Genomic DNA, 124,617 nt, shown 5'->3' on the forward strand with positions numbered 1-124,617 from the left:
TGACTGCAATCTCTTATTCCATCTTGCTAAGAAACACTCTCAGTTTTTCCATATTAGGCAGCTAGAATGGCCAGAAATGCTAAGATGTTTTGCATTTAATGATTTAATCAATTTTACTCTCTGCTCAGAGAACAGAAACAAACACCTTGTGTATGTGAAATGATATTCTTTCATCTACGGCAAAAAAAAAATTTCAGTGCTTTTCTAAAGGACAGTTATGTTATTACTATTCTCCCTCTACAGAGAAGAAAGGGGACTATGTGTAGAGAACTGTATGCAACAAATGTTCATGGAATAGAAGTTTTGACAGTGAAGAAAGGTTCAATGAAGATAAAGCAGTATCCAAAGCAAAAGATTCAACTAGTGAGAGGTTATGATGCATTGAAGGGGACTTGGCTTCATGAGTGGGAAATTTTGTCCTAACATGAAGAATACTAAATATGTAGACAAGATGAAGGAAAGGAAGGAAGGAAAGAGAGAGAGGAAGAAAGGGAGGGATGAGAAAGAGAGAAAGGGAGAAAGGGAGAAGGAAAGAGAGAAAAAGAGAGACAAAGAGAGAAAGAGAGAAAGATGAACAAATCCCTGAATAAAACTGCATGGTTCTGTTGGGGGAGGAATTGCTCAACTTCAGTGCAAGACAGGAGAACAGACTGATCTCATGTAAAAATCTAGGAATAAGGAAAAGGAGAATCCACAAAGAAAGGAGAGGAAAACAGCCAGATATTCATATTTTGGGGGAAATAATAAGAGATAGTAATAAGAAAGCAATTATGCATTTACAAGTATGAAGGTACTTTCCTGCCACCGTATCCTGCTCCCAAACAGCCACCCTCCTGATCCTTTAGTAATTTGATTAGTTATATGTGTGATAAGGTTTTAGCTTCCCAAGGAAACCCCAATCCAACCCAAACAAAAAAACTCCAAACACTTTTAAAAGGCACAACTACCTAACATTAGTCACTTGGCTAAAGTTAGGAAGATATGGCAATCTAACATGCCTGATTGTATCAGATATGTCACTAAAACTCTTTAAATTCCAGCAAGAAGAATGATATGTGCACCAAATGAAATTATCATTCTTTTTTCAGTTTTATGGCTGCAGCAGCTTATACAGAACATATGAATTAGTAGGTTTTTACATGGTTTTGAGGCAAATAACTCGTGCTTGCAGCACTTGATAATTTTATAGCTATCATCACTGTACTTAAATAGTAAGGAATATTATACTCTAACATGCAAGATATATATACATGTAGAATATATATATGTGTAAATAATATATTTTCTCTAACTCTTGATGCAGCTTGGGTCTCCCTGAAATTAAGTAGTAAATAAAAAGATTTTTTTCCTATTGAATCAATCACAATTAAACACAACTCCAACAGAGCAGAGATTTTGCCCATAATGTGATCTTTCAAAAACGAATGATAAGGTTTTCTCTTGCTATTTTTAGTTATGACTTTAGTTTGCATGACCAGTTCTACTAGTGTGATGTTTTGCAAATTGTTAACCTGTACAAAGCTAATAGACACCAAAGACTGATTCGATTGCAACTTTTAGCCATTTTTGTTCTATTTTAATATAGTTGTGTATTTAATTTTCTTTCATTGAGCTATGAAAAGTAACTAGCTTTTATTGTTGGGTAAGTAGCATATTTACCTCACCAAACTTCTTGTTGGCAGGATTTTGGGAAAGAAGAGAATCCAAACACACTTAGAGACTAGTTAAGTAGCCTTAGGAAGACGATCCTAAAAGGTAAAGAATAATCCTTAATTAGTTCACCATGACAACATTAGCAACATGGTGGAAGCTTTGCCAGTAAGACTAACTCCACTGTTTTCACTATGTACATTCCCTAATACCTGAGTTGTTCTAAAGCCTGTTTACAAAACTAAACATATAAGTTTACACTACATACAGAAGAACAGACAGGTGACTTCAAAAGGAACATTAAACATTCAAATCAGTTTTCTGCTGTGAATTTCCTCTAAGAGGACATGAAGCATTTTCCATCCCATATCCTCATGAATACAGCCCGTCATTTGATGTTCAATTCTAGATAGCTGAAGGCCTTCTAAGTTTGGAAACTCATGAAGCCATAGGTCAACTTCTGCAATATAACGTTTGACAAGAATCATTTTAACGAGCCGATATCCTTAAGGTATTCCACATATTTTAAATCACAGTATGTATTGCTTAAGCTTATTACATAGAACTTTCATTGTAGCAAGTATAACCAGCATTCTTGGCATGCCAGTATTTGTTTTTCCTTAGGTTTAGCTAAGACAAAATCCCCCAGATGTTTGTTTTTGAAATAGTATCCTGGGTAGTACACCCTCTTGCAACAAAAATAACTTTTGCCAAATGTTCTCTAGGAACAGAATAATCTCTTTTCTCCTTCTATAAAGTTATGCATTAATTTTCAAGCTTTTACTAATCAAACTTTTCATATAGGAATTCTTATTTCTTAAATTCCTAGATTTCTTTTTGTGCTGCAGATGTCAGCAGCTCTCCTTCCTTCCTCCTTGAGCAAAACCTTTTACCCTTGAAACAACTGAAGCTTTAATTCAATGATAGAGTCTCACGAGATTATTCAGTCTTCCGTGTAAAGGTGAAGTAAGATCTACTGATTAGACTTTGTAGAGAGGATGATTTTGTATTTCATGCATGCTATCCATTAAACTAGCTCCTGCAGGGTGTTCTGTGTGTGGATTGACTCTTCCATCCTGCCCCACGGCAAATGGTTCACTTCAAGAAGTTGCAGGGAGAAGGGGACAAAAGGAAAGGAGGAAAACAGAATTATTTAGGATCAGTAGCATGTTTAGATGGTATCAGTTGCCAAAGCTCAGTTTTGGACAGAAGTATGAGAGCCAAGCCTTTGGAGTTTCTGGCATCCCCAGCATTAATCAGTTCTCATTGGGAATGCATGAACAGTAGTTAAAACTGGCATTCCTGCTTCTGCAAGGCAGCGAGGATCACAAATAGCATATGAAAAGAGATACCACAACGTGTCTAGAAGAAAATGAACTTTGTTTTCTGCTGAATCAGCGACCTTCTCACTGTAAAGCTGAATTAGCACCAATCGACATCTGCAAGTGAATTAGCCCAGCTCTCCAGGAATTAGAATCATGAAACAGCAAGGAGTCACTGACACCCTGTTACCATCATCTGAATTAGTGAAAGTTATGCGACCATGGTAGTTCTCTTTATTGAAGAGTGATTTATGACAAAGCTACCCCGTATTAGAGAAGCAACCCCTCAAGTTGTAGGTAGCCTTAATAGACTTTGCATCTGGAAAACACCACCACCTATAGTTCAAGAGAACAAATCCATGAGGATCATTGTTTTAGTGCTACACATTAGGTTAGAATAGCAGTATGACATTTGCTTTAGCTTCTTTCAGAGCTTTAGCATCACAGCTCATTTGATTCCAAGCAGAGAACTAGATCATGTTAACAAGCCATGCTGTCTGGTCTTTCAAATGAAATGCTAAAAGGCCAGTAAACAAGGCAGTTTGTGGAACACTTTCTTAGTGGAAACTTGGATTTAAGTGACAGAAGTTGATCAGATCTAGTTCCTGTACATGAGGATGTCATGAGCTGGGAGGCAATGTAAAAATGTCAAGCCATGAGCCTTTGCAAGGCCAACAAGGAAATGCAGGTCAGAGATGCAGAGATGTCTCACTTCAGTTTCTGTCCCAGAGAGACAGGCCTTGCCAACCTGAAAGTTCAAGCAAGACTGAGAAACACTGACTACATAGTACTAGAGTAAGATAACCTTCTTGTGTCGGACCTCTTCTAAGGAACTGTGGCTCTTAAGGAAGGATAAACTCCCAGGGAGTGTATTTCTATTTTGAGATTTTCTAAGTAATATTTTTATTGCTGGCAAGAAAGATCAGAAGGGCAGCGGGAAAATCTTGAAATGTCAGCTGCTGACAAAGAAGTGTGACAGCCTCTGGAGCAATACAAGACAATCTTGCTCCTGTGTATTTCTGATGTCCCTTTCCCTTTGCTCTTGCATTTCTACTTCAGTTGGTCATGACTCCAATAACTTACAGTCCACACAGTTCAGCCAGCAGAGGTGCAGGAAACACTCATGTCATGCACTGTGAGTGTATCCAGCCTGACATTAAGCATAGTTTGGTCTGCTTTGACAAAAAAATGCAAGATATCTTCTTTCACTCCCTCTGTATTGTAGGCAAACACATCAGATGGGCTGGCTAAGAGATGTGATCTGACTATCCAGGCCAGGAGGAACAGGCTCAAAAGACTACTTATAGGAGGAAGAATTTGAATAACAAATTGCCAGGATCAACATTGCCTTTTTCTTCTTCTTCTTCTTGGAAGAGACAGAAGCAGGTGCTCTACAAGCTTCATACATAAGGCTGTAAGCTTGGTGAGAGCTCTTGCTAACAAATTGCAGGATTTGAATTGCAGGATTTGATCAGAACACATTAGGAAACAGAACAAGACTGTGAAATAAAAGTGGGTTGGTTGGGTTTTGGGTTTTTTGGTGTGTTTTTGTTTTTGTTTGTTTTGTTTTGTTGGTTTGTTTATTTTGTTTTGTTTTGATTTTCTTCTACTCAAACACTGATTTACATTAGAGTTACTTAGGTCATTAAAAAGTTGAGACATTGCCAAAAGCAAATACAGAGTGACAGGCAGGACTCCTACTTAAGCAACACTAGGTCCTTCCCAGAGAAGTAGAGAGAAGAGAGCCCTAACACTCACAGATGACTGAGTACAATCACCTCTTCAGCTGACATACAGATCCCATGTCTCAGCATTAGGAGACAGCAGAACCTGAAAAGGAAAATAGGCTTATTGGTGAACTGGGATGAAAAAGAAAGGTATGGCAGGGAAAAAAGAAGGTTCTGCATATGGACATATCAGTGCTCTTAGGAAGAGATCAGGACCAAGCTGCTTTCACAGGATTACAGGGCTTGCAGAACATGATTCAGATTGATTAGGAGGAGCAAGAACGAGCTGCAGGCCTCAGTATCAGCAGGTAGGGAATCCTAGTTCTCCAAGAACAGGGTCGAGACAGGGTAACATTGCAGGATACTTGCAGAAACACTCACAGAATTATCAAATTAAGATAATGGGGTAAGAAGTAGAGGAACAGAGTAGGCATTGGTAGAGGTGAGAAAAACTGAGAAATGCATTGCAATAAAGTGCTTAAAAGGAAACATCACTACATCCTCAAAAATAATACGTGATCCTCACTTCACGTCCAGCAGCCTGGAGGAAGACCTTCTGTTGCTAGGTACGAATACCTCCAATGGTAAGAGGAAACTGCAAAACACAGCTCACATTCCACAGGGAAAGGAAGGATTCCAGGACAGTCAGGCAACCTCTACTGCTAAGCAGACCAAATGGTCATCAACCTCGATTGGTTACCACATCTTTGAATCCCATTTTCTTTTCAAATGCCTGAAAGTAGCTGAGAAGGGAAGAATAGGTGTGTTGGCCTGGTAGTCATGCTTTAAAAACCAGACACAGTTTTTAGGAGAAAATAACACTGCGACTAAAGAAGTATAAGATAAAATCTGTACTCCCTCTCACATGGCTACTGATTCACAAATGTGCTTGATCGACCCTCCTAGCAAACCTGTCCTGCTTGGCTGTTCTTACAATAGTAGTTAAGAGCAAGCAGTGAAAACAAGATCTGAAAAATTTGCTGAGTGACTCTCATGAAATTTCTAAACAAACTTACTGTCCAGAAAGTTAGTATTTTGCATCTGCTTTTAGAATCGGGCTTAATTAACATGCACAGAGTTTCATTCTACTGATTAGTCTGATCCAAACCCAAGAAATATTAGTGAATTGGCTCTGTGGTCATGAAGATTTTGCTGAAGAACTAGTTTTAATGGGATTTCAAGAGGGGTGGCAGTGGGGAGGGAGTGGGGAAGAGAGTTAATTTAGTAGATATAAGATATCATGGTTTAAGAATGCTTAAAAAATCTGTGAACTTACAAGTTTTGTGCTAATATTTAAAAAAACGTCCTGTGGCCTTTAAGAAACCCTGTTTATCTAAAAGGTTTTGTTCATTTTTTTTTTGAAGCTACTTCTGCTATATGTTACATCTAAATGGATTATAATCGAAGGAAATTAAATTACTTTGGTCCTCCTTGGCAGAACTTGGTGTAACTGTCAGTCATACTGCATTGCACGTACAGCCACAACGGCATTTTGCGCTGTGCAATGCAGCACTGTGCAGAAATACCTGAGTTAGCGCTGAATTAGCTGGCTTCAGAGCTGGGACGAATTAGAGTGGGAACAGAGCCATTCTGACTGGGGTATCGCAATCCAAGCCAGTGCGCCTTGCTGGCCCCAGCTATGCAAACCACTAATTCACAAGCAGTTTGGGAATTTCTAAGCAGCACTGTATTATGCAGGCTAGACATACATTTTTAGGCACCTAAAGAATGATAGTATGTTTCCTTTCTTTTCTCCTCTCTCCTGCTTCTCTTTTTTCTTTAGACTTGTACTAACTTTATGGGTGGATGGTACCTCAGATGCTGCTAAAGAGGATGAAGGAAGCCTAAAATGTCTCTAATCCTTTCCCTTCTCCAGTACATCTTACATCTTCTCAAATGTTTTTAGCATCTACTGAATTCTTTTCCATAACTACAGAATAATAATAATAATAACAAAAAAAAACTGCATTAAAAATATAATGCTATTATCGTCCCAAGAAAATTGGCAGTGGAAGCTAAGTAGCTTAAGCCCATTTTTGGAAGCAAATGAGATATCAAATTGATAGGGCTCTAGCAAAGTGGTTTCATAAATTATCCCGGGCAAGCCATTGCACATGGTAAAAGTACAAAATTATTTTCTCCTCCTGCTTTCAGTTATAAACTGGGCCAGCTTTAGAGACTGTATCACGTATGCTCATGGGCAAATAAGAGCAGGATTTGAAATATGAGTGAGAAAACTAAAAAGAAAATAAAAATAGTCATTGCTGAGAAATGAACTGAGCAAACAGCTGTAACTTAGATTTTAAGCAGTACTTCATGAATGTGAAGCATACAGTGCTACCACTTTGGTGAATGGTAAAACAGAGATACTCTTAAGCCACCCCAAAAGGCAGCTATTCTAAATTAATTTCTTTTTTTTCCCCTTCTAGGCTTGTTTGAGAATTGATTAGAGATACTAAATAGTATCTTATTTTAAGTAGTAACCTTATTTTAAGATTGGCCAAACCTGGTCTTTGAAGTGTTTAAAAAGCAGTAAGGAGAAACACATTAGCATTTAAAGATTATACTAGTTCATAAATTCATAGGATAAATACCACTAATTTATCCAATGATTTGACAACCTTATAGAAAGAAAGCACTCAAGTTTACCCATTTTCTTCTGTGATATGGCAAATAATTTGACTCAGACTAAAAATTACCTTAGAAAAGTACCTAGCACTGATTTGAAGATAGCAATATTCTGAAAGCTTTTGTTCAGCTAAACTATCCTCTTTCTTTCTATTTTTTTTTCTTGGATTAGAAAATAAAACCTTACAAAAGTGGTAAAATAATGATGTCAGAGAAAAGACAGTCCACCTTTCAAAGAGTTGTGTTGGGAGCATACAAGGTATTAGGATTTTGAAATAATTATTATAAACTTTTAATGAACCCGAAGTTTTTTATATTCTGGGTACCAGAACTTTGAAATATGCATTGCTAGTTTTTTGAGTTGTAATGCAATTGTTGTAGCTTGTTAAAATTCTACATTGCACAGTCACTTCACAATGCCACTGTGTCTTATGTGCAGTTCTGAGATAGGACATATATTGCAGATGAAACTACAGTATCAACAGAGTGAATGTATTATAAAGACCATAAACCCGGTTCCAGCAGGGAAATGTGTTTCCATTGTTTATAAGGCCCAGATGAACTACTGCAAATTATGCAGTTGCCAGGTCTGGGAAGCAATTATTTTTAACTGAAAGTGAAATCGCCATTTATTGAAAAAAAGAAATATACTTCAGCTATGAAAGGGACAGGGAGAAGTAGGCAGATCAATAGGAACCTTCTCAGCTGGTGTAAATTGGCACTGGTGAGGAAAGCTCCTCTGATGCAGTGTCACAGGGCTCTGTGTTTTCTTTCTGCAGGAAAGAAAGCAGCAGGTGGCTGCAAGGAAGATGAAGACAAGCCGGGAAAGTTTCTGCAGATCATTATGAAAATGCAGTTTGGTCTCGACACAACTGCACTTATTCTTTGTTTTTTTCCTTTTTTTTTCCCCACCAAGAGACTTGTGTGATGAGAAGTGCAGCAGGGATCAGGAGAATTCCAGGAACAGTCACTGTATATACAATTTTGGCTAATAAAACAGTATAAAGCATGTCAAAAAAGTGCTGCATAATTTAATCAAGACAGAATTTGTTTTGTTTCATTCTGCATGCTGTACATTCCACTGGAAAAGAGATGGTGGTGTGGATGTCTAGAGAGTTCTTTAGCTGTGCGAATACACAACAATTTAATTTCAATGTGGCTTTAGGAACTGGTAAGCTAACAAAGCTTCACAAAGGAGTAAGAAAAAGAAAGAAGACCTTTTCAGTGTCTGTGGCTGGTATTCAACATAAGATTCCCACCAATTTGGAGGGTGTCATTTCCAAGACAGTAGGAGACTTTATATTCTGGAAAACTTGTGAGATCTTTCTAATTTTCCCCACGTCCCAAAGGACATCATTTGAGATCCAAGATAATTCAGAACAACTTGAACTCCCTCATATTTGCCACATAAAAGTAGGTTAAAAACACATAGAGCTGAAAGGATTTGATTACCAAACATGTTTTAAAATTGTCATTGTATTTATTACAGGTTTTGTTCATGCTCTTTTATTTCTGCATATTGTCGGCTTTACATGAAGAGCAGGTGGAATCTCAGAAGTCATGAAGATTTCAGGTAACTTCTCCTTTTCAGAAAGTATAGTTTAGTAAGAACAGTTTTAGATCGCAGCTCAACTTACCTATAGATTTAGAAAAAAATATTTAATGGTTTAGAAGCCACATGGAAAAAAAATCTGTATCGGTCAAACACATAAATAACTATACTATTAAATCAAAAAAGTTGGTAGTGAAACACAGCAATGCTTGAAATAATTTTCCATTGGTACTTAAAAACTTCCATTATTTTTTTTTAGTAAGAAACTGATCTCAAGTAGCTTTAAGGCAGCTAGGAAATCCATCAACTGTTTTAAAATCCATAGTAATCTGAGATGTATTGACTTCAAAACCTGGCTATAAACAACCAAAGGGAAAATGACTTACCAACGTGCCATATATATGTCATCTCTAACTCAGTTCTGGGAAAGATGAAGTTGACTGGCAAACCATGAAATAATTTGAATACAAGATGTCCTTTAAACCTATCTATAATGATCTATCCCATTTAAAAGCAAAGAATTCACAAATACACAAGTAATAAAAGAAATCTACAAACTTTATTTGTAGGAAAAATCTGCACAACCTGACTCTGGAGAACAGTCTTGAAAGTGGTCCTTTGAAGAGGTCCAAAAGAATTACTGCAGTATATTTTCAGGGTGAGAATAATGTGAATTTAACTATAGTATCTTCTAGGGCAGTGAGAAAAGGGGACTTGCCAGAATGTACACCTGTGTATATGCATAAATATTTGTACATTTTAAAGCTGGCAATAGTACATTTCTATTCTTGCTAGGGAAAACACAGACAAGGAAAGTCTATAAAGCCTTTAACAGATGTGAAATCCGCACGGACTGGGGTCTTGGTCACACTCACCAGCCGGTAAGACAGTTACTGACCCCGGATGACCCATTGCCGTGGGGCTTGGCTGCAGCCGCCCCTCTGAGAGCCCAGGCCGGGAGCGGAGGTGACAGCCCCGAAGGTAGCGAGCCTGGGGCCGCACACCCGGCACCTTTGCTCGTCGGGCACCCGTCCCCTGCCCGCCCGAAATCGGGTTGCTGCGAGGGGGGACCCACGCCCCACACGCACGAGTGGCCATCCCCGCCCCCCCTACCACGAGCGGGACCCTCCGCGCCCCCCGCTCAGCCGAACGACCCCCAGGCGCTGCCCCCGCAGCCACCCCGCTCCCCCGGAGGGGCAGCAGCAGGGGCAGGGTCCGTCTGCCGTCGGGGCCTGCCGGGGGGCGGCGGGGGGCGGTGCGGGGGCGGTCCCGGCCGCCCGCCTGGGCCGGCCCTCGGCTGGGGGGGAGCAGATATAGGCAGGACCGCGGCGCAGAGGGGGGACAGTGGTGGGCAGCGGCGCGAAGCCGGCCGGGCGCCCCCTTCCCCGCCGGCGGGCATCGGCCTGCCCTGAGCGCCCGGGACGCGTCTCGGAGGGGAGCCGGCAGCGGGGCCGCCGCCATGGGGGTCGGAGAAGGGCTGGGGCTGGCGGCGGTGCTGGCGGCCGCCGTGCTGTGCGGGACCGGGGGGCTCGCCGGGCGCGTCCTCAGCGGTGAGTGCGCGGTGACGGGGTGGGGGGGCGCGGATCGTGTCCGGCGTCGGTGCGGGGGCCGCTGTGGGAATTCAACGCTAACAGGAGCAGGGAACCCCCGAGGGGAAGGACAGGGACCAAACCCACTCGTTAAATGACCCGCGTGTTGGAGGCGAGCTGTGAAACCTACTTCTGAGCGCGCCGCCAGAGCTCACCCGGAGCATCCCTGCCCCGGCGAATTTCGAGAAGCTCTCGCTGCAGCCTTGGCTTTAATAAAGCCTGTCCTGGCCGATGAGGCTAACCTGAAACTAGCGCACCCGTCAGAGTTGGAGGCAGCTATAGGTTTCGGTCTTCAGAGGCAGAAAGCCAGGCGGGCAGGCTTCTGCAGTGGTCCTAAACCAGTTCCTGCCAATACGGAGTTGCCTTGTACAGATAAATTTTTAGATTTGATCGACTGCCTGCATAATTTAGTTCTGTTTTAATTGTTTAAAAAGGTAGTGCATGTACTTGCTACAATGTCTTCTTAAGGAACATACATATACATTAAGATTTGTTTGCATCTATGCGGGAATGTTCCTATTTGTAATATGGTTAGGAGAAAAAAACTTTTAAGAACATGCAGCATAAATAGTTTTGTTATGTGTGGATATATCTACAACTTGCAAACCCAAGAGGAAGACAATGCTTCAGAAATCTGTATCTAACATCTGAGCTTAGACTTAATTTAAGAGCTGTAGGATCACATTGTATTTCCAGCACACAGGTACATATGTTCAGAAACTGCTAAATTTAATGGAAAGGCTATTTTTAATTGCACTTTGGATCAAACCCTCTAAGTTGAAGCTAACAGGCTCTCAGAGGCATGTTGGGTGTGTAAGCACACCTGTACATTTGTCTTGAAACAAAGATTTACACACTTGACTGCACTTGTTGACCAATTATGTGTGTAAATCTCTGTATACTCATGTAAGAACATGCCTCTTTACAAAGTGATTTCAGAGCAATGCAAATTTTCAGTCAATTGTTTCAGAGGCTGTAGTATGTCAAGAAAACTTTTCTGTAGTTTTTTTGGTAGCAAACATTGCGTTGCTGAATTCAGGTAATTTTCATAGTTGCTGATAGAGTACAGTCACTAAACCGTTTCAGTGATGTCTTATTTGAAGCAACTTCATGTGCAGACAGAGATGTGCTGTTGGGCTTCTGGTGAAACTGTATCTTCCAGGAAACAGTACTGAAGCAGCAGTACTCCAGCATTTTGATAAAGCTTGCCTGCCTGAACTGTACCCTGAAATGCCTCATCTGCCTCCGTTATAATGTAAACTGTACAGTAATATACAATGCAGAAAAGCTCTTAGTTTAACAATTTATATGAAAACTATGTAACACTTTGTCATTTTAAGGAATAGTGAAGATTACTCATCCATGAGATGCATTTTACATTAGTAGTATTAGTGCAGGAGTCCATGTGTGGCTGAGGAAACCCTGTCCCTTCATCTTCTAGCTCAAGCTTTTGCATTTAAGTGGCATATGTAACAAATTGACTAGAGGTCCAGCTTTTAAAACAATGTGTAATATGTGGATACTGCTTACTCGGACTGTTCCTGGATGCAAATAGGGCTTTGGAGCTTTGAAATAATACAGGCTCTACCCTATATTTCACTGAAGCATTTCAAAGCATGTGATGAGTCTCATGCCACTGTATTATGTGGCTAATAGTTGGCTGGTAGAATACAGGAAAGGATCTGAAGCCACTTACAGAAGGAACCATTTATGTACTATCAGGTTTATAAGCTGAAGTTGTATTCATTAAGTAAAGGGAATCCATACTAGGCAATAACAGCCAAAGCTACTTAGCATGCTTGTGTCAGAATATTCTGAAATACTGTCAGGTGAACTCTTTATTTCTCATAAGGACCACACCCCTATCCTGCCACAGGCACATGGGTAGGTCTAGTACTAGTAGTACTTTGCACTCTTTAAACAAAAAATAGTACTATGGAATTATTGAGCCATGCGTGCTGTCTGCCTGGCTTCCATTTAGCTTAAATGTATGTAAGAACGAACACTTCTGTAGACTGAAACAGGCTTTCATTTAAAATCGTAAGTCTACATCTTAAACAGACCTGTTTCTGAAAAATTGCTAATTTATGCTTCAGTCATCATAATCTAGAATGAATGGAAATCTCACTGCTCTCATTCCAAATAAGTTAAATACATAATCCCTATTCCTCAAGTAGAAAACGTTCCTGAAATTAACTTGAGTGCTGGTTGGAACTTGTGGAAAGATTCCCATTTACTGCAGCAAGTTTGCAGCAGACCTGGCTGTAATCGCAAAATTGCAACCATTTTCACCACAGTGTCAAGAAGACAGAGAAGGAAGGGCCTATCTTTTCAAAATGCTGCTTCCTTAGGTAAAGGTTTTCTGTTTCTTTTTCTAAGTATGTTAATTTTCCTAGAATATAATAAAAACTATTATTTGCATCAAACAATTCTTATTGAGATGTTCTTTGTCATCTTTAGTTTGGGAATTGTTAAAGAGAAGTAATAAAAATGCTTCGTAATTTTTAATGTAGTTAGACGGATGTTTTGTGAGCAGTGCTCACAGCCTCCATATCAGAATATCTAGTGTTGCCAGAGAATTGATTCTTAAAGAAAAAAATCAAAGCAGGCCCAGGAGAAACTGCTGAGTCTGCCTTGCTGTCCCATGACATCATGATGAACATGAAGTGATGATAATGCAGTTTGCAAAGATGCAATTACTTTAAGTATCTATTGGGCAGGAAAGATGCAAGCTAATCTTATTACTAATCATTTAACAGCCTCTATATTAATCATAGATGTTATAGTTTAATGGCTGCCATATTTTTGTATTTCTATGGCTTTAAAATTTTTGGGTTTTTGCTATTGCTATGCATCAATTGCAGATTAAATATTGATACAGTAGTTTAAAGCAATATGTATCTCTTTTGGTATAAAAGTATTCAGATATTTGAAACACCAAAGGAAAAAAGAAAAAGAAAAATGAAAAACGAAAAGAAAAACACTTAGTGGGTTGTGAAACAACAAGGGTTGCCCCTAAACTGTAGGGTTATTTCTTCAGATGCCTTGAAGGATATGGATATATTCATTCACACAGCTTATGACCGGATTTGAGTTGGTCATAAAATATTGTAAAGTAAGATAATTAAAGAAGTATCTTCATGGGTAATGAATTGAATAGAGATAACAAACCCTTTCTCAAATGGCACAATTTAATTTAGTTCAATTGGCTTGGCCTGCTTATTACACCTGAGTTTTGTCTGTCAGACTTGAAGGTTTCATCTACAGGAAATACTTACACTGTGTGTGGTGTGTGGTTTTTGTTTGGTTGGTTTTTGGCTTGGGGGTTTTTTTGTTGGTGTGGGGTTTTTGTTGTTATTGTGGTGGTTTGTTGTTGTTGGTTTTGGTTTTTTTGCTTGGGGGGTAGGGACTGTTAATTTTATGCTGCATTTGTAGCTCAGAATTTGAGAAACTGTAATTTGAAAAGACACTGACAGTCTCATCTAGAGGATACACACGCAACAGTTGTTTACTGAACACAACATTTTGTTGTGAATGCCCAACATTTGGTTCCATACTGTTGATGGGTATACATGCCCAACATGGTACAAGATCGCTTTGTTCAGTTGTAGGTCTTGGTAGTCACTAAAACTGAGACATTGAGAACTGCAAGGGAAGTTGGGCACTTAACTCCCATAGACTCCTTTATTTATTCCCCTCCTTTTGCACCTGGTCTTAGCAATGTCTTGTTGAGGAACAATCAATGATCTGGGTTCTTAATGTGAAATGAGCTGATGACTTGGATATAATACGTGTTTCTACTAAATATTTCTTGCTCCTAACCAAGAAATTCCATTACACCCTGTGGGAAGACACTTTATATTAGGTAAACTGCTATGGCTCATAGACGAGGACCCAGTTTTGATAACTCGAGATGTGTGATGGTGGATGAGTCCTTCTACAGCAGAGTCGAAATATGAAAGTACTTAAATCAGTTTCAGGAATCAGACATCTAGATTAGAGGCAATCTCCCTTTATCAACCCTGTAAAGCTTTCCTTGCCTATGGGGGAGAGCTGTGCTGGTTGGCCAGACTGCAGCTCTACTCAGGGGCTAACGAAAAAGTGATGAAAAGTTCTAGCACTTTGTCTCAGAGGAGCATGCTACTTTTCCAGGAATACAACTTCTCCTTCTCAGTATCTTTTTCAAAGATAGAAAAAGGCATTGGAATTATCAAACTCATGATTGCCAGGCCTCAGTACCCCACTTGGCTAATGGGCCCGACAGAAAACACCTACCATGGAGGGAGCTATGATACATAATATGTGGGACAGTATGGATAGTCTGCGTGTCTTTCACATGGTTTTTCTTGCTCCCAGTGAGGCAAGGCTGATGCGCTGTCCCAGTGCAGCAGATAGGTGCAAAAAAAGTCTCTTGCCTTCTTGAAGTCATGTTCTGTACCTTGACTTTACTACTCTGTTGTTCAGGTCTGATCCTGTATAGATCACACTTCTTGGTTGCTTTGGTTCAAAAAGTGCTCCATGCAGCACTATTTTTTGATACTAATTCTCACAATAACCTTCTCCTTGCAAATCTCTCTTGGATCAGAAAAGAATGTATAGTACTAATGTGAAATAAGTACGATGAAACAATGACTTGATAGTAATTTCGGCACTATAATCCCATACCTGTCACTCACTAGTTAGAAACTGAGTCTCTTGTTGAAGCAGTTCCAACTCCCACCACTGACAGACAGTAGGAGCTTCACTTCCAAGCAACCTTACGAAATTTTGTTGCGAGTCCGAACTAAACAGCTGGCATGGCTCTAACTAAATCTAAATGTAGCTGCAACATACAGGTAATCATTCTAGACTCGCTTTATAAGCAAGGAAGGAAAAAAAAAACCCAAACCAACAAACAGTAGTCTTAAAGTGGGTCTAATTGCATTTTAACATAGATCTTGCAAATACTGCAGATATACCCTAAAATGCTTGATTCTTTCAGTTGTCTACGCAGTGAGGTCAGTGAGCCAGCTCAGATATGGGCAGGTACATTGTGAAAGGCTAAATTTTGATGACATTAATCCCACTCTGTATATCTCAATGGTTTCTTCTCATGCAGGGTTGTATATATATCATATGAATTAACCAGTCATGCTTTACCTCCATTTGAATTTATAAGAAAGGATAATTTACCCTAAGAAAAACATTTTATTTTATTTCTCCTTCCCTCAAAGGTCCCTTCTATTTTTGCGTTAAGTGAACTGTCATGAGTTCTAAGATCCCATGTGGGTTGGCTTTTCCCTCTTTTTTTAGTAGAAGATGAATGTACAAGGACTTGCCTGTTGCTTTCTCTTTTAATTGTGGAACAACTGCAAAAACATGAGCAGTCCATTGCACTCTTCACTGAGATGCATATAGGGTGTTCCACCCTAGGAAACTTCCATAGGAAAGTCCATAAATCAAGGAAATTAATATAACTTCTCATCCATATATATGTGTGTGTATATACATATGTGTGTATATACATATATGTATATTTTACTTACATCTTTAGCAAATACAGGTATCTTGGTAACAAATGCATGAAAATAAACTTGCTTGGAAAAAGGCATTCAAATTTCATTGAAAAAGAATAAGAGAAAAGATGATGCTTAGTCTGGATAATGGTTGATCAGGGGTATATTTTAATGACTAAAGAGTTATGAACTATTTCCATCTAGAGACAAAAATAAGAAATGAGCAGTCAGCAGAAACTCTCTGAGTTGCTTGAATTTGTGCCTGTGAGAGATCCTGTTGAAGTAGTCTACTAATGTATATAAAATTAGGTATGTGTGAATGTCTGCTGGTTTGGGATAGGAGAATAAGCATACTCCCTGCTCCCCTAGGCTAGCACACATTGTACTTAAGCCATTCAGACTCTACAGTTTTTGTCAAGTCTATTCCCAAACATGCTAACAACAACTTAATAGCTGCCATACTATGTTTGTCTTAAAAGTATCTGGGAAATCTGTTCTGGTCTCCACAGCTACACAGAAAACTATTGATGAAAAGACTTAATTTGCCAGTCTCGTCAGTGTTTGTGCCAGCCTTTATGCTTTTTTTTTGTTAAACAGCTGAAATGATGGAACACACTTGGTGTGTCTTTAGACTGTGATATATAAAAAAAATTATTATGTTAGTGTGTGCATGTATAAGACTTCAGAAAAATGAAAACAATCAAGCAAAAATGCTGCTAACAGCTTTGGCAGTGTTTACACTGCTAGCAGCTTCAGCAGGAAGTGTGTTTTATTTTTGGTGTGTTTGTTTGGGTTTCTATTTGTTTGGTTGGTTTTTTGTTTGTTTTGTTTTAAAGTCCTGGCTAAATAATCCACATCCTGGAGGAGACTTGTAGATCTTTGTAACACATCATATTTCCTCTTTTTTTGAATAGGCTCCAATAGATTCCATTGACATTTGGCTGTTATTGACATCCCTGCTTGTGCCTGTGGAAATAAGTAGGGTGATTTATAACCATGAAGAGTGTTATATTTTGTGTAATTTTGCATTTTTTTTCAACAAACATAATTCATTGTTAGAGAAACTGAAGTCCTAAGCATCTATTGCAAAAGAAAATGTTTATGCTCCATGTCTTATGCTCATGATGAGTTTTTTCTTACTGCTAATTGAGAAGGTGCATATTGTGCCATGTTGAAATGCAAGTCTGTCCTTTCTGTGGATGCCAGTGCAAGTATCTTAAGTGCATTGTCTTCACCATGCTCAGCGATGCCAGGGAGTCTGCATTGCTCACAGTCGCAATGTCACTAGACCTCTGAAAGACAGATGGGGAAAAATATAGATCCTGAACCAGTCTCAGTTCCTTCTTAACATGGGAAAAGGGAAGGCAACTTGAAATTTTTAGGGGATTGTCTTGGCAACTACATTGGCACTTTGCATGAACCCTGAGGCAGTGCGGTTTTGGACGGGCCCCTTACAGAAGCAAGTGGCTGTCTGCCATGATCAGCTCTGTGATATATACCCGTAAAGTTCACATGATCAGAAGACAGAAAACCCGTTATTACAGGAAAAGCTAAATGGATCTCAGGCTTTAAATTTATGATGTGCTAGATATCTGAAACAGAGCCAATGCCAAAAAGTAGGTACATTTCACTTAGAGAGGAAAACTCTCAAGGTTTTAATGTTTTGAACAGAAGAGGAAAAGAAGTACTTGGGAAATACTGTATAGATTTTTTTTTTTTGACGCTGACACATTACTTGAATCAGTGACTAAAACTGTTTCATAAAAATGGATGATTATTTTCCAGTTGAAGGCACACTCTAGTGATTTATGTAATTGTAATTGTATGTTTTCTTGCAAGGGTAATTGTGGATGGGGAAGTGTTGATTGGCTTCTAATGAGATTTAGACATCAAGCTATTTTTTTACAACTCTGTTATCAGTGGCCTGAGATCCCTGCCATGTGTGCCAGGGCTGAGAAACTAACTATACAAAACAAATGTGTGCATTATTGGCCAGGAGTGTTGATCTGCTGGAGGGTAGGAAGGCCATAGAGAGGGATCTGGGATGTCTGGATTGTTGGGCTGAGGCCAATTGTATGAGGTTCAACAAGGACAAGTGCTGGGTCCTGCTCTTGGGTCACAACAACCCCAGGCAGCGCTACACGCTTGGGGAAAAGTGGCTGGAAAGCTGCCTGGCAGAAAAGGACCTGGGGGTGTTGATCAACAGCCAGCTGAACATGAGCCAGCAGAATGCCCAGGTGGCCAAAAAGGCCAACAGCATCCTGGCTTCTATCAGAAATAGTGTGGCCAGCAGGACTAGAGAAGTGATGGTGCTGCTGCACTCAGCACTGGTGAAGCCCCACCTCAAATCTTGTGTTCAGTTTTGGGCCCCTCACTACAAGAAAGACATTGAGGTGATGGAGAGAGTTCAGAGAAGGGCGATGAGGCTGGTGAGGGGTCTGGAGCACAAGTCTGATGAGGAGCAGCTGAGGGAGCTGGGGCTGTTTAGCCTGGAGAAAAGGAGGCTGAAGGGAGACCTCTACAGCTACCTGAAAGGAGGTCGTAGCATGGAGGGTGTTGGTCTTTTCTCCCGAGTAGCAAGCAACAGGACAAGAGGAATTTGCCTCAAGTTATGCCGGGGAAGGTTAGGTTCGATATTAGGAAAATTTTCTCCATGGAAAGGGCTGTGAAACACTGGAACATTCTGCCCAGGGAAGTGGTGGAGTCACCATCCTTGGAGGAGGTGTTTAAAAGATGCATAGTGAGGCTCTTAGGGTTTAGTACCAGAGTTAGGTTAATTGTTGGATTAAGTGATCTCTTCCAACCAAAATAATTCTATGATTCCATTATTTTCTTTGTGAAATGAGTGAATAAACCTATTGCTGCTTGGTGAAGATGGCAGTCTTCATGAGGGCAAGTACTCTAGTTCCCTGTACATCAAGAACAAACCAGTCTCTGAAACACCACATTTCTGATTTTGAAAATCCAAACAAATCTGTAGTCTGCTCTGTGGAAGAGAAATCCTACCAGTGCCTTATTCAACAAAATCATGAATTTATCTGTGTTTTGCAGGACAAGCAATCCTTGCTTGTGCCTTCCCAAGACCTGGAACAGTGCAGGCTCTGAGCACATTGAGGCTTTAACAAACCTCCTCCAAAATAATCTATGTAGATGAGTAGTTGTCATCAGTGTTCGCATGTGTATTTTTTTAACCACCTGTTTTACTAACCAGCTATCTTGCTGTGATATGCAGAGAAGCTATCAGATTTCATTTTAATGGCATTTGTATTTAGCCAGATGGCAAAATCCAGATGTTAGTGATAAGTAATATTCTTTAATATTCAAATCAGCACTGCCCTATGCTCCTTTACAAACAGACTGTCTCCTTTCTGATTGCTCTGTTTTTAAAAGTGTAGCTATTATGGGTCTATTGAGAACAACTGTTGTTCAGAAATAACCAAGTCAGCTTCTTGTCCCCAAAAGCACTTGGAAACACAATAGCATAACTAGTAAAGGCTGATATACGGGTGAAAACTCAATTTCAGAGACAAATGAACTGAAAATCACTTCACAAGGTGAAAGAGAAAATAAAAAGAGAGACTGGACTGGGACAAATCTTGTGTAGCTTCATATTCTGTGCAACTGTACTAAATTTCTGTATGAATGCTATAATACAGCACTTCCTTTTACTTACAACTTCCATAGTCCCATTTTCTCTCTCTGCAAAAGTTGCATTAATCCTACAGATGGCTGTTTGGCTAGTGTCTGAGGACCTCTATCATCATATTTGCTAATTCACAAGATATGGGACAGTTAATGGCTAAAGATAGGGTATCTGACCTGTATTTGAGAGAGAACAGAAAAAAAATTGCCTTTTACCTACCATTTTCTTCATGTTATCTATAATTTTTACATGCTAATGCATAAGAATTTAGGAAGAAAGGAACTCCATTACAACAAGTATTGTAAGGAGTCTGGCTAATAGATAAGTTTTGCTTGAGAGAGCTTGGGGCCAGCCTCTATAAAGGCATCTTAGACATTTTCTACATGCTGAAGACTATATGTTATGATGTATACAAACTGTTTGCCTGTACATCTGTCTATCTGAAGTACATCTACTTAACAGACAAATGTGGTCCTCACTTATTTTATATAAGCCCTTAAAAGGGACTTAGAACCTTTGAAAGTTTTTCACAAAAGAAAAATCACTTTAGAAAAACTGTATGACGACAATTAGGCATAACCCCTAATTCCCTCTGCAGACTTGGTTATTAGGAGGGTGGGAGGAAAAAGTACCTATTAAAGTATGGAAGAGTTAGCTATGAGGATATTAATACAGATACAGGCTGGCATATGGTCTGCATAGCAGTTTGTATTTGAATGGCAAGTTTGTTAGCACATGGAATTGCTTAAGCTGCTCAGGCATATGAGCTGAGCAACATCTGTGATTTGAATAATGACTCAACTAGAGAACGATTTGTCTTCAGTATTACAAACTTTGGGAGAAAATATGGCAATTTGCTTTTATCATAAAAAAATACAGAATGTAATTATGAAATCTTATCACAGCAGTATTTTTTAAAAAAGTAATATGAATCATCAAAAGAACAAATTAAATTCAGTAGATGGACACAAATATGATGCAGTAAAACATCAACAGCAGTAATATATCAAAACATGACCAGCAGCTGAACCCAATCAAAATTTGACTGGATTATACAAAAGTCAGTTGACAAGATGCATCAGCTTTAAATTTTCTCATTACATTTTAATTCAATACCTTTTAGCCTCTTACTGGCCACATTCTGAAATGCATTACTGAGACTTGGCATGGAGCATCCTGTGACATGGGGATGGGTGAAAACAAATTGTGTCTAGTGTCTCACATGCTGGTTACATAGCCCCTGCAGTCAATGTGCTCACACAAGCTCAAGACCAAACTAGTTTTCATAACACAAGCAAGGAAATATTATCTAGCCAGTGGAATATTTTGGTTAATTTACATAGATTTCTGTCTTGCTATTATTTTGTGATCACTGTCATTTAAGTCCTTGTGTCTTTATTTTGTAACTTTATTTTTTCAGAAGCCTCCATCAGCCTCATGCTGACCTTTGGGACTCTGGTTAATGTTAAATATTTCACATTCTTTTTTACCAAATGACCCTCTGTGTTTTCTGCTGAGCCTATTATCTTGGGAAGTAAAAAAGTCACAGTATGTAAACATAGTAGACTTTTCTATGGCATGTGTTGTGCTTTCTTTCGTCCTCTCCTTGCATATGCTATGTACATGCAGCTGCTGTTCCACACTAATTTAGGTGGTTACTAATCGTAGTGGGTGCTGGACTGTAGGTTAGTTTATGAGGTTCAAGAAGAAGAGGGATGGGATTTACCAGTAAGGAGGTTATCTTCTACCTGACATCTTCAAAACCTCCAGCTAAGCCACATTTGTTACTCAAGATAACTTTTGTGCCCCTCTTGTCCCATGGGGGTGTAGTTAGGGCTGAGCCTGATGCTCTTGGGGAGATGAGTCTTGAAGCTGGGTACTTAGTAATTTTGATGCTAAACGACATTTTGCTGTAACTTCTGTCATGACAGATCTAAAGGAACCTATTATTTCTGTTTAATGAGGCATCATTATGAAAACATAATGGAGATATAATTGATTGAAATACCAGCGGAGAATTTGCTTGTTTCTCCTTTTCCTGAAGGAGATTCTTTTTTTCCTACCGAATTATCTGCAGAAAACTTTTAACCAAGTATCAAGTATTTCAACTAAAACCGATCTTTGTTTTAATGTTGGTATCAAAACATTCTACTATGGAGCTACTGTGTGACACCCAAGGATAAAAACTGATCCATATGGATGGAAATGGTAGCTAGCACTTCTTACAGCAAGTACTATATACCTGCTTTCTTCAGCTAGCAGCATGGTGAGACAAAGTGAGTGCAAGGGAATTTCAGCCAGTTCAGGTTCTCTTCAGTAGGCAGCTAGAGCTGCTAAGGCTGAGGGAACAAGGTCAGAGCTATGTTGTATGACTGGTGTACACAAGAGAGGTAGAAAGAACAAACCTGGAGACCTTTCCATTAAGGAATCTGAGGAAACCTAATCTTTCAGTTTTGCAAGTGGGGAAAAAAGAGAACAGTCTTTGTCTGTTAGTTGGTTGTTGCTTCAACACAGTACTCTTCCCTCAACAGGCAAGAAAGCAATTGTTGATGAAAAGGTAAGGTGTGAGTTCATGACACCAAGCCACGTGCATGTTTTATTTCCGTGCCTACTTCTGACAAGGGCCTGGGCTGTTCTGATTGGATGAGGGAAGATGGGTCAAGGATTAAGGAGCTGAAGCACTCCATGAAAGGAAGGTGTCGTGGTTTAATCCCAGCCGGCAACTAGGACCATGCAGCTGCTTGCTTACTGTCCCTAAGTGGGATGCAGGAGAGAATTGAAAAGAGGGGAAGGAAAAAAACTCATGGGTTAAGATAAGAGCAGTGTAATAGGACAGCAAAGAGGAAGAGAAAATAATAATAATAACAATAATAATAATAGAATATGCAAAACAAGTGATGAACAATGCAATTGCTCATGGCCCATGACACAGCCTGTCAGTTCCCGAGCAGTTCTATTTGCTCCCAGGCCAACTCCAGTTTATATACTGAGCATGACATCATACAGTAAGGAACATCCCTTTGGCCAGATTGGGTCTGTTGTCCTGGCTTTGCTCTCTCCCAGCTCCTTGTGCACCTGCAGCGTTCTTGACTTGTTATAAACGCTGCCTGGCAACAAAGAAAACATCAGTGTGTTATCAACATTCTTCTCATACTAAATCCAAAACACAGCACTATACCAGCTACTAGGGAGAAAATTAACTCTATCCCAGCTTCAATCAGGACACCTTCACATCTTCGGATAGTCTGAAAGGGTTGATAAAAACCTGAACTTGTCTGAGCATTTGTAAGGGAAAACAATAAGAATGAGTTCTTAGAACTTATTAAATTAATTAGTTAGATCTTTCATCTCATGCTGAAGGAAGGACTAAATACAATAACACGCTTTTCTTTTTTACCTTTCTGGATACCCCGTAATGATAAAATGTTTTCTTTCATATCTCAGGCAGCACAGGGCAGATTTTGTGGAAAGGTTGTGAAGGCCTAACTTACCTATATTTATTCACATTGCATAGTATCTTAGCCTGATACATTCCAATAGACTTGCTTACAAATCTAGTTTCTATTCAGTTGTGATAGAAAAATCAGAATTCAGTTTATACAGTTGAAATTGCAAATGTTGCTTTACAATTAACAATGGAGTCTTGTCTGCTGCAAAGATGTTAGGAGACGGTAAAATAGCCCATAGTCAAAGTTTCTGTACTTATCTGCTATACAATGTGGTTTATTCTGTCATTTTATCACTGGTAAATTTTGGCTTCATAGTTCAGAAATTAGTAGTGAGAGAGCTGTAAAAAATGAAGCTTGAAAACTTGACATCTCAGCATGCTCCAAGAAGAGCACTAAAACGTCAACTGATTTGCCAGCTCTTCAGGCACAACTGCAGTTTTCCATTAACACATTGAACTAGCTCTGCTATAGCAGATAAAAGTCTCCTTCAAAAGAAGAAAGAAAAGATTTGGAGTAGGTCATTACCTAAATTAACTAGAACAAAAAAAATTCACAGCTTCTTCCAGAAAGCTTACTACTCTGCATTGCATACTTCATTCACATGGGTCTTACCACCAAATATTTATCGATTTCTTGCTGTTTTCTCTGTTGTTTTCTAGAGGTATATTCTTGCACAAATGATCAGCCTGTAAGGAGGAAATTATTTCTTTTGCCACAGGTGTGTTGAGCAATAAATGAAGAAGTAATCTAGGAGTTGGATTGTATGCAAATTTTCACTTGTTCAATTATTTCACTTTATAATACTTGGGTTTAGAGTTATTTAATCCTGCACAAACATCTGCAATAACAATAGTAATGTCAGAAATGATTCAGATCAGTTTAAGCGAAGAAAAAAAAAAGCCTTCACACAAAGTTTCAATATTTTAACTTACCCTTTCAGATAAACCCTTGGGTACAGATTAGGCCTTCACATCTGTATTCTGGATAACTCCAAGGAGGCTTCCTGCTCTGAGTACACAACAGGGACAAGTTGTTACTGTACTCCACAAAATGGGCACATATTAGGGTTTGTAGTAGCACCAATTTAGCAGCTCTGATGATGGTATGCATCACAAGTGCCTGTCCTTCCCCTCCCAGCTCCATACATTTCTACCCGGTTTCCTCGGCTTGGTGTGGGGGATGGAGCCGAGCCTTGACATTGATGAAATCTGTGCATTGGACCAGTATAAAGCACAACTTATGGCTTATGGACACGAGCCTTATAGCAGCTGAGAAACAGCATGTGCCATTTTGCAAAATGAGTCTCCATGTAGAAGCTGACTGGAAGGTAAGTACACTGAAGAAGCTCGATCAGCCAGCAAGGACCCATTTGTCCTATCAGAGAGGTCATTTGGTTGAGATTTTGTGAGAATCACAGAAGAGCAGAGACTGTGAATGAGAACAGAATGAGAGGGGCACTTCAGCCACCTGAGAGACACACAGGGACAGGGAGCAGATGCGTGGGTTATGGATGGAAAGTGAGTTATTTTCGCATGAAAGGGAGTTGCAGCACAGGAACTGAGATTGGTAGTGATGAGCCAGCTCATCTCAGTGGCTTCAGTGTTCCTGCATGACTGAAATCATGACAGGGATATTTTGATACCTGAATTTCGTCATAACTTACTACTTGGTGTCAAGGAGGAGTATGTGCACAGAATGAAAGGAATCACTGAAGAGTTTATTTCTAAAAATTGTCTGGGAAATAAAAAGAACAAGACAGTGGACAAAGGCCTCTCCATAAATCTGCAGATTAATCCTGAATTAATGCTTCGAATCCAGCCTTTAGATAAAGGGAGAGGTGTGGTCCCTTCCTTGTAAGTGATTAGTGTCCTACATAATTCAGTGCTGGCCTTTGGATGTTTGCACTGCTATGTACATATGTGTACTCTGGCAATAAGCCATAGTCACTCACCCAATGGTGAGGATTAAAATGTTGAACAGCTTCTCCTTCACTGTGCACTCTACCCTGTCAATGAGACAGAGCTCCTGGGGAAAATAAAAAGGTTGCAATCACGTTTGCAAAATCTGAGTCACAACATTATAGATGAAGGAAACAAGCTGCGATTTCACATGCAACTTTTATTCTTACACTTCCTGCTCTTGAGCATTTAGAGTTATGACTTTATGACTTTGATAATAGGGGTAGTTTTTCTTTTTGTCCAAAGGAGACTTATGAAGAAACCCATTATTTTCTATCCATCTGTAGCGAAGTGTCTGCTCCTTGATTCTTCAAGATCATTGGCCAGCTAGGACTATGGCTCTTACTGTGTTCACTGATAGCAAAGCTCTTAACCCATACGAATAAAGGGAAATGGCAGGAAAAGAGTTGGGACATACACAGTGTCATCAGGACATTATTGGAGAAAGTCCAAATAGGTGGTCTCTTCTTGATCTCAGAGCCTGGCTTCTTCCACAGATATTTGTGGCACAAACTTGTCCTTATAAGCAGTTGTTCTCATTCCTGTATTATTTTGGCAGATTAATTACTGAAACAAGTGGATTTTCAGAAGTCTGTTTGCCAAGCCAAAATAAGAATGAGACAACAAAGACACTTCTTTTACTGACTGCATTTCTCCCAGATAAACTTTATGGGGTGTAATAAAGAAAAGGTCTCAGATTTTTTTTTTTTTAGGAATGTTACAAGAATCATAGGAAATGCTAGAAAACTAGACATCGTTTATCCTTACTGACCCTATTATTTAGATAGCTTTTCACAATAAAAAAGATCCCCAAAGTAAGTGGTATTTTCAGATTTAGCTAAAAAGTATGAGATGATCCTGGTTTTACGTTCCTGTGTTCATGCATCTTTGATACAGTCTGCTTATTCTCTGAAAATGCTTGGAACTATGCTCTGTACAAATATAGAGAAGTCTTCAGTCAGCTCTTGTGCTGTATGCAGTCTGCTGTAGGGAGTGTGCTACTCTGTCATTAAATATGAAAATGAGCAACCCTAAAGCAAAAAGAATTAATTTTCTTGTATCTATAGGCTTCTTTGTTCACTTTTACATTTATTCTTTGTGTATAGAAAAACACTGCCTCAAAAAACTTAAGTACAGCTCAAGATATACGATGATGTTGGTGTTTCCAAGTGACAAGGTTTTTTTTAAGGTAAAATAAGATAAAACCTGTTCAAAGGTAAAGCCAAAGGGTTATTTACATGAGTCATGTATCCAAATTTGCTTAAGAGTGGGAATAAAAACAAGTTTTTCAAATGCAAAACTAACATGGTACAATAAAATACTGTCCTTGCAAAATTTTCCAGTGAAATAATAAAATTTGTTGATTTTTAAACATTCTAGATAATGCCTAGTAATTCTTATTATTTTGGTATCCTTTGGTAATTCTTACATAGCAAATGAAACTATCTGCGTTTCATCTCCAATGATGAAATTCCATAGGGAAAAAACCTTGATCTTTTAAGAGACGGCAATCTTATTTTCTTATATGTATGTTTATATACATATAACACTTCTCCACTCCCCAAATAAACACACTGGAGTTCACTTGCATCTGATGAGTGAGTTTGTTCATTCCACATCTTGCATATGTTGAGTAAACTCTAGAGAATCTCACTAGTTGAAGGACATGATAATTATTTTTCCTTTTTAGGAAAAACGCATGTGTCTTAGCCAAAGAACTGGAAGGAAAAAACATTATTTTGTCGTTTGGCTTTTGATTCTTTCCGCAGACATAACTCTGAAGAGCAAGCGAAAAACTGTTTTGACTGCAGTAGATCTAGTGCTTTCTAGAAGCATCACAGGGCTTCTTTATGGTATCTGGATAGCACTGTGATATCTGCTCATATCTGTAGTTTCTGTTGGCTGTGTTAAGGGATGTTAAGATGTGACTGCCTTCTCCAGCACCTCCAGTCCCAGGACTCCCTCTGCCTGGCCACTGGTGCCCACCCCGGTACCCAGGGCCTCTCTCTTTGAGCTGAGGGATGTGGCTGCCACTTTCTCCTTTGCTGGTTCAACCAGTAGCAAAGCTGAACAGGTTTCCCAGCGTCACACAGACAGGACAATGACATGGCCATCGCACAGATTGGCACAGGCAAAGCACTGCTTTCAACAGCACCCACACACAGGACCCACATAAAACATAAACGTGGAAAGCCAAGTCCCCTCATCATCAACTGGTAGAGATAAAAGGTCACTAGGGAAGGCACATGTCCAGACCCACACATGCTCCCCTTGTTTTACACAACTGGCCCCGTTAATGCCCCTTTCTCTCTGTTCCCTCTTTGTTCCTCCCCATTCCCTAACCCTGCATGGTTCCTCATCAGACGGCATAGTCCCACCAACCCCTCAGCGTCCTGGCTCCCCAAGTGTGCATCCTTATGAAGTTCTGAAGCCCTGCTCACCTGCAGTTTCTTGATATCCCACCAATTAGCGTGTCTGATGTTTACTTCTTGTCTTTTTCTCCGTTAAGTTTTTCTGTCAGGTTTGTGTCTCTATATTTTGTTTATGGCTTCCTCCTTCTCTTATTATCCCTTTTTGTACTGAAAAAGTTATTGACCAGATACCCTTAAAGAAGCAGACACTCTGCTTCCCCACACCCTTACAGGTTGTATTCAAACACATTACAGCAAAGAGTAGCTACAAGGTCCTTGTGAATACACTTTCCCATGGTTAGATAGCAGAATCAAGAAAATGCTAGCTGCTTCTTGCCACCAAAATTGAGAATTTTAAACACTTCTTTTTTTTTTCTGATCAGATAGCTTTGATTACCAAATAAAGTGAAGTTGGTCCATTGGTATGAAATAGTCAAGAAAATACTCTCCAGATAGATCCTGGCTTTAAGAGACAGGCCTGATGGTACAGTCATTAAAGTAGAGAACATTCTTCTAGAAGTTAGTGAGAGTTTCACAGGCCTTGGGAAGAAAGCCATAGATTCCTATGAACTGTATGATATTTTCAATTTAAATTAGAGCTAAAGTTTTCAACAGCGTCACTGTATTACTGTGAGTCCTATCATAGAGGAGCACAAGAAAAAAGGTACTGTCCTTCTCCGTCACTGTATGCATACTGTGCTTTATTTTTGTTTCAGTTGTGATCTTCATTAGTATATGGTAAACACTCTCATATTTATGTTTTTCAGGTCAAAAGGTGTGCTATGGTGAACCGAAGCGTTCCTGTTACAAGTTAGCCTATTTCCAGGACTTGTCTAGACGTGTGGGCTTTCAGGAGGCCCGCCAAGCTTGTGAAATTGATGGTGGGGCTTTACTGAGCCTGGAAAGTGAAGCTGAGCAGCAACTAATAGAAAACATGTTGCAAAACCTCACTAAATCAGGCTCCGGGATTTCGGATGGTGATTTCTGGATCGGGTTGTGGAGAAGTGGCGATGGACTAGCCACCTCAAGTGCCTGTCCTGACCTCTACCAGTGGGCTGATGGAAGTATTTCACCATTCAGGTAAGTCTGTAAAACTGCTTATTGAGAAGGTTTCATGGAAAAAAATGGAGAGTGAAACGCATGGCAAGTCTTATAGAAAGAAGCTTGAAGACTTGCCGCCCCATTAAGTTAGTAGCATCCCTCCTTAAATTCCCCAGATAAAGGGGAGATGGCAACCAGGGGTTTGAATTTGAAGCTGTAAAAGGATGGCATAGTGTGGCTTCAACCTACAATTATCTTTGCTCGCATCTCATGAGTTTGCCTCTGTATGGCTTTTGGAGGTTTTCTGCCCCACATAGAGGATTTATGATGTGGTCTGAAATCAGGCAGAGAAATTCTGCAAGACTCTGGCCACCTTGAATCAGGAAGCCAGATATCAAGAAAATTAATGCATGTTACTTAGTGTAAATTGCTCTGTTTCTACCTTGTCTTTTGAAAAGCCTTTAATTTCCTGATTAAGCAAAAGGCCAAAGTAGCAGCAGCTCACAGAACTCAGAACAGGACAGGTAAGAGTCAGGTAGGAAGGAAAACAGGTAGCAGAGCAGTAGTGTGTTATTTCTGCAGAGGTACTTTAGTTAGAAATTTTTTTAAGATCCAGACATATGGAGCCCAGGCTCTAAACTCCTTTCACAGAGGAGTTGTGGGAAATGCAGCGTATCTCTGAAGAGAATGGGAGCGGGGCTATTGGGGTTGACATATTTTCACTCATGTGAACTGCTTTTCTTGACATCCTTATGAACCTTACCTTCAAAATCTTAAAGTTTGTCTTTATGTGTGCCACTAGAAATTGGTACACAGATGAGCCTTCCTGTGGAAGTGAAGCCTGTGTTGTGATGTATCATCAGCCAACTGCAAACCCTGGTCTGGGAGGGCCATACCTTTATCAATGGAATGATGATAGATGCAACATGAAGCACAATTTTATCTGCAAGTATGGCCCAGGTAGGTGAAACTAAAGTTATATTTCACAGGTGGGACACTTTCTTAGAAAAACAATTGCCTTTTGTTTTGTAAAGGAAGCTGCAAATGTCTTGTGGCTTGTGGTACTCATTCCTTTGATGTGTGAGTCTCTGAGCTGACATTAACAGGAGATGTAATGTATCAAATCAAGTGGTAACTTAAGTAAACCTATTTGTATCCAATAAGAATGTTTTCAAGGTTAACTTCACTGTCATGTATTCCCAGGGTTACTGTGATTTAACCCATTCACTAGTTATTTTATTCTCTGCAAGGTGTTTCAAGTGGCTGTTTACTACTTCCCTTCTTGCTGTCAAGTGGAATGACCAAGACATCTCTTGGTCCTACTATTAAAAAAATTACTATGTCGTTGCACTTTCAAACCTCTGACATTTTATACCAACTTATGTGTGATGTCTGTTTCTAAAAGTTTTGACTTAAAGAAAGAAAAGAGAAGCCCAGAGCAGCAGGAAGAAAATCCTGCATTCATGCATGTAGATTTATAGATGTGAAAAGCAGATGCATGCTAGTTCATATGGTGACAGAAAAATCCAGATCTTAAGCAATTTGGCTGTACTTCCAGACATGACATAGGTTCTGCATATGTCAGTAGAGGAAACATGAACGGTAAACTAGAACTTTGTGCAAACAGAAAAGGAACATGAAAAGTAAACCTTCAAGCTGAGCCTGTAACAGTTTCTACCTTTGCTGGTACTTACATTAGATGCAGACGTTTTTCAGCATGAATTATTTTCAAATAATTAATGATGCGTCTGCTTTTCAAAAAAATAAACTGAAAGAACACATATGAAATCCTACTCATAGCAGCTATTTGACCTACCTAATTCTGCAGTTTCCTACCTGCTTTCTCTATGCTCATGATCTAGCAATAATCACTCTCTTTGTAGGGATCCATCTGTCTGTACAGATCCAGGCTATTTTTTCCCTCCAGTTTTGGTGGATAGACAGCTTTCTCACTGTCTAATATCTTAATGGAGATATTAATGGCAATTAACATTTCAAACAGGTATTAAATAGTTGGAAGCCTTGATATACCCACACGTTATACTCACACATTTTAACCCCATCCTTCAAATCTGTTCTTGCTTCTAAAATTATTAGTGGCTCTCACTGTCTTATGGTGATCTGTTATCATTTTGGTCACACAGGCCATTAAAGGAACTGTGGTGTATACAATTTTATTACTTTTACATTTGATCACAATTATTTTGAAATAAGAGAACATAATAAAAATATTTTAAGTTGTTAAAAACATTTTTATGTCAGAAAATGCAGGTTTGATTAAGAAGACTTTATCTGAAGTATATTTCATATCTTTAAAAACAAACAAATATAAGTGAAATAATTATTCTGTAATAGTGAACAACTTACCATTCTAGATGTGATGTGATAATTGGTTTTTTTTCCTATTGCTTTCACAAACTGAAAAAAATGCCGAGTATTTTGGATTGGCAGAAAACAAAGTGATAACAGTAACAATGAAAATGAATTTATATTTCTTTCACTATGTAGAAATAAATTACTAGTGTATAATAAGACATATAATAAGGCAAACAATATGTAGGTAGATTATTATTGGGACTGACATTGTTATGCAGCTAAATACAGTACTGTTGAATTGTAGCTATTTACTTTTCAAGCTGTTGTAATTGTGCTCTTTAGGAAAAGAGGCTATTCTTCAAGAGATATATTTTTCTATCACATGGAGAAGAGTAGATGCATAAATGTATATAAATAGGTATATGACATTTCTTTCACTGCCTGAAGAAAGTACCACAGTGTTTGTAAGAAAATTACATTTACTATCTAAAACCTAGTGAGACTTGCAAATGACCTTGCCCCTCAACCAAATCACTGTAATCACTTCAACATCAGCCATTTGCAATACAAAACCCATCCATTTTACCATGATTATTAAAGTGCCACATGCATATTGAATTTCACTTTGTTATTTGAGTATATTGTTTTCCACAACTTTCCTGGCTGTTTTGAATATATGGTGTATGACACCAGTCACAGACTGAAACACAGAGATTGTAGGTGACCATGCTGAAGTTGCATAAAATTGTAGCATGTTCAGGGCAGTGCTTATTAGGTGGTCTTACTCAAGCAGCATTTACATTTCTGGTAGTCGCTTCCATTTTTCTAACCCCTTTTTATAGTACCTCCCTTGACAGCATTTACTGTTGCAATGTTCAGTCTGGCTTTACATGATATTGATCATTCAGTGATCTTAAATTTAATTATAGGTTGGTAATTGCAAACACATTTAGTTCCTGTCCAACTCCTGTAGGTTTGATTGTACAATGAAATTAAAAACTCATCTCCTCTTCTGCTGTCTAGAGCCAGAACTCAGTTCTTTGTGGTATTTTAGTATCTTTCTTTATATATGGTCAAATGTAACCACTTTTAACCAGAGCAGATGAAATAATTGCCTTTGTTCTAGGAGGCTTTATTGCTCCTTTGATTTCTTGCAGCAGTTTGTGTTTATCAGGAGACTCAGAACTGCAGGGTAATAGCACTACATTAATATAATCTTATGATAAAGGCATGGTAGTCAATCAGTCATGCAGATTCTACTCCTGTGCCCATCCTTTCAATACGAGGTAATTATTTCTATAATCTTTGCAAACACTTAGTTGTAACAATAGCCACAAGTAAACTTGAAAGCCTCTGCAAGGCACCTCAGAACCATGAAGTGGTTCTCCAGTTTCTGATGCATTACAAGAAATATGATACTATCATTCTTCTGTTGGTAACTTCACTTCCTGATGTGATGTGGCCCACTGCCCATGATTGGTATTTTAGGGCTGCCTGTTGCAAAACTGAACTATATGAAGCTGACATCCAACCTCACAAACTTGTGCTGCTTTGTTTTGCTTCATAGCCAACGTTCTGTAAGCATTATTTTGAAAATGTGAATAAGATTTAAGTATTAATCAAGAACACTTCCTCTCTTATATTGTCTTGGGATCATCTGCACAAACAAAACTTTGAATATGAGTTTTATTCAGCAGAGGAAGTTAAGGGATTCAGTGATTTAGCCAGTAACCTAGCAGAAGCCACCAACAATTGGAACTAGAATAGACTATAGCCCTTTTCTAAGGAGAAAGAGTACAAACTAGAAGTGATTTGACACTAGTTTGCAAATAGTCTACTAAAAAGATTAAATGGCGAAGAATTAAGCAATTGTAGCTTTGGAGAATGTATACTGCATGCAAAATAATGAAAACATCTGTTTTATTACGCACACTTTTCATTCTTCAACAATTGATCTCAAATATTGATTTAACAGATAACGTCTTTGAAAAAGAATTGGGAGACAGAGCAGAGCCAGATTACGGTAAGAAATTTCAAAATATTAAATTGGGGTTCAGTGGTAAATACATAACTCTAAGGATAGCTTACAAGAACGTCCAAAATCACTCAAGTTTAACAGCCGTAGTATAAAACTAGAACACAGGAAAAATGAATCCTTTTGAGAGCAAGGGGTACAAATATATGGCTGTGGTTCATGATAACACTGCTCATAATTCTTGTTCCAGATGTAATCCTAATTTTGAAATAAAGTCCTGTTTAAATGCTTATATCTAGCAGTTTAATCAATCCTGAAAAAGTTCACTTTTCCAATATATATTAAGATGTAATTACTATTAATTTATTTAACAACATAACGGCCATACTTTGTATTCACTCTTTCCTTTTCAGGTGTTTTTCCAACAGCCCCAGCAGGAAATCCTTATGACACAAGCAAACCAGAAGATCAGTATCATGTTATTGCTACTGAAACAGGTAATGTGTTCATATGAATTGAGTGTTCTGGTAAAAGTATTAGCAGTTCTGGTAAAAATATCAGCAGTGGACTCAGTTCAATTAATCTTTAACAGTTTCCATTATTGTCAGTCTATTTCCCCAGGAAGGGCCCTGAAAAAGAATACTTTTGAGTAACATTTCACAAGTTTTAGTCAGTCCTCTTTGTAACTGTGGGAACAAATTATTTGCATGTCTCCTCAAACTTCAGTCCAAACCTACAGTTTAGCAGACATCGCAATCTGCACCATAACTCTGACCCTGGTGAGTCTGTCAGGATTTCACTGGTGTTCACCCACCTGTGGAGAGCCTCCTTCTGGGCTATGATACCGCATGCCTTGCCTCTCTGTACCTCCTACTCACCTCTTCCCCAGCCAGTGTAACAAATGTGGTGTATACACTATACTATATCAAATAGCTGGGGCCCACAAAAAAAAGGCACAAATAACTCCTGAAACAGACAGGGAGTGAAGTTTTAAGTTCTATGCAGAATAAGCACTGTGCCATATCTCCCCCATGTACCCTGTGTTTCAAGGAGTATCACATATTAGGAGGAGTTAAATGCTTTGCTGAGATTTATAGCAGAGGTGGCACTTGATATTTTGAAAATGGATACCTACAGCCTAGGAGCCTGCTGTCGCGCTCCCAGCTCCTTAATTGAGCAATCTATATCCTGAACAGAGTCCTGTGGTTCAAGAAGAGTTGTAGCATAGCCTTAATTCAAGGGATTCATAGAATCATTAAAACATTTCATTTGGAAGAGACCCTCAGGATCATCGAGTCCAACCATAACCTAACTCAAGCACTAAACCACGTTCGTAAGAATCTTGTCTAAATGCCTTTTAAACACCTCCAGGGATGGTGACTCCACCACTTCCCTGGGCAGCCTGTTCCAACGCCTGACAATTGTTTCCGGGAAGAATTTTTTCATAATCTCCAATCTAAACCTCCCCTGGCACAACTTGAGGCCATTTCTTCTTGTCCTATTGCTTCCTACTCAGGAGAAGAGACCAACACCCTCCATACTACAACCTCCTTTCAGGTAGTTGCAGACAGCGATCAGGTCTCCCCTCAGCCTCCTTTTCTCCAGGCTAAACAGCCCCAGTTCCCTCAGCTGCTCCTCATCAGACTTGTGCTCCAGACCCCCTACTAGCCATGTCGCCCTTCTCTGAACTCTCTCCATCACCTCAGTGTCTTTCTTGTAGTGAAGGGCCCAAAACTGAACACAAGATTTGAGGTGGGGCTTCACCAGTGCTGAGTGCAGCAGCACCATCACTTCTCTAGTCCTGCTGGCTACACTATTTCTGATACAAGCAGGATGCTGTTGGCCTTTTTGGCCACCTGGGCACACTGATGGCTCATATTCAGTTGGCTGTCAATCAACACCCCCAGATCCCTTTCTGCCAGGCAGCTTTCCAGCCACTTTTCCCTGAGCCTGTAGCACTGCCTGGGGTTGTTGTGACCCAAGTGGCCTTGTTGAACCTCATACAATTGGCTTCAGCCCAATGATCCAGCCGGTCCAGATCCCTCTGTATGGCCTTTCAACCCTCCAGCAGATCAACACTCCCACCCAACTTGGTGTCATCTGCAAACTACTAAGGGTGCACTCTATCCCCTCATCCAGATCACTGATAAAGAGATTAAGCAGAACTGGCCCCAATACTGAGCCCTGGGGAACACCACTCGTGACTGACCGCCAGCTGGGTTTGGCTCTGTTCACCACAACTCTTTCGAACATCTCTGAAAAGGAACTCAGGATTTTACAGGATTACCGCATGAGACTATGAAAAGCTGGTGTTCCCTTTCCATGCTTGGCTGGATTTGAGCCATTTTCCTAACTGATGTTCCCATTGTTCGTAACTCCAGAGGAATGAATATAGTGATGAACTGTATTTTGAAACTGGTAATACTGTTTTGACAAGCAATGCAAAGACTCTCTACCTGAAACTCATAAACAAACCAAACTTGAACATTCACATTTATTCTTGCTAGTGAAAATTTGTTCAAAAGAGGACAACAGGTAAGAAAGTCTCTACAATTTGTACATATAAAGGTATATTTTTATAAAACGGGCATATGGTTACTGAAAAACAGTCACTTTCTGGAAGTTGTAGACCCTGCGCTCTATTCTGGGCAGATAATAGAGTGCCATCTTCTATCATTTCCCACTCCTTTTGCCTAGGGACTTGCAGGGGAGCACATTTAGTTCTCTCCACATTAGCCAAGGACAGTGTAAATTTGTATTTTAAAGGGAATAGGGAGACAAGAGCGGGGTTTATTCCTCTTGTGGTCCTGCATGGCTGGGAATCCCAGATGTAAGGGCCACTGAGTAGATGGGTTATATGGACTGTAAAAATAATAGGCTGTGAAATACACTATCTTTAAATATTTGAATTTTCTATTATAAAATTGGAAATCTTGCATTGACACACATAGAAAATATCAGACTGTAAGTCCTTAAGATGTGTTTTGTGCACTGCTGAAGAAGTACTATTTTAGTCTTGATATTGCTGTGTCATCTTTTTGAAGCTCTTCCTATAGAAGGAATGTGTAAATGTTCTTTTGTGTAACTTAACATATTTCTGACATTTTACTCCAGATGTTTACTCATGTGGTTAAGAGTATTTCAACATGGAAGACATTAATGAGAACTTTTTGTTTTATAGGTATAATTCCAAACCTAATTTATGTCGTAATACCCACTATACCACTACTGTTGTTGATACTGGTGGCTTTTGGGACTTGCTGTTTCCAGATGCTTCATAAAAGGTAAAATATTCTAATCCAGAATGGTTTTATAATGCAGAATTCATGTTTCCATTGGCAAGCTATTAATATTGAAAGACTGCTTACATCTGTCCTCAAATATGCAAATAAGCATCTCTTCATCTATTAAAATCCAAGTAGTTTACAGCTGAACATTCACCATTAGGTTTTTCCACAATACAATGAAATAGTTCCAGGTCTCCCAAAGTGCATTGCGATTAGGACTTCACCTGTTTCTGAAGAAGATATCTTTGCTGACCATTTTTTACACTGAGCTCCCGTCAGCACTTTAACTTCACCTCTTCCATCATGGTTACCACCTATACAGCATCTGGGCTTTGGGGCATAATAATGGGGTTCTCACTGATACAGTGTTAACTCAAGGAATCCCCCCATTTTCTGACCAAAAGTGTAGTTTTTTTCCCAGGATAAACCTAAGGAGCCAGCAGCTGTTTAATGCTGTTTCAGTGCATGTCCCATACAAGCAACAGATGGGCCACTGGAGCAGACAAATTGAAAACAAAGAAGCAAAAACATGTTTTTAGCCACACACCAGTGCAAGTCCTTTGTACATCATGTATTTGTCAAAGAAGATGCATAAAATAAATAAACATGTGCACACAGATGTAGCATAAAACATATTATTATGCAAATAGGAAACATTTCAGTCTGTGATACAGGATATGTTTTGATTCATGCTTTAAAATTCCTTGGACATTTTATCTTTCTCAAAATGTGATCTACCAAGACATGACAACATGTAATTTTTTTTTTTTCTGAACTTATCTTTCTGAAACTTTCAAGGATGCTTTTCGTACTGCAGGTTTTTTATTCAGGAAGCGTTCTCAAGTTAATGTAATCCAGAAAAGTTTAAACTGAAATGTGTCTTATAGATAAACACTATTTTGGTAAAACAAGAGTAATAAACACATTCACAAGCTGTTAACCCTCTTGAAGAGCAGGAATACTAGTAAGGAATATGACAGTACTATTTTAGGAAATTAGAAAAAAAAATTCCTCCTTACTTTTAGTCTTTATTTTTTCTTCATGCGTTTTATTTAGCACTTTCTGAAAATAGCTGAAATACCTTATTTCAAGTGAGAAAACACTCCAAACGTCAAGTCTACAAATGGCTCTATGAGCGAGTGTACACTGATGTTTGCAGCACTCCTTAGTGATGTCTCGTTGAAACAAGTGAACATAAGGAAAAGATATTATTAGCTCTGCATCATAAACTAGATTGTGTCATTATGCTATGCACTTTCCTATAAAGAAAAGGAAAATGTGCACTTTCCAACCTGTCTTATGGCAGGCAAATCCATTGTCATGAAAGGTTGTATCCAAACCTAAGCGCTGGGGCTGTAGAATGTTGGAAACTCAAAGCAAAAAGAGTACTAAAGGAACCATATAGCAATTATAAAGGTAATCTAACTATGGAACCCTTACTACAATGGACCTGGATTTCTTGGTAAGTATGATATACATGTTCATACATTTTCTGGCATCTCTTTCACTCCCCAGAAAAGGTTTAGCTCTCAAAAACTCCTGGGGAAAAAATGAGAGATTCATGGCCCACTGAAATCAATAGAAATAGCATTGTTGACTTCAGTGGGCTTTGATCAGGCCTTTGATGCTATAGCAGTTCATCCAGAAGTAATTCATCTGAACTTCCAAGACTTAAAAATTGCATGACACAGATACTGGAAATTCAACTTGGAAGATTATACTTTTTCTGTTAACTGATTAGTTTGGTAGATTAAAATATACAAAAATTAGGGAGAAATGGATTTGAATGAAAACTTTTTTTTTTCAGAACCTTCATTTTGGGTTGCACCAAAGCTTTTAATTAAAGAAAATAAAACAAATTTTCTCAAAAATTCATTTTGGTATCACCAAAAATGAAGTATTTTCTTTTTTATCTGTTGAAACAGAACTTTGTTTTTTAAAAGAATGTTTCTCCAGCTGTTTCAATTATATTTCCACATATGACCTACCTTGCAAATCATTTTGGTCCATCTCAAATTCACACTTCCTGGGTGAAAAATCAAATTAGAAAAAAAAAAAAAAAAGAGCAATTACTTGAACTGATCATGTGGACATTGTAGGGCTTTAGGAAAGGGATTCTGTCCTTCTGGGGAAGGAGGGATCCCCAGCTTTCCAAATGAACCTGACTTCTCATTCTTTTTTAGGCTTCCACAGCATGGTGACCTTTCCTCTGAAAGCCACAATCCATGGCCAACCAGGACATGCCTAGCTTGAAAGGTCATGACTAATTTTGCCTGGCGTTGGGCTCTTAAAGGGTAGTAATAAGGCAAAGCAAAACATCTTCCCTGTAGCTAGCAGAAATGGTCAGCTCATTCATGCTTAGATGCTCTCCCTTTCATTTCTTCCAGGGAAGCAAGGAGAAACTGCTTCAAAGACCCATCTCCATTATCATCTGAATGCCTTGCAGAAAGTTTAAATTCCAACCTGGTATATTTCTCAGTTTCTATGATTGCATTTGATGGTCAAAACAGTGATATGCTCAAGCTATTTCTTGTGTCTTCCTTACCTCTCTTACTAAACCCTATTTCCTGAACTGGATGTATAGCTGTTGAAAATCAGCATGGGTTCGCTGGAGATAAGCTCATTTTATACAGCTATAGTTCTGATCCAAGGTATTTAGAAATTGTTCCTGCTGTGTGGCAAGGACTCTCCATTCAAAGCATTTCATCATTAATTTATAAAATATGCCTAACTGTGCTGTATTAATCTGGAAGTAAGTAGTGAAACAATTTCTTAAAGAAAGAAGTGCTGAAACTACTTGATTCATTGCAATTACTTTGTTTATAGCATTGTGGCCTGATCTAAAGTCCACTGAAACCACTGGGAGTCTCTTAAATTACTCCAATGGGCTCAGGTACATAATGCGTTACTTTGTAGGATTTCAGAGGTAAGTCTGGAGGGACTAAAAACTACTATACCATCCAGCTCCCTCAGAGTACATTTTAAATCAACTCAGGCTCGCATTTACACACCAAGGAAGGAATAAAACTGAATGCATAGGACTGTTGGGATCTTGGCTCTCAGGCTTCCACCTTGCAGAATTTTGTAGAACCACTTCTTCTCTTCTGGTTTTTACTTAATTGGAAAAAAGAAAACGAAACAAAACAGTGGAAAAATCCTGGCCAGAGAATAAAACATTTTGATTGAAACGCAGCTGCAGTGGCTCATGAAGTGCCTTTTCAGTAGACTTCAGTGCACTGTCATCTACCAACTAAGTGAGGGAAGGTGGTGTGTTGTGGCAGTCATGGCAGAGGTGCTACTTATGTGGAAGGACTGGTGTCAACTTGCTGGATACCTCAGGGCTCCCTGTAAAGATCAGAGCGAAAACTTTCGCAGTGTTGCAGAGCAAGTACTTTTGGAGCCAGTTTTATCTTTTTCATTTAAAAAAATAAAAACAAACACGAAAACGACTATTGACAGTTTTGAATGAAAACTAGGCCTAAGGAAGCTTTCTACCAGTCATTCATTGCTAGGAGTCTGATTCATGTGCCATTATTTCATTTGAAGTTAGGTCAAGCCCTGAAGGGAAGAGACTTTTTGGCCTACCAGTACATGCTGGCACCCATTGGTGTACCATGGTCGCAGGGGTGCAGTTCTGGGGTGCACGTGGGCAGGGTTGCAGTAGCTCCCCGGGGTGGGCGGGCTGCACCCTGACCACCTTGGACGTGGGTTCCGGGACATGTGGACTCCTGCCCCCCATACGTCCCCCCAGACAAGGGAAGCACCCAGCCTCCCACCACCCTGGTCAAATGGGGTCCGCACCCATCTCTGAAAAGACCATTCTGTATGAGTAGATGTGGATTGGGTAAATGTGAACTGAAAACAAAACAAAAAAAAAACCAAAAAGAAATCAGGCCAAGTAATTTTAATTCTTGGGAGGAGCGCTGTTAAGCAGGTTGGTCTGGTAATTTTGGTAACAGTTGCTTACCTCGACCTGCAACTGCAGTGCTATGCTTGGTGCAGAGTGGGCATGACCCGTTTGTGGAGGGGGAACCAATGCTATGAAAGCAACAAAGATGGCCTTCGAATAGGGGATGAAATACCTGGTCTGATCACAAACTTAAATCAGAACTGCAAAGGCACACATGCACTGAAAATAGTTTATATTTTTATTTTTCAGTAAAGGAAGAACAAAAACCAGTCCAAACCAGTCCACACTGTGGATTTCAAAGACGCCTAGGAAGGACAGTAGCATGGAGGTATAACGGTTTACTGACTGAAAACAAAGCAAAAATAACATTTTGCAGTCAGGATGTATTATAATGTCGTCAAAGAACATTAGCTTGGAATGGCTTGAAAATGCAAAGGATCTACAAGAATGAACTGTAAGCTCCCCCTTGAGGCAAATGTTCAGATCATTTTTATATAATGTTTGATTATTAATTCAGTAACAAAATATGCCATGCTAAATAAAGGGTATGTGTTTATTTTGCTAAGAGACGTAAGTTAGCTGGTTGTGAGCTATGAAATGAACAGAGCATTTGAAGTTTTTATGGGAAAATATCTACAATGTATATCAGTTTTACGACTGTTCGTAGTTAAACAAACCCTCTTTGTTTCCTTTAGTCTCTCATGCATTGTAACGTAGTTGATGTACTGTAAATGGAACTGACAATTTTACAGTGTAACAATTATTTATCTTTGCATAAATGTTTGATACAAAATACTTGTTTAGTACTTATTTGTACACCTAACAGGTTTTGATCCTCAAGCACACAAATTATTTTATTACTTACGAACATGGTCACTAGCAGAGATATAGCCACCATGTTGTGACATTGATCTGATGTGGCAAAATTCAAGGATGCATAAAAATCATTTGATGTCATATAATGAATCGACTTTGCCAGGGAATGACCATAACTTTTTGACATATTGGTCCAAGGTCAGCATAGATCACTTGGCAAGTGATACCTCATTAATGGGTGTCCTTCTAAGGTAGCCATTAGTTGTTATTGAAGTAAAATATTTTTACTTTTTCTGAGGAAGAAAAAGAATATCACAATGGCAAGAGTTTAACATTAAAATTACTCGTTTCAGTAAATCTATGTAAAAAAGACATTAAAGATCATTTAAATATAGCTAATAGTTTGTTAGGACTAATGTAAAGTTGGATCAAAGAGAAGACAAATGGCTTTTCTTGGAAGTGGAACTAATAGATTGATCCCAACATTACTCAGACTATTAGCTAGAAAAGCATTAATTATGTTAATTGATAGACAGATTTAGAGGTAACCTTGATACATTTAAAGCCTTCTTTTAGAGTTACTATTAACATCATTAATGTCCATTCTCTTTGGTTCCTTAAGAGCTTTCTGTGCCATGAGAACGGTTTTACTAGTCATCAGGAGTAGATCTTGAGGTGGTAGCAATAGCACTTTGGCTGATTTGTTGGTGACAGTCTGCTGCTGTAGCAGATCGTTAAGGGGTTTTGCTGCAGTTGCAGCAAGAGTTCAAGAGCACAAATTCAAGCTAATTGGCTTTCCATTAACACAGATGCAAAACTATCGCTGGTGAAAGTTGGGGAGAGCTGGACAGAAGCAAAAACATTTTACTCTTTGGGTTGCCTACACTGTGCTACCTGATGTTGACCACAGCTTTGAATTTTAAAGACAAATGTATATCAATTTTTCTGAGTATAGGAAAAAAAAATAAAAAGGGCATTTAAAGTTCAATACCTCTAATTGCGCAATGCTATTGCTGAAGCACTTCTGGAAGCATCTTGAAGTTCCTGTTATGCCATGTTTTTGCTTCCTCTTTGAAGAAGCCTTCTTCTGTAGTTCAGGGTAAGTATTGCTATTCATACTTACAATATTCTATAGTTTTTCCAGTCAGTCACAACTTCTTTCTTTGCTCAGTTACTAACTTCAATTTCCCTTGTAGGGGTTGTAAATAGAGGGAAAATACTATGATCCTGCATGATCACCAAGACCAGAATTGTCTTTCTCCTGACTTAAGTATTGCTTAACTCAATTGAGGGCAAGAGATTCTTCTTTCTTGGGAACAGTTGCAGTAAAAACCTGGTGGGTTTTGGCTTTTTTATTTTTTTTAATTAGTGGTCTTGAAGGATTAACTCTTCAAAGAAAATAGGGAAGGCGGGAGAGTAAAGATTTACATAAAAGTATTTCTTAATACGTTATGCTTCCAAAGGACACGTAAAGGTGTAGCAATTGATATTTTGATTAATGCAGCAGAAGTGACAGAAGTAATTTCCACGTAGCAATTAGGAGAATGTAAATATCTTCAGATGTCTTTCTTACAGGGTGAAGGTGATTGCTCGGCATTTATCAGCACGGACCAGTCTTAAACTCTGTGTGAAGGAAGAATGGAAAGTGTCATGTAATGTTTTTATTATAATGAACTCAAATTCTGTATGTAAAAAGAAATATTGATTATTGGAACAAAATATTTCCATATCATACCACCTCCTTAGGGGAAGGAAATAGTTTGCTTCCAAGTATTTCCTTCACTTAAGAGGATGTAATTCCTAGGTACCAGGTAAAATCTAAACAATGTTAAGGATCTGTTTTGAAGACTGCAAACAGAGCCCAGATCAAACTTATGGTCTTACGACTTCCAACTTTAAGCAGGTGATTCTACTCCATGCAAAACATGCAAATCCCATATATAAACAAATTCTTTCATCTTTATTTCCCTTATTTCCACACAAAAAAGGGAGATAGGAGCGTGGGTAAAAGAGGAAAGGTAGAAACATAGGTGTGTTTAACACTCGTAGAGAAAATACCTAGAAATTAGAATTCGTGCTGCTATTTCCCTTGGATTTTGTTGGGGCTTCCAGGAAAACAACAGGTATTTATGTGGCATAGTCCATTAGTGGCAACAGAATTCCAATTTAAAAAGAAAAGGAACAACAACAACAAACTCTGTCCTTCATATTCACATTAAACTGTACAGAATGGAGAAAGCAAAATGATTTCCAGTTTCAGGTGACAGATTTCATCAACTAGAGATACTTTGGGTGAGCTTGTTGGCTTTTATCTTCAGCTATGGGGTCGCCTCGTGGTGACCATGTTCCCTTCTTCTCACTGCCTCTAAATCTCTTCCAAATGGCAGCAGCAGGTGAGGCAAGGAACTGAAGGATGAACAGTAAACCTTAGCTGGTCCTTGGCATGGCTTCAGTTTGGCATTATGGAAACATTATGCTTCCACTGCCCCTATTTTCCCCAGGGAACATGATTTTTCTTTTTTTTCCCATAGTGATCTCGGCCTTTTCCAAGGAGGAAGCATCCTTTTTTAATCTTTTACACTTTTTTGGATGCAAAGAAGTATAAGTCAGCTCAAGCTTCCACCACCTATTTCAAAGCATCTTGGGCCTGTGACTCAATTGAAAATAACCCATTCTGCCCACATGTTTTAATATAGTAACAACTGGCTTCTCCAAAGGTTAATATGCAGGCAAATGAAGTAATGGATTCTGAATGAAAGCTAAAATGTAGTCGACTAAGGTTATGTTAGTTTTATCTAAATATAAATTAGTTGAAATAAAATATTTCTTTTTAGTTATACTAGTCTATATTAATATATGTTTTTATACCAGAGTTTATAATAGGAAATTTTTTAGTCTGAGGGCATGGTTTATTCATGTATACCTCAAAAATACATCTATGCTTTGCATTTTTGAAGGAAAAGGTACACATAAATAGAAGTGTATTACTGTATTTCTGGGAAGCATATTTTCTAGTAACTGGATCTGCTTTGAGTTGGCTCTTGTACCTCATTAGCAGACTGAAACACCATTTACAACAGTGAGGTATGGTAAATACTGCAGAAATCATGTCACATTTTAATTAAGCATTTTAACATAATTGCTTCATCCAAATCAATTTATACTGCTAGCAGAATGCACTTTATTTTCAGTGGCTGTTTTCAAGTGAAGAAGAGTAACAGCAGAAACAGTAGACCACTACAAAATCTAGGATTTGCAACTAATATTCTAATGTTAAAAGCTGTGTGGTTTGTATGAAAGGTGTCTAAACTATCTTTTATCTTCTCTCTGGCTCAGTTACATCTGTCTGTGGTCCTTGTGGTCACAGATCTGGTGATAAAGCTAAATATTTTGACCTGGACCTAGTACTCTAATGCTTTATAAAGACCTGAAAGCAGTTTGGGACTTGATATTTTTTATCAGTGACTGACAGCCTGTGTTTGTAAGCTTGCCTTGTATCTGAGCACTTAATATCTGCATTCAACGTTGTAAGCACAAAATGTGGGAGCTCCTTACAAAAACCATACATCTATGTGTGTATGTGTAGATAGACATACAAAATAAACTGGAATACATTTTGTATTTTCATGCAGTACTTTGGAATTAAAAATATATTAAATTCCTACACGAGGCTGAAAACAGAAATCAAGTAAATGCATCATATTACACTACCAAGAAGACACCATTGAATTTAAGGCATTTCAAAAAGTAGATAATTATATTTTAAGAGAAACCTATTTAGAAAAGAGCTCAAGAAGATTTAAAAAACAAACCAAAAAAAACGCCCAAACAAACAAAACCCAAGAAAGCACACACATTTTTGTCTTCATATTATTTCCCTTTTAGAATGCTGTAATTGGCAATCATGATAGTTTTTATACAAAGAACAAAGTCAGTATTAAAAGTCACTAGTAAAGAAAAAACATATATTATATCAAATAGAACCCTATTACTCTTTATTCACCAGGAACAGCTGATACTCATTATTGTCAGATGTTTTTTAAAAACATTACTTTTTATGAGAGGAAGTTGCAGTTTTATGAGTCTGTGTTTGGGTGTACACAAGCACATATCTATAATTGCTTGAATAATTGCCAAAATACTACCCTAAAAAGAAAACTAAAAAGCTATATTCAATCTTTATTTAACTCTATTAATTTCAAATGAATTATACACAAGAGAACTTTTGGCTTACATTCAGTTTATTCATTAGAAAGCAGCATGATATATGATCAGCCTTTATGCACAATCCATAAACCTTATTCTAGAGCTTTTTGTAATAGACAAGGCAGAACTCCCATGAGCCCAGTTTAAAAAGACAACACATACCTTCATTTTGATATGTGGTGAGATTACTGAGAAGAGTTGATTATGCATTGAAATGAAAATGCACGTTGAAAAATACAATGTAAAAACATAAAAACAATTAACGTTTGGCCTGAAATTAATAATTTAGACCATTTTTCAACAAAGCATTTGCAGTTTGCAATTTTTTTTTTACTGCTTGTGCTTTGTAAAGCCTTCCACTCTTCGTTTAATATACTGGTATTCAAAGAAACTGTTTCCCCATGGTCTCATATAAAAGAAACAAGTAAAATGATAAAACCATTTATTAAGAAAACCAGAGCATCTGTTTTGAAATATTGTTCTCAATTGGTAATGGAGTTTGCTTCCCCAAATTTAAATATTGATTCAATTTATCTAACTGTGAGATAGCAATGCCAGTCTGGTTTACATCATTACACAATAGCTTACTTTCCACCTTTAAATTTTATTTCTATTATTAAAAAAATATCAAGCTAATAGATTATTTTTTCAATCCAGTCCACAAACATGGTCACTCGAACATACACTCCTGGTCGTTCGGGAAGGGCACACTCATAGCCAAATGATGTTACACCAATCAAAACCCACTTGTTACCATCTTCGAATGTCAGAGGGCCACCTGAATCTCCCTGCAACATGAAATTCAAAAGTTAAGAGTGAACAGTGTCAACTCTGAAGCAGAGCCTGTTTATGATGTTTTGTTCGTTTTGATCTTTAATTGTAGACATTGCATCCCTATATGTCTTGGGCACCGAAGTGAGATCAACATGAATTCTTCCATGTGGAAAAAATCTTGAGATAATCCATTTCCATTTTTTTGGTTGTTTGGTTGGTTTGGGGGTTTTGTTTGTTTGTTTTAAAGGATATGATCTTTAGCTCTTATCAGTCTTTCAATACAGGATTGGGTTTAAAAATATTTTTTTTGCTTATTAATTTTACGTTTAGCCCTTCATCTTTCACAAAGCCTGGGTAAATGTGTAGGAATTATTTTTTAGTCAAATCTATTCAGCCAAAATGCAGTTCTATTTTCAGTCACCCTAGCGTTTCCGCAATTTCAAATTTAGAGAAAAAGATGGCAAGATTGTCAGAAGAGGTGTCCTTTTCTCACACCTCCTTCTCAATAGTTTAGCAGATGTAGCATTGCAATAGTGTGGGAGACTAAATTTGATTCGTCCCACAGCCTGAGTGTGGCATGAGTCAGCCATGAGTGTCTTGTTTTGATGAGAAAGAAGGCAATGACTATTTTCGTTGTCTCTCAAGTTAGTTGAACCTGTAGTATTTTTAAATTCTCATGGTCTTGTGAATGGAGCTTTACAGGGGAGTTCTGCAAGGACTCGGCTATTAAAATACTGCTGCCCATAACTCTAGGGCATTGGCAAAAGTTCAAAGGCTGTGACAGCAGCCTAAAGGCTGAAGCACAATCGGAACTCACTTGTTCATCTTTGCTCATGGTTGAACGGTCATTGATCACAACGCTGGTCACTTGTACTCTATATCAGCCTATGGTGGTACACTGCTTTTTTCAGTATGAGGTTCAGAAGACAAAAAGGAAAAAGGAAAGCCACAGAGGCAGAAGGAATGGCAAGTGAAATTAGGCTTGCATACACTTCTCCTTCTAGACTAAACTAGCCAAAGTCACTGTACCTGATGAAGGTTTAGGTTGTGAGGGCAAAGCATGAGCTCCTCACCAGAATTGAGGACAACCAGCCAGCCTCTGTGCCATAGACTCCATATTGCTGGAAGAAAGACTATGTGACAGCCAACCCTGACTACATCCTCAAAGAGAAGCAGCATGTTACAAGCAGAGCTGGAATGGATAAAAACTAGATCCTCAGTAAGCAGCATATGAGATCAGTGCATAAAGGCAGCCTCTCCAAAATACTGTAGCATTCACTTACAAAAGGTCTCCAGAGTCTATGGATTCTGGGGAAAAGCATCATTGCTCTCTCGCTTTCCCTGCATGAAGCATTTCTGAGACTTCAGTCTATTTGATATTTATTTCTCTGTACTCTGCTTTTCCCTAAGCATGTCCCTCTTTCCTTCATGGAATTACTCAGCTGGAGTTATACAAAGTTTAGTACAGAAAATTAATTGCCATTCCTCATATTTATCTTCCTTCATGGTTGTTCATGTCAAGATGATAAAAAGTAGATTTTTATCTTTTCAACTTGTATCCTGATAAAGTATTAAATGGGCAAAATACTGTGAGTAGAAATTACACTCATGGACAGTGATTTTCCTGGTTTTAATGACTGGAGAATCAGGGAGCATTTTATTCAGTAATTAGATGTAGTGTATGCTAGCAGTAGAAATGAGTCTCTTGTATTTATTTACCTGACAGGAATCTATTCCTCCTGCATCGTATCCCGCACATATCATATTCTCAGTGATATTATATTCTGGCATCAGTTGTTGGCATTTTTCATTTGAAATGAGAGGGACTTCTGCTTCTTGCAATATATTTGAAGTGGGACCTGATGAAAATACAAAGTACGTTTACCCACTGTAATAAATATGTACATCCCGCTCAGAACACAGATGGTTTTGTTCCTGTTCCAGCATGCTGGGCACGCTACTGAGCAGCAGGAAGCCCAGCATCGCTGCTGTATCATTCAGGCCCTGTAACACAGTCACTGATTAAACAGTGCTCGTTAACTGAGTCCTGTCTTTCATTTGTGTAATGGGACTGAATTTGGTGATAATTAATTCCAGATTACTAAAATCCATTACTATGAACTCACTGTGGGGAGATACAAGGGATAATTAAGGGCTTAGGAGTTTGGATTGTCCAATGTTTCCTCACTATTAATTGTGTAACATCGAGTAGTTCAAATTTTTATTAAAAATTCTGTTACTAATTCCTACCCAAAATTTTAAACACAGTTTTATTCTGAAAATGTAGAAGCAAATGCTTACAAGCAACTGTGGAAGTGAAATGTCATGTTTATTATTTCACAGAGACTCCAAATTTGGAGCATGGGATATGCAAACAGAACATACATTTCATGCTACAGTCAGTATTCCTGACTTCTAGGGAAAATCATTTGCACATTGTCAGAAAGACTAATCTGCCTCCTCCCCCACCCAATATCTACAAATAAGATGTACTTACTTCATATTGAGAAAAGTAGTCATCATAACTTCTAAGGGGATGTAATGAGATTTTTTCATAGTTCAATGATCTTAGTTATGTACTTTTTCTAATAAATATGAGATAAGTCTATTATTTTGTTTTAGAGAAGCAACAGTGGAGAGGGATAGTTCCCAAATTTTCATATGGAGCAGTATGTCTCTAAACTATTCCACCTCAGCAACCCCTGTGGCATCAGGAGCAAGCTTTGCCTCACAGTGTTATGACTGTCATAATTTCCTAAGCAGACAACCCACCTCCATTCGTAATAGTACCCCAGCCAGCAATGGAGCAATTAATTCCTGGTAAAAACTGTTGATTTTTTTCTGGTAAGCAGATAGGTTGTATGTAATCTGTGAATGAGAAACAAGGAATTAATTCCAACCTCTTCCTCGTATTCAGGATTTTATGAAGTCACGTAAGAAAATGTTAATTAATGCAAACCCACTTTTTGGAAGAGATATCCAGGAAGTACCAGACTGAATCCAGAATGATTAGGTTGTAAAAAATGTACAACCACCCTATCACTCTGATGTGCTTAGGAAAGTTAGAGTCTTGCATAATAGACTAAACCTGTTCTTGAGAAAATAACAACTCACCTGTATATTGCACTTTGTCTTGAAGGTGCATGAGAGCAATATCACTATCTTTTGTATACTTCACGTAATGAGGATTTATAACTATTCGATCAATGTTTCGAACTACTATTGAAGCTTGTGTCAAATCTGATTGGTCATACAAGCCAAGAACTGCTTTCCATTGAGATGGTTTTAGTTGCCTCCTGGAAATTGCAAGGAATATTTACAATAATGAAGGATTAATGAAAGTTTTGAAAAATATGTTAGGCAAAATACTAATCTTTAACTTCATGGTAATTCATAGCATTTGCACATTTTGTCAAAATAACCAGAATGTAACTGATGTGCTTACAATTTTGTGGTAGTAATACTATCTTAAACATCCACACTGCAGAACTATGTGGTTGATTTTTTATGTTAAGCTTACAATGCATTATTTATAAAGAATTAATCAGACAGTAGTGCAGAGGAGGAAAATACATTAACTAAATTACTAGAGCTTTTTAAACATTGTGAAGAATACTGCTGACTGCCCACCAGGTAATTAATATCAGTCCCAGTTAGAAAATTATTATGGAATACCCAAAGAATAATTGGTCCAAAATGTTGCTGGAGATGCTGCAGCTCATAGATTCAGAAAACTGGTCTCTTAATTTTTAAATCTAAATTGAAAAATATATGCTAAGACAAAATATGACATAATCTGCATTTTTTGCTGAGCTATGCGTGCTGGTTTGAGGCTGTATTTAAGTTAGAAAACTTAATTATTTGCTATTTTTTAATCAACCATAATAATTTGCTGGTTTTTATCAACCAGATTGTAATTTCAAAAATATTAATTCAGCCTGATTGCAGTATTGAATTGGTTTCTCTGATCTTTTGTTTTGACATCAAGAAGTTATCATGTTCTAAACTTGGAGCATTTACGTTAAATGTTCAGAATTAAGGTGTGAAATGGCAAGCTCCCACTTAGGAAAATTACAGCAAAGTCAAGATGGATTTACTGTACAAAAACTAAGAGGGCTTGATCCTTCTCATATTCAGTGTCGTTGTGTAGAATATAGCTTCTGTCATGCAATGAGGCAGCATTAACTGCCTTACTGCCTTACTACTTATCTATTTATAATGAGAGCTCTACTGTAAGTTTGAATATTAATGTTTCTCTTTTTTTGCCATTCCAGTTTCTAGGTGTCTTCTACAGCACTTGTTTCTATTACAGATGTTATGGAATCAAAGCTTAGAAAATATTTAAATGTGCATCACTTCTTTGAATGGCACAAATAACACCATATAGAGGATATCCAATATTGCCTAATGAATGCACATAAATCGAGATTCATTCCAATGATGCACAGTAAATCTTGATCAATCTATGATAATATACAGGAGGAACATGCAACACTGGGTTTACCTTTATGAGGTATGATGTCATCCTGTATACAACTGGCAGAGATTCAACTAATTAACAGAGGCCCACATTACTTATGGGTTAAGTGTAAATGCTCACTGTTAATACCATATATTTAAAGAGCAATTCTTCATTGTTCAGAAAATGCTGCTTAGTTTCCATGATTCTCTGCTTTAAAGTAAGGACTGAGGGTTTATCAGAAGAGCATTTAGCTGAGCCCATGAAGTGATTCAAAACATAGTAATTAAAGAGTGAGCTAGTTGTTAATTTTTTTATATCAGTCTCACAAATTATTTATAATCTGATGCTTCCTTAGTGAACCTGCAAATAACCAAGTGCAAAAAACCCAAGTTTCATCATCATTAAAATCAAAAACACAAGACATGACATGGACGTCATATGTCCATCTCAGCTAGTTGAAATGATGCCCTGGAGTCAGAAGAAGCACTTGTGGATTTATATTAATTTTATATTCTAAAGTAAACATCTAGAAACACTCTAAAAACTACTGCTCCCTAGTGATTTCAGTACAGTCCTTTGAAAGTGTGTTTTGCTCTATACAGGACTGATCGATGGCTCAGGTCATACTTCAACCCAGCTTTCCTGATGACTATCCAGCATTTGGGTACTTGCGTGTTGTGGGAGCATCAGGATGCATTAGGCTCTGAGCACAGAGAACATTACCCGTATACACAGTGTGCTGCCGTCACCAGCCATTCATCACTGACAACAGAAGCTCCACAAACAGGTCTGGAATTAAAGTGGAGTGAAACTATCCAAGGCCAAGCCTCTCTTCTGGCATCACTTCCACCTACAATCCTTGTTCCACTCTTCTGTCTTATCAGATGTTTTCCACAAGCTAAAATAAAATAAATTAAAATAATAATAATAATTTTTTTAAAACCCAACAAACAATAAACAAACCCCACCAAACAAACATCTTTTTAAAAATTAAAAAAAATCTATATTTTAGGGGCATATAGCATGTTTTGTTACACTAGCTAATATTCTTGGAAAAATAGGCTTTGTAGTATCGGAACTGCTATTTGAAAATACCACTACTGTGAAAAAAGTTTGGTGTTTTATAGCCGAAATCAAGATGCAACTTTGCAACTTGTGTTCTTTCTGAAAACAAGTGAAGACTGCAAATTTTCTCATGCTTATATCATTACAAGAATAGCTCTTATAATCCATTCCCTAACCTTTCAATTCAAACTTTAAACATTAGGCTATATGGAGTAAACAATTTGATTTCTGTGTGACATATTCCCAGGATATGTGTACTTACGTTTAATGTTACATTGCAAATGAGCCACCAGGTTGTCCAAACAGTGTTCTCTAGAATGAAAGTGCAATTAAATCACGTGTCTGCACACTGAGTAACACTAAATGACTGTCAAATATACATACATACATATGCATAGATGTATATAAGCATATATATACTTACATATGTAAGTACATTAGTTTATCAATATCACTGTTAAATATAATATTTTGTCCATGTTTTAATTATATTTTAATTCTAAATATAGAACATCATATTATACATAATATTAAATGTACATATTACTCTTCAATGGACACTTAATTGCTGTATGTTATGGAAATACAAGTAGACTCCCCTCATGTTTTAGGGAAACAAGTCATCTGTCTGTGACAGATTCCAAATAAAATTGTACCTGCCTGTGGTACTTTTTCTACCTTTTGAGATGTTTTCAATACTTTACCACTAGAGATCAGTGTGACCAAAGAACTTAAGAGGTTAGTTTGTTATCACTCTATCTTTTTACTAAGATATAATGCACTGTAAAATATATAGCTGCAGGTACAGGGTTAGAAATCACTTAACAGAGATAAAAAGCAAGAGCATGAAGAGCCCAAGCCCAGAGATCAAAACCATGCAAGCATTTCTGATACTCAGAGATTTTAAGATTGTTGTCATAGCCTATAATGAATCTGAACACTTGGGACAGTGTGTCTGCTTGCATTTTAAAGCTGATACACATAGACATAGAGAAAGAAAAAGACTGCCAACAGCTAGTTTACAGTATGTTTTTCCACATCATTTTCAAATAGAAAAATGAAGGATACTTTAAACATGATCTGGTATTATGTATCCCTCACTATATTTGCTCTAAAATTTGATATCTGTTGTGAGGAAAATAACGTATGACGTGACCCAGCATTTTGGCATAGTGGTACAAGAAGGGCAAGTAGGAACTGTAACCACCCCCCACCTCCCAAGTTAAATCTTCACCACAGAGGGGGTAATAAAGAGATATATCTCCAGTCCTGAAGTTTCGTATAGACATTTTCCACTTCAAGACAGATGCATAATTTTAAAGCTGTAATTTAAAAATGGAAAACAAATTCTGTAATTTGTATTCAAATCTGTATTGACTTCATAAGGGAGTCCCTTGGTAGTGAGACAAACGTTAAAGAGGACAACTAGAAATGCATAAACCCACAGGAAATAAATACCATCTTCTGCAAAAACTTCATAGCAACTACCATTGACCAAGCTCCCTCCATAGGCTTTAAAATGGTGGTCAGTGGTACTGTATGGTAGCTTCTCTATCTGGTCGTATGCTTTCTCTTAGGTAGATGCCTAAACTAGCCAAATTAACATCCAACATGTCAGATTTGTCCCTGGTTTTTATGTTGAAGCAGGCAGTCACATGTAATGAAGGTCTTTGTCCCACCACTAGTACCTACTTATCACTTTAGTAAAAATTATTTCATGGGCCTCTGCTTCTTCTGCTTTCTGAAGCTATCTCACAGTACGAAAACCACTTCCTTGCCTGCACTTCAATCCACCAGTCCTCAGCTGCCTCTTGGTCAGCACAGGAGAATCCAAAAGGCAACAGAGGCATTGCTTGTACCCATCTATGTGCCTCTCTGAGTGTCATCTACAAAGCAGCATGCCGGGCAGAAATCTGGAGTAGTTGGGACATCTGTGAGAGTGATTTTCACTTAGTACTGGCAAAAGCAATTATGCCTGTGGAATCTGCTCACATATATCTTCAAGGCGGGATTTTGCCCTGTCACAAAGCTATCCTGCCAAGAAATACATTACCTAAGGGCATCAGAGAACAGTTTTACTATCTCCACCACCACAGCTTTCAAGTAGTATTATATGTGCCTTCCTTTGCTTCAATGGTAGCTACACTTGAATAAAGATCGAAGAGAATGTGAGAAATACATTTTATAATTTGACTACCAGTTAATGATTTCTTTTTTAACTTATAAAATCTGTGTGATCTTTCTATCATCAATTATATGTACAAAAAAGTGTGTGAATCTGTAATGGTGTCATCCTGTAAAATGATTTGTATCAGCTGTCAAGATGAAACATGGTAGAAGATACCTATTTCTGCAACAGAAATACAACTAAGATGAATGAACTTATTCCATTTCCTCATGCATCAATCACTTTTTAGTGTTTAATAGATATTAACAGAAGACATCTTTAAATCATTACTGCTCTTGAAGATCTCTCATGGCAGTGCTGGTTTAGACATCCACTCAAGAAAAAAAAGAAAAATTGCTTGCAGTGATATTCCATTAGTTAAAGGTACTTTCACCACAAGTGAGAAGGATAAATGTTTGGGATTAACAGAGTATAATTAGAACATAAAATGTATCTTTTTGAAATTTTTTTTTTCTGGAGATAAAATACAGCAGAGCAAATTAAGAATTCTCTCTTGCTTTGTTACTATGCGGTATGCTTCTAAAGGAAACCTTAAAGACCATGGGCTCTTGCCATCCTCAACATGGTTTCAGTATTTTAGCAGTTAGACAGTAATTTTCTGCCTCATCGCTTTGGTAGGAAATGTGTATAATGAGCTGTCTTACAAGAAAAAAGACAGTAATTGAAGATGGCAAGCCTTTTTCCTTTTGGAGGTGTACTGTAAATCCCACCATCTCCTGAGAATATAATCCAGTGTTAAAAGTATATTTTAATTTAGTCTACAAGAAAATATACCAGTTTGTAGGACCATTTAGAATCACTTCAGCTGTTATTTGGACTGAGAAAGATGGGAATATAATCAAATGTATTCTGAAGATCGTCTAATCTAATGATTCATTTTGAAATGTGAAGACAAATCCAGAAGTCATTTTTGAGTGGAACTAATTTGTCTAAACATACCTGTCTGTGGATTACTTACTTCAGCAATCCACACTCACTCCTAACTCTGTATCAATAATATCAGTGGATTATAAAGTGTGACTCATCGTATTTCAAGAGATGCCTTGATAGATCAAATTTGGAGTGCTTATTTTTCTCTGCTGATTACAGAGAGTACCTAGTGTGATAACTACTATATAACCATGGGTGAATGGCGTTCCATTTTAATTCTTCTGCTATGTTGTATATTCATACTGTTGAGATTTCTGGATAAGAAATATTTTATAAAAATAGCAGTATTTATCATTGACACACTAAATGTATAAAGACTTCACTTAAGGTTGTACTGAATGCTAGCTAAAAATGTAGCAAGCATCTCCATCCTTTTAAATTTACAATAGATGGACAAGAATGGAAGGGGGAAGAGTTTCTCAATGTTACACAGAAATCAACTATAGACAGAGAATAAAACCTAGATATGTTTATAGTCCAGAACTCATACAGAATCATGTTACCCATCAGATAAACTTGAGCTAGAAATTAGTGTGAAGATGATCACCACCATACTTTAAGTTATCCTTTGTATGAGGAAGAAAATTCAGTCTACCCACCTTTTTAGAAATATTAGGCTGTCATTAGCTGCTTTGCTGATGTGGACAAACGGGCCATCTCCAGTGAATAATACAGTTGATGATATATTTGCATTCCTGGAAGGAAAAGATACGTATGTGTATTTTTAGATATTTATCCTGTTCCACAAGTGGAGGAATGTTTGGGACATGATTATGCTGGTGAAATAAACTGCATAACATTTTTTCCTAAAATAATTACTACTTATGGGGACATTTTTGAAGCTTGAAACCCACATGGATTAAAATGCAACTCATATTTTCACTCTTACATCTTATTCTAAGACTTCCAATGCTACAATGATATTGAAAGAGAAATAACTTAATTAATAGTAGCAAATTATCAATTTCTGATTTTTAGTGCCACAATGAAGGGATTGCAGTACTAATTCTTAAATATATGGAGGTAAAACAGCATGCAAAATGGAACATTAATATAACAGATGAACCTTGGAATAAGACAGGTTTGCCTTTTTGAGGGGTGTAATTTCATTGATACTATACCTCTGTGCCTAGAGAAGAAATGAAACTATATTTTATGTCATGAAGTATCTGATGGGATAAATGCTACCTTCCCTAGAAGTTGTTTCACCTCATAGATCTGTAGAAATCAAAGTAACTGTTTATGAAATAAGTCAAGGGTGTCATGTCTGCTATTGAACAGGATGGTTTCTCTGAAGTGGGGTGTACCACTTGACTCACTTTTTTTTTTTTTTTGTAATGATGGGCTTTTGAACACCCAGAATTCCATGTATAAGTTGTTTTGATATTTACATCCAGATTTACTTTATAGCCCCTTCTGGATTCTGTTTTTTAATACACAGGGAGCACCTGTGTATCAAGGAAGTACCATCTCTTCAAGTACAGTAAATCTCATTCTCCTGAGAAGTATGAAGAATAGAATCTGCCTGCAAATCTACTGTGTATGGGGAGTAGGGTAGGCATAAGAGAAAGAAGTTGCTCAATAGCCCTGCTGTGCCTCTGGGAGAGCTATATGATATACATCCTACTGAAAAAGTCATTACTGCAGCATTTCTCAATCTGGAAATTACAAAATCCACTTAATTCTCTCTCTAGATATACGTACGGCCTAGCATACAGACTTTTTGCAATATAAAACACTAGTATACTAATATGCACTTCAGAGATTCCCTCAGAACCCTGATTTGACCTTTTCAGCGGTCCAGGAGTATAGTGAAGTGCCAATCCAGGTAGGTAGAGTCAAATTCTACGAGGACCTTCACTGAGACCAGTCTAATGACTCAGCTACAAGCAGTCATGAAGTTGTTTCTTGAGAAAATTAGTGAGCAGGAGCTTTTACCAATGTAAAAAATAAATGTGCTACCAGAAAAAGCTTAGAGTATGTACATTTATGAATATTACTGGCTTACATTTTCCTCGGCACGTTATGCCAGGAAACTTCAATTCAATGCATGTGTCTTTCACTAGATTACTGTAACAGCCTCTGTAACAGGGCAAACACTATAAACCTTCCAAGTCAAAGCTTCCACCAACCTCATAATACTTGTGAAGTTCTCTCATCTCACCTCATCATCTTTCTTGATCTTTTTCAGCAAAGACTGAGCCAACTATTTCCCACTCTTCTGCCTCCATTTTTTTTAATTAACGTTGAAATTTCTGGATTTCAGTTTGGAACTTCTCTGAGCTTCTCTGTAACCACAGGGACTTTATTAAGCTTCCCCAGCTTTTTGAAATAAAATCTAAGCCTTTTTTTGAGAAAACCTTTGATAATTTAATTTGGATTTTTAGTGCTCTGGAGTGCAACTGGAAATATCTAAGCTTTATGAGTGACCACAAAAATTAATCTCCTACTCTTAATTACCTTAATGGCGAATGATGGGGGTTAAGCATTTCTGTAAGCATAAGAAATAATACACTTTTTTGGAGATATTCAGTTTAGTAACAAGAGTATAATTTGTTCTGCAGATCCAGAAATGCAGTGTCACAGCTATTTTATTTCTGTTAATGAAAATGATCTTTTAGAAATCTTGCAGGTTGTGACAAAAATGGCCTTTAAGAAGCTAACCTAGATATAAAGTAACCCTCATTCAATTCAGCATGCCCACTACGCAAAACTTACAGAAAATTAGAGAATACTCTTAGAAGTTTCTTACACACAGAAGTACAGAGATACCTGTGCAGTAAGTTCCTCAGATGTTATTGGTCCTCATGTACCTAAATACACTATGGATCACTATGATTTCAGTCTCTAACCCTGACTCAGATGTGCTCAGTAACAATAAGCAGTAGCAAATGTTGAGGAAGATTCAAATAATGTCATACCATGCTCAAAAAAATATTCAGAATAAGGATAGAAGTACAATTGTCTGATAGCTACAATTCTTTTCCCTGTCGTTTTTGGTTTTTTAAATACATTTCTTATTTGAAGAAAATATGTTCACATGCTTTGTAATTCATTGTTTGTTTCTCAGGCAGTGGAATGTTTGCCGTTTGTTTAATTTGTGTTTGAGGCACAGGGCCATGTTTCTGTTCATCCGCTGATTTTCTGAGAGTTAGAAAAACAGACAATGAAGAATAATAGCAAATTACAAATAGCATAAAAACTGTATAAAAAGCTTTGTTCATGTGTGGATTTATATGAAGAACTGCTGTTTTCTAAATGCCTGTGGCATACAAATTTTCTATGAAAATTTGCAAATGATAAATAAAAGTAACCTCTCTATACTTTCTGGATTTGAAATGAAGGTTCTTAAGCAATGGGTTCAAGCCAAGCTAATTATTATAGCAGTGCCTGATCCTAAGTGAAGATGTGGAGCTGCGAATCAAAAAAAATCATTGAGACTCCTTCTGTGGCTTTCAAGTCAAAGTGCACATTATTACTTGGTAACAACTGACACGAAATTAAGTCTATTGCCAAATTATTAGAACTGTCCTAATTCTGGTCCTCAATGCTGCAAACACAGCCTGAGCACACTGAGAACCAGGTTCTTTCTTACATCCAGCACATGACTCTCATTGGCCCTACAGTAGAGTGCAATCACGCTGTTTATTATCATAATCAGAATTTTTTTTTAATGCGTGAATTTTGGGGGATCATTTCCACTCATTTTAGGCTATATGTTATATTTTTGGCACACTGGAGAACCTGGGTCTGACAGTCAAAGACAGGATTTTCTGGGGCATCTCAAGGAGCTACACATATAGCTACCTTTAATTGACCTGGAAATCTTAACCAAAACATCATATTCCAATGAATTCACTCCACTCTCAAGAATTTTGCAAGATCATGAACAAAATAGACTGCAGGATTGAGAGCGAGTCCTAAACTCTCAGTCCTTGTTGGACTTTTGTGTGTGGCAAAATTGCAAGTTCCACTCCCATTCCTGGGTACAATTCAGTAAAGACCCAGCTGGCTCTGGTCCCAGAGAAACAAGCATGTTTCACTCTAGACCAGCAGAATGGTGAAAATCTCAATGTATGATTTTGTTGGTTCAAGGAAAAGCAATGCTAACAGTACTCAGATTTTAACAGTGTTGTCAGGTGCACAGTTACAAGTGCAAGATGAGCAAAAGATCTTGTTCATGTTTCTCAAGAGCATCAATTTGTGCATCTTGCACTCCAGACTCATTAAGAATATTTGTAAATTATTTGCCTGAGCTCTGCTTTGTAGATGAACACATAGGCATGCCTCCAGATTTCCTTCCTTTTTGCCACATATCAAAAATGAGACAAATACATATTTGAAAGGCAAAAGGTTTCACATATGCAATTTATTAGAATCTGTGTGGAACATTTTACTTTCTAGCCCAGCTACATAAATAATCAGGATATGTTACAAGACTCCAGTCATTTCATTCCTTTTCATAAATTAAACAGTAAATGAGACTAGCAAATGTATAAGCAATTAACAACAAAAGTAAATTGTTCTAGATGAACCTTAGCCTATCCCTTTAACAAAGCATGATTCAGTATAGGAGCAAGGGCTATATTTGACTCAAGGCCTGTTATTACAAACATCAATTTAGTAGCAAATATAGTGTCACTTATTAACAAAAATGTTACTACAGGGGGATTCGTGAAAGACAGAAATAGCATGATGCTTACAGGAGTTATATATATGTATATATATGAGAACTTTATCCCTATTCTGTAGGATCCGTAATAGCAGTAGCACCCACGATACAAGAATGTGATGAAATTTATGTTTAAAAATACTTTTTCTTGACAATGGGAATGTGTAATAAACTGAGAAGCTGAGTTAAAAATAACTAATTGGGGAACTTAATAGATATTCATTTAGTAAGTATTATCTGACTACTTTATAGAGACAAATTGAAACATATTGCCTCAGAAAGTTATGGAGACAAAAGCATAAGTTATTTTTAAAAGGTAACAAAGTACCACGGAAGACAAAGTTCACTGAAGTCTATCAAATATAAAATGTAAATTAAACCAACAGACCACAAAATGACTAGTGTTCAGAAGTTATAGAGGGAAAAGAGAAGAAGAAGGGGGAGAAAGAGAAAGAAGTCTACTGGCCACGGTAAAGGATAAGGTATTTGACTAGAAAAACATTTAGTCATAGTTTGTATGTTCTTATATGCATGAGTAAATGAGATAACTACATACATAAATTGCAATCAGAATTTGTGCATGCAGCTATCTGATATTTATGTAAATGCAATACCTACCCAAAGGAAGAAAAGTAAAAAGCAGACCACCACACATTCATCCAACAATTAAAAGTATTTTCAAATAACACTTGGATATTCTTCTAAGTCCTCCTAACTCTGTTATTCTAGAATTAATTTATCAGAAGGGCATTTGCAGACATCCTACTTTGGTTAGAGACCAACATAATGAATTGCAAGCTTAGAATTTAATTTGATTAATAATTGAATGAGTGACATTCCCTTAAAACCTCAGCACTGTAGGAGAGCCATTTATTATCCAGTGAATGGCAATGAAGTTGCACACAGTGTAAGTAATGCCAGAATTTCAGCCGTAAATTTTACCATAGATTGAAAAACACACTTCTTCACTCAACCGTTCCCACCTTTTCCCTGGAAATTCTGCTGAAGAGTGACTGAAGCCAAATGTATTTTTTCAGTCATATACTTCCCTCCTCTCTCTCACTCTAAGAATACCTCAAGAGAAATACAGTTTCCCTTCCCAAAAGCTCAGGTCTAATGATAGGTATGAAATGCATTAGGAGCCCAGCAGCAGAACACCTGAGTGATCATCTTGAATTTACTTGAAATGAGCATTAGTGTGATAGCAGAGCATCCAAGGCAGCTGTTTGCTCCAGCTTTACACTTGGGCCATCCTCACAGAAGTGTATGCAGAAATGACGACATAAAATGGTAAAAGACTAATATCTCCACATCAGTCTTCCCATATTCTCCAATATGTATCCTCATGCCTAATCTGTCACGTTCAGAGTCATCAGTCCTGTAATAGATGCCATCAAAACAGGGCTTGCAACACTTACAAATTTGTTGGCGTATCAAGCGCTTCACTTGCCACAGAATAATAGTTTTGCCCTTTTTTGAGTGGTAAAGACGGCAGTAAAATGATGAGGAAAATATCAATATACAGACTCAACAAACCTGCAAACAAGTTACAATGACAATAAATATTTTTCACTTACCCTAACCCCAGCATCTGGCAAACACTGTCTGAAATATTTTCATTCCAATCATCTGCACATGCCAGGTACCATGTCTCCCCAATCCTGGCCTGTACCAGCCCTTCGGTGTTTAGAGAACCATTAAGCAATCTCACTGCAGACCAAAATGGACAGAAGCATTTTAGATAGGTGGCAAACCAGCTTCCCCACCACTCCAAGCAATCAGAAATGTAACATAAACAGATTTATTATTGCCAAAAAAGAATAACAACAAAAAAAGTTAAAATACATTGCAGTGGTAATAAACCCAGCAACTCCAGATGTTGAGTTCCCACAGGAAGGAAATATTATTGTTATCTTCTTCTATATTTTTGCCACAGGAGAATTTCCTACCATGTATTTTGAAAATGTCTCATGAATAGACAAAAACCCCAACATTTTCCATTGACTCTAACCAATGTTTTTTCTTAGCCAGAATTATGTAATTTCCAGATACCGTGTGAAGCTTTAGCTATCTGACGCTCAGTAACACTGATTGGAAATAAGGTTAAAACAAGAGATGACAGAAAAATTGGATTCTCCATTTCCAATTGCTACAAGAATTTTCATTGTTTTCACTGCAGCTTTAGTTAAAACATACACATATAAAAAGGAAAAGCTCCCTGGAAACCAATCTTTCTGTCAAAACTTTTCCCAAACCAAAATATTCAGAACAAAAATTCAGGAACTGATTAAGTATTTGGTGAAAAATCTTTTGCTATTGGTGTAATGACTAAGGAAGTTGGCCCATAAGGTTTAAGAAGGTCAACAGAATCCTACATATGTTTCAGGACCTACAGCTGCATTGCAGACAGATGACAGTTGTTGCCAGCATGAAGTAGGAAAAAACACATAATGTATTTGAAACTTACTGGTTGCCAATTTTTATTTTTTTAAATCTTAGTTGTTCAGAAAACCTTTTTCCACCAAAATATTTCCACCAAAAAAAAGTAAAACATACCCACTATAGTAAAAAAGTATTAGAATTTTAGGAATACCTCTTCGGCACCCAGAGCACATGAATGAAATAAGTGATATACAGTAATTAATTAATGGTAAACCTCGATCATGAGAAATTTTCAAGCAGTCTTCAAAAATCTTAGAATTATTTGCACTGCAAGATTTCTCCAAATTACTTTTGACATCTCCTCTCTCTTCTACTTGGACTATAATTCCTTTTCCTTTCTCCTCATCAGATCCATGTTCTTCTCCAAATACATTGTTGGTAAAGAATAAGAGAGTCATTGAGCACTTAACAGCTGCTTAATTCAAATGTCATGTATTGCTAGAATGCTGCAAAGGAAAAGGTATCCTATGCCTTTTCTTTGCAGTTCCTGGGAAGTTTCAGAATTTGGAGTGTTTGAAAATGACAGTTTGTCTAGTTAAAATTGCCACTTCTGATCAGAAATTGAAATTGGTTTCAGGAAAATGAGCAAGACTTTTGGGCACTGAAAAGACTCAATGTGAGGATGCATAATTGAATTTTCATTTTATTTTAAGGCTTAGACAGATTCAGCCAATGTTTGGATTAAATGGGTTTTTGGAAACATTTCTGCCAGTTCTGTAATGTGAGGTAATTTGTTATGAAGTAATAGACAATCTATGGCAAAATAAATCTTTGGAAAAATGTACATCATGTTAATGTAGGTGATGGCTAACTTGTTCAGATCTTCTTTAGCAATGGTTGGAAAAAACCCATTCAAGTCCTCTTCGCTTAAGAAGAAGCTGAAGTAAATTTTATTCTACACATTTTAAGAGAAGAATATGCTTGCAACAAAATACCTAATGCAAAGAGTGAATCTGTGCTTTTGGACATATATACATGTCTACATACTCTAATAGACATGAATTTATATATATATGCATGTTAAAGACATTGAAATCAGTGGGAACTGTCAGCACACATAGAAGGACATATATAACCCTTGCAGTCCCCTTTAAAACAAAGGAAGATGCTATTGTACTGAGCTTAAAATCCTGCTTTCAAATCTTCCATTAGTGCTCCATAATAAATTGCCAGAACAGCAGTTGTTTTGAAGCAGCAATTTAATTTCTGTGTTAGGCCCGACATGACTTTAACATTAGTTTTACATTTAAATTATTGTTTAGAGAATGCTACTTCCATGTTTTGTGAAATGAAGTCATACACCAGACACCTACCTTTTGGAAAGAACCATTTTACTAGATGACTGAGCAATAGCAGCTGTTGATCTCCTTGTTACAGGAACATGCACATCCACTATGAGCAATGGACGCTGCTTTTGCAGCTGTGCCATCCCTTCACTCTGTGGCGACGCCTCCACAAGATGGAGACAAGGCAGGCTTGAGGATGCCACATGCTGCAGTTTGGCTTCACGCCCACAAGACTATTTGGAAATTTTTATCAATAAGACTCTGTGCTGGTTTGACTGAAAATAGGTTAATTTTCCTCATGCAGTTAGAAACCTTTCTTTTCCATAGCTAGCACGCTCATTATTTGGACTTAGTTTGAGAGCAAGAGAGAACATCCCAGCACAGAGTTAATGTTTTTAATTGCTCTAGTCTGAGAGCCAAGGACACTCCGAATGCTCTGCTTACAGGTGTTGGGGAAGGGTGGCATGGATGAGGCAGAGCTTGACTGACATCCAGACCGATCAATAAGAGTATTTCATCCCATTAGTGCCATGCTTCGTATTTAAGAAAAGTCGGGATGCTGGCTCGCTCTTGCTTGCTCTGGGGTTTCCAGGTTTCGCTTGCTCTGGGGTTTCCAGGTTTCTCTCACTCTCTCTCTGGGAAGCAGCCAGAGGAGTTTCGGTTGGGACATTTAGCCTGGCCTTTTGCGATTTTGCAGAGGCCTCTGAGCTTTTCTGCATTTTTCCTCTCTTTTCTCTCTCTGGGATCAACTGTGGGACCAGGTGCTGTTTTCCTGGGACTGGCTGCTCAGTTGTGGACAGATTTGTTTGGAATTGCCTAGAGTATATTTTATATCTATTTTATATATATATATTTACTAGTAATGTATTAGTATTTTGTTATTTTATTAAACTGTTTTTATCTCAATCCAAGTTTCTCCCTTCCCTTTAGATTCTCTCCCCTGTTGTGGGGGGTGGGGCTGAGTGAGCAGGTATCGTGGTTGTATTGCTAGCTCAGGTTAAACCATGACAGACTCTAATTCTCTACCCTGCACTTCAGAATTAGTACTACTGTGAAACTCAAATTATTACGGAAAAAAATTCTAGAATTTGGGAATATGAAATGGATACAGACAAAAGCATGTAATGAGTTTCCATTTAATTTTAAGGCCATTATAAGGAGCCACAGTTTTAAATACAGAGGAGCTTCCTACCTTTTCCGGAGATCTTCACCAGCATACATATACTATCTCAGAAAAGTGGTTTTGGTTTTTTGGTCCTGACAAACTGAATAAGATACTGATGTGTAAATTGGCGTGGCCTGCCTAAGGCTGCAGTATTTTATGCTAGCTGAGGTTTTGTGGCTGTTTTCCTAGGTAATTCCCACCGAATATTCATGCATTGTATGAAGGAAACCTTACTGCACTTTGCTTCATCAGACCCATCTTCACACTGAGGTATGTTGTCGCAAAGGTTGTGCAAGGGTATACAATCCCCGCTACCACACTGATGCTCATCAGCTGCACAAGCTCCTGAAAGAAAACAGGAAAGGAAAATAATCCATAATTATGAGGAATGTAGATGTTTACCAGAGATCACACAATTCACATGAAATTCACCTGAAAAATTGAATGGATAGTATGCGGAACTTTGCCTTTCCTTGCCTTTCCTTGCCTTGCCTCCCTTCCCATCACCTCCCCTTCTCTTCCCTTCCCTTTTCAAAATAAATATTATTTTCAGATAAATAGAAGCTAAATGAGAATTAAAACTATGGTATTGTACATTGTAGTTTCTGCTAAAGTTAGCATTGCTCAGTTACCAGCATTCTTCTGTTACACATATTGAATTTTGGAGGGATGAGAAAAGTCAAATCCTGATCAAATCCTGTCAAAAAGTGACTAATGATTTTGAGTGCCGGATATCCAGCACTTTCACAAAAGTTTAGAGACCCTAAACTATGTCAAGTCAAATGTAAGTCTAGAGACACTAGAAGCCAGGAATCTCCTTTTAAAACCTGTCTGGGAGGAAAGGTAGAAGAGGCAAGAGTAACAGAAATAAATGAGGAAAGCATTCACAAAAGTAGGGTTGAGCTACTTCAGTATCGGTAGTGTTACAAAAGCAGATCAGATAGAGAGTAAATATAAAAATATAATTATTTCTATGTTAAAAGTGTATTTTAACGCCATCATTCTTTATATTTACAGGAAATAAACTTAAATTCTATTGAAAATTCTTGATTTTCTTTATTTTAGCTTCCTGGACCTACTGACCGAAACATTGAATTATCTAGAAGTCTTTTTTAAGTCAAGACAGTTGCTTTGCTCTGGATTTTTAATATTCATAGAAAATGATGCATTCATCAGTCAGTGTGGCTTCTTGTACAATATGGAAGCAAAAGAATATGGTTTATGAAAAGGCCTGAACCAGATTTTCATACATGCAGTAGCCATAACTGATGCCAGATTTTCCATAGAACCTATTTCTAATGTAGACAGTTTATTTATTATATTGCATACTGAAAAAAAAACAAAAACAAAAACAAAAACCCCAAACATTTCAAATTATGCTTTCTTTTCAAAAACTCAGTATTTCATGGAAAAATAAAATAGAAGGAAAAATCTTATTTTCTTGTAAAATTAATTTATTTATTAACAATTCTTTTATCCTTGGCCCTGCATGCTAATGCTGTTAGTCTCTGCCCTTTGGCTGCAAAGATCATGAATAAGCATAATTCTTTTGCAAATGAAACCTTTTTAATATATTTGACGAGAACTGGCAATGACCACTTTGAGAACTCTGCTTTGCTAAGCTTAATTTTTATTTTGCAACAAAATATGTGCAAAGCTGGCTCAGCAAAGATGCTGAACCATCTAAAAAAAAAAGGCATAGTGTTCTTGGACTGAACAGATGATATAGAGAAGGCAGAACAAGAAGCGGCAAAATGGTCATGTCTGTATAAACCTATGTCTCAGTCTTGCAAAATGGGACTAAATGGAGCTGATTTTACAAAGGTAAATCAATGGTTAAGATTTTTTTAAAGATTAAGAAAATTATTGTTATTGTTAATAATAATAATAATCTATTAAAAAGCTACAGCTAGCTAAACATGCTGGGAGACACTTGCCTTTTATGATATTTGAAGTTGGAAAAAGAATGTAGTAGATTCTTGTTGACTTTCTGTTCATGTAAATGAATGGTACTTCACACATCTCTGAATATATACTGCTTTTTCTTTCTCTTTTTTTTTTTCCTTCTGCTGTCAGACTTTCTCAGAAGTAATGCAAAGTCTTTAATTAATTCCGTCAAGATTTGGCCTAGAGTTAGTGTAAGTATTTGTCCTGGTAAGCATATTGCTAGTCGAAGTACTTCAGCATCCAGCTCCATTTTTAATCTTTGTGGAGACCTGATTGCTGAATTGCTTACATGAGTGACAAGTCTAATTGCAATCCCCAACAAAACTAGGAGTCTTTCAGAAAGGAACAGGCTGGGACCAGAAACACTGCTGTCTGAATACTTAAAAGACTAACTCTTCCCAGATCCTTCACATGCTAAAGACCAAATTTTAAAGATGCAAGAAGGACCATATAGCAACCATTAATCAGAGTTACCATATATGTTTTTCTATTTTACAAATGCATTTAAACACACATTAATGGCATCCTTAAATGAGTCACAAAGTGATCTTCTTTTCTGGGGCTTGTATGGGGAATAGTCCATCTTTAATTGAGTCAGTTTTTCAAATAATATCACACAGAGTTGCAGTTTATACCGACATTGGTCCAATTACACTAAAGCAACAAAAACATCACTTTTCATGCTAGAAACCATAAAGTATAGATGGGTAACTACTAGGTTTTTTCTCCTTAACATTTCATATTTCTGTTGATCAAGAACTGAGAGTCACCTTCCAATCTCCACTTTTTCTCAAATGTATTTGACCAGTGCTATAATCTCTTAAATAGAGGGGTTCATATTCTTACCTAGATGGTAGCCAGTAGTGAAGTTTGCAAGAAATCCCTTATTTGTTGCAGACTTGTCTGTAAGGAGGATTACTGTCATCTGATTTGTTGTAGAGAAGACATCTGGCAATGGGTCTTGTCCTGTATAGACAGCTATTCTCCAAGAGAACATGAATACATTTAAGCTTTTTTGTTCTTACATGTTTCAAAATATTTTGGGTTCAAAAGCAAACACTGCTACCACGTGAATGCAATTATTCTCCCAAACCTATCAGACTGCAATGATCAAAGCGTAACCCTAAATTTGACACATCGGTATAGAAAAATAAGGTTTGACTAAGATATTGTGTTTCTGTTTGTCCACATACATGAGTAGTCTTATTTATAGATGAGTTATTTTCATTTGGATTGCATAGAAAGATGAGTGTGTGTAAACATTTGGGAAATGTGATGTCACAGTGTGCTTTCTCAAGTTTTCCTCCTAATTTCTGAGGCCCAAAAATGTGAAGAATTATAGAACGAAATTAGAGAGAATTAATTTCCTTTATACTATATCCATCAGTTTTCTCCAACTGTCTGATTGCAATCATTTTAGTCCCCAATGCTGTTACTTGCCCAAAAGTAAGGAATTTGGTCCTCTGCCATCTCTGACTTCAACTACATCATAAATATTTTCGAGATCAAAAACCTGAAAATGAAGTTGAATGTTTTTTCCCTCTTCAGCATTTAAATACCACACACCTAGAAAATAATAACACACAAAATTCACCTTTTCAGTTGTTTCATTCACTATATCATTTTCATGTTCAAGGATTTTGGGGAAAAAAATATCTGCTAAACTATTAGGAATCAGTCAAGACACTTAGAAGTCTAAATTTTATCTTTAAAAACAACTTATGCTGTCACAATCCAAAATTCAGTTGACTCTCATTGTCTAAAACACTTTTGAAGACTGGATTTAGGCTCCTAAGGTATACACACGTGCTTTTTTTACCATTCATCATAACTGCGAGTTTCCCTAAAGTAGCAAAGCTAATTCTTTTCTAACTGTATAAATGTGACAAATAGTCTTGTCACTTAAATCTTATTTGACAGTAAGATGATTTCTGTACTGAGTCACAGAAGCCTGTCTTTCAAGTTAGGTGTCTTTCTAGAGGAAAAAGTATTTGCTTCTGTTTAGCCTATACTTTGTCATATTTAATCTATGGAAGTGTAGATACTATGGAAATCTTGTAATGAAAGTCAACAAAACAAAAACAAAAGCAAACACACACACACACAAAAGGCCACTTCTTTAAGTTGTTCATAGAATGAAAAATATTTTCTCACTAGTAGGAATCTAATTTGGGTCCTGTGAAATTAATACCTGGGAATGGGAGCCATATCTCAACTGAGACAGAAACACGAAATTACAACTCTTGTGATCAGCACCCCAATATAATTCTCTAGTTAAAAGTGAAGTAATAGATACTTAAAATTTCATTAAGAAGCAATGACAAAGTGCTCTTCCTTGCTTCGTCCATCAACAACAGATAGTGGACCACCTTGAAACATTTTCACTTCTGCCAGCTGTAGCTTAATCTAAATCAAGTAACATCAGTAGAATGAGGATGTCTTTTCACTACCATGTTAAGAAACATTCAATAAAGAGAGGATCCCTTGCAAAATGCATACACACATTCTTTGCCCCTACAAAAAGGTTTGCTGTTTAACAGAAGAGATTATGATATTAACTTGGCAAATACATTGAGGTGTAATGGTAAAATGAGGACTTTCAGCACCTTGTCTGTTGCTGTCTTGACATAAAGATAGTTGACATAATAGGCATGATGGAATTGGTTTGTCTGAACCCATTCTAAGGGTTTATGCTTGTTTTCATCACATTTAATCAACTGGCATATGGTTCCTTAGCTTTTGCTCAGTACCATATAGACTTCAGTTAAAAGATCTTGCTGTAAATAGTTTAGACATTTTTTTGCTTCACAGCATCTGACTTGGGAAAGCAGATCTAGTATATCTGTACTTTTATATAACTAAACTTTTCCTGAAGACTTGGAGAAGAATGACTTACAAGAAGCTTGATTAGGGTAATTATTTGGAAAGTTTTCAGAACTGAATGTACTGTTTGGCTCCCAGAGTTCGACTGGCCCTCCACAGTCAGCTGAAAAAGAAAATATTTCAAATACATTATTAAACTATTGTCTTACTTTTGAAATCCTTTTTAACAAAGATAATTTGGAAAAAGTAATTTTGTGAAGAGCTAACTTCACCACTGTAATGGTTCAGTTATGGTGTCACTGGTACAAAGCTTAAACAATGGGTCATGAGAAGTCAACACGGTAAGGACACAGAGCATTGAGGGAACAAGGTGTGTAAGAAATTCACTGTCCTTACTAGTTACGGTGCCTTAAGTCAGACCTGCTGACACATACAATTGATGCCATAGTTCTAATTACAGCTAGAGTTCATATCTTGCTGTTTGTGAAGTGCTAGTGCCCAGGTGCACAACTGTGTTCGTGGCGGTGCTATGAGAAGTCTTTGCCATGTCCTTGATTTGATGATTATTGCTCTGCAAGCTGTGCAGATGACAGAATATATGAAGAAAGGAATGTGATACAGTTAACTGTATAAATTACTAGTACATTAATAAAAAAGCTAGAAAATGTCAAAAAAAGAGGAAAGCCCTGGCTCCTGCAAATATAAACTTTTTATACACCTAGCTGGTATGCCTTGCTTATTATCTGATTGATCTTCTTGCAGCATTAGCAGAGATACTCAAATATAATGCCCATTTTGTCATCTAGCAATTAAAATTCATAGCAAAAAAGACCTTATACTGTTACTTTGATTTCATCGGGACGGTAAAACTTTTACTGTTAAACTTGTACGTTGTAAAAGTAACCATTTGCTTTTTCCTTGAAACAACTGCTCCACTAAGAAAAGTCTTTATCATAAACCTGTCTATGCACTTACATATAAAAATGAATAAAATTTATTTAAAAGCAAATATTGTACCTATGTACATATACACATACATTTATTCATACACATAGACATAGCTAACTGTATTTTAAATGTTAAATGTTATCTTTCAACATTTAGTTTAGATTGTGATTTACATCTGAAATATGTCAACTTCATATTCCCAAACTTCATTTCATGATGAGAAATACTGTTTATTTTCATTTCAGCTGTACCATCAGAATGAACTTTGGTGTTTTTCCACTTCTGTTGTTCGCAATTACTTTATTCAAAAATAGACAGTGCTCCTCCACCTGCTTCAGGAAATAGAAGTTAAGGCAGAATAAATCTATATTTTTTATTTCATTTTGTTGTTGTCTTTAAATTAAAATTGATTTTTTTTAAACTTTCAGACTTTGACTCAACTTTAACACTCCCTGCTCCCCAGCTATGGCTCAAATTTTGTATTTCATTATGTCTGTCAGTATCGCATACTCTAAGCCACTTGGTTGGGGACTGCAAAATCTACAAGTCCTACTGAGTTTACTCATTGAATCCCACTGGGGGGAAGCTCCACTAAATACAAGAAAGGTTTGAACTTTCTCATGACAGCCATTTTATAGAATTCGCCATTTCACCAAATCACTCCTGGCAAGAAAAGTTGAACTCTCTGAAAGGAAAAGGAACTGTTAACAATCACACACTGACTAACAAGGATATTGTGTCTCAGCTGTATAGCTCACAATGAGGACTACTTTCTGTAAACGCCATTAACAACAGATAAAGATTGCAGTGGCTTTTTTAAATGAACATTACTGCATGTACAAACAGACACACAAGTATTGTAAAGCTGCATGAAAAATACATGATTCTTAGCCAGTATCTTCTGGTGATATGAACAGAGCAAAATCAGCTTTCTTAATAGCAGAACAAGAGCAACTTATTATGAAATCAGATCTGGTGTTGACTACATGCAAGGCACATTAGTAGTGATCTTCTTTCTCTTACATGGAAAAAGGATAGAAGTAACTGATTTTACTCATGTCTGGAAAAAAATATTTCAAAAACTTCTGGTGATGTTTAAACACAAATTTACACAGAGTTATTCATATAGCTGTCACTCGTTAGAGAACCAAATAGCAATCAACATCAATCATGTCCGTCCTTTCATTGAGCACAATAGATTATTTTCTCAACACTGTAAAAAACGACATATGACCTGTTCATAAAAAAATTCCTCCGTTCTTTGTCCAAAACTTTATATTGCCATACAAAACTTTAATTTATATTCACACAACACATCTTAAGTGTGGAATCTACACCATAATTTCCACACTGTTGTTTATGTTAAAAGACATGTTACAAATTAATATGAAGATGAAAGCAATCTTTGGTTTAGATGAAAGTGCAAGCTGACAGTCTTATGCAAAAGACAAAAGCAAATCCAGCTTACATATCCCACCACCAAAAACTTTTTTGACTTTTCGAAGAGATTTTGTGGCACTGTGAATGATGCCAGTGCCTCTTACTGAAGCTCTAATCCTCACAAAATAAATTAACTGAGCTCAAATTCTTTCATCTCTTGTCTACAGACACGACATTTGTAGTGAAAACATTAGTGTTAGTAAGCTTGCATAACATCCATCAAAGTGATTTCATACTTCTTTGAAGATGATTGATAACATTCATTTTTTTTAGCAGGTTCCAGATAGTGTGTACATAGCATGCACAAAGTTAAACAAGTTATTTTTTCGCCAGCAACAGCTTAGACTGTGCTTTTGCATCATATTGAAAGACAACACGGATCCTCGCTAATCTGTTTCATAGGGAGTTATGTGCCACATGACCACTTCCTTTTTTAAATATTAAAAGTTTATCACCATATTTTGACCAGACAACTATAGTTTGAATGACATTTCTTTGTGGTTTTGACAGCAGCACTCTGCTGCTATTTACCACAGGACCATTCTACCACTAAACATTAGAATGATGCTAACTTGTAAGGTGCATTTACCTACAGGACCTGAAAGATGGCTGGAGGTGGCAGACATCAGCACCTCTTCACAATGTTACTTTAATGAAAACTACAATCAAATTCCAAAACTCACTTTGGTAAATTATGATTGAATTTACTAGTGTTATTTAAATTTAATTTTGCTGACAGAGACATCTTGTTGAACTTCACCTCCCTGTGTCTCAGGACTAAAACTGGATTTTGCTCTTATATTTAGAAGGTTTTGCTTTCTTACCTATCATGATGTAGCAGATTTAGAGGTGATAGATTTGATAGAAAGAAAATATTAGTACACAGTGCTTCAATATGAACACAATGCAAACAGACTTTTTCTATTATTTTAATTATAGACTATTTATTTCCTATATGCTGTCAAGAAAGCAACTAGCTGTGCTTTGTAAATGACAGCAAATCTAATAGGAACCAGTCCTGGAACATACTCATTGTTTTAATGACTTGAAGCCATCTGTGGATAGGTCTTTTGTAGAAATCTTTTCTTTTTCTGAAAAGTTCAACCCTCTTTCACTATAAGTTACAAAGCCCTATCAGATATTTTAATTGTTTTTCCCACATGCTCTATTCATAGTTGTACCAGATTCTACTTTGAATGTGTGTGGACCTGGTTAACATCATATGCAATCTTTCTTCATTGTTTTATATGTTTTCCATGTTTATAATGATGATTGTGGGTGTTTTTTCATATTTTTCTCAGTGAGATTCTTCTAACTAGCTCTGTGAAACTGAAATGTTTTGAAGAAGCTTAAATCTCTGTGCTTTCCTCTAAAAGGCTCTGCAATGTGATGGGTCTGGATCAATCTGTACAACCTGTCTGGAGAAATACATATGCGCTGTAGGTAGAGACATTTCATGTTTCATTAACTTCTACATGACTTGAAGAACATGGCAAAAATGTGCAAACAAAGCCAACCCTCCTCCAGTTTCCCACTGAATCTGGAATTTGGAACAAATGCCAAGAAGTTAGTGAGATAAAACAAGATGAGGACATCTCAAGCAGGGAAAAAGTCCTATCCATCATTACTAGACCAAGTGCCTATTCACCACTCTTACCATACCACAAGAAGTAGTGTTAACAAAGGTGAAACTGAAGAAATCAAGCTTAGGTTTTGACTCATTCCACCATTTACACAAATAATGAAACCTATTATTAGATCAGGGAGTGGAAAGAGTCCTGTGGTTGGTTTTTTTTGTCCACTCATTTCCTCCAAAACCAGAAGAACTGCCAAACGTCCTTCTGTCCTTTCTGTTTCGCTATTTATATTTTTTCAAAGGAAATATTTCTTTCTTTTTCCTTTTTAGTGTAATCGGATATAGTAAGAATGTCAATATGGCCAAATGCATATTGGAAAGAACTCATTGTGAGCCTTGTTCCAGATAATACCACCGTTTAGGGTTTTAGACACCCACATAGTTTGTGCTCCATTCTTAAGCCACTCTGGCACCCTTGTAGATTCATTTTGCTAAATATGGGAGTTTTCAGTGTGAGTGTGTTCTCAGAGCTTGGTGAATTTTTACTATTGCGACCTCTAGTGATATTATTATGTGACTTTGCTCATTCTCTTATTCCACTACTACATTGCCTATGCAGTCTTTTTTACAAAAGAATTGGTGTTGCATATCAGAAGGATCATGGCATTGGTAGGCAGCCCAAGGCTAGGTTGCCCTCATACATGTGGCCATAGGGGACTGAGCTACAGGCATCCTATAGTGAGCAATGTGGATATCACAGAATCGCTGCTGGATCTCAACCTCACTAACAAGGAGGGTCTGGCTGAAGCGGTAAAGGTTGAGAGCTGCCTTGGCTGCAGCGACCATGAGATGGTGGAGTTCAGGATCTCATGTGGCAGGAACAGAATACCAAGCAGAATCGGACTTCAGTAGGGCCAACTTTGGCCTTTTCAAGCAATTGCTAGGGGAAATCCCATAGGAAAGGGTAAAGGTAAAGGCAAAGGTAAAGGTAAAGGGGCACAAGGCAGTTGGTTAGCATTCAGAGACTGCTTCTTCCAAGCTCAAGATCAGAGCATCCCAACATGTAGGAAGTCAAGGAAGGGAGCCAGGAGACCTGCTTGGTTAAACAGGGGTGAACTCAAGTGGAAGAGGAGAGTTTACAGATCATGGAAGGAGGGGCTGGCCACTTGGGAAGAATATAAGGCTGTTGTCAGAGGATGTAGAGATGCAACTAGGAAAGCTAAGGCCTCCTTAGAATTAAACCTTGCGAGAGGGGTCAAGGACAACAGAAAGAGCTTATTCAAATACATGGCAGATAAAACTACCACCAGAGACAATGTAGGCCCACTGATGAATGGAGTGGGTGCCCTGGTGACAGAAGATACAAAGAGGGCAGAATTACTGAATGCCTTCTTTGTCTCTGTCTACTCTGCCAGAGGCTGTCCTGAGGAGCCCCGTACCCCTGAGGCCCCAGAGGAAGGCAGGACAATGGAGGAGTCTGCATTGGTTGATGAGGACTGGGTTAGGGAGCAATTAAGCAATCTGGACATCCATAAATCCATGGGTCCAGATGGGATGCACCCATGGGTGCTGAGGGAGCTGGCTGAGGTCATTGCTAGGCCACTCTTCATCATCTTTGCCAAGTCGTGGGAAACGGGAGAGGTGCCTGAGGACTGGAGGAAAGCAAATGTCACTCCGGTCTTCAAAAAGGGCAAGAAGGAGGACCCGGGTAACTATAGACTGGTCAGCCTCACCTCCATCCCCTTATCCTTGGGGCCATCTCAGGGCATATCAAGGATAAGAGGGTCATTAGGGGCAGTAAACACGGCTTCACCAAGGGGAAGTCATGCTTGACCAACCCCACAGCCTTTTATGAAGACGTAACGAGGTGGATAGATGATGGCAAAGCAGTGGATGCGGTCTATCTTGATTTCAGTAAAGCATTTGACACAGTCTCCCACAGCATCCTCGCTGCTAAATTGAGGAAGTGTGGACTGGATGATCGGGTAGTGAGGCGGACCACGAACTAGCTGAAGGAAAGAAGCCAGAGAGTTGTGGTCAATGGGGTGGAGTCTAGTTGGAGGCCTGTATCTAGTGGAGTCCCTCAAGGGTCGGTACTGGGATCAGTATTATTCAATATATTCATCAACAGCTTGGATGAGGGAAAAGAATGCACTGTCAGCAAGTGTGCTGAAGACACCAAACTGGGAGGAGTGGCTGACAAGCCAGAAGGCTGTGCTGCCATCTAGCGAGAACTCGACAGGCTGGAGAGTTGGGTGGGGAAAAATTCAATGAAATATAACAATGGCAAGTGTAGAGTCTTGCATCTAGGTAGGAACAACCCCAGGTCCCAGTATAAGCTGGGGAACGACCTGTTAGAGAGCAGTGTAGGAGAAAGGGACCTGGAGTCCTGGTGGACAGCAGGATGACCATGAACCAGCACTGTGCCCTTGTGGCCAGGAAGGCCAGTGGCATCTTGGGGTGTATTAGAAGGGGGTGGTTAGTAGGTCAAGAGAGGTTCTCCTCCCCCTCTGCTCTGCCCTGGTGAGACCTCATCTGGAATATTGTGTCCAGTTCTGGGCCCCTCAGTTCTAGAAGTGCAGGGAACTGCTGGAGAGAGTCCAGCGCAGAGCCACAAAGATGACTGAGGGAGTGGAGCATCTCCCTTATGAGGAAAGGCTGAGGCAGCTGGGTGTCTTTAGCTTGGAGGAGACTGAGGGGTGACCTCATTAATGTTTATAAATATACAAAGGGTGAGTGTCACAAGGATGGAGCCAGGCTCTTCTCAGTGACAACCAATGATAGGACAAGGGGCAACGGATACCAACTGGAACACAGGAGGTTCCACTTAAATATGAGAAGAAATTTCTTCTCAGTGAGGGTGACGGAACACTGGAACAGGCTGCCCAGGGAGGTTGTGGATTCTCCTTCTCTGGAGACATTCAAAACCCGCCTGGACGCCTTCCTGTGTAACCTCACCTAGGTGTTCCTGCTCCAGCTGGGGGCATTGGACTAGATGATCTTTTGAGGTCTCTTCCTATCCCTAACATTCTGTGATCATTTATAATTTCAAATAGTTCAGCTTCCTTCCCCTTCAGCAGCTTCCTAGAAGCTTTACCAATTAAAGAGTTTAGAGAGGAATCTAAATTCTTTAATTATCCTCCACTCTTTAAGTTTTGGAAGATACTGTACTGATAGCTTAGGCTGTGAATCTACCAGTTCTGTTGCTATCAACAGAGACATGGTCAGAGAACCTGATCCCTAGTATGTTGTCCTGAAGACAACTTTATAAATCTGAAGAGACATTTTTATAAAACTGAAGGTTGATTCTGAATTCTGAATAACTCACACATAAATACAGTAATAGGAAAAGGCAATCAACTCTAATTTAGTGTTTACTTACTAGGACCTGAAGGGACAGTAGTAACAGTTGGAAGCACAGTTGGCTCTACATAAATACTTTCATCACACTTTCCGTTTGTCAGGCCAATGTCATCCAAGGCAATATCACTGTAACCGCGCCTTTTAAAGGCATCAAAAATAACCTGAAGTTCATAAAAAAAAAGAATTAGAATTTTATAATTTAATGCAACATTTTTCAGCTTCCTATAATGAACCATTCTGTCTTCTTTCTTGAATGCTGTTATTTCCACTGAAATCTGCACTAATGCTGCACTCAGAGGATGGCATCAGGGATGAGATAGGATTCCTTGTAAAACAAAACAGCACTGTGGAAACAGAATGGATCATTCTCAGGAATGCAGGAACTTCTTTGTATAAATGACAAACGCAATTTAAAACTATTCAATAACTTTATATATATATATATATACATGTAATTTTTGAAATACAAATTCTATATCACTCATCAGTCCAAACTTCTCCTATTCTAGTGGCATATCTCCATGAAAAATTGGCATTAGTATCATTTGTTTGTTATAGTGTTTTAATTTCCACATATTTAAAGTAATCCTACTACCAAAGAATTTGCGTTGGTGAAATACTGCTAGGTGTACCACTCATCCTGAGATCATAAAACACACATTTGCTGGAAATCTGATGCAGTCAGGTGGCAGATGCATTTACTTCCTCAGATGGTAAATGCATCTTTTTGGCAGTGCTTTTGCATCAATCAAAGCTTTTATAGTAGAACCAGCCATCCCAAATACCTATTAAAAATGTTTTCAGTAGAGAGTTGTTGAAGGAATCGTCTAGTATAAATTTCCTTTTGTTTACAGATAAGTCAGGTTGGTTGTTAACCATGTGACACCAAATACATTTCCGTCTGGAACACATTTCCAGTGAATTATTCTGTAATTAATTAGTGAAAATACTGCTTCAGAATCTGAAGTTACTTAATTTAAATCTTCTCGTGGCTACGTGCCTCATATCACACTCATTGTCAAGATTTTAAACTCCACATCAGATTTTGGTAGATTTGAACACCGTTGTTTTGTAGAAAGCTCTCTTTCATGATAGCATTGATTGTCCCATGGCAATGTTAAGGTTTTCTGTTTTCTAAAATAATAATAATTTAAGTTTCAGAGTAGTGAAGAAGTGGATGACAACTGAAATGGGGACTCCAGTCTTCTGTATGCTAATGTTTATTTGATAACATGCATTAGTAAACAGTACTAGATATTATCTTCGGAGCTGTGGATCATTGAGTTCATTCAGCAGAAAATTCTGACATCAGTTTAGTTAAAAAATATTTTAAAAGACCTAGCAGTTTAACAAACCTTAAAATCAGATGTTTCATTTAAAGTTACTTGTCCATAATGCCAGCTGTTTCCATAGTTTCCTTCTTTCTGGAAAATGATCTTTTCCAAACCATCCTCATTACTTATGATAACTCTTAAACGGTAAACGTTAGGACTGTACATGAAATACCTAAAGGGGGAAGAGCAATTTTGGTATTATTAGAACAAAGTGAAATTTCATGAAAAAGTATCAAGCTTTTTATTTTATAAACAGTTTTATGGAATTAAGACAAATTTGCAGTGAGCATGAAAACAAAATGGATCATATGTTTAGCTGGAAGTTTTAATTGGTACTTTGCTGTATTTTCTGCAGAGGCCTAGCTAAGCTTTATAACAAAAAACATGTCAGGGATTCTTAACATCATTTCTGTATAGAAATTAATATTGTATGCAGGGTGAAAAAGAAAATACATTAAAGATAACTGCAAGAATCAAGCCTTTAAAGGAGACAATGTTTTAGGCCTGGAGCTGAGACTGATCATGGAAAACCAAACAGAAGCAGGCTTGTGTTGCTGGCACATTGACTTGGATTAATATTATATATGAAAGAAAGTTATTTGGTTTTATTCTTAAACAAAGTATATGTTTAGGAATTCTGTAAAAATACCAAAAGCTCAGACAAGATGAATCTGAAGACATCAAAGGCAAACTCCGAATTCGGACTCTCTCTTCTATGACTCCAATTCCTATGGGTGTTGAAATATAAAATCCTGCAAGATAATGAGCACATGTTAGTCAGTACAGAATTACTGTTTGTTTGTTTTGTTTTGAATGAGAATTTCTACATTAAAAATAATAGCACGGATAGTGTTGCATGACTTGGAAGATTCCTAACACAACAGATGTGAATGATTGTCCCAAGTTATATTCATCAGTCAGTGACATTAAAATTAGCTTTTAAGCTTTTTGGACACCCCTCAGAACTAAACATAATATAGGAAACTAGTCCTTCTGAAATCAGTGGGAAATCTATCTTTTATTTAGTGAAGGCAACAATTCACCTGAGCAGTTTCTACTTAGTTTATAAAAATGTCTTCCTGTTCGACATTTATTGTAATTTTGCAGAAAAATTTCCTGATATTTTTGTAATTTTTATCCATATAATAATGGGAAATATGGGTTGCATGTTGAAAGGGTGAGAAAGTGACTACATTAGTATTTTAAGCAAGGTGAAGCATAATAAACAAGAAAAATATGTTATATTTTTGTGAATTAATTACCTGTAGATGGGATTTCAGATTTCTTGCTGCCATATGGAAAGATAACATGAGGTCAGGCTACAGAAGCATTGTGATTTGTCACAAGAAAAGCAAAATTAGGTAGAGTTAAAAGTCCTAAAATAAAGTTCTTGCTGTATTGAAATCATGGCTGTATTCTATTTAATCTATCTACCTATCTAATGTTATATTTAAATACTATATTAATAGAATATACAAATAAATATATAATTCAAATTATATATAATATATTCTGTTATTTAGACTTCTAGAATAGCTAGCTTTTTCTTGTGTGAGGTTGAAGTACCTGAAAATTAGTTTGAAATCTGAATTAGGCCTTTCATTTCCTTTATTGACTTAGAAATCATGCATTAAAATATACATGGTGTCTAGCTTGAAGAAAATGGGCATAGCTTTCTTTTTCAGAAGAGGTCTTCACACAGACAAAATGACAGTTCTCTGCCTTTGCCTCATCAGTTCCCTGAGCATTCATAATCAACTGTTGAGTGTGTTTAAAGTCCTTTGCTTTTCAAGAGCAGTAAAACAAAAACACACTGTCTTCCTGAAAGTATGTAATAGCTAGATACTGATGATACAACTGACATTCTTATTTCAAATACAGGTCATAGAAATTTGAATATTCAATATAATAGCAGCATTAAACATAGCAACATTGCATATGTCAGCTTAGATGTAACTCAGTGAAACAGAGAGCACCTCAAATAAATTATTATTTGCAAGAGAGCTAGAAATCATTGTCAAGTGTTTTATTAAACAAATTTTATGTTCTTTCATTTCGTTTGTATTCTGTGATTCAAGTGGGGAGATAAAACAGTGTTCTGAAGATTGTTTAGAAAATGTGCATTTAATCAGAGACAGGTGAATAATTTCTATCCAATAATGTACTGAATAATATTTTTCTGTTTCCCTGGGAGTAACCTCTTTCAGAATAATTTGCATTTTTTTCCAGTTATTTGTCCCTGAATAAGTTCTGTGTAAGTCTTGCATAGAATACAAATAACCATTGCAAAATACGAATTATGTTAATTAGTTTTCACTGGACTGACCATCTGAGAAAAAGATTGTTTGGTTTTCCTGTTGAGGCAGAAAACAATTTTGGAGTCTAATTCTGGTATATACATTCATGATACACATTCAAAATCTGATTCCTATCAGTATTATCTCTATAATTAAAACCCACATTTGATATGATCACTCTTCCAGTTAAGTTGTTTTGCTATATCGGTTGCTGGAGCATTTGCTTACTTTGCATGTGTTGAAAATTAGTGTGTTTGGTGTGCTACTCTAACTGGAGACACAGGTGCCCTATGTACCCTGCAGGTCAATTTTATGTTAAATCAAAATTATTCTGTGACAACTGTGAGGATGGTTAGTAGATCAGGATGAAATAGAAGTGATTTCTCTGAAATATAACTACACTTGTTTTTTTTTTCTTTAAGGTACACATGTGGCTATTTGACCTATAAAACTGTTGCACAATAGAAATTCCTTTCTCAGATAAGCCACTTTAGTACATTAACAACATTGACACTTTTCAATACCTCACGCTTTAATCACTTTATGTGTTCCTTTACTTCTTCTTTTAGTTTTGGTATATTTCCACAAGATGGCAATGAGCAGCATAAAATGTTTTGTCTGGTAGCCCTGACTCATTTTTATGGCAGAATAAAAATATGTCCCAGTACTACCACTATGAAGAATCCATTGTGCAGTGGTATAACATAAGCTTAATCAAGCTTTTCCTTTAATCTATAAGCAACTTGTATTTGAACTTACCCGACACGTTGCCAAATGTATGATCAAAATCAGGACCACTCATAAAAGGAAAGGTGGGTCCCTGAACTCTCTCCCAGTCTGAATCATCATCTAAATCTTGTATCCAGTAGCAAAAGCCATCTTCAAAAGTGCAATTGATTTTCTCATAATCTGTGAATAAGAACCTCTAGTAAATAAAAATGACAGAGATGTTAAGTATTTTCTCAGAAATACAGAAGAATGAGTGCCAAGCAATGTAAATTTTTTCTGTATTTGAAAACTGGAGCCCATGGTGACTCAATTTCCTCTTCTGTGCAATGCAACATAGTTACTCAAATAAATGTGTCATTTGTACTTGTTAACAAAACACTATTGCTGAAGGTGGGCCTACATGCTCTTGCAGTCGTTCATGAACCTTCTTTTTTGTTTCTTCACAAGTAAAGTGGTGGGTGAATGAGAGAGGACCCCTTGCATAGCTAACACCTAGGGCTAACGATGCTTTTTTCCTCTTTTCTTTGCCAAGGTCTGGTTTGTTCCAGCTGAAAGGGCCCACCACCAGAGCTGAATAATCCCAATATAGATGCTGTGCTCCACGCACCAGGGATGTCCCTTTCCTTGTCCTTCTCCTTTGCTCCTTCTTTGCTCACATACATTCACTGCAACATCCTCATCTTTCCATCCTTTTCTTCCCATGATATTTTGCCCCGTGTCTTTTTATGGTGCCTTGAAGTCTGGTCAGCCCCCAGCAAAGGCTTCCACATGACAAGAATTGGCTGGCAGCCTGCGTGCCTCCTGAAGCATAGCCCTTCCCAATCACATCCCCTATTCACATCCTGCTCAAAATTTAGCAGCTGAAGAAGCCTTCACTTGTCCAATCTGCATCTAAATGGTTTTTTTTCTGACTACTAGAGAACACAAATGCATGAGTCATATTACTGCGTATTATTGTCACTGCAGATTTATTGCATCTGGACTTTTTCCAATGCCTATTTGCTGAAGTAGGTGTCTTCCTGGATGTCAGTTTTACCATTTGGGACCGCTACTTGTGGCAATGAGCTAGGACATCAGAAACTCTGGAGAGCAGATCCTGTAGCGTGATCACAGAATAATGATTAGTGTCAGTGATTTAAAAGTGTTCATTAGTGAACAAACTGGCTGAGAGGCATCTGATGGAGGTATGACCAGAATCTTATTTAAACAGATTAACTTTGTAAGACATTACCCTGCTGCTAGATACAGGCCTGTAAACCAGTGGACAGTCTTAGTGAAATCAACAAATTGATCTTTAAAATAGGAGGAAATTTCTCAAAGTGGATCTAGTTAGTGGACTCAGGCCAGAAAATACTGCTTCCCTTTTCATCTCCCATTTGTCAAATTGAAAATATAGTTTCACCAAACTTTCAGGATAACAAACAAACACACACAAAAAAAGGAACACTTACTGTTTAATTCACTTGCATTAAATGCAGTGTACATTGCGTTAAAGCCATCGTGATTTTCAGAATAATCAGACACAAATCGTGCTGTAGCCTCATGAGAAAAAATGTAAATTGTCTCAGGATTAGTCCCTGAGAGAGAAGCTGAGAACAAATAAAGAATAATACAGTCAGAGAGAAAACAATTCCATGTGCATTAAAATTCCCCGTGTTGTCACAAAACCACAGTGGATTAGCTTTCTGAGTCTTAAAGAATGTTTTCCCTCTTGTACTGTGATCCTGCCTACAATAGCTTCAAAATCCTAAAGATATTTAGCTGTCTGGCTGCCATATAAGTATTCTGCATACCCCATCTCTCATATCCATAAGTATGGATATCAGCTAGTGGAGAAATGTCTCTTATAGTACACATATTCAACACTATAATCTTCATATCCTTGCTAATTATGCTGTAAATGTTCTTAAAATTTGCAGATATGCACTCTGAAACTCTAGAATCACAGTATTGATTACGTTTTTGTTATGTATACTTACAGTTTAATAATTAGCACATACATTTACTGATATTCAAAGAATATGGAAACTGTGAAACAGCATAGGAATTTCATTTTGTGATGTATGCACGAAGGCGTATAGCACAGGAACAATAACTATGTTCTGACAAGCAACTGGACAGGGTGCTAGATAATCTCATCTAGGTTCCCTTTCTCATGAGATGTTGGATCAGAAGATCTTTCAAGGTCCCTTCCAAACTAGGCCCTTCTATGATTCTATGGTACAATGTATCTAAATTTTGACTTCAAATTCTAAGTTAATTTAAATTCACTCATATAAATTCCATGTGTGTGAAATGAAAGGACCAATACAAACCATCATACAGTAAAATCATTGCTTCTCCGTTTAAAGCGGATATGATGCCAGGCAACAACAGTTAAACTAGTGACCGTATTCAGGATAAAGAAAATCCTGAATTTCTCACTCTTCTCTGAAGGTTTTTGCCTCTGCTCTCTCTCTTCTGAAGTCCTCACCCAGTTTTGCACAGATAGAGGGACTTTTTGCTTTCCTGAGGAGGAGCTGTTTACCTAGTTGTATTACTAGATATTTGAAACAATACTAAATAATTAGGGAAAGACAATGGGCATAATCTCTCTCATTTTTAATTGTATGTGCATTACTTTCCTTCCTCCCTCTCATATTCTTTTACTTACTTGCGAGGAAAGTCTTAATCTGTAAATGTCTTGTAGTCCTCCTTTTCTCTATGTTTGGTATTTCCAATACATGGAAATCTGCCCTCAAACTGCAAAGTTTTAGGTAATCCACAGTCTCTAACATTGTCTTTATGTCTTTGTGGTGTCACTCATCATCTCCACAGCAGTCCTTAAAACCATGCAAGATAATGGTTGTTGCAGAGAGTATTATTGAAGGAAACTCTCACAAGTAAATTTAAATGCCAAAGGGAGGTCAAATTCAAAACAGTACTGAAAGGGTAGAATTTCTTCATTCTTAGTTTTCTGATTCTTTTGCTATTTCACATTCCCACTCTCTCCCTGTTTCCAAAAGTAAGGATAAATAATCTCTATATATTTGTCTTCAAGTATGTGCATATCACCTCTGGCGGAATTCAGCTGGATAGACTGAGTCTTGTGAAAAATCTCAGTTTTCCATGATACAATGTAGAGACAGAGATACCATCTATATTTCAAGGTCCGAGGAAAGCAATGTCATGCTTCCAGTGAGTTTCAAGGAGTATCATAGTACTTCTCCCAACAGTTTCAGTTTAGATGCTTTCATTTTATGTTACCATGTGTGATGTTACAGTATCTTCTGAGAAAATATTTCCAATGAAACATGGACCACACAAGACCATAGTTCTGGTCAAGTTATGAAGATTGTTCAAATAAGTTTTTAAAAAAACAAGTAGACATTTCTTAATATGTTAGGGAAGCATTTATCTGGCCACTTTGTAAGAGTAGATACATACATCAAGATCAATTGTCTAACACAGTAACTTAACACATAGTAATTCTCCACTTAAACATAGGTATGCAATTTTTTTCACCTCAAACCCTTACTTTACCACTTACATTTTAATAATGGAAAAGTAATATTAAATTGAAAATAAACTTACCTCTTAAAATCTTCTTTTGTCCTATACCTTCAAAAATATCTAAAATGTCCACATAATTTTGTGTATCAAAAGAGGTGAAGTTCAGTTTAATGGACAACCCTTGAGGCACTCTGAGATGGCAAGAGAAAAATAAACCTTAAAACCGAAATTCATGTTCTAGTAATCTTTTTTTGACTGTAGTAAATTCATTGCATGCTTGAATTATGTCAAGTTCAGAAACAATGTGAAATTTTTTATTCAAGATGACCTCTTCAGCTAACTTCCAGTTTGTAACATTATCGAAGGAATAGGGCATAAACCTTTTGTAACAGTAAAAGTACTCCTTTGCTCACTGGAAATACATACATTTCAGGAACTGAATCTTCTAAAATCTAGAATGTGATATTCAGGTGAACATAGTTTTGTGTTTTTTTCATTTGTTTGGTTTGGTTTTTTTGTCTATGCATCTCATTAATTTACAATTATTTTTAAAGACATGTTACTAATAGATTACATCTCACTACTCAAGTCGAATTCCTGAAGTCAGAGGAATAGTATCATAGTATCAATATGAATAGCAAGAAATCAGAATCTCTCTCCTCAAAGTCCAAACTAATGTCTCTTATTATAAAAACAGGATTTACATAAAGATCTGAGGATCTCTGGGAACGTGTTATCAAACCTAATGATCAGCTAGCGAGTTTAATAAAATAAGTAATTTTAACTAAATGTAAAAAATGCTGCATTTTATTTTGCTGCAGTTATCGTCTTTCAATAATCTGTCTAACTAGTTGTCTCATTGCCTTGCATTAAACATACACAGTAGTCCACATTCTAAAACTCTACTATCATGATCAGCTAGCTTCCTATACCACTATTTGTTGCTTTCTGGAATTGAGAGACCCAATGAAGACAGCTTTTCAACAGCAATCTGCTGGTGCTTGTCGGTACCAATTTGTAGGGAAGTATGGTGTAAATATTTGAATATTTGCATTTGCTTTTTGTGTGTGCGTGTGTTATATATAGCTGAAAGGTAATCTTCCAGGAAGCTTATCTTTCAGGGAAATATTAGGTATACTGCTCTTACTCTTAAAAGGAGTGGAAATTATATCTTCGCTTGAGGAGGAGTTAAATTTTCTTAAGTGTAATGAGAGAATCTTTCTAGACAAAAAAGGTAGAGAGAAATCAGATTTAGTATGTATTATAGGGTGACTTTTAACAGCTTTTACAGGGATAATAAAAATAATAGGACAAAATGTCTCTCATTGGTTACTGGAAACCCCAAAAGTTTTCCTCATAGAAATAATTCTGTTCGAAAGGAAGACAAAATTTGAGTATCACCTTGAATTTTTCAGGCCTTTATTGTCAAGTGTTGCCATTTTTTTTTAAAGCAGATAACTGGCAAAAAAAAAAAAAATCAGATGGTTTCCTTTTTCATCGATCAGTCTGTAACTACACAGATTTGTGGCACTTGTACTATATTAATTGCAATTGCTCATGATACTTTCCAAAATTAAGCTTTTGTTAGCTACGTACCTGGTATAGATATCAACCTAATCAATGCTTCTTGCAGCTATAGCAGCATTTGAAGCAAAATTAACAGCTCAGAAGGAAACAGTGCACTTGAGACCTGATTATTTATTGTGTTTAAATTCTGTGACACCATGAACTGAGGAACAAGTCAGGTTTATATTCTGAAGGATACAATTTTGTGCTTTTCATATGACACACCTATATTTTAAAACCAGGTGTAGCCAGTAATTATTGGTGGATAGCATTGCTGAAGATGAGAGGGAACAAATGTACTAAACAGAAGGAAAACCATTACTCCCTCCTGAACAAACTCAAAGGCTAGCACTTCCAGAGGAGCCTTGGGAATGAGAACTCCAAATCTTATCCAATTTTAAAGGCGTTTCCTTAATCTTCTTTGAAACCCTTTACCAAATTAATATTTCTCAGAATCAGAGTGGCCATTATTACGAAGCCATAATCTGAATTACTGCCTTTCAAAGCAGTAACTACTGTCAGTCACTGTAGGGATTTTTAGGAGCTTCCAGATTGCAATCATCTAACATTCTAGATGTGTGCTTTAGGATGAGATTTATCACATACTATGGCTAACTTTTTCTTCTCTCTGTCCTCTGAAGTGCACCTAGAGTGTCAAAGTCAAATATCTGTCCCTCCCTGTAGGTATCCCCGATTAAACAAATTCCACTTCTTGTGCCTAGGGCTTAAAAGGCATTTGGTCATTTGGTGCTATTATATCAAGTGATACTCATGCACTTTTAAAACATATTCCTAAATGACGTAGGAGCCCAGATACTGTTAACTCTCAGATGAAATATGTACCTGTAAATGACAAGGGAGTTCTTGAAGACTCTATCTGTTTGTAACAGTTATATAATAAAAAAACATTATCTAAAGAGAAGTATTTATTGTAACACTTTGAAACATATATCTTGCCATTATTTTGAGTTATGTAATTTATTTTGAACTTAAATATGTTCCTGTGCATGCATATAATACACAAGATTTCTCAAATTATACCTAAGTGGGAAAATTATTAATATAGTTGTGGGGTTTAGGTATTCAAGTTTTTAAATAAAAGTTACATAAGGAGAAAATGCTATTACATATTTTCCGCACTGGGGTATTTGGGAATCCAAACAAATGGCATAAGGTCAGTGTGCAGGAAACAATGTCACCTCATAATCAAGAAAGTTTAGGTAGAAAATTATTGGAAAATGGCTTACAGTATAATCCACTGGCAAATGATGTTTTCATTATATGGTTTTGGATAATTCATAGAGTGAAAAAACCCAGAGGAATCAGTCAACATAAATTTTCCATCGCAAACTGAAGCTGTAAAGATATAATGAAGAACTTTTGTCAAAATACCATTTGAAAAATAGAAACAGAGCCAACATGAGAGCGACCTTAGATACTGGTCTGCATGGATTATCTTGGAAGTGCTTTGTAAACAATGGGAAGACAAAGTAAAACACTACCAACTTACTCCCACTTCTAATTCCTATGACTATTTGATCTCAAAGTACTATATGAGAGGAAAAGCAGTACAGATAATTCACTTTTAAATTAGAGACAATACAACTAAACTAGTTCAAACCAATCCAAACAATTAAAATCCAACTGTTGGTTTCAACTGATGCAACTCTTCTTCTTTCATTTCATTTTATACATTTGTAAGGAAACAAGATCTTGCCTTAACAGTTCTTACCTACAGCTACTTTAAATCAGGAAACTGTGCGTGCACTACCGGAAACAATTTGATATCATGCAAATAAAAGCAAGGAGGGATACGGTTGAATATTGCTACCTCTACTTTTACGAGCTTCCTAGACCCTTGCCTTACAAATTACTAAGTACTCAAAGAGATAAGTGGATATCCCAGGTTTCCTGCCAGCTATCAAATTCATTCATCTGAGTTGAATGCCATCCATCATCATATATCTTTTCCAAAAGCTTTTATTAGTTTTCTTTCCTTGGTGGTACTATTCCATTCAATGCATGTTCTTCAGTTTAAAAATCAGTTGTCTAAAAAAAAAATGTATTTTTAAGCCTCAGCAAGATTTAAGATGCTAATTCATGTAGAGTTATTTTATTTCAGCAGACACTGAAGCACTATTGAAGCCTTTGCTGCATTTCATGAGCAGTACATTAGGAATCTGTCTGATTATGATTTTCTTCATTTTTTCAGAAAGCATCATAGAGCTTTCAAATAAGGACAAAATCAGTACCATACATGATTATCTGTAGAGGTAAGGACAAGATCATCAATGCAAGATATAGTCAGAAATTAGATGGTACTTTTCATTAACATCAGAAATGAAACCATACCTATAATGACTGTCCAAATTATGACTAATCAATCATATTGAAAATTAAATGGAAATTTTACTGAGCTTAGTCCTCCCCTGGGAAATGCTACATGGAATAATAAATTTGGGCTCCTTGTCTATTCATTTTATCAGTGTAAAATTCATTCTGACTGCCACTGTAGCAAACACAACATAAAAATTAAGTTTCGTTTCAGTAAGGTTCAGACATGCACTGTTGATAAAGTCTGTGCAGAATGAACTTCACTAATGATATGTCTAATTCATAAGATAGAATAGAAACATATTCCCTTTTGTAATCTTCATGACTTTTGAGCAGAAAACAGAACACATAAGATTTTAAATACATAGAGGAAAAAAAGGTACATGAAAGAGAGAGTTACTATTTTATATAATCTTTTTATCAGAATAGGCTATAGGTCTAGAGCTGGATAGTGGTGTAGAAGTACTTTTTCTGCCCATTTTAATTAATGTGTTTCCTATCCTTACCAATGGGCTAATATTTACAACCATTTCCCATTGAGAAGAATAAAATTGATGCGAGAAAAAAAGGGCCCAGCTTGTTATTAATGAAGATTGCAAAAAAGTGGTACTGTTAACAAGTGATTAACAAGAAACATCCTGATTTAAAACGGAGTTTATAGCACTGACAGTAAGAAAATGAGAACATACTGTTCTCATAAAAATAACGCAAAAGTTTGCTCTTTTCAACAATTCATTTCTGTTCTTGTTTCCTTTTATTTGTTTCTTCTTGTCTCTTAAAAGACAGTGAGTAACTTGAAACTAGACAGAAAGACTCAGGCAAAAGTCCTTAGGCTGCTCATCCACAGCGATAGTCAGTGTTTAGTGTCTCGTGAATGAGCAGGAAAATAGTTGGCACGGGTCCTATTTCCCTGAAGATCCTCACAGTGTTTCCTCATTGCAGGGAGGAGGCAGCTGTGGTTAGAGGTGGGCAGGGTTACAGAAGTCATTACATTTCTGCCTCCTCCTGGAGCCCTCAGAAAGGCCTCAGTTGTTCACCTAATGAGACAGGAGACATCTTTTGTAGGGACCACTTACACTGCTTCCCCAACATGCATCTTGCTGTCCATTTCTATTTACTTCTGTTGCATACAGGTCACATTAGGAGGCCTTAATCCTGTTATCTTTGAATTGCAGGGAGAAGCTCCCAAACTGGTCAGATCAAGCCCACATAATTCATTTGACAGGACCTTTCTCTGCCAAGGGCAGCACGTTACTTCCTGGCTTACATACGATTAATCTCTCTTCGTACTGTGGTGATGCTGTGAGGCAGGTAATCAGAAAATGTTATCCTAGACATACCATAACTGCAAACAGCTCCTGGGATCAGCCTCCAGTCTCCCTTTCCTTACACTTATTTGGTACATGGCTGCTTTTCAGCAATGCCAACCATTATTAATAGATGCTGTTCAGACTTTTGTGTTTCTCTAGAGACCCTTTCATTGAAATTGCTAACTGCACTTTTGTAATGCCTTTTGTTACTACACTGCATTGCAGAGCCGGAGAGAAACCCTTCAAGATAATTTTAATCAATAAAACGAAACAAAGAATATTTTCGGTTGCCTGAATCTCTTCTGATAATCTGAGATTTTACTGAATTCAGTGTAATGGAGGAGGATACCATTAAAATTCACCCTTGTATCCTATATTTTAAAACTATTAACATATTCTAAAGTCAGGAGTACTAGAGGGAATAGTAATCAAGACGAAAAAACAAACCAGGTTGTCCAAAGAGCAATAGCCCCATTGTGAGCAAAAGCACATGTAGCCCAAATCATGAATTGGCTGTGAATTTCATGGTGAAACTCTGAAGCACTTCCGAAAATCTAGACAATTTTAGCTTTTGTATGACTTGTACAATTCCGCAGTGTTCACTGTTCCATGGAGCAGTGGCTGCTCTGCACAAAAAAGGTGCTCAGGGAATCCACACAGTCAGATAAAGGCAAACAAACTCACTGGCACCAAAGGATATAAACTTTTTCAGTTAAAAGCCAAACAGGTTTCGGGTTTGCATGATTTTCACAGAATCACGGAAGGGTTGAGGTTGGACCTCTAGAGGTCACCTGGTCCAACTCCCTGCTCAAGCAGGGCCACCTGGAGCTGGTTGCCCAGGTTTTCACATCATCACCTTGCATGTCCCACTGTGGTGGCAGCAGCTTGAACCTTGCGCCAGAGTGACACAGACACTCCCATTCCCCAGTGCTCGGTGTAGTGAGATGCAGGTAGGCAGCCAAAAAGCAGAGCTGGAGGTCCTGACAGGGCTTCATCCTGCCGTGGCAGTAGCCACGCTCGCCTGCCCTGGCTGCAAAATACTGCCACTGCCCAGCCAACAACCTGCCCACCCCATCTCAGTTTCTGAAAGTACAAGATCAGTGTATCTGACTGTCTGTAGTAACCCAGGAAAAGCTGTTTGTAGTGTTTTGTATTACAATATTCTTAATGCTGGAATAAAAAGAGAAGCCTCTCTTCTGACTCCAAATATGCTATTAGGTGGTTTCTAGTACTACGTAATCTGACTTTATATCTGTATAGCATTGTTATTTTATTTTTTTTTGAAAGAACATTATTTCATATTACTGGTACACAACTTCATATGAAATGTCTACATTTTTAATAATTTACATTGTATTTGTTTATAATATTAATATTTAGATGGTAAAAAATAATCTCTATTATTTTATATTAATATAGTCCAATTTTAATATTTCTTCATTATTTATTGAGCATATTCTTCATTAATGAGAATTTTAAAGAAAAATGTTTCCATTTACGAGAGAAAGATTATAACTATTATTAGTAGTATAATTGATTTGAACTTCACTGTGCAGTTTATTACCTATAAATTATTTACCAACTACTGACAGGTTTAAGTATGTTTAAAAAAACTGATTTACAGGGGTTTATGTTCTTACCACATCTCTCTTCAGATTCATCTGAACCACCTGGGCAGTCCAAGACTCCGTCACAAAATAAATCTTTTCTAATGCAAGTTACACCATCATCACAAAGTTCAGCAGATGGCAGACACTCAGCTGAAATAATAAGGATAACAGCAATAACAGCATAGCAGTAATGCAGTTTCACTACAAAGGAAAATTGACTTACTTCTGGTTACTCTAGCACAAACCAAAGAAACCACTCTATTGTGTTTTACAAATCTGCATGTTTAGAAACCTGGAATAAAATATCACATACTGAAAAGATAATTTTGAAACAGAATAGAGGAAGTTATTGGAAGTGACATATTTTTTTAAGCTAAGCTTGAAGTAGGGCTGGAAGAAAATTTCCATGAAGTCCCATTTCCTTCTTCTACCTGAATAGACTACTTTGTGCAATATAATAAATTACATTTTCCAGTTTCTTATGCTTGAATAAAATGAGAAAAGTGGACTTTGGTTTAAATAAGACTGAAAAATATCTGGTTTAAATACCGTTTAATATAATTTCTTCAACTTCAACACAATGTTGCACTTCGTCATACTGAAGAATCTCATATTTTAACCAGCATATGTTGAAAACAAAAGCCTTTAAGAATGGATGTCAAAATGCAAGGAATATCAGAAACCCTATTCTTTTCAGATTTATAGATCAACTTTACAAGTTAAGAGCAATTTTCTGCAAAAAGAATATATGAGCAAATCATTAAAATTGTGGAATCTCACTAATAGTATTTTCCTACAGCATAAATGTCCATCCACTGAAAACATGCTCTTTTAGTCTTTAAATGGCTTTGGTCTCAGACTTCTGTAGAATTCAAGTGGGTCTTATTAAAGTGAACAAAAACATGCAGCTAAAATAAGCTTCAGATAAATACTCATTCAAAAATTCTTGAAAATTTCATTAAATGCTATGGAAACTATTCACCTAAAACTATTTAGATGGTTCCTTTTATTTACTTCAGCAAACGCTTTCTGGAAAAGGTCAAAATTTCTTACACAAGAAGGTAAAATATTAATTAGTAAAATAGGTCTTGGAGCCTCTAACCATTATTGATTGATTTATTTTTGCATAAAACTGTTAGTTCTGTAATTAGATTAAGTAAATACTTCTATGATATTGTGTTTTATGATATCAGTATAAGAGACAAAAACTGGAATTAATTTGAATGTAATACAGGTTTTCGAAGTGCTTTACAAAACACTTTCAGTATTAGCAATACAGACAGTGTAATGCAAAAGAGCTGCCATTTTGCATCCAGTTGGTAATTGAAACAAATCAACACATTTAGCCAAGTGTTGGAAGTGATACAGTGCCAATGAATTAACCGCCGCAGATGAGCTGGGATGAAACTGTGCATTTCAGACCCAGAACAAAAGCCCAGCCTATAATCTCGAATATGTTTGTCATAAGCCAAATATGCAATAAAACATTGTTTACATATGACATGATCAATCCTAGTTTTATTCAACTCAGAAAACGAAACAGCATTGCCACCTACTGGATGTAAAGAAATTAACATTTTCTAGAAAACATTTCAACTTTTTTTTGAAAAAGCCAATTTCCCTAAATTGCAATGTGATTGCTATACTCAAAAATGGTAGTAAATACATTACGCCCATTTGAAAATGCTTATAAATGCAATATGTATTTTATCATTTGATAAGGCTAGTGGAGGTTTTCAAAGATTCAAACAGCTTTGACTTTCTCTCCATTGGAAGTCAGGTGAGAGCTTGATAACGGGTTTTTTTGTTCAAAAAACCCAAAGAAATAATAGGAAGCAAACACGAGCAGTCAGTACAAGTGTCAATATATACATCAACATAGAGAACACTTGTACCATTTTTGTAGAATGTAGAATCTTACAAGTCCCTTCCCTTGGAAGAGTTCTCCTTAGTCAAATCAAAGGTAAAACCTCATATTCTGTATTTGTAGCAATGGGATGCAAGAAGTGAATGATGTGAGGACTGTTTCATACAACCTTCCTGCTCCTCCCCATACATAGTCACCTACCTGCAGCTGTTGAGGTCTTGGTTGTGGTGAGTTGTCCTGAACCTGGGAAAACACAACACAAGGTTAGAACATGTCGTGGTTTAACCCGAGCTAGCAATACAACCACGATAGCTGCTCACTCACCCTCTCCCCCAGTCCCCCCAACAGGGGAGAGAATTGAAAGGGAAGGGAGAAACTTTGATTGAGATAAACACAGTTTAATAAAATAACAAAATACTAATACACTTCTAGTAAATATATATATAAATTAGAAATAAAAGATACTCAAGGCAACTCTTCACAAACTCTGTCCACAACTGAGCAACCAGTCCCAGCAAGCCACACCTGGTCCCACAGCCAATCCCAGAAAGAGAAAAGAGAGGGAAAAGGCAGAAAGGCTCAGAGGTCTCTGCAAAATGGCAAAAGCCAGACTAAACATCCCACACCAAAAACTCCCCTGACTTTGATAGCAAAAGCAAGCAAGAGAAATTAGAAGAAGGGCCAACCAGAAGGCCCTGACTTCTTAAATAATTAGCGTGATGCTAATGGAATGGAATACTCTCATTGATCAGTCTGGATGTCAGTCTAGCTCTGCCTTGCTGCCTCACACCTGTGGGCAGAGCACTCAGAGTGTCCTTGGCTCACAGACCAGAGCAATTAAAAACATTAGCTCTGTGCTGAGGTGTTATCCGCTTGTTCTCAAACTAAGTCTGAATAATGAGCATGCTAGCTATGAAAAACAAAGGTTTCTAACTGCGCAAAGAAAACTAACCCATTTTCAGTCAAACCAGCACAGAACATTACTTCTTGGTCTCTGGGAGTGCCTCTGCAATTTCTTGGAGAGAACTAAGCAGCAACCAGTCTGCCCTTATGAGATGTGCAGTATTTGCTGTGTTCCCAAACCCCAGCTGAGGTAATGATAGGGTAATGCCTGCTTGAGTGGTGTGATCCTGAAGGTGAAATGTCATCATAAGTGTAAGAAAATTAATGTGGAACCCAAGTTAATTTTAAATGTCTTTCTTTTGGATCTAGTCACATGCTTTTCAATAACTTCAAAAGATCTTTGTGTGTTTCTTTCCCATCAAAATATGTAACAATGATGCTTTCTTGTCTTCCCCGGTATGTAGAAGTTCTCACCTGAAGTCGGTGTCAAGGAGCTTGTAATTAGACTCACAGGATCTGTTGACACAAGACTAGTTGTGACAACTTTAATATTAATACTAAAAAGTGTATTTGCATTTTCTTATAAATAATGTTGCTTAACAAATCAGTTATTGCAGTGTGAGGAGAAGACCCTCAAACCTGTCTAGTATTTGTATATTTACATGCAGGTATACATACAACCTCTGTATATACATATTTACACATGAACAAATGCATAAGTACATAAGGAGATTTGCATTAGTGATAGTAAACCACAAAACATTGTAGAAAAAATAAAAGTTTATTTGTGATTGCTCCAACACAGCTTCCTACTTAGTGGTGCTTTTAATAATTATCTTCATATTGAGGATGCCTCTGGCATTTCCAGCTCTCAAATAGTCTTTTTTTTTTCCCTCTTTGAATTTGCATTAGTTTTCCTGTTTACTGTTTTAACTTACTACATTAAGACTCAAATACGTGAGCAGGATGACAATGTCCTCAGCAGAAAAGACCCACATGTCACTACAGTTAATGGATCCCTCCCTTAGTTTGTGAGATGAAAGGCTAGAAGGAATAAAGTGAGACACGTAGTAAGGCCTTCTCTATAGTTTGTCATCTATCAGTTTTGCTGGCAGAAGTTGCTGATCACAGGCCATCGCAGGCTTGCTGTTGTTAGGTATTTCTGCTCTCCCAGACCTACTAGTGCACAAACTTGCATGAGGACTTCCTGCTAATTATCTATCAAAACATGCTGATTTAGCAGACGCTATTAAACTAGGCTAGGCCATTCTGTATTAAACAGGTTACAGAGTATCCTATGTCAGCAAATTTAAGGACACAGTTCTACCAGCAGAGAGACAGGAGAGGCCAGCAGAAGGTGCAGGGAACGTGCAAATAGACAGACTGTTCTCACACAGCTGCTTTCAGAGAAGGAAGCTTTATTCATAGCTTCACAGTAGTTTCAAAAGTCTTATATACATATATATCTACCTATATATTTGTCTGTACATTTTCTAAAGGATCGTTATTTCAGAAGGAATGAAACATTCGAAGACCTAAGACATGAATACATGCAAGAGCAGGAAGTCCTTACAAAAGTTATTAGGAAGCTGTATCTTGGAGGTTGTTGAAGAAATTGGGATTGTTATAGGCATTCCCAAAAGTGCATGCACAAGTTGACAACAAAAGCCATGAAAGTAAAAGCACAGGACAGTGACAGAGGCATCAGTGGTATAAGCACAAATCACAAATGGTCAGTCACTGGGCAATCTCACTGAAGTAACACATGAGGTGGATAAAGCTGGTTTTAGGGTCAACAGAGCCAAACTCCAAGCATTGAACAGATGTAAACATACTACGTATGTTAAAACTTGTCTATAATGTAGGCTTTGGACTGAAACAGAAAAAGCAAGGAAGCAGACAGTGTTATCAAACATTCAAAAATGACACCAAACAGACCTAAGAGGAAGAGGGAAGGGATCCACATCAGGAACATTATGCCCTTTCTAGCCTGGAGATGCTGACAACTCCCATTTCTCCTGCCCCTTCCTCTGGGACCCCCCCTCACCTTCCCATTTCTTCTTCAGGATGATTAGCAACATTGAACTTATGACTCAGTGGAGCATCAAGATAGCATACCAGAGGAAGGGATAGATAGGAGAAATATTTTATGTTAGCAGTTTTAGCTATATCATTGGGAATAAGCTCTAGTAACTATGCACTTTGGACTATGCATATTACTAGGCCTGTAACTGGACTAATAATAATAACTCTTTCGTCATTATGGCTGTAATCAGACTGTCAATAAATACTTGGCTCCTATATTCATAGGTGCATTTCTTTAACTCACATAGATTGCACAAAGCTTCTGGTCTGGTAACCCACCCTGGAGAATTTGTATGTGTTAATTTTTATGTAGTACGCGATAGCAATACCTCCATCTAGTGCTACAAAGCACCTACCATATTTTAAAACTACTAACATATTCTAAAATCAGAAGTACTAGAGGGAATAGTAATCGAGATGAAAATATAAACCAAGTTGTCTAAAGGGCAACAGCCCCATTGTGTGCAAGAGTACTTGTAGCACAAATCATGAATTGGATGTAAATCACATTGTGAAACACTGAAGCACTCCTGAAAATCTAGGCAATTTTAGCTTTTATATGACTGTATTAAGTGACCCTAGTAACTGTACTTTACTTTCACATAAGTGAAAAATCAAAGAGGTGGAAAAATTGGCAGGTATCCCAAATGCACATATGGCTTGTTGCCACTCATTCCACTGGTTTTGCAAAGTCTGCTAAGAAACCTAAATATATAAATTTAGAAAAGCTCTGAGCTTTCGAATGGAAAATGTTAAGACTGAAAATGTAGCATAAGAGTCATGGAGCAACAATTTGTCCTCCAGCCAGAATTGTATTTCTGTGAGGTTATGAGCTGAAACTGCGAAACCAATGGTAACTGAATCAATTGCTTGGAAATACCAGGCATCAGTGAAGATGAAAAGGGGCATATCATCCAGCTCCATGAAGTGGACATTCTGTCTATTTTTACATCTATGCACATGTCTGAAATTTTCAGTTCAGTTGCGCAGTTCAGTGACTGTTAAAACACTGCTTAAGAAATAACATCCTCAGTCACAAAGGAAGAGAGCATTCACAACTTATATTTGGTAGTGATTCAGGGAGAGGTGCAAGTCGTATCCAAAAGCCATGGGCATAAGAAGCTATACTTCAGCTATAAAGTTCTACTCAAGCACAATTCATAACTTAAACCACTGTGTAGCCACCAGGGCACAGCTAAATCATGTGTACATAGCTTTGACTGCAAGTGGGTGAGCTTTTTTTTGTCTATATCTACCAATGTAAAATATCAATTAAATACTGTCCTATAGAACAGGTCTGACTGTAATATATTTAATAACATGTGAGCAAAACTTGTGAACTCTGACCTAATCATTCATAGTAACTAAAAACCATTCATTTTTATGAGATGTGTAATACTAGTGTTTACCTGTAAGGATCTGCACTTTTTTACTTAGTGATATCTAAAATATAATATGATACAATATAATATACAAATACCTCAAACAAAAACCATGTCTGAAAACAACATAATGATGGCAGAAACAAACTACTGACTAACACTTTGGAGTTGTACTACCGTAATGCTTACAGTGGAACAAAGATCTAGTTGTCATATGTATTTTATCACTTGATAAGGCTAGCGGAAGTTTTCAAAGATTCATCAGCTTTGGCTTTCTCTCCATTGGAGGTCATGTGAGAGTCTGCTAACAGGGTTTTTTTTTTTTTCAAAAAACCCAAAGAAATAATAGGAAGTAAAAACAAGCAGTCAGTACAAGTGTCAGTATCTACATCAACATACAGAACACTTGTACCATTTTTGTAGAATGTAGCCTCTTAGAAGTCCCTTCTCTTTAAAGAGATCTCCTTAGTCAAATCAAAGGTAAAACCTCATATTCTGTATTCGTAGCAATGGAATGCGAGAACTGAATGATGTGAGGACTGTTTCATACAACCTTCCTGCTCCTCCCCATACATAGTTACCTACCTGCAGTTGTTGGGGACCTGCTTGTGGTGAGTTGTCCTGAACCTGGGCAAACACAATGCAACGTTAGAACATATTGCAGTGTGAGAAGAGCCCCAAACCTGTCTAGTATTTGTATATTTACACACAGGCATATGTACTTATTTATTCATATACATATCTACACATGAACAAATGTGATAGCAATACCTGCACCTAGTGCTACAGAGAACCTACTGTGTTATTCAGCTGTCTGACTGACTTTTAGCACATTTGTACTCAGTGAAAATGCGAGACCAAGGATTTGTGTCTGCTCCATACACTATCATTGTAAGACTTCTAGTGACAGTGGAATGAAAGTCTGTCAACATTGCTCAGTGCAACAGTAACCACAGCATGAGAGCAGGACTCCAGCCTCATCTACCTGTTTGAAGCTGCAAAAACTTCATCTTGTGTCTCAGCTGGTTGATAGAGACTCAGGTTTTGGTTTGATCCTCTAATTAAGCACTTGGAGCTTTCCTACAGACTTCAGATCACAGGTTTCTCAAATGGTCAGAAGTGATGAAAGGCAGCTAACTATCACTGAATGGACCCAAACAGTCAAGCCATAACTACAGCCAAGGAAGCTTTACTAAGTTATATCGGCTGAATAGCAAGTGTCTTCATCTTGTATTGATAACAAAAAATAGTTTCTGTTTTATAAAAGATACTGACCTGATGAAGTTAAAGGCATCGTTGTAGTAGGATTTTCAACAGCCACTGGAAGAAAGCAAGTTCATTACAAACTCCTTTTATAGCACAGTATCTAGTTTTATATAACTCAGAAAGAAAGGTTAAAAAAAAAAAATTAGCTCTGACTGTTTCACTTTGAATCACTAGCAGTGTTCCACTTCTCTCCTTTTGACCATCTCACCTTGTTCCCAGCCTTTTCTCAAACTCTATGATCTTCCTCAGGAGGAAAGGCCTATATTAATCCCTTTCAATTCTCAATCCTTACTAATTGTCTTTCATATAAAATATCTTCACCTGGGAAATCTCCATCTTGACAGTTTTTATACTAGGGAGCTTTACAGAGCACCTGTGTCTTATAGAAAGGTATTTGGATCAGATACATGAGTTAAAATTAACCTAGGATAATTTACAAGAAGGTAAGTTACTTTTAATCACTGTGAAAACTGTGATTTCAAGCAAGTCACACCTGTGTCATAGTTCCTTCCCCCTGTGAACGGGAAATAATACTTATCTTGTACAACATACTGAAATATGGCATGCAGAAGTGCCATATATGATTGTAATTGTTAATTAGTTACAGTTGTTACAGATTATGTTATTGAAGCACTCCTGATGCAATGGACAGATGATATATCATGTGAAAAACAGCATTTTAATGATGCACAGCAAGAAAAGTTTGACAACTTCAAAGTTCATCTATAGATATACAACCTTTCAAAAAGCTCTTTGTAATTTTCTTTGGTGGCATTTTTGAAGTATAATGAGCAATCACTTTCCACAGCGATGTGCAGTTATTTAGAACAACTTCTTATACGTAGTGCAAGCAGTAAAGAGAAATAAAGATGTCAAGGCTGAATTTAGCCTTTGAATATCTGAAGTACTTGGCAACAAATGAATCTTTTAGAATAGAGTAAGAGACACTATGCACCAGATGTCCCACTCCTCCTAAAGCAATCAGTTGCTACTTAATAGTATCTCCAGCAGGTCTTCAAATATCAGCTAATCAACTTCCACTTCAGAGGATGCAAATCACTTTTTTATCCTCATCCTCAGTGAAGACCTGTCGCCTCAATAAAGGTAAAAACAACGATTCCCATTGATTTTGCTGGATTTTCACTTAGGCTTTGATAAATTTTCCAGTACTTAAATAAAATAATTATATTTGTATATTTGCAGAATTTAAAATTACCTAGTCTTGAAAGCCTCATTCATTTTTTTCATTTACACTTTACCTAAGCATTAGAGGATTATGAAGTCTGTTCCTTGGGCATACTTCTCCAGAAGTCGTACCCTGTATTCAGGTGGTTGTTCTTACTGACATCTTTTCAATAAATGAGTCCTCATTCTCTGTGAGGCTGAGTCCTTTTTCTTTAGTAGAACACAATTATAACTGCATTTAATGATGAAACAACACAGTTGGGTCTTAATTGCATTAACTTGAGGAAAAATGCTACATAAAAGAGATGAAATTGAGGGGGTTTAACTGGGAAATCACTACTTCATCCTTTACTCCCTCCTTAGTGGACACTTCCAATGCTGACTCACACTTTCTCATCAACAAGATTGTAAATGTTTCTTTCAACTGCTGCTGAAAGTTCTGTAGCAGGGAAGGAGAATGCCCATGAGAGCTCTTTTGCTGATTGGGAGTCAAAGTTTTCATCCACGTGAACTGTAGTTCTCCAGGATTTGTACAGACAAAAAATATTTGCTAACATTACCTGTGATTTGTATGCTGTTCACATCAATTTTCAAAGTCTGAGTTTTATTTGTGCTGATACCCAAAACCAGTTCATTTTTTATTTTCTCAACTGTTTCCTTCTGGGTAAAATAAAGGTTGAAGATCACAATAACGCTAGCAATATAAGACAGAAAAGGTGATTAGTTATGCAAGATAGTGAAGTAAATCCAGTATATGACTTATCACATAGACAATATTTAATTCCAACACAGCTTCCGTTTTGAAAATCATAGTATCTTTACATGTTGGCTGGCTAAGATCAAACATAAAGAAACACCTCTTAATTATGAGGTAGGTTTGAACCATGGAGAAACAGTTTTTCTTTCTTTATCTACTCTTTTTTTTTAATCTGCTCATTTTCACATCCCTCCTAGATATTATTTTCAAGTTATATATTTGTAGCAAGATTAAGCTAGCATCAAAGTATGTTTGCTAAAGCTTTTCTCCATTTACTTAAATTTAATTGCAACATTTTTTATTGTTAAGCATTTATACTACCTGATTATAACTGACTCATCAGTGTTTTTGATAAGGGGTGATCAATCCTGCTATTTTGCTGAGCATAATTTGCAGTTTGCAATATAGGGAAAAACTCTCTTCTTTAATTTCTTACACGTTTCTGATAACCCCTAGGCCACACTGACCAAACAAAAGCTTTTATTGCTATCCTTGTGACTGAGCAGTTTCAAGGGTGAAATAATGAGGAGATTGCCCAAAGGGGTAAAAACTTTTTCAATTAAAATAGTCAACTAGAAAATAATTTCTGAGACAAAGTAATATTTCAAGTATTATTTCAAAGCAGAAATGAAGACAGCTCCTTTCTGATCTATTAAAAACCAGACAAACATCCACTGACACCAGGTTTTCTGTGATTTCGGTGGTCTTTATTGTTAAGATACAGGACTATCTATATAGATGTTTACAGTGCAGATACCTACATTCCCATTGTAATTGATGGAAAGAAATAAGCTGTTCTTTTGCATGACTGATCTCTTAAAAAAAAAGCATCTAAATAGACCAGATGTGAAAACTCTGGAAACCCACCATTTACAAAGAGTCTTGAGCAGCTAGCTCAGAGATGTCTCCATCTTTTATGCCCAAATTTTGTAGAGAGTAGTCCCATTCTATGTGCAGAAATCAAACTGTGCTGATTTGATCTATCTTCACAAGGACAAAAAACTGGAAATTACCTACTCCTACCACTCTGTATTCTATTCCCTTAACATTATAAAATCCTTCATAAAGTGATCATACTCCACCTTTCTAACCAATTAGGTTTCTGCCCTCACTGTTCCAGTCAAAAGATTAATCTAATTCAAATCTAGTTCTCATTGTTAACATACATGTATTCACAGTTGGCTAATACCTGTTTTTCTTTTGCAAGCAAACTGAATGATCTCCTCTGAATATTTATCCACTTTATGTATTTATAGAAAACACTCATATCACATAAACAGCTGATATCACAGAATCACAGAATTGCATCATCCGTTACCACGTAATGTGCACTTTAATTTTGTGGTCTCACCTGCAAGACAACTAATTTAATCATTCATTTCTCAAGGTTTTCCAGATCTTCTGGAGTCCTAATCTTTTGTCCTCTGCTCTGTTCTCACCTATCATAGTGCGTCATCAGACCTTTCTTTGTGAAAACTCATTGTTAATGATAAGAAGTGATATCAGCTGCCCAGTCTAAGTAGCTTTCCACAAGCAAGCTCTCCACAAACTGATAGCCTTTCCTTGCTAGCTAGTTTCCTTCCTAATTCACTGTCCTTAGGTTTCCCATTTTTCTTTCTAAATTGACACTCAGCAACTATTACTTTTTTTTTTTCTTCTAATCCTAAAAGGTGTTGTTGGAGGGAAGATATGTCTTGAAGCTTCATATGCTCTTTAGAGGGCCTTATCCAATCTCTAAAGATGTATTTTCTCATCCAGTCACTCTCCTCAAAAGAACTTTCCAAATTAATAATATATAATATTAATAATATAACTTGCTCATATTTTAAATAAGCTTTGTCATATACAATTACCTATTCTCTGGCATCTCAAATCTTTCACGACCATTGTCAGATTTCCTATAGAAAAAAAACCAACAATAAACTAAAGCACAACACAAAAGCATATCATTCCCCTTGAGTTTACGATCTTGTGAACAGGATGGAAGCAGGTTCCGAAAGTTTAATAATGGGAGACGGTATTATATGTATTTTGCTGAATTAGGACCTTATAAAGAACAGTGTAGATGGAATTAACACAATGGACCTTACTGCATATACTGGACTTTTTTGCCAGCTGACCTTCAGTAGGATGACCAACATAATGGGATATTGAAAAATGAGGTCAAACAAACTTTAATAAATGAAGCAGGTCTTACTGTGCCTATTTTGTGGACTCTTTAGGACTCACAGGGTCTAGCTTTTCTTGGTGTCAAAAGACAGCTTCACTTGCTAACACCTTAAGGAATACGAGTTAAGTGGAGCCGTGTCCATAGGGACATGTGAGTGTATTTCCATTCATCTCAGCTGATGCCTGTGGATCTCTAACATGAACTTTCTTCTAGATGGCAAGAGTCAGCAACCCTGCAAACATAGCATGACTAATAAACCTTGGCAAAAAAAAAAAAAATTCTTTAAAATAAATAAGTTCTGTGGGTTGGTCTTAGGACTCAGCCTTACCGATTTGGCCCAGGTATGGACATACAGCAGCCTAAGAAGGAAGTTTTCCCAAGGAAACACAGTGGTGCCAAATTTCCCACAGCAGCACTTGGGAGACATAAGAAGTGAAAGGAATAATATAGGGTGTTCCCAATGATGTCTTGAAAAACAAGTTATTGGTAAGCACTCCTGAGAGAAATAACTATGTTTATTTGTAAAGTTTAATTAAACTGTACCTACTTGAACTGGGAAATTTCACATCTCTCAAAATCATTCTTCAGATCACTTGCTTGAAAGATATCTTGTATCTAGGTGGAAAAAAGAAATCTTGAACCAACACAGTTACTAACGGTTATTAAAAGTACAGCCAGTTGCACACTGCATTCATGGTTGTAATACTAAATATTTCCTTCCCAAATCTAGACTTCAGAAGCAAACTTTTTCTTTGATACTTCACTGATTTTCACACATAAAGAATATATTAAGTTCTGACCAGGCTTAGGACCTGAAATATTTCATTTTGGAGAGAGGAAAAAGCCATCAACTGTGGATTGTGTAAGGGAATTAATGTACCTAGCACATACTCTTGAATTAACCAGAGACCAACATGTTCTTACCAGTTGTTCAACATCAAAGGCAAGGACTTTGAAAGAAACTGATGATCTGTTTTGCAAATCAGGAGTGAACGATGTCCCAGAGAGTATTTTAAATGTTCCCATGTAGCCATGAGTACTCTCATCTGCTTCAGCTAGATAATTTAAAAAAAATAAATGTTCTGAATTTTATAGAAATAAATGAAAAACATTACATTAGATTTTATTCCGCACAGATCATCAATACAGTAACTTTAAGCTTTCTGTTTTTCTTTGTAATCAGAGATGTTTTTCCTGATTTTAAAAAGGTGATAGACATTTTTAAATGTTTACAATATTTACAATTGTAAACATATTTTTATGAATATTGTTTGTAGTTTGTTCTCATTACTCCAATTCTGTTTTAAATGCTGAATTTCTCAGCTGCACTGTGAATGGATAAAGGGGACAATGGTATGCCCAGTTATGTCTAACACAAGAGACAAAGATATATGGGAAGAATGATAGTGTATTATGAGTTTTTGTGTGTTCTGGATTGAAAATACTAATAATGACTACTTCACACTTTCTATATTATCTGCCGTATACTGTCAATATAAATGTGCACTGCTTTTGATAACGGCACCAGAAACACTAGTGTCAGACCAGTTAAATTATTTTTGACCTGACCTTTTTTACCAACACATGCATGAAATTCTGGGAGCATTTAAGAGAAAACTAGAAACAGGTCCTTACTTAAAATTTTATCTTGATTTTTAATATGTTACAGCATATGAGGTATGCATAAAGCAATTCATTATACATAAATGTATTTCCTCACTGTGTAACACACTGGAAATTTTCAGATAAGACCTGAATTAATGTAGTTGATAGAAAATGCCTTTTGCTTACCAGTTATGGTACCAGTGGTATTTTCGTGTTGTGTTTGAAGGCATTAACATCCAAAATGAGTTTTAACACAAAAGCAGATAATTAATAAATGCTATAATAAACTGTTTGTGATAGAATGCATAGCCTAGTGACACTGACTTCCCACTGCCAACTAGTAGCAGACCACTTTGAGTTCTTTGAAGGCCATTTATCCTTAAAACAATTGCAAATCTATTTAAACAAATATTTCTTTTGTTACATATGTCAAATATATTTTTTTAAGTGTTTTATAATTATCATTTGCACATAACTAAATTCTTACCTATTCATCTTCTAATACCTAAGCCGTTAAAGCCTGTCTCTAACTAGATGCAACAATACATTATCATTATCTTTAAGCTCGTTTTATTTCACTGGAATGTGGTAGTATTCTGTAAGAGGGGAACAAAGTCGGTAGGGAGAACAAGGTTTAAAATCAGGAATGAAAAACAATAGCAACTAAAGGCATAAACATGAATATTCTGATAAAACTTTTTTTTTAAAGTATGGCTTACCGCTAGTTTAGTTTTCATGTGATTCAGTATGAAATAGTATAGACTTTTGGTTAATGAAGGCACCAAAAACTTCAATGTATTAGAGTCATTATTTCAGCTATGAAAATCACTATAATGAAAAAATTTATTTCTTGAACCTTTTGCCTAACCTGTTTCCTTTACCTCATTTCAAAATGTCTTTTTGCTATTAGCTGGGAGGGCTCCATAGACCTAGATACATTTCCTTTCACAAAAATGTAGATCACAAAAGGGCTGATGTTGGAAGAGAGCTCTGGACGTCCTGTGGTCCAACCTCTTTGTTCAAGCAGGGCCACCTACAGCCAGTTGCCCAATTTCATGTCCAGAGAGCTTTTGACTATCTCTGAGGAGGGAGACTCCACAGTCTCATCAGTCATTCACTGGACTCTCTCCAGTAGCTCCATATGCCTTAGGTACTGGGCAGCCCAGAACTGGATACAATACTCGAAGTGCGGCCTTACCAGGAAACAGCATATATCCACAAAATCTTTAAACCAAAATTCCGGTTCCATTTGAAAATCATCCTATATTGATTTTTTTGTTTAGTTTACTTTGAGTATCAGTAGCTTGATTGTCACATTCTGAGCATTGGCTAAGTAGTAAGAATGACTTTAACTTTACATAGGGCTGGGAGCTGACTATCTCTCTCACAGGGTCTCTCTCACAGCAATAAATTATTTAAAATAATTGTTTGGGGCGGGGGGGGTTAATGAAAATATTCTAAGAGATGTAGAAGCTCCCCATAGACTTCAGTGGATTATCAATATCTTTCTGCGTCAGACCTCATACACAGAGAAAAAAAGCAAATATTTGCAATTTGCCATATTACCTTCCCTAGCTGATGAATATAATTGAAGAACCAAATCTTTACAGTTTGAGTTGCATTCCAATGACCTATTGCAAAGTCTAAACCATGAAAATTCTTTTCTATGGCTACAGAACATGCTTCAAGTGCTTGTATTTTTGCCTGTTTTGTTTTCATCAATTGCCAGGGAGGAGAGGAGAAAAACATGACACCACCCCCATCTCCTCCAGCATTAAAAGCATAGCATGAAATATGAAATATAATTACAATGACACCATCACTGCCTTCAAAGTCTGAACATCTACTGAAGAACTTCTGAAAAAGTTAAAGACTGGCTACTTACCTTGTTCTAACTCTTGGACTGCTAGCCATGAAAGTACAATCAGTGCAACACAAACAAGCACAAAAATTGCGAGCAGAGAAGCAAACAAAATTTCATAGTAACTAAGAGGAACATATTTCTTATCAGATGATTTTCTCAGCTTCATTTCTGTCTTAAAAGCTTGTATAAATCAAGGACTGTCAAAAGACATAAATACCCTGAAAAGGAGTGTATTAATCCACCTGAACAGATATTTATAGGAGAAGCCTGTAAATTAATTACACCATAAAACTTCGTTGACATCAGTTTTTACAACATTCCTGAACAACCATATTCATGCACAAGATATGCAAATGTGAAGAAAAGAAATATCTTCAGAAAGGAAACATGATTATGTCTCAAAGAATAAGAAAAACCACAACTGTAAGGTTGGTCACTGCATTTGCACTACTTCTTCATTAGATGTTTTTAAGTGAAATTGAATATAACATATTGGTGTCAGATTTACTGCTCATACAGTTTTGTTAGTAATTCTTCACAAGCGCAGTTATGAAGACAACAGCGAAAACCATATCTTTTATGATTCTACTTTAAAAGTTTCTTTAAAACTAATTTTACATGTATAAGAAATGCTGGCAAATGAATTCAGTGCTATGCTCTAGTTCAGCAACATATTCAACACTGAACAGTAATTCAGCAGTACAAATTTAATCTGTGTAAGGTCCATGTATCTAGAGAACTAACTAGATAAGACATTATGAAATGTATGTTTGTTTTATACTTTATTGCCAGGCATAAATGTGGCATGGGAAGCAAGCCTTTGATAAAGTTAAAGAATTGTGGACGGCCAGTGATGCAGTCTTAATAAAGCAAGGGTAAATTGAACAAACAATGCACTATCCAGTCCAAAAGTTCTTGCTACAAATATAATCTGCCAAAACTTTTGAATAAATCAGCTCCAGAAGAGTAAAGTCATACTGACTTTATGTTTTGTATTCTGTGAGATACCATTTTTGAACCTGGACCATAGGTCCTAAATCCATATTTATGGTATGAATTCGAGGAAACCAGCCATATTACCACCCCCAAAAGGAAAGGGAAACTTGTCTGAGTCAATCTTTGGAAGAGGGAGGTTCTAGGTACCTGTAAATTGACAGAAATTGAGATAACAAATATTAGAAATAAATTAGAAAGGCCCAAAATAAGACTCTTGGATGACATTACAATTTTCTGCCCAGTCTTTGAGACTGAAAAATATTCAGATGAAAGTAATCTGGTGATAATTCCCATTAATAACAGTAAATAATTATTTCCTTACAATGAAAGTTAAAAAGATACAGCAGGACTGTACATTTCATCTTAATGTTCAGCCTCCAGCTGAACTGAGGCACACTAGTAAAATTCAGGGCAGCTTAGTCATATTGCCCTGACAGAGCAAGAGTAAACCCAGCCTGTATCCTGCAAACAGGTGAGATCTTTGAGTCATCATGCTAGAGAGAGTAGGAACTGCTTTCATATATATTGTATATGACACACATACATATATATGAATATGAATGTGTGTTTGTGTGTGTGTATATATATGTACAGTTATGTGTGTATAAGAGGAAATTAAATTCGTACTGCTGAACACCTTGCTGAGCTATGGTATTGTAGCATCTCTAACTATTTGTGATTATTTAGCAATAACTTCAATACCCCTTATTACAAGGGATTTAAGTTTTTATCTTTTTCTGAACATTCACTCTGTCACAGAAGCTCAGAATACCTCAAAATCACAGAATCGCAGAATCGCATAATGGTTGTGGTTGGAATGGACCTCTGGAGATCATCTAGTCCAACCCACCTGCTAAAGCAGGTTCATGCAGAGCAGATGGCACAGGAATGTATCCAGGTGGGTCTTGAACATCTTCAGAGGAGACTCCACAACCTCTCTGGGCAGCCTGTTCCAGGGCTCTGGCACCCTCAAAGTAAAGAAGTTTCTCCTCATATTCAGATGTAAGCTCCTGTGCTTCAGTCTGTGCCCGTTGCCCCTCACCCTGTCATTGGGTACCACTGGAAGGAGCCTGGTCCCATCCTCTTGACACCCGCCGTTGAGATATTTACAAACACTGATGAGATCCCCTCACTTTGCTCAGTTATACATGTCAGGTTATTCCACATCGAGCAGAATTACATAATTGCATGGTCATTGGACCAGGTGTAGGTGCCCAGGTGCTCTCAGGAGCTGCAGGGCACCCAGTGAGGAGTGGCCGGGGCTGCCCCGTGCCAGACAGAGCCAGTTCCAGCAGCTCCAACTGCAGGGCACAGCTGAGCCCCACAGCCACCATGAAGAGAAAATGTGAGAAAGAGTCCTGTGAGCCCCAAGGAGAGAGGGGAAGGAGGAGGAGGAGCTGCTCCAGGCACCCCAACAGGGATCCCCTGTAGTCTCTGGAGAGACAATGATGGAGCAAGTATTTCCCTGCAGTCTGTGGAGACACCGTGGTGGTGCAGGTATCCACACCATGGGCATGGAGGACCTCACACTGGAGCAGGTGAATATTTCGTGGAGGAACTGCAGCCCATGGAGAGCCCACGCTGGAGAGGTTTATCCTGAAGGACTGCAACCTATGGAAAGGATCCACACTGGAGCAGGGGAAGAGTGTGCAGAGGAAGGAGAAGTAGAGAAGAGCTGTTATGGACTGACCATAACCCTCCCATTCCCCATCCTTCTGTGCCAAAAAATTAAATTACTTTTCCACAAGCTGAGCCATTTTTGCCTATGATGACAATCAGTGAATGTTCTCAATTGTCTTTATCTTGACCCATGAGTTTTCCTATTTTCTTCCCCTGTCTACTGCAAGTTCTGAATATTCACAGGTCATGAACAGCCTGCACTGCAGAAATTATTCACTGAGGAAATGAATATAAAATAAAAAATAAATAAACCAGAATTTTCAATTCTATTTGCAAAAAAATGTGAATAGGAAATTAATTAAATCAGTTGTATGCTACTTTCTAAGCTCTAGTTTTATGATACCTCTTGTGAACTATATCATAAAACAATTATACCATGATTTAAGAGTTGTTTAAATTGTGCAAAGGCAAATACTCTGTCAATGTATTCAAAACCAGAAAAGCATGGCAATTAATTTAAGTATTGTAACAGATAATTTTTTTGAATTATTACTGTAGTCATAATAGTGAAATTTGAGATTAGGTAATTTTTAAATAAATAGGTCATCCTGTGGTAGAAACCTAACAGATTCGCAATTTAGTTCATTTATATTATATCCACATCTGCAGCTTCATAGCTTTTATAGCCTTATTGGGCTACTTTTATTTTCTTGTTCAATCTCCAGCACAGGGTGAAAAGACTGCTGACATAGAAAAGAGGGAATATTACGTTCAGATAATCCCTCTAATACCCAATCTATCACAAACACACCTAAAGCCTGACATTCCATCAATACCTAGCTGTCTGTGGGAAAATGTTTTGTTTACTCACACAGACTTACCCTCCCCTACAAAATGAAAATCAGCTTTCTTATGGTAGCTGTTTTCAGATGTCTAAGTGGTTTGTCCCTTTTGCTATGAAGACTTCCATAGAGGGAGGAAGGAAACCAATTCAATGGATCTACAGCAAAAGTTCAGAAACAGACCATGAGCTTATTTTTATTATTCCATCATAAAGGGAAGTTTGAAAGCGAGTTCATATAGGAGCATGACTTCTCAGTAATGCCATACTTAAAAAATCCAGAACTTGCATATTGATTACCTTTGACTCTTCCAACTGCATATATTGAGGATGAGGAAGACACATGGTGGTGATAAGCTATCTGGCAAATTTTCTATGAAATTAAAAACATGGACCTCATTTAGTAAGTAAGTTAGCAGATTTTTTAGTAGTTAAAAATATATGATTCTTTCCATAATCCGTTATTTAATATTGCTTGACTGAGAGTGGCATAATATAAATCAGTCATGTGCTATTCAAGCATCTTCTCATGCATATTTGACCCAGCAAGACATGGCTGGGCAGAGGAGTCAGGACTTAGAAAATAACTACATAGTCTTTTATACACCCTATTTTTACGCATTTCCAGGCTAATCCAACTTGGAGAACTTGCTGAATCTTCAGTTTTCTAGGATGGCATTTCCTGTCCTGAGGTTCTTAGACAAGATCAGAAAATTTTAAAAGTACGTACAGTATTAAAAATGAAAGCAATGAGTAATTTTCTTTAAGTTGGACTAGAGATGATGAAAAAACTATGCTGTAGAACACAAAAATGTTCAACAAATTTGGAAAGACCTGTATTGTAGTCAAGTGAAAGGTATGAAGGAACAATGTCTCCATTTTCCCCTGAAGTCCTACAGTTTCAGCTATTTAAAAACAACCAGCTAACAAACCAACTCCCTCCAAAACCAAACCAAGAAACCAATCTGGTTTCAGGACCATTTAACTAGTATAACTGCTCAGAGGCCTAAGTAATGTAGGTCTCCATTAGGCTAAGGTATGTCAAAAGTGGGAAGATACAGAAGGCAGCTGGACACTGACACCTGCCTTTAGTCTTTAAGCATGCCCCAAATTGGAGCTCTCAGTATATATTGAAATAACAACTGTTGAAAACTCTGAGTTGATATCTGGTAGGTCTCATCACATTGGAAGATTACTGGTAGTGGGAAGATCTGCTCATGGAGTCATCTGAGAAGGGTGTTTGCTCTATGACATTACCCAAGAAATTTCACATGCACATCTGACAAGAAACAAGAGTTTCCTAGGGGTGATCACTAAACAGATGGGATATGTAATGTGCAAAGTAAAACACTAATGGGTAACTGAATGCAGTTAAGTAACTCATACAGATACATTTACTTTATATGGAAGACCATACTGAAGCTCTGAGAAAAGGTCCTGAGGAGATTTAGATTCCTATCACAAGCTAACATCTACGCTCTTTTATGCACTCACAATTTAATTAAATTCTGACTTCCAATAAGCATATAACAGAAAGGAAATAAAAAAGCATAAAACGTCCACAGTTTTTTATACAGCCCTTGAAGAGGGTTAAGAAATACGGATTAAAATTAACGGTTCAATGAAATAATCCAAATGAACTGCTGGGAACTTATCTGCTTCCATGTTCTCCACTAAGAGGGTGGCGAGGCACTGGAACAGGCTGCTGAGAGAAGCTGTGGCTGCCCCATCCCTGAAAGTGTTCAAGGCCAGGCTGGACAGGGCTTTGAGCAACCTAGTCTAGTGGAAGCTGTCCCTGCCCATGGCAGGGTAGTTGGAACTAAATGGTCTTTAAAGTCACTTCCAACCTAAACCATTCTATGATTCCATGATTCCATGTTAATCGATCTATATCAAGAAAGTAATTAAAAATGCAACAAACAACAACAACAAAACCCAGGGGAAAGAAAAAAAAACAACAAAACAACAAAAAAAACACCCCCACACACACAACGAAACACCAAAAAACCCACAACCAACACAACCTAGCACTAACAAAATCGTAACTTCTCTTGTTTAAGCACATCCAGAAAGATTCCACAGGACAACACTGAGGTTCCTTTCCAGGCCAGTCTATGCCTTGTCTGACTTTGGGTAGCTGCAGCTCAATATTCAGCAAGTGAATCCAGCAGTTCCTAACACAGAATCAGAGGATCTTATTTTTAGTCAGACGCAGAGAGGTGTGTTTCTTAATAGATTGTAATAAAAAGTGTGGCAGATTAAGCATATCCAGAAAGGAAATCTGTGATGAATCTAGTTTACTTCAGCAGAAATTATCAGAGCTAACAGTTAGCACTGAGATAAAAGGAATGCTTTCACCTAACGTTAGAGGTCTAATGCTGAGGGGAAGAATTTTCTTCTGGAGACAGTTAATCCTTCTTCATTGACTGAAAGAAACATCATAAATAAATATTTTAACATAAATATCTATTTTTTAGGTAGATAAAATGAGGTGAGATGAGTATAACATGATGCCTTCCATTCAGAAAATGTTACTTACTCATAATGAATTAGTTAGCTGTTTTTGCACCCCTAGATGCACGTGCTTCCTTAAATTCTCTCTTGTTATTAGGAGAAAAAAGGTGTGGATCATGGGAACAAAGTGAAAATAGTAGCAATCAATAAATCAAACACTAGTTAGTGGAGGGTGATGACAGAAGAAAACAGAAAATAGCATGAACCATCTGAATAATGAAAAGATCATGCCAATGCAAAGTTCTCTGTGACAAGTAAATAAGATGAGGCAGGAACAGATATGGCATGCATGAGAAAGAGTTCAAGTCTTAACTCAACTGATAACACTGAATGGCAAAATAGCTAGGTAAAAGACAAAGGTCAAGATGCATTAGCAACATTATTGCTGTTCTGATTGAATTAGTGTAAAAGCCAGTATGGAGCAGCAGCTGAAAACTGCAGTAAATTTACACAATGTAACACTTTCTGTGAAAAAAAGGAGTTACAGCAAAAGTACTGTGCATATAGATTTGTGCCTTATAGGCCTTATAGCACTAAAAAGAAAATTAAAATGGCAGGAGAATGGTTCTCCTCCGTCTTCCTTAGCTTTTATTCAGGATGATAAAATAAACAACCCCAGGCAGTGCTACAGGCTCAGGGAAGAGTGGCTGGAAAGCTGCCTGGCAGAGAGGGATCTGGGAGTGTTGATTGACAGTGGCTGAACATGAGCCAGCTGTGTGCCAAGGTGGCCAACAAGGCCAACAACATCCTGGCTTGTATCAGAAATAGTGTGGCCAGTAGGACTAAAGAAGTGATGGTGCCACTGTACTCCGCACTGGTGAAGCCCCACCTCAAATCCTGTGTTCAGTTTTGGGCCTCTCACAGCAAGGTGAGGCACTGAGGTGCTGGAGAGAGTTCAGAGGAGGGCGACATGGCTGGTGAGGGGTCTGGAGCACAAGTCTGATGAGGAGCGGCTGAGGGAACTGGGGCTGTTTAGCCTGGAGAAAAGGAGGCTGAGGGGAGACCTGATTGCTGGCTACAACCACGTGAAAGGAGGTTGTAGCATGGAGGGTGTTGGTCTCTTCTCCCAAGTAGGAAGTGATAGGATGAGAGGAAATGGCCTCAAGTTGCACCAGAGAAGGTTCAGATTGGATATTAGGAAACATTTCTTCATGGAAGAGGTTGTGAAGCCCTGGAACAGACTGCCCAGGGAAGTGGTGGAGTCACCATCCCTGGAAGGTTTTAAAAGACATGTAGATGAGGCTCTTAGGGACATGGTTTAGTGCTAGATCTAGGTTATGGTTGGACTTGATGATATTAAGGGTCTCTTCCAACAAAAATGATTCGATGATTCTATTACTCTTGCTATGATCTTCCAGACATATTGAGATTATAAGCCTTTGGTAAATACTCCAGCTTTTTGCAACATGTTTTATAGCACTTAACGTTGTCTGGGTCCATTTAGTGACTGCCCTCTCTCTGCGAAAACAGCCTCAGAGCAAGGTAAATGTAAGAGAGATAAACATATTTTAAAAAAATGTAAGATAAATCAACCTATTTTATAAACATATTTTTAAAAGGATGGCAAATAGAAGCGAGCATTTTTGATACACACCCAGTGTCTAAAAACCTTCCTAACTGCAGATACTCTTTCAGATCAGCTTCCAAACCTAAAACAATACCCAAAAAAAAAAAAAAAAAATTGCAGGGCAATGCAATGTCCAAGCCCCAGAATGGCACAGGGGCCGAATCGGGAGGCCAAGGTGCCAAACCCAGGGACAGGGCCACAGGTGGCAGGGGTGGGGCCACAAGGAAGGGCATCACAGGGGTGGGGCATCACGGGGGTGGGACCACAGGGCAGGTCCACAGCGCAGAGGCAGAGCCATGACATGGAGTTGGGGCAACAGTGCATAGGGCATTACAGGGGCAGGGCCACAGGGCATGGCAGAGGCATGGCTGTGGGGCATGGACTAAGAAATGAGGCTGGGCTATGGGGTGAGGGCACAGCTCAGGGCCACAGGGCAGGGGGTGGCCCACCATGAGGCAGGGCCACAGGGCAGGGGACAGGGCCAGGGGGCGGGGCCACAGGGCAGTCCAAGCTTTTCTGGAAGACACTAAAGGAGTTGGTACTTTTGAACCTTTGTTGCGAAGATGAAAACTAGATTCCAACATGGGAGAGTCTGCACCCTTTCACCCACTTCCTCCCTTTAGCCCCAGACACCATCATGTTCCCATCAAGACTGAGCAGACAGGAAGATAAAGAAAGTCCCAAAAAAGAACGTCAGGGATTCTGGACCACTTTCATGGAATCCTGGTGGAAGAAGAAGCAAGAGAATAACAGGGGGTAACAGGCTTTAGTCAGGGTACTTCAGGAGAAACATAATCCAAAACAGGAACACACTTGCCATTCAAGGCCTTGGGCCAGATCACGTTCTTCCCTTTTTTCTTCCATTGCTCAAGTACACCCTTGCCATCTCTTCATTCCCAAGTCTCCTCCCATTCTCCAGATGATCACTGCTCCAGAATTGGAGTCCTATCTCTTAGCACTCGTGAAACTCTCCTCTGAGCCCTCTTTTTTCAAGCTAGCCTCAGGGAAGCAATTCTGGTGCCTCAACAGACAGACCTCCTTTGAGAAAGAGTGGCTGCATCCCAGCTTGCCTGTCTACTCTAGTCCACATACCTGTGCTGTGGGGATTTCACATTCCTGGCAGAAAATACAACTGAGGCAACCAAAACATCTCTTCTGTAGGACCTAAAGAACCTGCTGACTGGAGCTCCAAATGAAAACTAACTTCAAATCACTTCAGTGTCAACATTCAGAGTCATCAACAGGTTAACTGCCATGTTTGCTGCATCCATCTGTATTCTGCTATATCATTATCTTTTTTGAAGTTCTCCTCGAGGACAGACTTCAAGTTCAGAAGTCATCAATAATTCTAGTATGTTCCTTCCAACTATCTCAAAATAGAGATTACAGTGATGTAACAAGTAGAGCTGACAACTCCATCAACTTGATTCATCAATTGTACATGCAGGGAACAGACGGTCAAAAGGACAGAGAAATAGCAGCTGGTGCAGAAGTAACTGCAGTTTTGGACCATGAATTTTAAGTCATTAGAACTAGGCTCAAACACATCTTTATTAATCAACAAGGGAACTGTTACAATCACCACAGTTTTGTCAACCAGAAATAAGTTTATTTATTCCTGTAACGTAAAAATGAGATGGCAGATGAGGCAAAACTTCATAGCCCAATTCGTTCAACTTTTGAAGCGTCAGCTGTGCAACATGTGGTCAGGCATTGTCATGGAGAAGAACCGGGTCCTTTCTGTTGACCAATGCTGGCTGCAGGTGGTGCAGTTTTTGGTCTATTTGCTGAGCATCCTTTTCACATGGAACAGTTTTGCTGGTCTGTTAATGACATGCACTTTGCACTACTTTTATTTTAACTCAGAATTAATATCTGTGATTATTTCCTCCACTCCCCCTCCCCACCCCCCCAAAAAAGAGGCTACATTTAAATTAAGAGAGTCATGACTCACTGTTCATTTTCTAATTTAACTTTAAAAAACTTAGATGTAAAATAAAAGTAATGTTGGGAATCTGAATCCATCCTCAAGAGAAGAAAACACACATCGGTTAACGGGGACGTTCCTGCAGTTCCTCTTCAACATTTGCAATATAGAACAAAAAAGACAACCAAAACCAGACAGTGCTGGTATCACATTGGACAATGCCGACCACTCCCACAACAACCACCTCCTCAAAAGTGTCAGGGCATTCCATTCACCTGCTCATTCCAGAGGCGGACATTAAAGCCCTCGTCACTTGTGGCACCTAAGAGAATGAGAAATGAAATTACTGTAGTGCTTGGGATAAGTCCCTCACCCCACGTTCTCCTCACCACTACCCCAGCTCACCGCAAATGCTCATCCCATTCCAAAAATGGCTGAATACGATAACACTTTTAAGGTCACACTTCGTTCACTCCTGCCGAACAGCCCCTCCCAGAAGGCTCCAATTGAGTCCCTAAAACACTAGTGAAGGGACTGTCCACTCCCTCTGCCCACAGCTACTCCATCCCAGACAACTGTACAACCTTTTCCTACACAATTTAGGCATATCAACAGATTAACCATGGACTCCTAGTGCTAATTCATCTGCCCCTGATTCTACACCTCCAGGCAGAGCAGCTACAAGCCAAACGTGTGCATGCGCAGACTGACACTCCACAGAACACTACATAAAAAAGGACTCTAACAGCACCAAAAACACTAAACAAGAATGACTCCTGGACCAGAGAACCTACAGGGACGCAGGGGTGAGGCAAGGAGCCCCTGTGGCAACCCCAGAAGAAAAAGGAGTCGAACGTTACAGACCCGTACAAGACGGTACTGTCGAAACGGAGACAATGCACGCACAAGAAGCTGGCTTCAAGGCCTAAGAACTTCGGGATACTGGGAAGAAGCGCCACTCCGTTAAACTGCATGGCTAGAGAGCAGAGCTGCCCATGCAGCCTGGAATGACACCAGAAAAGACGACTGACTGGAAACTTCTGAGGCACAAGACCGATTCACACTTTTGGCTTGTTATGCAAGAAAAGTGGTGCACAATTTGCACTACGCCAATCAGTATGGGCATTCCAAACCCTAGACATGATGCCCAAGATGCTTGCCATGCCCCTCGAGTGCAACATCAAGAGATGAGAGTCAGAGAGACTGCCTGTATCCCAGATGATCTCGCACGAAAGGCTGACATGGCAGGGGTGTTGCTAGTGGCAACCACAGGAGATTTAAACGCAGCACAACCAAGAGCAACATTCCGTCAGCGATGAGCGAGCAAGGAGCATGGTGGCAGCTATAGTAAGTTCTGCTGCAAACCACAGATCCAGGAGGCAAGAGAGGCAGACCCAGAGCCAGGTAAAACTGCAGGTGGGCAGAGAGACCGCCTTGAAACCAGCTGATCTCGAGAGAGAGGCTGATGCCATGGGGGTGTTGCCAGGAGATTTAAATGGCCCCTAGGGAGCGCAGGTGACCAGGAGTGCAGCAAACAGGGGAGAGGCAGCTGGCAAGGCAGCTAGCGCAGGGAAGATCCTGCCACTTCAAATGGAAGCTATGACCTGCTAGCAAGGAGCTAGAGGCATGATACAGCAAGAGGCATGATATCCACCTGGAGAACAGCTGTGCCTTCAGCATCCCTCACGGTCCCTCCAGCTGCAAGAACTCTCACAGCATCCTCCCGGACAAGATGTCCAGCTTCCAGCTGGATAAACACACAACACAGTGGGTGAGCGATTGGCTGATGGGCCGGGTTCAAAGGATTGTATAGTAAATGGGGTTATGTTGGGCTGGTGGCCAGTCACCAGTGAGTTCCACAGGGAACAGTCTTAGGGCCAGCACTCTTTAGTGTCTTCATAAATGACTTAGGCACAGGACTTGAGAGAACACTAAGTAAGTTCACCAATGACACCAAACTTGGGAGAGCTGTTGACATTCTCAAGGGCAGAGAAGCCCCGCAGAGGGATCTGGACAAATTAGAGAACTGGGCAATCACCAACCACATGAAGTTCGAGAAGGTCAAGTGCCAGATTTTGCATCTGGGACACAGCAACCCTGGCTGTACATACAGACCAGGGAATGAGAGGCTGGAGAGCAGCTCTGCAGAGAGGGATCTGGGGGTTCTGGTCAACAGCAGGTTGAACATGAACCAACAGTGTCCCTGGCAGCCAAGAGGGGCAACCGTGTCCTGGGTGCATCCAGCACAGCATGGCCAGCCGGGCAGGGAGGTGATTGTCCCGCACTGGTGCGGCCTCACCTGGAGCTCTGTGTGCAGCTCTGGGCACCACAGGATAAAAAGGTTATAAAGCTACTGGAGAGTGTCCAGAGGAGGGCTACAAAGTTGGTGAAGGGTTTGGAGAGGAAGCTGTATGAGGAGTGGCTAAAGTCATTTGGTTTGTTCAACCTGGAAAAGAGGAGACTGAGAGGAGACCTCAATGCAGTCTACAGCTTCCTCACAAGGGGAGGAGAAGGGGCAGGCGCTGATCTTTCTGATGGCCAATGACGGAACCCGAGGGAATGGCAGGAAGATGTGCCAGGATAGGTTTAGTTTGGACATCAGGAAAAGGTTCTTCACCCAGAGGGGAGTGGATCACTGGAACAGGCTCCCTAGGCAGGTAGTGACAGCCTCAAGTCTGGCAGTATTCAAGAAGAGACTAGGCAGGCAACACCCTCAGACACATGGTGTGAGCTATGGAGTTGTCATATGCCAACACGAGTTGGACTCAATGGTCCTTGTGGGTCCCTTCCAACTCAGGACATTCTATTCTATGATCCTATGAAGACCCAAGGAACGTCTAACAGACACAAGGCAGACTTCCCAAACTACACAACAACACAGACACAGGCTGGAGCTGCCCTGCCCAAGCTAGCATTGTGCTGAAAAGTTACCCGCACCCTTTACCTGCCCAAAGGGGACTGTTCCTGGATGGCCCTCTCCCCTATATCAGCTTTAAAACCCCTCCCTACAAGTCCCAGAGCCTCCCCAGCCCCAGTCCTTCCACTTAGCTTTCAGAGGGCCAGGGGTCTGAATCCATCCTCAGCAGAAGAAAACACCACATCGGCTAATGGGCATCTTCCTGTAATTGCCAGGTTCCTCTTCAACAGCTGCAAAGAAAAAACAACAACAACAACAAAAACAAACAAACAAAACCACAAAACCAAAATCCAAACCAACAAACAAAACCAAACAAACAAAAACCCCACCACAAATAAACAAAAAACCACCACAACAAAACACATAACTAAGCAAAGCAAAAACCAAACCAAACACACTTACAAGCATACTTTCTATTATATACACTGCTGAACCTTGAATGGTCCTGAACCTCTTACCTCAAATATATGCCTTTGTTTCTCTAGCTCAGACAGCTCAAAAGCTGCAAACTACTGCAGGAACAAAGGAGCAGCAGAGCACCAACACCAAAGCAGCCCAGAGCAGCCTCTCCCTGATGAGAGGCTGTGGCTCATATATCCCGGCCCCTGCCCACCACTCTGACCACAGTCATCTGAACCTTTACTCAAAATGACAATACCTGCTCTCTTACTGCATCTATTGCATCTGCAATGTGACTGAGTAGGGATTTAAACTTAATTTTTCTAGGGCACAGAGAGAAAAAGATAGGTGTCATACTAAGCTGTGTAAAAATGCTACTCATTAAATGCAGTAACTATATTATTATTAAAATTGTCTGCTATAATTTCCTATAAAAAAATAAAATGCTATTGCGTTACACTCTAGCGAGACCACACAGACTACCTAACTTCCACCAGAACTACATTCTGGGTAGGACTAAACGACAAAGCAGAATTAGATTCTGTAAGAATCTCTTATTAAAAAAAAAAACAGGGCGTGCTTTGCCTCCCCAGGACTCCAAAGGTCTCCTAAGGACTCCTCTCACCTTCCCAGGGCTCCCCAAATTGTCCTCAGGCCTCACCTCATCTTCCTAGGGCTCCCTAGAGATCCACAGTCCTCTGCAGGCTCACCTCGATTCCCCAAGGCTCTCAAGTTCTCCCCAGGGCTCGTCTCAGTTCCTCAGGGCTCCCAAGGCCTCTCTTCATCTCCCTTGGGCTCCGCAGACCTCCACAAGGCTCTCCATGGCTCCCCAAAGCTCACCTCATCTTCCCAAGGCTTGTCTCAGCTCCCCAGGAATCCCCACTTATCCCCAGGACTTGCCTCATTTCTCTGAGACTCCCCAGCTCTCCCCAGGGCTTGCCTCAGCTCCCCTAGGCTCCCAAGTCTTCCCCAGGGCTTCCCAGCCCTCCTCAGGGCTCACCACAGTTCTCCAAAACTTCTCTCAGTTCCCCGGGGCTCTCAATTTCTCCCCAGAGGTCCCCGTTCCTTCCCGGGCCCTACCTCTGCTCATCAGTGTTTTGCATCTTCCCAGTCCTCCACAGGTCTCTCCTTGGCTCCTGAAGGCTCCTTGTTTCTCCCCAGCGCTCTCCTCAGTTCCCCACAGCTTCCCAAGGTGAACCTCATCTCCTCAGGGCTCCCCAGACTTCCTCTGGACTCGTCTCATCTCCCCAGAGCTTCCCAGTCCTCCCCAGGGCTCGCCTCAACTCCCCAGGGCTCCCTAGTCCTGCCCAGGGCTCCACTCAGTTCCTCAGGACTCCACAGTCCTCCCCAGGGCTCCCTAGTCCTGCCCGGGGATCGCCCCGCTACCATCAACAAGTACCACAAATCCTCTAAGAGATGTCAAAACAGGAGCACCCCCTGAGCTAGATTCTAGGACTCTCCTCCAACTCAGATCCCAACCCTGCTCCAGAACCATGTGCTGACCTGGAACCTGCTCTAGAACCCCCCTACAAAATATTCCTTTCATTTATTTACACTCAAACATTTTAATCGTTACTTTACTACTAAGTGGATTAACTAGCACACATGATTCTTTTTTAATATGAACTAGGGTTTTTTCTCTACACCTATTACTTCCAATTAGTGCTCCAGTATTTATATTCTGCTATTTTTGATTTTATTATGTAAATTGTGGGTAATTACTGTCTGCAGAGTTTTAAGTAGTAGCTAGGGTAGACATTATTTACTCCCAAAGACTCTTCTAGTTACTCTTATTTAAGTTTTTATTCTAAATGTTTTACAGTAAATAAGTAGTTAAAATAATAGACACCAAGGACATTGGAATTTCCAGGAAAAAACACTGGAGCACCTCGATGTGACTGGAGATTGTCGACTGCCGGCTCCAGCGACGATCTGTTCAACGAAACCCGGGATGCTGCCGAGGCTGCCGTGACACGATGGAAACGACCATGACTGTGAGGAGCACGAACTCATCACAGCAGGTACGATACATAACGCTGGAACACCGGGCAGCGCATCTTCATTTCAAAGGCAGAACACACGTACACGGCACGAAGAACTTTATTCTGCATGAGACGCCGGGCTGTCCTTAGCAGCTGCACAGCAACATCGTCCCTGTGATTTGGAGTTCCGGGGGGAAAACGAGGGAGCTCTGTACATTGCAGTGGACTCTCACCTGCCAAACCTGCACACAAGAATAACACTTCAGCCATCAGATGACACCAGAAACTGGGAAGGCTCTGAAAAACTAGGGCGGGGGGGAGGGAAAGAAGAAAAAAATAAGAAAGGAAGGAAAAACTAGGGAAAAAAGAAAAAAAAAAAAGGAAGCAAAAAAGAGGAAAAAGAAAAGGAAAAAGAAAAAGAAAAAAGAAGAAAAGGAAGACAAAGAAGGAAAAGGAAAAGGAAAAAGGAAAGAGGAAAAAGGAAAAAGGAAAAGGAAAAGGAAAAGAAACCAGAATGCCCACGTACCTCCCTCCAAGGTGTCCCGTCTATCCTGTCCCCCGCTTGCCTCGGTGCCCCTTCCTTTCCCTTCCCACCATGACCCCGTGAACCTGAACTTTTGTTCCGCCCAACTTTGGGTCCATCCGGTGTCACATCAAAACCCTTCCCCCGTGTCGCCTCTTTTACCTTCCCTCGCCCCCGTGACCCTGAACTTTGGTTGCACCCAGTGTCACATCTGAAACCTTCCCCCATCCCGGTGTCCCTCTTTTACCTCTCCCCCACCCCCATGACCCTGAACTTTGGTTCTGCCCAACTTTGGTTCTGTCTGGTGTCACATCAAAACCATTCCCCGGTGTTCCGTCTTTTACCTTCCCCCACACCTCCATGACACTGAACTTTGGTTCCGCCCAATTTTGGTTCCCCCTGGTGTCACATCAAAACCTTCCCCCCCCCCATATCCCCTCTTTTACCTTCCCCCAACCCCTGTGACCCTGAACTTCAGTTCCAACACGTTGGTTCCCCCCTCTCTCTCCCTGATGCCTGACTCCCTCCTGGATGCCTGGGTCCCCCCCGATGTCGTACCCATAAGTTGCGGTCGATCAGCATGTCATCCCTGTCCTCCCCGAAGAGACTGATGAGCTGTTCTGACACCTGCAGCAGGCCCACTGTGGCCCCGAGCCCCAGAGTGTCCCCAGGCTGCCCCCATGTCCTAGATGGTGATGAACAAATTAACCATTCCACAGGTCTGCTTTCCGTTCAGAAATATCACCTAGAGTCGAACTTACAGCCTGTCACTCAAAAAAAAAAGACCAAGATAATGCCAGCATCCTATAGCCCCTCTAACACATACAAGCCTGAACTCCTTTGAGATTAAACCTGCTTCACTCCTGCTGAACAGCCACTCCCAAAAGGCTCTAATTGAGTCCCTAAAACACTAGTGAAGGGACTGTCCACTCCTCCTGCCCATGGCTACTGCATCCCGGATGATTGTACAGCCTTTCCCTACACAATTTAGGCATATCAACAGATTAATCATGGACTTCTACTGCTAATCCACTTGCCCCTGACTCTACACCTCTGGGCAGAGTAGTTCCAAGCCAAATGTGCACATGCGCAGACCAACACTCCACAGAATGCTACAGAAAACGTGACTCCCAACAGCACCAAAAATGCTCAACAACAAGAATGACTCCTGGACCAGAGACGCTGTTGAGCAAAAGAACCTACAGGGACACAGCAGTGAGGTAAGAAGCCTCTCCTGCAACCCCAAAAGAAAAAGGAGTCAAACATAACGGCCCCTTACAAGACGGTACTGTCTAAACAGAGATGACGCATGTGCGAGAAGTTGGCCTTGGGGCCTAAGAACTTCAGGATGCTGGGAAGAAGTGACAGTCCATTAAACTGGATAGCTAGAGAGAACTGCCAAGGCAGCCCCAAATGATGCCAAACCACAGCCAACCACGTGTTTATTAGTATTGATTGTAGCATTAATATTAGCCTGGTTTCTTTGTAGATATCTGTTTAAACATGACTTACAGTTACATAAGTCTTTGCCTGTTATATGGTATAGTAAGTTCACAGACAAATCAGGAGAATCCATGGACCCAAAATGTACATTTTATGATGATCCAGAAGACCATGGAGATAGCTGTCAAGACTAGTTGCTGAGTATGCACACATTTCCTGGAAAATTCAAATAAAGGGCTTCCTATATTAGGAATACACCTTCCTATTAATATATCTTGGCACCACTTTTGGGAAAACACTTCATTTGGATGTTGATCAATCTAAATGAATAATTACTGAGTTAGAGGAGATCTAGAAACATACTACCATTTTACATGAGCTACAGAAAAACAACACATCTTACGGATTTCAATAATTTTGAACATAATTGATGTCCTGGATTCCTGATTTATGGGCGTGTATTAAGAAATTGATTGTAATTATTGTATTAGCAATTGTTAGGTTTGTATGTTCTGTTGCAATGTGTGATGAAGTGCTATGTTGCAGTCACTAAAAGACTTTAGAAAAGGTGAGACTTATTTGATATATAGATGTATACAAATAAGTCCCCAAAGGGGAGAATTGTTGTCATTAGAACTTAAAAGAATGGATCCTGTCTGTAATTGCTAACCTAAAGATACGCAAATCCTTTCAGTTTTAGGTCAGTCTGACAAGGATAGGAGTGACTTGCCAAACACCTAGTCACAAACTACAGACACTACTGACCTTGCAGCTTTAGACATTTTGATGCCTGCACAATTAGTTGAGTCTTGCTTTGACACATATCTCGAGACTGTTGGATAGTGTCCTTTAGCTGAACATTGCTCTTTATACACTAAAAAGACTATATAATGCAATACGCAAACCTGTAGCAAATTGTCTCTTTAGGACTGCCCTGAGTAGTGATAAGATTTTGTATATAATGCCTGTTACTTTTCTTTCTGGTATGCTGGCTTTCCTCTAGCACCCAGACTTGCGCAACTCTGTAATAAACAATATCTTGTCTCTGTGTGCTAACCTGGGCTCATTTGTATGCACACTGGGTAAGGAACCCTGGTTTGGGGACAACAGTGGGGGACTTCAGCTTACCAGATGTCTGCTGGAAATACAGCACAGCGGAGAGGAAACAGTCCAGGAGACTCCTGGAGTGCATGGAAGACAACTTCCTGACACAACTGGTCAGTGAGCCAACCAGGGAAGGCGCCCCACTGGATCTGTTGCTTGTGAATAGAGAAGGACTCGTGGGTAACATGACGGTTGAAGGTAACTTGGGGCATAGCAATCATGAAATGATCGAGTTTTCTGTTCTTGGAGAAGTAAGGAGGGCAGTCAGCAGAACTGCTGCTTTGGACTTCCAAAGGGCAGACTTTGATCTGTTTTGAAGGCTGGTTAGCAGAGTCCCTTGGGAGGCAGTCCTGAAGGACAAGGGAGTCCAGGAAGGCTGGTTGCTCCTTAAGAAAGGAATCTTAGAGGCACAGGAGCAGGCTGTTCCTGTGTGCTGAAAGATGAGCTGGCAGGGAAGAAGACCAGCCTGGCTGAATAGAGAGCTTCATCTGGAACACAGTGATAGAAGGAGAATTTATAATCTTTAGAAGAAGGGGCAGGCTACTCAGAAGGGTTACAAGGATGCTGTGAAGTTATGCAGGGAGAAAATTAGAAAGGCCAAAGCTCAACTAGGGCTGAGCCTGGGTACTGCTGTAAAAGGGAACCAAAAATGCTCCTAGAAATACATCAGCAACAAAAGGAGGGCTAAGGAGAATGTCCACCCTCTGGTGGATGCTGCAGGGGGGAACATAGTAACAGAGGATGAGAGAAAGGCTGAGGTCCTAAATGCCTTCTTTGCCTCAGTCTTTAATAGTAAGACCAGGCATGCTCCAGGTACACACCCCCATGAGCCGGAAGACAGGGATGGGGAGCAAAATGAAGCCCCAATAATATAAGGGGAAGCAGTTAGCAACCTACTACACTGCTTAGACACACATAAGTCTATGGGGCCAGATGGGAAACTGGGTACTGAGGGAGCTGGCAGAGGTGCTCACCAAGACACTTTCCATTATTTCTCATCAGTCCTGGCTAATCGGGGAGGTCCCAGTTGAC

At 38.4% G+C, this 124,617-nt stretch overlaps 2 protein-coding genes across 4 annotated transcripts; one reads left to right on the forward strand and one right to left on the reverse strand.

Moving 5' to 3' along the window:
- The first annotated feature begins 10,237 nt into the window (after positions 1–10,237).
- CHODL (chondrolectin) lies at positions 10,238–40,696 on the forward strand. 3 transcript variants are annotated; one of them, XM_065652241.1, is made up of 8 exons: positions 10,238–10,429; positions 28,192–28,504; positions 29,268–29,425; positions 32,757–32,804; positions 33,170–33,253; positions 35,938–36,040; positions 38,431–38,509; positions 40,203–40,290. In XM_065652241.1, exons 1-8 carry the CDS (start codon positions 10,339–10,341, stop codon positions 40,203–40,205), a joined length of 879 nt encoding a protein of 292 aa, XP_065508313.1. In that variant the 5' UTR covers positions 10,238–10,338; the 3' UTR covers positions 40,206–40,290. The 3 variants fall into 3 exon arrangements, with proteins under 3 accessions (XP_065508313.1, XP_065508305.1, XP_065508296.1); XM_065652233.1 differs by lacking the exon at positions 38,431–38,509 and having other exon boundaries at positions 40,203–40,696; XM_065652224.1 differs by lacking the exon at positions 40,203–40,290 and having other exon boundaries at positions 38,431–38,615.
- Positions 40,697–45,607: 4,911 nt separating this feature from the next.
- On the reverse strand, positions 45,608–105,918 carry TMPRSS15 (transmembrane serine protease 15). Its single transcript, XM_065642027.1, has 27 exons — positions 105,774–105,918; positions 103,208–103,338; positions 102,831–102,898; positions 101,967–102,011; positions 99,917–100,050; positions 98,181–98,225; positions 97,491–97,532; positions 90,759–90,878; positions 86,722–86,830; positions 83,990–84,099; positions 81,868–82,005; positions 80,447–80,596; positions 78,040–78,142; positions 77,412–77,562; positions 76,076–76,217; positions 68,803–68,892; positions 67,347–67,472; positions 66,753–66,884; positions 64,194–64,304; positions 60,644–60,776; positions 54,994–55,089; positions 51,539–51,588; positions 50,935–51,109; positions 48,864–49,045; positions 48,522–48,617; positions 47,469–47,608; positions 45,608–45,763 (listed from the first exon to the last, which is right to left on the reverse strand). The coding sequence occupies exons 1-27, from the start codon at positions 105,916–105,918 to the stop codon at positions 45,608–45,610; spliced, it is 3,120 nt and encodes a 1,039-aa protein (XP_065498099.1).
- Between the last annotated feature and the right edge of the window lie 18,699 nt (positions 105,919–124,617).

Source organism: Caloenas nicobarica, chromosome 1, assembly GCF_036013445.1.
Source record: "Caloenas nicobarica isolate bCalNic1 chromosome 1, bCalNic1.hap1, whole genome shotgun sequence".
Lineage (NCBI taxonomy): Eukaryota > Metazoa > Chordata > Aves > Columbiformes > Columbidae > Caloenas > Caloenas nicobarica.

What these genes read in the sequence shown, in the direction of transcription:
- TMPRSS15 (XM_065642027.1), bottom strand. Translation starts at nt 105,918, where the DNA reads ATGAAGCTGAGAAAATCATCTGATAAGAAATATGTTCCTCTTAGTTAC. An exon ending in TGTGAAATTTCCCAGTTCAA is followed by an intron (nt 102,012 to 102,830) that starts GTAGGTACAGTT and finishes TTTTTTCTATAG; the next exon opens with GAAATCTGACAATGGTCGTG. An exon ending in CAGGTCCCCAACAACTGCAG is followed by an intron (nt 90,879 to 97,490) that starts GTAGGTAACTAT and finishes TTATTATTTCAG; the next exon opens with CTGAGTGTCTGCCATCTGCT.
- CHODL (XM_065652224.1), top strand. Translation starts at nt 10,339, where the DNA reads ATGGGGGTCGGAGAAGGGCTGGGGCTGGCGGCGGTGCTGGCGGCCGCC. An exon ending in CGCCGGGCGCGTCCTCAGCG is followed by an intron (nt 10,430 to 28,191) that starts GTGAGTGCGCGG and finishes TATGTTTTTCAG; the next exon opens with GTCAAAAGGTGTGCTATGGT. An exon ending in TTCCAGATGCTTCATAAAAG is followed by an intron (nt 36,041 to 38,430) that starts GTAAAATATTCT and finishes CATTTCTTCCAG; the next exon opens with GGAAGCAAGGAGAAACTGCT.